Source organism: Pleurodeles waltl, chromosome 7 (assembly GCF_031143425.1).
Source record: "Pleurodeles waltl isolate 20211129_DDA chromosome 7, aPleWal1.hap1.20221129, whole genome shotgun sequence".
NCBI classification, from domain to species: Eukaryota; Metazoa; Chordata; class Amphibia; order Caudata; family Salamandridae; genus Pleurodeles; species Pleurodeles waltl.
The window spans coordinates 1,460,951,474-1,461,095,652 of NC_090446.1; the positions used below are offsets into that span (position 1 = coordinate 1,460,951,474).

General features: G+C 45.0%; 3 protein-coding genes across 6 annotated transcripts; 1 reads left to right on the top strand and 2 right to left on the bottom strand.

Annotated features, from left to right (window-relative positions):
* Positions 1-9,857: 9,857 nt before the first annotated feature.
* PSENEN (presenilin enhancer, gamma-secretase subunit) lies at positions 9,858-41,364 on the bottom strand. Of its 2 annotated transcripts, none has more exons than XM_069201141.1 (4): positions 41,242-41,364; positions 13,742-13,844; positions 12,819-12,923; positions 9,858-10,361 (listed from the first exon to the last, which is right to left on the bottom strand). In XM_069201141.1, the coding sequence occupies exons 2-4, from the start codon at positions 13,800-13,802 to the stop codon at positions 10,222-10,224; spliced, it is 306 nt and encodes a 101-aa protein (XP_069057242.1). In that variant the 5' UTR covers positions 13,803-13,844; positions 41,242-41,364; the 3' UTR covers positions 9,858-10,221. The 2 variants fall into 2 exon arrangements, with proteins under 2 accessions (XP_069057242.1, XP_069057243.1); XM_069201142.1 differs by lacking the exon at positions 41,242-41,364 and adding an exon at positions 38,817-38,911.
* Positions 41,365-41,667: 303 nt separating this feature from the next.
* Positions 41,668-100,607, top strand: U2AF1L4 (U2 small nuclear RNA auxiliary factor 1 like 4). Of its 2 annotated transcripts, none has more exons than XM_069201140.1 (8): positions 41,668-41,832; positions 60,010-60,097; positions 65,300-65,366; positions 68,388-68,437; positions 68,836-68,934; positions 76,198-76,335; positions 96,977-97,068; positions 99,582-100,607. In XM_069201140.1, the coding sequence occupies exons 1-8, from the start codon at positions 41,789-41,791 to the stop codon at positions 99,697-99,699; spliced, it is 696 nt and encodes a 231-aa protein (XP_069057241.1). In that variant the 5' UTR covers positions 41,668-41,788; the 3' UTR covers positions 99,700-100,607. The 2 variants fall into 2 exon arrangements, with proteins under 2 accessions (XP_069057241.1, XP_069057240.1); XM_069201139.1 differs by having other exon boundaries at positions 41,669-41,832; positions 68,385-68,437.
* Positions 69,184-73,415, bottom strand: LOC138246492 (G protein-activated inward rectifier potassium channel 4-like). 2 transcript variants are annotated; one of them, XM_069201138.1, is made up of 4 exons: positions 73,321-73,415; positions 72,154-72,393; positions 70,456-71,650; positions 69,184-69,560 (listed from the first exon to the last, which is right to left on the bottom strand). In XM_069201138.1, the coding sequence occupies exons 2-4, from the start codon at positions 72,385-72,387 to the stop codon at positions 69,196-69,198; spliced, it is 1,794 nt and encodes a 597-aa protein (XP_069057239.1). In that variant the 5' UTR covers positions 72,388-72,393; positions 73,321-73,415; the 3' UTR covers positions 69,184-69,195. The 2 variants fall into 2 exon arrangements, with proteins under 2 accessions (XP_069057239.1, XP_069057238.1); XM_069201137.1 differs by lacking the exon at positions 73,321-73,415 and having other exon boundaries at positions 72,154-72,664.
* Positions 100,608-144,179: the final 43,572 nt, after the last annotated feature.

The following is a 144,179-nucleotide window of genomic DNA, read 5'->3' on the forward strand; positions in this document are numbered from 1 at the left end:
CTGTGGACACTGCTCGTGATGAGCACGAAGCACCGTCCGGTTCCACACCGCAGCCCCGGTCTACCGATGCCAGCACCATCGACTCCAGTGTCGTCACCAGGCATACCTGCCTGCACCGTGGCCTGTGGACACCGCTCATGAGGGTTACGAAGCACCATCCTGTCCTGCACCGCTGGCTTGGGCCTACTGACGACAGCGATTCTGCCACTATGCCGCCGCTGCCTGCACTGTGACCTGGGGACACCGCACATTGCACCGCCCCGCTTCACACTGCAGCCCTGGTTTGACCGACGCCACTGGATGCCGTCACCGAGCTGCTGCCTGCTCCGTGACCTGTGGGCACCGCACGTTGCATCGTCCCACTTCACGCTGCAGCCCCGACGCCATCCACGCCAGCGCTCATGACTTCATCAGCCTGGAGTTCGATCTGCAACGCGTGTGACTTCAAGGGCTTGACGACTCCTACACCGACACGCCGCTCTCCGTAGCTCACCGCGAGGATCACAACGCCCTACAAATCCAAGGTGCTGTTTGCTGGTCTTCCGGACACTGTAGCTGGCCTGAACTGTTGGTTTTGTTGATCACGACGCCGTGATAGTCCCAGGTGGAGCTATTGACTTCAAGCAACCGTATTTTTGAGTAAATCTTGCAGAATTCATATTTTATTATTGTATGTTGGATTTTTTTTTCGTATTTGGTCTTGTTTTAAATAGATAGATATTGGCTTTTTTTCTAAAACTGGTGTGGTGTCCTTTTCACTGTATTACTGTGTCTTATGTGCAAATGCTTTACACATTGTTTGCGTGATAAGCCTGACTGCTCGTGCCAAGCTACCAAGGGGGTGAACAGAGGTTATCTGAGCAGGTATCGCCCTTATCCTGACTAGAGTGAGGGTCCCTACTTGGACAGGGTGCAAACCGACTGCCAGCTAGAGACCCCATTTCTAACAATAACCTTTTACTGTGCATACTGGAAGTCCTTGCTGGGCTAATAACAACACAAACAGCAACAAATCTGACAATTTTGCAGTAGTTCTATCCACCATGAAGTACACCAAGTCTCAAACTTCTTCTTGCATGTGAAAAATGACATCCAATACCTCAAGAGGGAGGTAGTGGGCCGTCAGCTGTCGCTCCTCAATCTCTAGCATGCAGGTGTAAGTTGTGTAGGTCCCAGTGTAGGTCTCTGAAATGCTGCTGCAACAGAAGATCCTCCTGGAGCAGCAGCCTCATTACGGGTCAGGTGCTCATGACCAGATATTTTGGGTTCCAGTCACCAGGCCCAATCCAGCGCCTCTAAAATGACTCTGGCCTGGTCATTCCTGATCGTCTGCAGAACTTTGGGTAGGAGAGGGTAGAGGCAAGAAGGCATACCTCAGTCCAGAGCTCCACCAGGCGGAAACATCTCCAGATCACCTAAATTCATGGCAGATAAACCTTGGGCTACTGTGTGTATTTTGAATTCGTCCTTCTTGCGAAACAAGACAAAAGGGTGAAGGTCACTGATAGGACAAAGTCCTCCATTGTTCTTCAGCACCAGAAAATAATAGGAGTAATATCCAGTCCCTATTTCTGATGCCAGGAACCTCTTGATGGCTCCTCTGTCCTAAAGAGCCTACATTTCCTTCTGTAAGAGGTGCAGGTGGTATATGTGGTGAGGTGGAAAGGTGGAGAGGAATGGTAAGGCGTATCCTTGCTCTGTTAGACAATATGCTCTGCCACTCATGGAGGTAATACCTTATTCTGCCCTCAATGGAACAGGCATGTGTCACATAGGGCAAAGTAAAGTGGTTTGTGGCTGAAGAAGCAAGGAGGTGAGCAGTACCTTAGCCCTGAGGGCTTGGATGTTTTTGGCTTGATCCCCGACCCTGAACATTCCGAGTGGTCTGTTGTTGTGGATGTGGACTTTTCATTTTGTCAAGCTTATTCCGATGCCTTAAAAGGGATGAAACCGCTGGGGATACTGCTGCATGGGTGCAGAAAGGTTAAGGAGCGCTCTGTGGCTCTTTATTCTTTGAAGCGATACAAGGTAGAGTTTGCCTTGTCTCCAAAGAGACGGGTGTCATCAAATGGCAACCCATGGATCCCATGAATACATGGTGCAAAAGTATCACATTGGCACCAACTGCCCTGCTTAACCAATTGGTGGTGTCCAGCCCAGAACAGATGAAGCATTTCTCTACATCTTGGGCCATCCTGCATAATCTCTGATTGGTGCTGAATTCTTCAGAGACTGTGGGTAAAATATTGCCATGACGCATAGCTTCCCAGGAGACATCTAGTGTTCAGTGAGCAGAGGGCAAGGCTTGCTACAGAGGACATTCACTTTCCAAGTGCCTCCATACCTTTGGATTCCCTATCAGGAGGCATAGTAGGGAATTAATTAGGTTTGAGTCGGCTTGTTGATGTCTGGACAGCAAGCCTTTCAGACATAGGATGTTGGAGGAGGAAAGGCAGGTCTCCAGAAGCACGTTTGTTTTGTCTGTCTGTTAAATGGCAGCCAAGAGCCAGACTTGGCCCAAGGGTCCATTATTGCATCAGTAAGATCCTCAGCAAATGGAAGTGGTGGTTCTGATGAAGCCTGTCCACGTTGTAGGACTTGTTAGGACGTCGGTCTTGACTTCAACAGATAGGAGTTGGAGGTCTGAAACTTCTGCAGTCCTCCTTATCACCACGACAAATGAAGCAGATTCCTCTGTGGAGAGGGGAATTCGGAAGTTCTATCTAGTGTCCTGGTAAATGTCCAACCCAGTGACACACTGGAGGCCTAAGAAAAGCGTTGCATCCTCATAATAGTGGGGTGTGTAACCCCCATCTCCATGTTGAAAGAAGTAATGTTCTGGTACGGGCAAAGTTGGAATGGTGCTGACCTGGATGCCTCTGAGGTCTAGGCAGGCGCAGGTTTGGTTGAAGTCATGTCACATTCGCTTTGGAGTCAGAAAAGACAATCAGTTCTTCCACCGGCGTTGGCAGTGTGAACGAGTGGGGGACCAGCAAAGATCTTTGTACTGGGTGTGGAGTCAGGCTGGGTTTTGGCCCCAGAGTCGGGCGAACCCTGCAGCAAGGTCAAGAGGCACAGATGGCATTGAGAACTGATCTACCAATGGTAATCTGATTGGAGGCCTTCTTGGCTCCTCAGAGACCAAAGGCATGCCAGAGGGAGCTGGAAGGGTAGTAAATGTGTACAACATGGCCTCCATCAAAGGCTTCACATTTGTTGCAGCATCAGTGATGGACCCAGAAATTCTGGTTGAACCGATCGGTATGAATTGGGCAATAGATTCAACAGCAGCTGACTGGGAGAGAGGGAGAGGCAGCTTGCTGTCCACACAACTTCATCTGATGTGTGTGGGGGAAAGGAATCACACTTCAACTTCTTACGTTTTTTCGACTTACGTGATGATTTGGTGTGGGAAGAGGACTTCTCGTGGGAATGGCCCCCTTCCATCATTGTAATTCCCTGGTTTCCATAGGCTGGCCTCACAATGAAGCAGAACGCTCCTCCCTCTTAGATTTAAAACTTGGAAATCAAACTCTCGTTGCAGACTACTAAGGTTTACTAAGCCAGCCAGGGCTGTAAGGAAGGTAGAGATTATAGTGTAATGCCCACCAGAAGGATAGTCCGCGATCTAGATCTCCACCTCTTCCAATTCAGGTGCTCAATAATAATACGTAGATTAAGAAACCTTGGGAAAACGGAAGGGGGGGTGCGGCCCGGGCAGAATGGAGACACTGGTTCGGAATGGTACCCAAAGTAACAGACTATCGTCTCAGAACCACAGCTCAGACATCTTGAGACAGAAAAACAACATTTACTGCAAGGCTTTTGCAAACCCAGAACGTTATACCTAGTGGCGCAACTTACCTCGTTCTCAGTGAGAAAACAGTGACCAGCCCCTGCCCTACCTGGATTCAGGTCTGGAGCCAAAAGCCGAGAAGAGGCTGAGGGACTGCCGAGACAGAGAAGTTCTACTTCCCAGAGAAGCCAACTGGATAAAGACGAGGCCGCCGATGGATGGATGGTAAACTCCAATAGAATGCTCCCGGGTCTGCAGGGCAGCGGCAGTGTGTAGACACACAAGGAGAGGAGCTTAACACAGCAAGCAAAAGGTGGGGGGAGTCATAAGGCACAAGGAACTAGGGGCTGAGAGGGAGAACAAATAAAAGTAAAGGTATGAAACAGCTGTTTCGATGTTGATAGACACTAACCTAGTGTCTGCACCGAGCTTATATAGGTTCTGAACTCAAATGTCCACCCATATCTCAAAAGCGAGACTCGTCTAATCTCCAGGATTGCACTTTTCATATTCTCTTGTCACGGCCTAGGTTGTGCTTCAAGGAGGGTCATTGTGTTACACTGTCCTAATCCTGACAAGGGCCTACTGTGGAGAGCGGAGTAACAAGGTCTATGATGGATCTCAATCTCAGCTGTAAAAGGCAATAGCAACACGTTTACATTTTACCAGGAAAGGCAACAGAACCATCAACACTGCTCCCACCATACTCTGCCATTTGTGTGGGAAGCCCCTGAACTGAGGTCAGTAACCAATGTTCAGCCAAGGCCCATGTACGTTTGTTAACAGCATCTGCTCTCCGGACAAGAGATGTGTCATAATGAGGCATTCACCACGGGCATCTTACAGCAACAAAGTGTCCATGTTTCATCAAGCTGTAGAGCCAACCAGGCAGACCAAACAGGAGTGGAGATCTGTGCATTTCAGACAAAAGTGGATTCTATGCTGACATTTTATATTAATCGCTGCCACCAAACTTTGGGTCCGAATTTTGATTTAAATTGCAGTTTGCTCTGTGAGACACGATACCGCACCGCAACCCTAGAGCTGTCGGTGACCACACTGGATTCGAAGCAGCATGTATTACGCAGTGGGCAGTGGTAACTGGACCAGATGCAACAGTAATGTTGAACATGCCTGTTCTATTGATGCAGAAGGGGCCAGGCATTTATATTTAGACAAATCCAGTGTCAGGGTGAGGCCACAAAAAAACCGCGCCAGACTCCCAGAATCTGCACTAGGTGTAAAATGTCATCATATTTTTAGAGCACCAGCACCTAATGCAAATATTAATCATGACGTGTATTTCTAAGGTGCATGCATGCCCTTGGGTTGCTTGATGCTGAAACAAACATGTTTAAATGGCCTCAGAACACAGATGAGCTTAAAAGTCTGGCCATCTAATTAAGAAATACAGTGGGGAAACTACTCAAATGGTACAACTTACATGGGTGATCTCTTAGGTTGTTATGAGTTAGAGACTGAGGTCATCTGATGGGATGCTCTGTACTAGTCAGTAAGTTGGGGCTAAGCAATGCGGCCATTTGCCTGCATGGACTTCAATTTGCATCTGGCTTTCTTCAGACCACGTTGCTAGGAGGATGAATGTGTGCATGTGCTCCTGCAACCAGTTATATGAGCAGCAGCACAAACCACAGGGCAATGTTGTGGTCAGCAGAAAGTGTAATATTTTTTCTGTATCCGAAGGAAACCTTTTGACATGAAGCTACCTTTCAATGTTAGTTTTCCCACAAAACGATTTTCACTTACTAACAGTCCCTGCATCACCTACTTTGCTCCCCTCCAGACATATAGGCCCTTATTATGACCCTGGCGGTCTTCTGATCACCAGGGCCACGGTGGCAGTTTCACCACCAACAGGCTGGCTGTGAAGACCGCCACATTATGAGTGTGGTCGGTTGGCCTCTGCCAAACCGCCACATCCCCACTCATACTGCCAGGGCAGTTGGACCCGCCGGGGTGGAGATAAGCATCTCTGTCCCGGTGGTCCACAGAAGTTGGTATTTTGAGCCGGCTTTCCACGAGGGTTTCCGCTGCGGTAGCACTACTACGAAAACCCTGGCGAAAAGGCTACTGGTGACAGGGAATTTCTTCCCTGTCACTGGCAGACGACTCTCAAGCCCCACACCCAGCAAGCACAATACCCCCTTTCCCTCCCAGTACCTCCCCAGCAAGCACAATACACCCCCCTCCCCCCACCAGGTACAGCGCCCCCTCCCTGCATTCATGCACACAGACACCCACACGCGCCCCGCATACACTCATTCACCAATACTAACATACACGCATTCACTCACATGCATCCATACACGTATTCACTTCAGCACTCATACATGCATTCACTTCATCATTCATACTCTCATTCACTTCAGCATTCATACTCGCATTCACTTCAGCATTCATACTCGCATTCACTTCAGCACTCAAACTTGCATATACACATGCATACACAACACCCCCTCCTCTGTCTGACGATTGACATACTTTGTCCGGAGAGGAGGTCGTCTGGCAGGGAACGGGAACCGCCACTTCTACCGCTGGCAGCGCCCCACCATCAGGACACTGCCAGGCCATATTACAGGTCGTAATATGTCTGGTGGAGTCCTTCTGGTGGGGCGGGGCCAGTGGTGGACCCTCCCATGCGCCTCCACCCGCCAACACGACTACTACTGGATTTCCGTCCAAAATGTGGCGGAAATCCAGCAGTACTCATAATATTGCTTTAAAAAAGACTGCCAAATTCAAAATGAGGGCCATAGTTTGTAGATACCAGAGCCAAAAATTATAATCTCTTTTGAAAACATAATGTAAGCTACAATGCCTCGGAGCTATCAAATGTTGGACAGCTTGGAGGAAACTCATACCCAATAAAATTCCACTTTGATCAGAATAAGACAGGACATTTGAATTTAAGAACTGCTGTATCAAAGGGTTTTGCTCATTCCGGGTCTATGGGGAAATGTATTGACATAGCTGAACCTTTGCGTTTTAGTAGTCAAATAACTGCAAATCCCCCCTTTCCCCGCTGGCCACTCCAAACTGGTTCTGGAGTTAGATTACCTCCCACTGGGTTTGGAGGCAGCCCAACTAGCACAGGCCTGGCGAACATCAACTTTCTCAATCCCCAGTTCCTCTTACATCAAACTGTGAATTGGCAGGCTTCGCCTCTGTCACTTTTAAGTGATTGACATTCCCCCAGCTGTTCTTCCTGAGCTGATAAGGATCATATGCCCCCATACTCAGCCCACTGCTGTCACCTGGCTTAAGCCATTGTTCTGCTCTGGGAGCAGTTTTCACACCTCATTAAGACCAAGCACTGGCTGGGCAGCTGCAGGCAGGTTAAATGCTAAATAACCTTCAGGAGCTTGAGGCAGGGAAAATGTTACTTTTCCTAAATATACATTAAAACCTCACTTCACTAATGGATTGGATATATAATAAATCTGAAAAATAGACTCTGGATTTTCCAGGTTCCAGCTATCGACATGCCAGTGACAATAGCTTTCGTGATGCTGGAGGCAAATGCCAACTTTAAAAGTTTGCACATTTCACTTTTAAATATCCAGCACCAGGCTTTGTGGGAAACAAAATGTACATGGATGTAACCTATTAATATTTAAAACCAGGATTTGCTGTCTGTCCAAGGGTTATTTTGGACAGGTTTGACAGCAGGTTTTAGACTGCTGCAGGCAGGCTACACGATAGGTCTGGCACAACAGGCGCTGCACAGGTGGCATTTAGATTCCAGGCCTGGGTGCATTTTCTACACCATATACTAGGGATTTGTAGGCATGTTAAATATGTAAATCGGGTGTAAGCCAATTTAACAATATTTAAATAGCATGCATGCACTTTACTTCTGTTTAGCAAGGGTAAAGTGCGCAGAGTTCTAATGCTAGCAAAAATAGGGCCAGAAAAAAGGTCCATAGTGGAAGCCTATACAAAAAAACTGAGGATTTGCTTCACAAAGCAACCACTACTGTACACACATTGACAATTGGCTGTTTCCCTTACACCAGTAACTGCCACCTCATGGTTTACTTCTCAGGTCTAGACTGTCCTCTGCTCCCTCAAGTTCACAGTCTGGGGGTGGAGGAGGGTGTTGACTGTCTCTAGTTATATGCCCACATGTAGTAACCACCTCCTTCCTGTTATATGGATATGGCCTTCTGGCCCTACCCACTGTAATGCGACAGCTTGCTGACGCCTACTCCTGTCCCAGAAACCCTAAAGTGAAATCTTGCTCCTTCAAAGCATTTCCAACACTACCACTGCCCTCATTAGGCCTCGACAAATATGGCTTCACTGGTGCAGCCAAAATATTAGTTCTAAGCCCAGCCTGGAGCTGCAGAGGCTAAAATGCCCCAGGATGGGAGAGTGACAGTCCCATTTGCCATGTTTACCTCCACAACCGAAAGCTGGTCAAAAGGTTACACAGTAAACATACAGAAAATATGAAAAGTAAAAAAAAAACAATTCCTAGCAATTAAAATCATAAATATTGTAACTTTTCATGAAGTGTTAAGCTTTGCATCAGTGGAGGCAACTTGGTAACTCACCATAACAAGAAGTCCATGGTCACGAGGGGCAAGTAACTCCAACAAGAAATCGGCACATTTGTTATCGACATTAGTGGTATGAAATCAGCTACTGCACAATGGCACTAGAAGGGCCATGTACAAAAACAAAACCCTCCCACTCATTCCCTCAGGAGAACTGTGGGGTACAGACTAAACAGGAGGGTAGCTCAGTGACAATACATCTACCCAGCTCAACAGACAAGGGGGAACCTAAGAGCGAGTTGCCATGTAAGATGAGCATCGAGCTGGAATGAATAGGGGAAAGAAGGGTGCTTAGGGTCGACGGCAGCCTTCGTCAGGACACCCAGTGAAACAGTAAACATTGCACAATAAAGGGCATGTTTGCTTCTGTATGAAATCTGCCTGGTAAATAGCCTCTAACTGCACGTGCAGGCCACTTAATTTACACTGGCATCGGAGCACTTCTCCAAACAGTGAATAATGCTTATTTTCCATTGTTTTAAAGCCTACTGGATCATTCGTCCAGACTTGAACACAGTTATGTCTAGCAGGCAGCATGTTGCAATCTTCAGCAGAAAGCACAGTAAGTGACCTAGATTTCATACATAGGTGTGGCGCACTCTGAAGTCAATACTGTGAGTTATTTGGGAAATACAAACAAGTCAACTTGCTTGGAATTAAATACATGTTTTAAGGTTCATGCCTTAGAGAGCAAAGCTATGCTAGAGAAGAAGGGTTTAGGGATGATGGATTACACATCAGGCTCTTGCAGATTCAGCCCTTAGATCAGTCCATCGGATTGCTCGGGCCTTAGTGTGCCGAGAGATCCTACAGGATGAAGCTTTAAAAAGCAGAGCATCTCAAGATCCATTGTTTATAGGGTCAAAACCTAGACATAGGGACACATGACGGGTGCTGCACACTCATTGCAGCTTCATATCCTCGCCAGTTGAGATATCTTCCCTGTTCAATGTCTTACTGGTACAAATACTCTCTTGCCTGTTAGGTGCCATGGACATCATTAAGTTCCAATGCCATATCTGATGTCCCCTAAGCAGCACATGCAGGGCTCAAATAGGGAGAACACCTTTTCTGTCTGGTTAGAACTTCTCCACTGCTCTTTAGGTCACTTACACTGTAAGAAATATGCAACACTTTGGGCTTTTCCTTGGTCAGTGTGGTCGGATTCCCATCACGAGTCTCTTACTAACTGTAGATAACATATATAAACGTAAGCAACTATCGCCCACTACTCCCCCCACATGCTTAAGTGCAGGTACAAGCACTTCCATACGAGCCCCTTCATGGTGATCACACACAGCACGAAAACACTTCCTACACAGCTCACAGGCCACACTGCTCCATGTTACACAACTGCCAAAGTGACATGCAACCTATCTACCGAAATGACAGTTCGTGCCTGGCTAGGGCTATGAGGCGCTATACAAATGCAAATACCACGCAACAAGGGGACCGGCAAAGAAAGGATGCACAGGGGCATATTTCTTTCAAACTTTATTTCAATTGCCACCAGTGGTTTCGTTAAAAAAGGAAAATGAGGAAAGTAGTCACGTCTGGAAAAAGAAATATCACCGAAGTTGTTCTGGGATCCTTGCTGCAAAGTACACAGGAACATGGAGTCGGTACAGCAGCCTCCAGGATGAGGCAGTCTCTAGTGCCGACTGAGGAGCCCTGGCCTCCAAATCAGCCAGAAAAAAAGTGCACAACACAGGAGAGGTTCCCGACTGTGCTGGTACATGTTCATTGGAGAGTGGGCTCAAGAGGTCCAAAGGAGAAGAGCGGCTGGTGAAAGTGGCCTCATTCAAGTGGGAGGAGCTGGGGGGGGGGCCATGTTCTAATCAGACATCAAGGAATGCCCAGCGGTATGGTGAAAGACAGGTAATCTCCAGTCTCCCCCCAGTCAGCACGGTGCAGCTGGTAAACTGTGATCCAGGAAGTCAAAATCACGACCCAGAAGAAGAGGCCTATGGCCGAGCGCTGCACATCTGGGAAAGCAAAAACAAAAGAAGAATATAAATGTGTTGTACAGTTTACAAGTTTCCATCCAGGCTGTACGTGAAGCTCCAACCCCGTCACTGCTTTAAAAGCGCCTCGTTTCCTTCATACACTTCAGATAGTGGCTTCTGGTCTCGCTTTACACAACAGTGCACAACAGGAATACCGTGTAAAGTTTCATTGCTAAAGACACCGCGAATTTGCATGGGGAAAGAAAACCATCCCCTCAATGCATGTGTCAAACAGAAATGTGTAGCTTGCATACTTCAAAATAATACATTTCTTCTGACTCTGTGTTGGTACATTTAAAACACACTTCTTTTTACGCATTTGCAAAAGAGACAACTTGGGTTTTCGTTCTGCATTTATTCTCTACTTATAAAAAGCTGTGATTACAGTGCCCCACCCCTAAAATCTTGCCTAGAGCTATGACTTCAGCGGTAGTTTCAGATGTCAAATTGCCAATCTGGTTATTTAACCTCACAAAAGAACCTGGGAGGAAACCCTGTTAACACATACAGCGTAAAATCAGCGCACACAACAAAGCAGACACAATCTTCAGACCACTAAAAAATGAAAACTTCGACAACCAAAGCTGTCAAGAGAGCACACAATAAGAATCCCAAATGGCATCTTGTAAGTAGAGAGAAAGGACTTTGTCAGGGACTCCACAGAGAATGAGCAATAAAAAAATAATAATAACATGAATAAAAAAAAAAACACGTGCACTAGTTGAGAACACGCCCCCTGCAAAATCTACATGGATCATTGGAATATTCCTCCTTCCTCTTGCAGCCTCAAGAGCCATCCAAAGAACCAGAGCATCAGGGCCCTGCCTGTAACTCAGGGCCTTCCTAATCCGCTATGGTTCCAGACTTGCGGCTTCATTTGTATTATCGTGGTAATAACAGGTACAAAACCCTTCTGGTTCAAATGTGGTTTGCTCATGATGTCAGGTCTGTTTTTTGCACAATCATTACTTTTGTGGTAGTCAAGATGGAAACATGTGTGAACATTTTTAGCCACAGCTTTTGCACACAGTATTATTGGGTTTTATCTGTTCAATTTCCTCTGTAAATGCCATAGAGGAAAATGCTAGAGCAAAAATCTGCAGTGAGTGCTAGGTGTACAAATAACGTAATCAGCAAAGTGGTACCATTTTTGCACCCAATGTTACACTTTTAGTCCAACTAAATTATTTCTCCTTCCTTCCAGCAGACTATTACTCTCCCTCTCTGCCTTCATTTGTGCCTTTCCTCCACCTGATTGCATCTGTCTTGTCCTTAGGGCTCCGACGCAGTGGCCTGTCACACAGTGTAAGATATATGAATCATGAAAAAGTATTATAATGAACAAATATTTTCATCGAAATAAAGGTGCCTCAAGTCTTCATTACGTTTTATTGTTTAATTTCATACCCTTGAAACTAGAGTGGATACATATTAAAAAAAAAAATATTATATATATATATATATATATATATATATATTTTTTTTTTTTTTCACTGAAAAAAACAAAAGGTTGCAGGGACGTTATAGTTAGGAAATAGAATTTTAAAAAACATAGAAATTCACTTAAAAAAACAAAAAAGTTACAGGGACGTTATAGTTAGGCTCACATTTTAAATGTACAAAACCATAGAAATTCACCTGTTATGGTTAGAGTTATCTCAAGTAACTATAACTTGTGCCCTAAGGTAATTATAACTTGCGCCCCTGCCACGCACAGTTTTTCAGTCAGAAATTGTACTACAAATATTACATTGATATTATCAATGATATCATCAAAGATGTCATGAGTGCCATAATTTGTGTGGTAATTTACTGTGTATGGCGATAGCGCCCTGCATACATTCAACTAGGGTGACTAGATTTTTAGAAACTAAAACAGGGAACGTTTCCGACACAAAACTTGGGGTAAACGTTAGCATCAACCATTGACACTGTAGGACTACAATGCACTCACCCACACAGGACTACACATTCCACAAATCTAGTCTGACTGTATTGCTGCACTTGCCGCTCTAGGAGTACAGTCCAAGAGAAAAGAGTGCCTGGGGGGTACTGGTTACCACTACAAATGTGAGCAGTGACCCTTACAGTAGTGAGTCCAGTTACCCTTACAGATGTGTCAGCAGTGTCCCCCACAGCAGAGGCAGTAGATGACTGTGCTATTCAGCACAGCACCTCCACAGCCGCATGGAGAATTCCTGCAGCGCCCTTTGTTCTCTCGCAGACCTCTCTTTTTCCATAAGGGGGCAGTATTGCAGCTCCTCGATCATTATGACAGGCTGCTGGTGATTACTAAGGGTCAGGCTGTTGGAAGGAACCGTGCCTAACACCATAGGAGGATAAAACCGACCAATGAACTGCATGATCTACCGCACAACTGCACCCCTCAGTCACCCGCAATAGACAAGAACGTAGTTGGTGGCTTCACATACTTACAGCCCTTTATCTGTGGCTGCTCTGTAAACACGGGCTTCAGGAAAGCATCCTTGAAAAACCAGAATACGTTCACCAGCCAGAGAAAAGGCAGCAGTGCAAAGCCTCCTGTTAATGAGAAACAAATGACATGAGAAGGAATTTACGAAGAAAGGTCAGAGCAGAGATGCCCCTTGCACCTCTACAATGCTGGAGGATGCTTTTGACTAGTCCACTAGGCCCTAGTTCCGGCTAGACTCACACCTGCTCTGCACCAGGATACCCTCCCGGGTGACAGTGCACTCTACACTTCTGCATAACATAGAAACAAACCCCAGTACCCTAGAGAGATGTTACGGATTTTCTGCTCCCAAATGTAGTGCCCTTCGTATTCTGTGTACTGAATATCCCACTGTACCCCAGCACTGTGTTAGAAGGTGCCAAACTGTAAGACTTGTCATCTTATCTCAGTGCCCATCAGCAGGATGCCAGATGTGCTGCACAGGAGGATTTGAGTTTCACACTTTGGAGAGGCTGTAGTCTGTATTGTGATGTTGGATGTGCTGTATGTGCCATACTTAATTCTCTTGGCTTGCTCCCAAGCCAAATTAAAGTGAGTGCTCACTGGTTTTCGCATCTGTCTCCTCTTCACCATCACGCCTAGACCTCTGCTCTGTCCTCCATTTCAATCCTGGCTCTCCTTTACAAGCTCCTGCCCGACTCATGATTCCTAGTCCTTATTCTACAAAGCCTATGCATGTTTCAAGCTGCCCCAATCTCTCAGAAAGACTGATTCAGCCACTGCCACAGTACACTCTCCTGGTCCATCAAGTTGCACACTACTTGTGATGCCAGAGGGGATAGCTTCAACCCTTCTACTTCTGTTGAGTGGAGACCCTCACCTGGATTTCAACATGGCCCCTGTGCCAAAGCTCTCAAGGACTTACCTAAATAGTACTTCCTGCACAAGTTCAGCTTCTCTTCGTTGGGCACTCTTTCAAGATTCATTTTTCACAACTGAAGACTTTGTAGGTTTATACCCAAGGAAATCTGTTAAGGGCGATCAAAGGAGAGATTTAGAAACTCAAGCCACACAAGTCAGAACAGGTGACTCCCATTAACAGTCTGCAAGCAAACCAAGGGTGTAAGACCTACTGAGATTCAGCACTCCAAGCTTAAAAACGTTTAGTCGGCAGGCTACAGCGGCATAATGACCATGCAAGCAGGTAAGAGTTACTCAACATTTCCTTCTTCAAACGAGTGCAATGACTCCATTAAAGCACCTCGAAAACGATACAAACCTTAAGGATGTTCAAAGTCAAAAAGGGAGCATTAGCTCCTGAGGAAGCTTCCCCCTCCAGTTACATATAGTGTACAACACGTTTTAAAAGAGTAACAAACCTCCCTGTGGAGCGTGAAGGGCGTTACAGCGCTCGATGAGGACAAGAAACCTTTCTCTTAGATTATCATTTGACGAGATTCACATAAAATAGATAAAAATGTTTAACTCGTTACTTGATTTGGGTGTATGGTCAGAGTAAAAAAATATAAACATATTTTGTCTTCTCATTTGCCTCCTTCGAGGCACAACGATAAAACAACATTGGCAAAGTAGGTAGGTCTAGCTTTGATATGTCTAGGCATTTAAAACACATGTATGTAGAAATGCTCTTTCTATGCAATGCATCCACAAATGCTCTTCGGGACACTAAAGCAAGGCCTACGGGCTTTGTCAATAGTCGGCTAAAGTGGCAAAAAGCATTGCTTTCTATATATAATGAATATCAGGGATAAAGAACTGAATATGACAAAGTGTGTGATGAATTAGAGTATTTTTCGGTATATAAAAAAAGCCCCTCATGCATGCCAATGGAGGCACTTCCTAGACAGTGGAATGATATACCAAACAGCCAATTGCATGAGGCGAAAGAACAAATATTCCTCTTGGCAGAGCAGAGCCAAAGTGTAATATGAAGATTTGTAAGAACTGACAATTGCTAAGCAGACAACTGCTGTGGACCCCATCTGAGTGCACCCAGTACCATACTAGGCAAAATCCACTACTTATGTACGATCTTGTACACCCTCTGTATTTATGTTCACATGTAAGCCATTGGCATCTCTGGTTCGAAGAGGATTGTGGCTTAACCTGGCTTTTGGGTTCATATTTAAGATGGGGGTAGATCACACCCTTCATACACAGGGTCCTGTTCCTTCACACTAGAGACATGGAAAAACTCAATGTGTCAGCACCTTTGCAATGGAACGAATCTAAGAGCACAACAATGCTACTCAGCACTACTGACAATGACAAAAACTTGTTACCAGAAGCCTTTTTCATTTGAATTCTAAGACCAGAGGATTTCATCATTCCCATTTTTTTGGTTGAAAAGAAGGGGGGTGGTTATCATCTTGTGCTAATCCTCAAGGACTTCGATGTCTGGATTTTATACAGACACTTCAAAATGGAGGGCAATTCACATTCTAATGGATATCCTACAGGAGTGCGACTGGATGGTCTGCCTGGACCTGAAGGATGCTTATCTTTCTGTTCCCATTTTCCCTCCACACCGGAAATTCCTTCAATTTCACTAGCAAAAACCACTGTCTGGAATTTCAATCTCTCCCCTTCCGACTGTCTTCAGCCCTCTGGTGCGTCACCAAATTGAGGGATTCCACCACTGGTTTCATCAGAGCAAGAGGAGTCTGTCTGATCGTATATCTGGACTATCTACTTTTAATGGCACAAAATCCTCAGTCTTTCTTATCTCTCTTGGACCATCCAACTCCTTCAGAGTTTGGGCTTCATAGTCAACTCCCAGAAATCCCTTCTGACCTCTTCTCAACAAATGGAATTTCTGTGTTTCCAGGTGGACTCAGTCCGCACCCACTTGATTCTTCCCCCTCAGAAAAGTTGCAACATCAAGAGGGAATTGAGGTCTGCGTTATCTAAACAGACTGTATCATTGAAATCGATCCCCAGGATAGTAGGGATTCTGGCATTTTTGATTCAGGCCATTTTCCTAGGTCCCCTCCATTAGAGAGCTCTGCAGAGACTGAAAATCCAACATCTAAAGAAGGACCTTTCTTGCTTGGAACAGGTTTCACTATCAGCCGAAGCCAGGATGGAAATTCTGTGGTGGTTAAATCACATGGGGGCCATTTTCGGCAAGTCTCCCGAAATAGTGATAGAGTCCGATGTCAGCCGATGGGTTGGGGAGTGAGATGCGGATCTCTCTCAACTGGGGGACGCTTGTCAGAAGCAGAGCTGGATCTCCATCAATTGCCTTGAACTTAAGGCGGGCTCCATTGCCATCAGGCACCTTCCCCTCAGAAAACAGATTGTTGTATATTGGTGAGGATGGAACACATCTCAGCAGTTTGATATGTCAAAAAGTAGGAAGGACGAAATCTTGTCTTCTAGTGGAAATTGCCAAGGACTTTTGGCACTTTTGCCTCAGTCATCACATTTACATTACAGCAGAATATCTTCCAGGCAAGAAGAATCTGATAGCCGACTGGAACTCCTGTGCTCTTCTGGACTTCAGCGACTGGAAACTGGATTATTCTGTGTTTCTACAACTTCTAAAATTTTGGGGCCCAATCGTAATAGACCTCTTTGCATCATGGTTCAAGTGACAATTGTTCAAGTTTTTCCAGTTGTCGTCCAAACCCGGAAGCCCAGGTGGCGGATGCGTTTCTTCAGGACTGGTCTCAGTTCTGGAGTTATGCTCCCTAACCACTGTTCCTGATGATTCCCAGCTTCCTAACACAACTCAGATGGCAGAAGTCAGAGATCATTCTCATAATGCCGTTCGGGAAAGCTCAACTGTGGTTCCAAGAAGCACTAACTCTAGTCTGTGCTCCTCTGATTCTTCTTCTGGTCCATCAAGATCTTCTCTTGAATCCAGACGGCTTTCCCCACCCCCTAATCCTCTCGGCCAGCTTCAGTTGATAGGCTTGGATGGTTTCAGGGAAAGTTGGCATTCCTCAGCCACTTTGCAACAGGTTGCAGACTTCGTCAGGCAAACATGGGCCAGTGGTACTCGCAAACGTTATGTCTCTGCTCCGAGGAGATGGAAGTAGTTGGTGTAGACCATGGGTACTCACAAACTTTTTCTCGGGGGCCAAAATTGCAGTATGGTTTGCGGCCGAGGGCCGCACTGAAGTGACAGCGGGGGGCGGGGCTTAGAGGGGGAACAACCACCCCACCCCCTTTTTCAAAACAATGCTAAACAATGCTGTATTTTGAATCCAGGTATAACTACAAACCTACAAAGGGGACATTTTGAAAAACATTTTTATTATCAGACAATAGTAATCTTAAGAGGCATGGCATGGTAATTCTTGTGAACAGGATATTCAGCACAGGCCCAATGCAGCACAGTTTTCTCTGAGTCTGGAAAATAGGTATGTCAAAGGAAGACATACTACGAACTTATTTTGCACTTCATGTCTCTTATTAGTGTTCTGTAATCTGGTATTATGTCTGAAACGGCAAGCCTTAAGAGCTGATCCAGATGTAAGTCTGTTAGCTTATTTCTGAATTTACTCTTCAAAAGTCCCATTGTGGAAAACGAACTTTCGCAAACATATGTTGACTCGAACATACAAATTATTTTCTGGGCCACTGTAAAAAGAACAGGAAATTTGTCAGAAGGCACAGTGTTCCAGAATTCTTCTGGTGCCTGCCCCAAAAAAGATGCTTCAAGAGCTGAGTTATGCTGCATGTCTATCAGCTCCATTTGTGCTTGCGGTCTTTTCACGCCAATAAGTTCAACAGCATCAAGATTTCGTGCACTCACCATCCAGGGGTTTTCAACCAGCCTGAATAGGGGGGTGAGGGTTCTGAATTGAGAAAATCGCCTTTTGATCTCCCCAGAAATTTCCTCAAGACATGCACCAAGATTTAGCGTTGGCAGCATTTCTTGTGCATTTGGAAACCTCTGAGTCACAGCCAACAGTTTTGGAAAGTGGGTGAAGTCAGCAACATCCAGTTGTTCTTTGAATAGCACAAGCTTACTTTCAAATGAGTAAATACCATTCATCATGGACCACACAAGCTGTTGTTTGCCTTGCAGCATCAAATTAAGAGCATTGAAGTATGCAAATAGATCTGAAAGAAAATGGAGCATTAAAAGCCATTTCACATCCTTTAGTTCTGGGAATGTTTGACCTCTGCTGTTTGTAAAGTGTTCAATTTCAGGAAGCAAAGCAATGAACCGCTCCAGAACTTTCCCTTTGCTTAGCCATCGCACTTCAGTGTGCATCAAGAGGTCTGTATATTCAGCTTCAGAATCCTGCAGCATAGCCTTAAAAAGTCTATGGTTAAGGGCTTTGGCACGAATAAAATTAACAATTTTCACTGCAAGTTTTAGGACGTTATTCAGTTCTCCATGCTTTAATTTTGCACACAGAACTTCCTGATGAATAATGCAGTGGTAGTCTATTACAGGCTGGCAAGTGAGCTTCTTTTTAAGCAAAGATACAAAGCCTCTGTCATGGCCTACCATAGCAGGCGCGCCATCTGTTGTGATGCTAACAAGACTGCCCAGTGGTATGTGATGTGTTTCGAAGTAGTTGCAGATACTGTCCAGAATATCTTCTCCTCTTGTGTGCCCGTGCAGTGGTAGAAGGCACAGGAGCTCTTCTTTGGGATGAAGTGATTGGTCCAAATACCTCACCCAAACTAATAACTGGGCCACATCGCCTATATCTGTGGACTCATCCATGGCAATGCTGAAGAACGGTGACTCTCTGACAGCTTTGATCACCTGCTCCTGGATATTTTCACCCATTGCCTCTATTCTGCGTGCACAAGTGGAATCCGATAGCTGTAAGGCACCAATTTCTTTTAAAATGCTGGATTTGTTGCTATAGTTCTCAAACAAAATTTCAGCTGCTGAAAGGAAACATTTCTTCACCAGCTCTGCCTCCGTGAATGGCTTCTTATGTTTGGCAAGCAGGTAGCATATTTTGAATGATGCTTCTGTAACAGCCTCAGATTCCTTCATTTGGCAAAGGAAGAGCTTCTGCTGGGAAAGAAGTGTTTGCTTTAACGATGCCACTTTTGCTGAACGCAGTTGTGAGTGCAATGGGAAGTTCTCACTATAACTTGCGTGTCGAGTTTTGTAGTGCCGTTCCAGGTTATATCTTTTAAGAACATTTCTCTTTGCAAAGCAAACAGGTAGCTTTCTCCTTTGGCCATTCAACAAACAAGTACTCTTCTTCCCATGCTGCCTGGAATGATCTGTGTTCACTCTGTATGGATCTGGGTCGTTTGCAAGGCTTGGTAACTGGACTGTAGGCCATTGGTCTCAGCAAGTTTGTGCAATGATTTTCAAGGGTCAGGAATCAGATTTTCCCCTCACAGCCAAAGGACCGACACCACTTCACGACCGACAACACTTCACGAGCGACCGATGGACCGACACCGCCTCACGACCAATGGACCAACACTGCGTCTCGCTACAGACCTCTGTGCACAACAGCAAAGTAATATAAAGTGATGTGTAAAAGGAAACAAAGCATACCGTGATCTAACAATTGGCAACACACATGCTGGTATTTGCCGATTCCCAGAGGACCATGTTATAAAAAGTATTTTTTGCAATTATGCTTGCAACCTGCTAGGAATACTAGAGTGATAATGAGGCCAATGAATGGTATATGGGCCTCTTTCTAGAAACTGTTTTTTTTCAGCATGCTGGGTCACACAGCAATAGAAATCAACTGTGCGCGAAATGCCAGGGGCCAGATAAAAAAAAGTGTATTATTGTAAGACATTTTCAACAGCCCGGGCTCTAGTAGTATATTCCTACACTAATCACAAGAGACAAATGGGAATGTTCCAGAGTATATCCCTATCCTAATCACAAGAGACATTTAATTAGATGCAGCAGCCATTTATCATCCGCACCCCTGGGAGGAGGAGTAAGCTGAAGGTGTTTGCCCATCACACAAAGTGTACCCCACTGGACACTTCACAAATGGTTTGATTTATATTGGGATTGTCATCTGATTTTTGGTAGTTTTCATGGGTGGGTGGTTTCTCTCTGGCTGTACTGGGTTGGTGGGTATGGGTTATAAAAGTAAGCATTATTGTTTAGAGGTTGCACAAACAAAGGTCTAACTTGGTGCCTAAGTATTACAAGACAAAGATACAGCAGCACAGTTCTTACCCTTGCAGGGTCCGGTCTATCACACACAGCGCCATCTGCTCTCACCCCTATCGCCATCTGCACACAGCGCCATCTGATCTCACCCCTACCCCAGTAACACACACTGCGCCATCTGCACACAGCGCCATCTGCTCCCCCCCCTACCCCAGTAACACACACAGCGCCATCTGCACACAGCGCCATCTGCTCTCACCCCTACCCCAGTAACACACACAGCGCCATCTGCTCTCACCCCTACCCCAGTAACACACACAGCGCCATCTGCACACAGCGCCATCTGCTCTCACCCCTACCCCAGTAACACACACTGCGCCATCTGCACACAGCGCCATCTGCTCTCACCCCTACCCCAGTAACACACACTGCGCCATCTGCACACAGCGCCATCTGCTCCCACCCCTACCCCAGTAACACACACAGCGCCATCTGCTCCCACCCCTACCCCAGTAACACACACAGCGCCATCTGCTCCCACCCCTACCCCAGTAACACACACAGCGCCATCTGCTCTCACCCCTACCCCAGTAACACACACAGCGCCATCTGCTCTCACCCCTACCCCAGTAACACACACAGCGCCATTTGCTCTCACCCCTACCCCAGTAACACACACCGCGCCATCTGCACACAGCGCCATCTGCACACAGCGCCATCTGCTCTCACCCCTACCCCAGTAACACACACAGTGCCATCTGCACACAGCGCCATCTGCTCCCACCCCTACCCCAGTAACATACACAGCGCCATCTGCATACAGCGCCATCTGCTCCCACCCCTACCCCAGTAACACACACAGCGCCATCTGCTCTCACCCCTACCCCAGTAACACACACTGCGCCATCTGCACACAGCGCCATCTGCTCTCACCCCTACCCCAGTAACACACACTGCGCCATCTGCACACAGCGCCATCTGCTCTCACCCCTACCCCAGTAACACACACTGCGCCATCTGCACACAGCGCCATCTGCTCTCACCCCTACCCCAGTAACACACACTGCGCCATCTGCACACAGCGCCATCTGCTCCCACCCCTACCCCAGTAACACACACAGCGCCATCTGCATACAGCGCCATCTGCTCCCACCCCTACCCCGGTAACACACACAGCGCCATCTGCTCTCACCCCTACCACAGTAACACACACAGCGCCATCTGCACACAGCGCCATCTGCTCTCACCCCTACCCCAGTAACACACACAGCGCCATCTGCTCTCACCCCTACCCCAGTAACACACACAGCGCGCACACATACAGCGCCATCTGCTCTCACCCCTACCCCAGTAACACACACAGCGCGCACACACACAGCGCCATCTGCTCTCACCCCTACCCCAGTAACACACACAGCGCGCACACATACAGCGCCATCTGCTCTCACCCCTACCCCAGTAACACACACAGCGCGCACACACACAGCGCCATCTGCTCTCACCCCTACCCCAGTAACACACACACACACACAGCGCAATCTGCTCTCACGCCTACCCCAGTAACACACACTACATTAAAAACAAATAAATAAATAACCAAAGAGCCTTACCTGACTCAAAGCACTGTAAAGATGCCACAAATCTGGAACAGCAGGCAGGCAGGCAGCAGACGTGGAGCCGGTGACAGCAAGCAGACGACCAAAGCCCCGTAAAAGTTAGCTGCAAGCGCTGACTTTTATGGGGCTTTGGCTTCCAGGATCGTCAGGGCAACGCAATAAACAATGGCCGCCGTATGTAAACATAGAGGAGGGCCGCGGGAGCATGCTCCTGCGGCCCTTTTCTATGTTTACATACGGCTGCCATTATGATATGGCGTTTGGTGTGCGTCTCGCGGGCCGCCAAGCTAGGTCCGTGGGGCCGCTGGCAGCCCGCGGGACGTACTTTGAGTACCGTTGGTGTAGACTAGTGCATTGTGATCAATTTCTTATCAGAGCTTGCCTCTTTGTGTCTACCATATAGGACAGTGAATAATTTTAGATATGCAATTTCTGCTGGGCACCTCCCAGTCGATGGTAAACTGGTGGGTGAACATCCTTTGGTTTTCAAATTGATGAGAGGTATTTGTATGGCCAATCCTAACAAACCTAAGTACTCTTCTCTTTTGGATGTTAATATTGTGCTTAAATTCTTGAAACAATGGCCAGAAAATAGATGTTCGATGGCATGTGTAGCTGCAGATACACATGCTACGCATACGTCTGCCATCTAGTGTTGGGCTCGGAGTGTTACAAGTTGTTTTTCTTCGAAGAAGTGTTTTTGAGTCACGGGATCGAGTGATTCCTCCTCTTCAGCTCCATTGCGCATGGGCATCGACTCCATGTTAGATTGTTTTCTTTCTGCAATCGGGTTCGGACGTGTTTCCTTTCGCTCTGATAGTTCGGTTCGGAAAACTTTGAAAACGCTCCCCCCCCCCGACGGTATTGTATAGATCGCGTTACATCTTTTTTCGACACTTCGGTACCGTCAGAAAAGACATCTCTACTCGCCCTTCGGGGGCACGCGCCCAACTCGGGCCTCGTCGGGCCGACCGCGTGGAAGCCTCATGGATCGGACTCCATTCTGATTCTGTCCTCGGTGCCATGTTAAATTCCCTTATACGGACCACAACACCTCGTCTGTAATCTCTGCCTTTCCCCCAACCATCAGGAAGAAAACTGCGAGACCTGCAGATCCTTTTGGTCGAAAAAGAGACAGAAGAGCACGGAGACTAGAGATGGCATCAAAAAGCACGAACATCTCGTCATCGAAGAGGAAGAAATCATGCAGACCGCAGTCTCCGTTCGAGGCTCCGACTCCGACCAGGATTCTGAGGAGGACAGACCGGTCACGGCAGGACAGCACGTGAGTACGCCTGTCCCTGTGTCATCTAAGCCCAAACATAAGGCCTTGGGATCGCCACTGCCGGAAGGCCATGGCTCGACCCGAAAGAAAACGCTCGGTGACCAACCCACCAGTTCGGTACCGAAAAAGGCCACCCCTCTGAAGCCATCGGACTCGAAAATCATTTTCGAAGCCAAGACCATCTTCAACCCCAACTTTTTCGATACTGAAAAAGCCAGTTTCGGAGCCAAAAAAGCCTATTTATACTGAGGAGCATGGACTTTCACAAGCACTTAAAGAAAGCCAAAAAACTACTGAGGAGAACTCACAAATAGAGGCAATGGATGAAAGGCAAGCCAAGATTCATATCCATAAAGAGACTGGCAGAATTTTAGCCGCACCTTTTCCAAAACCAAAGAGGAAATTAGCCTTTCAGGAGGAATTGGACACTACACAGCCTCCAGCTAAAGTGCCAAGAACAAAGGAGAGACCTCCACCTCCTCAATTTTCTCCTCCTCAGTCTCCTCCTCACTCTCCACATTTATATATCTCTCCTCCTACCAGTCCTACACCTATGCAGTCACCATCGCACTTATTTGATTCACAGCAGGACAATGTGGATCCATGGGATCTTTATGATCCAGACCCCATTCCAGACAATAACCCAGATTGCTATCCCTCTAAACCTTCACCGCCAGAGGATAGTACAGGATACACTCAAGTAATAGCGTGGGGGGCAACATATCACAATGCATACTGAGCCATTAGAGGATGACTTTTTATTTAATACACTCTCCTCCACGCATGCAACATATCAGTCGCTTCCTATGCTCCCTGGCATGCTAAAACATGCTGGCCAGATATTTAAAGAGACAGTAAAATCAAGGATAATTACTTCTAGAGTGGAGAAAGAATATAAGCCACCTCCTACCGATGCTGTCTATATTACCCAACAGCTACCTCCAGACTCAGTATTTGTAAGTGCTGCCAGGAAGAGAGCAAGTTCGCAGTCGTCAGGTGATGCACCCCCACCAGACAAAGAGAGTAGGAAGTTTGATTCTGCAGGGAAAAGGGTGGAATCTCAGGCAGCCAACCAGTGGAGAATAGCTAACTCTCAGGCATTGTTGGCTAGATATGACAGGGCCCACTAGGACGAGATGAAAGATATATGCCAACATCTCCCCGAGGAACAGCAAAAAAGGGCACAACAGATAGTAGAGGAAGGGCAAGCCATCACTAATAACCAGATCAGGTCAACCCTAGACTCTGCAGATACAGCAGCCAGAACCATCAACACTGCTGTAACCATAAGGAGACATGCATGGCTTAGGTCTTTAGGATTCAAGCCTGAAATCCAACAGGCAGTGCTCAATATGCCATTCAATCAAAAACAACTTATCGGCCCAGAGGTTGACACTTGCCATTGAAAAGATGAAAAAGGATTCAGACACCGCAAAAGCCATGGGTGCACTGTATACCACACAATACAGGGGATCCTTTCGTAAACCCCAACTTAAAGGTGGATTTAGAGCCCAAACTGCCAAGGCATCCACCTCACAGCCAAAGTCGGCCTACCAACCTCAATACCAACAAGGTGGTTTCAAAAGCACTTATAGAGGCCAGTATCCCAGAGGCAGGGGAAAATATCAAACATCAAAACAAGCCTCACACCAAAGTAAGCAGTGACTTGTGCCATTCCTTCCCAATTCACACCTCCTCTGTGGGGGGGAAGACTGCAAAAGTTCCACAACAATTGGCTATACATTACCACAGACAGCTGGGTATTATCAATTATCCGCAATGGCTATTGCCTAGAATTAACACAAGCTCCACCAAACATTCCACCAAAACCACACAAGCTATCCACAGTCCATATCACTCTTTTGCAAGAAGAAGTCAAATCTCTATTACTCAAGCAAGCAATAGAAGCTGTGCCACAAAATCAAATAAGGAAGGGAGTTTACTCACTGTATTTCCTCATTCCCAAAAAGGACGGAACCTTAAGGCCAATTTTAGATCTCAGAACCCTCAATCTTTACATCCTGCCAGAAGACTTTCACATGGTGACACTACAGGATGTTATCCCACAACTTCAGCAACACGATTTCATGGCAACATTAGACCTCAAAGATGCGTATTTTCACATACCCATCCATCCTGCGCACAGAAAATATCTCAGGTTTGTCATTCAAGGACCGCATTATCAGTTCAAAGTGTTACCCTTCGGAATAACAACAGCTCCGAGGGTATTCACAAAATGCATGGCGGTAGTCGCAGCTTACCTAAGAAGACAACACATTCAAGTCTTTCCATATCTAGACGATTGGCTAATAAAATCAAACAGTCATACACAGTGTCAAAACCATGTGCATTATGTAATACAAACCCTGCACACCCTAGGGTTCTCCATAAACTACCAAAAGTCACAACTACAACCTGCGCAAATTCAACAGTATTTAGGGGCAATACTAAATACTCAAAAAGCGCTTGCAAGTCCAAATACGCAAAGAATACAAACATTTCACAATATATTGGCACAAATACAGACAGGCCAACAGTACACTGTCAAATTTGTGATGAAAGTATTGGGCATGATGGCATCCTGTATTGCAATTGTTCCACATACAAGACTAAACATTGCAACAGTGCCTGGCACAACAATGGTCACAAGCACAGGGTCAACTTCAAGATCTGGTGTGGATAGACCGCCAAACATACATGTCCCATCAGTGATGGAATTCCACAAATCTAAACAAAGGGCGGCCATTTCAACACCCTGTGCCTCAGACCATACTTACAACAGATGCATCAATGATTGGCTGAGGAGCTTACCTCAACAATCACAACATTCAAGGACAATAGGATGCCCAACACAAACAGCTACATATAAATCACGTAGCGCTGTTAGCTGTCTTCCTAGCATTCAAATCTTTTCAGCCTCTCCTTATTCACAAAAATGTCGATCAAAACAGACAACATGACCACCATGTATTATCTAAACATACAAGGAGGGACACATTCGTCCCAACTCTCCCTCCTAACCCAAAACAATTAGAAATGGGCAATACACAACCAAATTCACCTGGTAGCACAATACATTCCAGGGATACACAGCGTATTAGCAGATATTCTCAGCAGAAATCATCAACAGATACACGAGTGGGAGATTCACCCTCAAGTACTTCAAAAATACTTTCATCAATGGGGAACACCAGACATAGATCTGTGCGCCACCAGCGAAAACGCAAAATGCCAAAACTTTGCATCCAGATACCCACATCCCCTATCCAAGGGCAATGCTCTATGGATCAATTAGTCAGGGAAATTTGCTTACGCTTTTCCCCCTCTCCCACTCATTCCATTTCTATTCAACAAACTGCATCAAAACACGCTCAATCTGATACTCATAGCGCCAACGTGGGCACGTCAGCCGTGGTACACAACACTATTAAACTTGTCAGTAGTACCACACTCCAAGCTCCCAAACAGACCAGATCTGTTGAAACAAACCAAAGGGCAGATCAGGCACCCAAATTCCAACACACTCAATCTAGCGATTTGGCTCCTGAGGTCATAGAATTTGGATATCTACAACTACCAACTGAATGTATGGAAGTAATTAAGCAAGCAAGAAAACCCACTACCAGACAGTGCTATGCCAACAAATGGAAAAGATTTGTATATTACTGTCAGTCTAAACAAATTGCCCCTCTTTCAGCATCAATACAAGATATTGCATGTGTGACCTTTTCATATCAATCAAACAGTGGAACTACCAGTCTTCTTCCCACAGCCAGATTCTGTGGCAGAAAGATTACATACATTAGATATTAAAAGAGCTCTTATGTACTACATAGATAGAACAAAAACATTCAGGAAAACTAAACAGCTATTTGTAGCTTTTTAAAAACCTCATACTGGTAACCCCATTTCAAAACAAGGTTTAGCAAGATGGATAGTAAAATAAATCTAAACATGTTACATTAAAGCTAAAAGACAACTCTTAGTTGCACCTAAAGCACATTCCACAAGGAAAAAAGGGGCTACAATGGCCATCTTAGGAAATATACCAATGCCTGAAATATGTAAAGCAGCTACTTGGTCAACACCACATACATTTACTAAACATTATTGTGTAGATGTTTTAGCAGCGCAGCAAGCCACAGCAGGTCAAGCTGTACTAAGAACATTATTTCAAACAACTTCAATTCCTACAGGCAAGCCACCACTTTTATGGGAGGAATAACTGCTTTCTAGTCTATGAACAGCATGTTTATCTGCAGCTAAACATGCCATCGAACGGAAAATGTCACTTACCCAGTGTACATCCGTTCGTGGCATGTTCCACTGCAGATTCACATGCACCCTCCCACCTCCCTGGAAGCCTGTAGGCCGTTTAAGTTAAACAAACACTTGTATGTTATATATATATGTATATATATATATATTCCATTTGCATGGACATCTCTCTTTTCTTTATACTCTATCACTCCTAGCTTACCTTCTGCGGGGAAACAATCTAACATGGAGTCGATGCCCATGCGCAATGGAGCTGAAGAGGAGGAGTCACTCGATCCCGTGACTCGAAAACACTTCTTCGAAGAAAAACAACTTGTCCGAGTCCAACACTAGATGGCAAATGTATGCGCAGCATGTGAATCTGCAGTGGAACATGCCACGAACAGATGTACATTGGGTGACATTTTCCATTTGTCCTGCAAACAAATCTCTGCCAAACTGACGATGTTATTATGCTTAATCTCATGCAAGAGGGTATCAGATGTTTGTGGTCTAGATCTGGCAGGCAGAACTTTTTCCCCCAACTGTGACGTCAGGTCAGTATCTTATCCAATTTTTTTCCAGACAATCCCATCTATGTGTGGTTCAATGTTTGAAAGATGTGGGTGGCCATCTACTTATTGCTTGGCAAAAAACCTTTTAGACCTGTATCTGCAGCTACCTTGGCCAGATGGACGGAATGGTTATTAGCTGAAGCTGGTATTGATACTTCAGTTTTTGGAGCTCACTCCTCCAGAGTAGCCATGGCCTTGAAATCTTATTCTTTAGGTTCTCGCTTAGAGGACAGAATGAGAGCTGCAGATTGGTCTTCCAAATCTACATTTTGAAAATGCGATTCTAAACCTATTGTTGATGTGGCATCTGTGGTGGTGAGACCGCTTTGAACAAGCATAATCACAGCCTCCAGTCATGAGATAGAATAAAAAAAAAAAAATTCAAGCTTATGCAATAAGAATTTTCAATTCTATTAAGGACACGGAGGCGAGGATTATCCCATCCTAGATTGTTATTAGGGCTGTCAATAAATCATGACTCTACAATTAGATGAATATTTTTCCCACCCCATTTGGATTTTATTATGCAATATTGTGTATTGTGTCTGCTCTATTCTTGAGACTTTACGGTTAGTGATCTTTCATTTCAGGAAATGACTAGAAAATTGGCTGAATAGAACATTTGAGCATGATCCTGAGTTTCCATGGAAAGGAGTCGGGTTAACTGCTTCCTTCTGCGTCTTGAGAATGTTCCTCACGTCCTATTGATGATCCATTTGAGCTGATGGTCTTCCCTAGAGGACAATATTTGAAGGTTTCAGATCCATGTTGGGATCTATTCGATCTGTTGGTGACTATACCGTTATCTGATTGGCATAATCAGCACTTATGGGACTTTATTCACAAAGAAAGAGGACGCAATATGATGGCATGATACTCTTTATGGGTTACTCTCCTGTGATGGGGAATTTGTATACAGTGACATATGGTTAATGTAGTTTTGTTTTACTTTACTGTGATTGGCTGCTCAAGTTGGAAGTAAAGAAAAGAGAAGCATCGTTGTCCTTATTAGAAGTAAAAATTATTGTTGTGTAAACTAGAAAATGTTTATTCTGATTCAAGTTCGCAGGGATGTAGCCCCTAGGAGGAGCATGTCAATTGTAATAAGTTGTGGGTTTTTTTGACGGGCAAGGCAGACTGAGAATGACAATATAAACGAGTTGCGTTTTTTTTGTTTTTGTTTGGCAGGTCACAATCGAAGCGTACGATGAAACGAGGATATTAGGAAAAGGCCACTGGGTGTAACTGCTAGGCAGAATTATCGAATAAGTAACATTTTATTTCAGGTTCAAATTTAGCTAATCTTGTGCTGATGGTTGTTCATGATCGCCATCTAGCGGCTGAAAGTGAAGTGTGTACATTTTAGTACCAATCACTATGTCTAGTAATAAGAAAGTAAACAGCAAATAAGCATTCCTGTCTTCCGTGTACACACACAATCACAGAGCATACATTTAAACCACAGACTGAGTGCTTTGGAACTCAACTGAATTCTCAGTGCCAAGTTTTGCTTACTGCGTTTCACTGTATTAAATTTATATTTTTACAACATGCTAAATTTACAAAGTCAAAAATATGTAACGATTAACACACACGATATGTCGTATAAGACCAGCAGATGGATCATTGAGGATATCTGAGGTTTTTTTTTTTTTATAAGATCGTTACTATCCCAGGTGAAAAAAGCGCCCAGAAATGTAAAATGTAAAATCTACGCTTGGCAAACATGCGGAGGTGCTAAAACTTCAGGCTGCACTTTTGAATTTCTGTCCACCTCTATGGCTTTGCTCTCCGTGAACACAATGTGGGCAGCGAGATGAGGCAGCAAGCTGAGCAGGCGCTGGAGAAGAACTCAGTGATCTACTGGGCACGAGTTCAAATTCTAGTAAGGCCGTCTCAGCCTGCCATCTTTCGGAGGGCGGTAAACTGGGTAGCATTAATTTGGGAATTAGCAAAATGTGTTATTTACGGGTCGTAAAATGCCACAGGTGCTGCATGAAGGGTTACACATTGGTATGAAAGAAGAGCGCTTAGGCTGGCTCGACAGTGCCATGCAGCTCTATACAAATAAATGCTACAACACAATGGATGACTGGGAGAAAATGTACTTAACATCTATGCCAAACAGTAAACAACCGGTCACCAAATCCAGCTTTTTTTATGGTGTATTCATGATTCTTAATATGTAATTCTGTTCACTGGTAGGCCATGGTCATCCGTGGTTCATAAACTGGCTTTAAGTGACTGGTATAAAGCCTTGCCATATGTCCCTGCATATCCATGGCAGAAGTGTTTCTTACACAGGGAGAGGTTAACCCAAAGGACAACTGTACATAACAGCTAACTGCAGCATCATGGCTTGGTGCCAGTCTTAATCCTGTGCATTTCTGTACACAAAATTAGTTAATCAACTCTTGACTACTTGATTTACCATGCGCCCTGCAAGTCGATGGTACTGTACAGCCATCATTAACGTAAAGATAGGAGGTGCACTGGAGGGACTCCCAAAAGGTCCTCTCTCCTTTATCAAAGCAGTCTTCCCTGCATCAGCCCGCCTGGTCTCCTCCTCAAGGACATTCGATAACATGACCCCAGCCCTGAGGGAACTCCACTAGCTCTCCATTCAAGCCAGAATTAAATTCAAAATCAGATGGCTCACCCACAAAGGCACTCTTCTCGCGCCCCCTCCATACCATTCAACTCTCCTTACCATCTCTGATGGGGAGAGAGGACTTCAAAGCAAGATCACTCTCCTTGAGCACGTCTTTAGCAGCACGAAGACAATCTTTTTCTCCACAACATCTTCTGTAACTCCCTTCAACCATCCATCTGAGCCCAAAATGACTTACTCACCTTTAGGAAACTTTGTAAAATCCACCTATTCCACGTTCACCTTAAATAACCCATACAATCACCTCCACTGTCTCAACTACAAACAGGAAAAGAATGGCAACAAATGAACCTCATGTCCCCTTACTGAGCAACATGTACTGCTCTGTCAATGCGCCTCAGTCCTGACATGAAACATTCAACCCCTACTGCAGCACTGAGACCTACGAACACCTCTCTTATGCACCCAAGTTCTTACCTGCAAAACCCATTATTCATTTACTCAGACTCTCAACCCTTCCAATCCCAATCTTGAATCATCATCTGCCAATCTATTACTACACTCTATGCACATGCCAATGAACCTAAATCGTGATGTGTAGAACCATTGGCTATTGCAGTACTATGGTCTACAACTTACCGTACCTGTGAAGATGCTCTACTGGCGTCTGGGGTGATCTGTCGGTGATGAAATCAAAATCATGCAAGGCCAATGATGCCTTTCATCTTTCTGTCAGCAATAAATTGAGCATGACAGTGCTGACTGACACCGTTAATAAGCATTGTATAAAAACAAGTTATTAAACACGTCTGCCAATGCATCTCGGGTTTGAGCTACAGTACACTGCTATTGCAGTAGCAACACACATCTCTCGGCTAATGCACCCCACTCTCATTGTGTGGTATTCCCTGGTTCTGCAGAAAAGGATCATGACCAGAAAGATGTTGCAGGACCCCCCCAATATGCACTTCTACTCCCATAATATTCAGCTGTGGAAACTTGTTTATAGTTCCGCCAATTTGTCTTAATACTGATCTACAGCGCTACCTGATATTCCATTTTTGAGTGGCACACATGCAGTTCAAATGAACAAGTACATTAGAAGGCACTCATATACTACAAATAAAATGTCCATCCAATTAAACTAGCACTAAGATGGAAACAAAATTTAGCGTGCAACAATGTCGCGAGCTCTACCTCGTGGTCATGCAATAACTGATGAGCAGCTGATACCCAAATGGTGGATCAGGCCCAAAGTGCACACCTCTATGGCTCTCAATGGATCAGTTTTCAATCCGAATTATGGATGAAATGTAAACAATTCTTTGGAATAAAATGAATGCCTTACAATTGTTCAATCACATTATTGAAGAGAAATTATATCAACAGTCTTGATTCAAACCAAATGTTGTTCCACACTTGCAGAATCCAAATCTGACAATATGACTGCATAACAATCTTCTTATTCAAACAGGCATATCCAAGACACAAAGCATTTCGGGAAAACCCTTTGTCAGGGTTAACCACAAAAGAAAAGAAAACATGACGGTCTAATTAGGAATAGGGGAACAGACAAAATGACAGATGTGATTCCAGGTCATGTGCAACACTCAGGTATAGTGAGTATTTCTCCATACTCTAAAACGTGTTTATTAGTAGCTGCCACGCAGCAGATACCCGTGACTAACAGCTGCTCACCTGACTGCTTACCGTCGTGAAAGTGACTGAACCGAACCAAATACAAATCAAACAACAGTGCCTCAAATGTAGCGCCCATCACATGCATAGAATGTATTTCTAAAATGCTTGTGGATTCTAGTGATATTCGTAATCCAACATCCGAAGAGAGCAGACGCTTAATAAACCCTACGTACGGTCTTACATATATGGTGAAATGTGATTTCAACCAAGCGAGTTACTCGTTGGACATGCAATAACAGTGGGTTTTGCAAGCAAAATGAGGATTAGACAGGATAAAAAAGCCGGAGTACGTCTTTATCTGCAGAGTCAGGATATTCTGTGGATTCAAGAGCAGAAAGATCAGTGAAAAAGGGTAGTGGCGGTCAAGGTGCCGCACCTCCGTAACGTTACAGTTTGTATTGGACATCAAAGTCAAAGATACGAGAAACTGGTGCCATGTTGGTCGAGTGCCCAACTACCCAATGGGCACTGAAAGTTGTGTACCCAGATACACAATGATAATTGCTACAAATTGACCAGGCACTCAGAGGAGTACAGTCCAGTAATATCAATGGAAAAATGTATCCCTGGTAATGTAGGTCCAGAAGCGGAGAAGAAAGCACTGATTCCAAGTTGGTGTTGATCAAAGTCTTTAATTCTTAGACAGCGTTTGTCATAGGTGAGTTTTCGTTTTTGCAGAAAAACAGCCAACACGTGTTTCGTCACACAAGTGACTTTATCAAGGCTGCAAAACAATAACCAATACTAAGTGTCGTATATGGTTTTGAAAAGTAATAGTACTTTACGTATATACAAGTAAAAGAAATGGATTGTGCCCGTGATCCGCTTAACTTAAAAATGTGTGAACATGCACACGCTAGTGAAGAGAAAGTGATTGGCATGGCAGACTATGTGCTCATATGTGTCTACTATTGGTTACGAGGTGAGAGAGGAAAGAGAAGAAAGTGATTGGACATCCAAGATCGTCCAGTGAAAGTTAAGAAGCATAGGAAGTTCCAAAGATTAGGTATTCAAGGTGTAGACCAAAATACCCCGGGTGCTATATAGTGGACTAAAAACCGCGGATGCTAAGAAGGAAGGAAAGGTTCCACCTAGGTTTCTAATACTGGTAAGAGAAGAATGCACCGTGTAGCGCGGTGGGGAGTGAAACATGCTATGAGTCACTGGTCTTAATATCATACCTGGGCCAGTCCGGCCAAGGAAAGTATGACCGTAAAATGGTATGTAGGTAGGTTGAAGGAATGTGCTGGATCTGGCAAGTTGAAAGTATGTTCATCCAGTAGCCGAAGAAGGAGGCGAGGAAGCCCTGATAAGCCTCCAACCGAGTTCCTAAAATATGAAGCAGTCTGAGGTGGAGTATATAGACAAAGTATACACGTATAATTCATGCAGAGAAACTCCATGGAAGGATAAATCCAAAGGCAACAAAAAAGGGGGGGGCACAGGGGCCTGGTAAAGGGTTGTTACGAATACTAAGCGCTGATACCAGAGTCAGAGGTAGTGCTAGTTCACTACAGAAATGCACAATTGGACATAGCCAAAGGAGGGTAAGTATATATGCGGTAAAGGTTAGCCATGGAACTTAGATGTGTGCATTAAGGAAAAAGGGCGGAGAAAAATGGCGTGCGTTTGTTGTTAACCCAGGGTGTCCGGAGCTAATTGTACAGAGCTACCGGAGATCCAGATTGTACATACTCTAGTATATTCTACCATTAAGGTCATCCAGCTTAGGTCCCATAGTTAGTTTAAATTTGAGATGGCATATACACACAACGTTCCTGAAGTGAATGCCCGGGGCTGCACACAGTCGGGTGTAGGTTGCCGGGTAGCGGTTTTAGAAAAGGGGGTGATGATAATGTCTGAGGTCCGTGAAGGAGAGACAGAAAGGTGCCACTAACGGGCTCAAACTATATGACAAGGTTCGTATAAGTTTGGTAATATTGAGCGCGACCAAGAGGGGGCAAGTAAACCAACCTAAGAGTCTGAAGCGCTAGTAGAAAAGCAATTTACCTTGTTGTCAGTGCTCGGTTCGTCTGTTGTTCGAAAAGAACGCATCTGGTGTCTAAGCGCCCGCACGTACTTGATGTGAAATTCGTGTCAGCGAAATAGAGGGAGGACTGTGCTGACTTAACGTCCCAACTGGACGCCGATATTGTGGAAGAAAGAGGCGGCCATTTTGTAATGGTGAAATCGAGTCAGCCATAAGAGGGCAGGAAATTAGCAGAGTAGCAGGAGTGCTGGAAATAGACCCAATTACCCTATGTGATTAGAGAAGACAGGGAAAGTGAAAAACGTCTAACATGCTATTTGTGAGTGAGTTGTGGAACATCAGTCTGTGTCCACTTATATATTCTTATTCTATCGGTGCAGCAAGAGGGACACTGGAATAAGGGTTTACAACTCAAGTGCAGACAAGTGTGAAGAACATACGTAATAGCACTTTGCATAACATAATTTGAGACGTAGTTGAAAGCCTCCTAATGCACACATAATAATGCAAGGATAACAGGTAAATATAGTTTACATGTACAGGTACATAGCAGTAGTTTGATGCACATTTATATGCATGTTCCATCGGAAATGAGTCACTTGATCATATACAGTGAATAGTCATGGAGCTCAAAGGCATACATCACAAAGCTAGGTGAGGAAGAAATGCAGTTCATGGTCAGTGTTCAGTCCATGCTCTACTGCACAGAGTTTTAGAATGCAACCAGCCTCACATCTCCGTAGGTCCCTGGTTCTGTCCCCCAATCTAGGCGAACCAGTGACCTGGGCGATACCATGAAACCTGATGTTAAGAAGATCCCTCTCGCCAGGCATAGTGTTAAAATGGACGGCAATTGGGTATGTGCTGTTAAAGTTCCTGATAGCTCTTACGTGTTCTTGTATCCGTTCTTTCAAAGGGCGTATCATGCTGCCAACGTAAATCAATCCACACACACAAATCATACAGTAGACTGAAAATCTGGTGTTACAGTTGATAAAGCTCGTGATTTTGTGAGTAAATCTCGTATTGTATGAGAAAGAAGTGATCTTGTTGAGAGCCAGTTGGCACGAGATACAGTTTCCACATTTGAAGAAACCCCTTGGTTTAGTTGGAATCCAAGTAGAGGAGTGTGTCTGTGTGTGGGGCATGAGAAAACTGGGGCACAGTATGTTTCTGAGTGTACGTTCCCTGCTGTGAGTCATGGTTGGAGAGAGTGGAACTCTCTACAGTTGAGGTAATGTGTTTCCAAAAGATAATGCTGTTCGAACTTGTATTTATGGTTCATTATTTGAAAACCTTCATTATTAGGGTGAGTGCTGTAAATAAATGTTTTAAGGTCACACTTCACTACTGACGTTGGTTCCAGTACAAATAAAAAAAACGTGTATACACATGTTTGAAAAGTTTAGGCTATGAGGCTAAGTATAATGCTCCCAGAATGCTCTCTGATTAGATGCAAATGAGGTGTCATTTAGTAAAATGTTTTGATGCATGCTAGTATTTCCCAAAAATATTTCTAATGGAAAATCAGTGTAACCATTTTCAACACGATTATGGGAAGCATGAAAATAAACAAACACTGACAAAGCCAACTGATCTGACATATTTTTATAAGTCTTTTAGTTTCATCAATGCGTGTCTTGTTTTGACATGGCTTTTGTAACACTTTATTGTTGTGGGAGCTACAAGGCCCTCAACATTGTAACAAACACTGGCAAAAAAAAAAAAACGTTTTTGAACTCTAAAAGCACACGTTGCCACCAGTGGCAAAACAAAGGCCCAGCAGCCGCCCTCAAGGGGGCCCCTTCAGCACAGCACCTGCCCTGAGTGAGTCTGGAGAGGGGGCTCCTCCATGTTCTTTGCAAAGGGGCACCCTCCAGTTTCGTTACGTCACTGATTGCCACTGTAGTTCCTGTCACTGAACAAAACTACTTTGTGGGCCAATATGCTCCTTGTGGAAGAGAAGAATGCGATCACTCACAGTAAAGCCAGCCGAAAGAGAGAGAAATAGAAGTTTAATAAAAACAAAATGTCTTTAACACCAGACCTAATTAGGGACCAAGACCCACATGTAGGTAGCTTTTTGCATGTCGCAAACAGCGACTTTTGCTGTTTGCGACGTGCAAAAAGCACATTGCGGTGCACAAACCCAGTTTTGCGATTCGGTAACCTGGTTACCGAATCGCAAAACGGGTTTGCGACTCGCAATTAGGAAGGGGTGTTCCCTTCTTAATTGCGACTCGCAGTGCAATGTAGGATTGTTTTGCGAACGCGGGCGCAAGCCAATCGCAGTTTGCACCCATTTCAAATGGGTGCTAACACTTTCACAAAAGGGAAGGGGTCCCCCGGGGACCCCTTCCCCATTGTGAATGTCACTGTAAACATTTTTTCAGAGCAGGCAGTGGTCCGCAGGACCACTGCCTGCTCTGAAAAAATGAAACGAAAACGTTTAATTTTTCGTTTTTGTAATGCATCTCGTTTTTCTTTAAGGAAAACGGGCTGCATTAAAAAAAAAAAAAAAAAAAACTGCTTTATTGAAAAGCAGTCACAGACATGGTGGTCTGCTGTCTCCAGCAGGCCACCATCCCTGTGAGGCCGCCATTCGCAAGGGGGTCGCAAATTGCGACCCACCTCATGATTATTCATGAGGTGTGCATTTGCGAAGCCCTTGCGAATCACGGATTGTGTCAGGGACACCATCCTACATTCGGATTTGCGACTCGCAATTTGCGGGTCGCAAATCTGAACCTACCTACATGTGGCCCCAAATTCTTAAAGAAAGTCACAAAAGTGCACCCATGGTATATGTCGTACCCCTATAAAATATTTGTGAACTGTATTTTAGCATGGGTAAATACGCATGTGTAGATTTGCTTATGTGAAAATCTATTGAGCATTTGCAAGTTCATTTTCCCTCCAGCCACTTTCTTCCCAACCCTGGAAGAAGTTCTAATTCTGCCATTGTCAGGAGTAAATGTCCAACCTTTCTTATTATGGGAAAATATTAGAGAGAAGCTGGGGAAGATCTTTAAAACATGCAGGTTAGTAGGTCTGCAGACTCAAAGGCATTCCAGCCCTGGAACTATTGCTTACTGCTTCCTCCAGCCCCAGTATGCAGATCTGCAGAAAGGTGGAAAAATAAGGAAATTGCTACAGTAGGGATTGAAACTGCAAGTATTCAAGCCCTACTATGGTAGTAGCCCTGGCATAATCAGAGAGGCTATTATCAGAGCTCTTACATAATGAGATTGCTGCCACAATTTGGCGCCACACTACATGGCACCAAAGGGACAAGTAGATCTTTTTACAGGACAAGTAGATTTGAGAAGCAACCTGTCCCGTGGACAAGTAGATATTTTAATAAATTCCACACCCCTGGAACCCCTAATGAGAAGCGAGTGTTGGTCTTTAGAGGAAATGCGTTTAATTCCCATGGAAATTAGTTCCTTGGTATAACTGCGGGCTTGGAAGCGGTGTGTCAGTTTGTTTAATTCTTGTTTGAAGATGTCTGGGTCAGTACAGTTGCGTCGAACTCTGATCATTTCCCCATAGGGAATAGCTCTGATTTGTGTCAGTGGGTGAGCGCTATGCGCATGTAGGATAGAGTTACACGCAGTTGGTTTCCTGTATAGTCTAGAGGTGATCCTATGGTTGGTGATGTAAAGGAGAAGGTCTAGGAATTCGATTTGGATGCAGTCCACCTTGTGTGTAAAATTTAAGTTGAAATCATTGATGTTGAGATGTTGGATTAGTGTGTCAAGGTCAGAGGCGTTACCCGTCCAGATAGCTAGAATGTCGTCAATGTATCTGCCCCAGTAGAGCATATGCTGGGTAATGTGTTTTGGGCATTTAGACCACAAATGTATTCTTTCAAACTGTCCCATATACAGATTGGCATAAGATGGAGAGAATTTTGCACCCATCGCTACACCCTGGCATTGACGGTACCAGTTACCATTGTGTAAAAAGACATTGTTCTCAAGTACCAAGCGCGTAAGGTAGAGGAGCATACAAGTGTGTTCCAATAGGGTGGCATCTCGTAAGCTGAGAGTCTTGGAAAGCATCTCAAGCCCCCTTTCGAGTGGGATTGATGTGTAGAGCGAGCTGACATCCAGGCAGACAAATGTACACTCTTCTGTCCATTCAATGTCCTCCAGTTTGCAAAGCAGATCCCTAGTGTCCTGGATGTGGGATGGAAGGTTACGAACCAAGGGTTAGGAGAAACGAGTCAATGTATTCAGAGATGTGTTCAGTGGGAGACCCAAGTCCTGAAATGATGGGCCTACCAGGTGGAAACCCATCTGTTTTGTGTACCTTGGGTAGGATGTAAATGCAGGGTGCTCGGGGTGCTATAACTCGCAAGTACCTATATTCAAGGTCAGATAGGAGACACAGGTTCTTCCAATGAGTAAGTTTGCTTTCTATTAGAGTGGAGATGTCAGGGAGAGGGTTGGACTGGATAGCAATGTAAGCCTGTGTGTCACTCAGTTGTCTATCGATTTCAGAGATGTAGTCTGATCTATCCATGACTACTACATTGCCCCCTTTGTCTGCTTCTTTGATTACTAGATCTGTGCGTCTGGAAAGTCCCTGCAAGTCCATAGATTCAGAAAGATCAGGACTGGGTGAGAGGCTTAGCTGTGATTTCAGAAAAAATAGGTGTTTAGGGTTCAGTAGGTTAACTAGAAACCTATGGGTCCAGGGAAATATGTGGCTATACAGGGCGTTTGCCTCTGACTGCAGTGGGAATCTAGACAACCTTTGATCTTGGGTACCCCAAGCTCAAGGAATGGAAATATGTATAAGTATTGGCATTAAGGTAGTAAACGGAGAGGATACACACAGTTCTTCTACAGTGACGGTGGGGCTCACTTCAAATTTTCTCACTGGTGCAGGTTCCTTCTTTCTCCCTCTGTGACGGTTTTGCCATCTTCCTCTTGCTCAGTCTTTCCGGCCTGTGCTCTTGCACTTGGTAAACATCTGATGCGGGGAAATAAGTGCCAGTCATCAAAAGTAAGTGCTGGTGTTCCCCACCGGCTCAAAGTAAGCACTGGTTAGGTTACCCAAATGTCAAGGTGAAAAGGCGAGTCTTTATGTATCTTCTGAACTTGAGGTTATTTTCGATTCTCAGTTGAAAAGGTAGGGGAGAGCCCGGGAAGTGGTTTATGTGTGCTATAAACAGAACAGTCAGGTCGAAAGTAAGCACCATTCAGTGAACTTCCGGCTTCTGCCCGATTGAAATGAGGCAGTTTTGGAGCTGTTTCGTTAAGTGGCCATGAGTTGCTTGCATATGAGGCAAGATGGCTTAAAGGGCTACTTTCTTTTAAGGGGAGCAAAGGTAGGCATTTAAAGGTCGAGGCGGGATGGTAATGTAATTTCTGACCAAACCACAGGAGAACAGCACATTTTTAAAGCAATGTTCCGGGGAGACCAATCTATAAGTTTTTATGTGATATGTCTACGATACCGGCTGGGGCAATTTTCTCACTGAAATAGAGCAGCAGCACACTTTCAGCATACCTGGTTGGTGGAATTAAGCTGTGAGGGCTACGTTTATCAGAGTGGGAAATTAAAGACTGCCATCAAAGATCACACCCAGATTCTAAGTTTTGCCCACTAAGTGTGAGGGCAGGCGGTTTGCAGAACCTCAGGCCCAGGTAGAGGAGAAGGGCTACATTGGCATTCCCAGGAGTGGAATTTCTGCATCCACAGATACACGTAAGAGAGGCAGTGTGGGAAGTCTCACCTGGTTTGTCTTGAAGCTTGGGGTATCATATCGGTAGATGTGATATGCTACTTTTATAAGTTCAAGGGGTCGGGTGGGGGGTGTCTTCAGTCTGGCTCTGCTCGTCTTTCGAGTAAGAATCACTCTGGGAAAAGGGATTGGACAACTTTCACAGGTTCAGCAAAAGGGGGTTTGCAGGCAATATTTGGCATTGTCCCAAACTACCAACAACTAACTCGGATGCTTGAATAGCTTTAACCTAAATGTACCAACAATACAGTGCAGGGCTAAAAAAAAAAAAAAAAAAAAAAATCCACTCGACCACTCACATTGGCGAGTCTTATTTGATCAGGTCGAGCTATTTTTAATACTTACACGTCCCTTCTGGCGAGTTGACACTGAGCAGGTGATCTGTTCAGTTGAATAGTGGAGGGGCAATAAAAGATACCTTTAAATCTTGTTCTTATATCACATTTGCTCTGTGTTCACAGACAAGAGGTCAAAAGTCAGTTTTTCTTACAATTAATTTTCCTTATGACTGCAGAGTGCCAGGACTTTTTAAGGTAAACTGTGTGATGTGCTGCTTACAAAATTAAAAAAGGATATAGGGTGTGAGGTTTTGTGACTAAGTCAACTGTGCAAACATTTCAAAATATATTTCAGTAGTTGTGAAAATAGTTTATATTTATGTGTGATGAAAACATATTTTAATAGGGTGAAAATAAATCAGAATACTTTACATGTTGATGTGCAAAGGATATGTTTTCTGAAACCCAATTTTCATAGATTGTTAATGCACTGTATAGATTTATCAGTAAAGCTGCAAGTTAGTGGAGAGGTTTTTGGACATTTCTTGGAAAGTTACTGTGTGTAGATGACAATATGTTACCACATCATGGTTTAGTAATATATTGAGTGTTTAAACAGGCTGAGAAACACTCCTGCCCTGATGGCAATGTTGTTAGTAAACTAAAAGAAGTCCTAGGTTAAGTGGACTAGATGTCATGGGTATTTGAGCTAGATTCTTGTGATACATGCAGCATACTTTAGTCTACTTAATCAAACAAAAGAGGACTTTTTTGTACTGCAGAAATGCTGAGCTCACATATTTGAAGGTGCAATCATATGTAAGAATGAAGAAAAAGGTGACTCAACTATTTGTCTAGGATCACATAATTTGAGACCCATTTACGTGTCAAGTACATTACAGTTAGGTCGAGTAGATTATTTAAGTTACTAGACCTGCAGGTCTAGTAACCTTTATATGATTTTTTAAGCCCTGCAGTGGTTTAAAAAGCAAAGTGGAACCTATTTTCCCGATAAGCTGTAGGTGGTCTGCTCAGAAAACAACTACTTGAGTGCACAGATACAATCAGACCAAAAACGGGTAAGCGCCTGGGTTGCTATAAGCAGTGCGAGGGGTTGGTGAGGGTTTGGGTCAAATTTATGGGGTTCAGTAATAGCCGGCCAGCTCTGGGTACACTCAGGGAGATGACGTTATCGTACAACGGGAGACGCAGCAGCAGAGCGAACCAAGCCGGGATGGAGGGGAATCTACCAGGTCCCACTCACCGTTAGAGGATTCCTTCCTGTCTCCCGGCCTCTTCTTATTGCGCATGCGCACAAGAAGTCAATTCCGGGTAGACGGGGGCGCGCATCGTGACGCTGCGCGAGCGGGCTACGCCTACCTTACTGAGGAGTTAGAATAATTTAAACGTTAACTGGCGACAAAAGGGGTTACTGGACTTTCAGCTCATTTCTTACACAATGCGCGTTTTAATTACGGCAGCACCAATGTGTGACTTTTGTGTTTCACATAATACAAAAAATAGAAGTACTAAAAAATTGTGACAACGCTTTTGCGTAACTGCCGGTCCCAGGACTAAGGCAGTTTACAAAGTATCGTATTCAAGCTAATGCATCCCGTTACTTGTAGTTACTTATGACGTTAGTACATTAAAACCTCTTTGCCCGAACGGCGTAAAGCGTCTTACCCAGAATACAATGCGCACAGACTAAAGCCATCTTGGGGGAAGTGACGTATGGTCGCTTTTGTGACGGCCACAAGGGGCCGGAAGTACTTGCGTTTTCGGCGGCGGTTCGGAGCAGCAACTGGAAGATGGCGGAGTATCTTGCGTCCATCTTCGGTACCGAGAAGGACAAGTAAGAACCATTGAAAGGCTACACAGGCATGGTACATGTGGATCTGGAGGTCTTGGTGTAGCGGGGAAAGGAGAGATCGGGCCTTACTGTGGAGCGAGAGGCATGGGGCGCGATGCGGGCTTCTGCGGGGCAGAAGGGAGGCAGTGGTGGCGCAGAGGGAGATTGTTTCAAGCACTGGAAGGCGAGGGGACTGGAGCTAGTCTAACAATTCACAGAAGTGCCATTAAATTGGGTAGTATTAACATCTGTTACGAGAAGCTATTTGGAGCGACGTAACGGGTGTTCAATACCACAGAAAACATATTATTCGCAGACTGTGTAAAACACGTGAAAGAGAGTCGTGGGGTCTGTGCGAGGAGAGTTGGCGGCTAAAGACCGTGAGAGAGTGGTTGAGGCTGTTGGCAAATGGTCGGTTGGGTGGGTGGAAGGGTGCATGGACCATGGCATTTATTTTCTTTGTTCTGGCTTTTAAGGGCGGTCTTTCATTTATCATCATGTTGGTAGAAGTAGTATGAATACATGCATACAGGTAATACATAGACTGGATGAGACTGAGTGTGCGGTTTGGTTGAACATCTGTTATGTACCCCCACAAACACTTCCTGGAACAACGCATACTTATGTTTCATATCGATTTGCAGTGGTTCTTTTCTACTCTGTTGGCCTTGCCTAGAGAAGTACTCATTGTGTTGCGTACTCCAGTTCAAGTCCCTCTTTTCAACCTTAATTTTGTTGAATGTGAGCACGGCCACCAGGAGTATGCAACAGGAGACATAGTTGACTTAGTTGTATGGCACGAAAAGATAAATGTGGGTAGTAATACTTATTTCACATATTTTAAGTCATAGGAGAAGTGTGGCACAATGGTTAGAGCGGCAGACCCTGATGCAGAGATATGGCCCGGGACCAGGGTTCAGTTCCCACCTTGGTGGGTCTTGGGCTCATTTCCCTTGACCCAGATAATTCTCGCCTCAGTGCCTAATCTAATTAATGGGTCCCACTCTGTAACTCTGGGCAATAGCTTGCTTAATCTCCACAAGGGCCCTGACAGCCAGAAGTAGGCAACTCACAGGGAAAACCCAGGAGGGGTTCCACGGCGGTATGCGTACAGCACCTTGAGACCCTAACGGGTGAGTAGTTTGCTATACAGGTGCGAAGTTTAGTGAATACGAGTGAGTGAGAAGTGTCTAAGTATTCCCCCCACCCTCCCTCAAAACTTCCTAAGGTCATACAATTAATCAATTTCAATAAGTTCTTCTCTTTCTTGCATCTGCTAGGTAAGGGCAACCCTCAGGTTATTAGTTTAATAGAGCTCTCACCCAGTGAGGGTACTAGTGGCATACCTAATCAGTGAATCTTTGTCCAGATACCAACTGAATCTCTAAGGGGGGTGCTGGAGTCCTAAGCATAACATTGTCTCCCGTATCCTGATACCCAATTTATTAGTAAGGTTCATTTACTGAGGAGATGCTATGTATATCAACCTACAGTTCTCATCCCTTAGGATACAGAAATTACAAGCACCGCATACCTCATGAGGATTTTGGGGTTTGGTCACACATTCTTCAAAGGTTGATCCCCTATGTGAACCTGTTAGGCTCCTCACCTCTACTGTGTTGGCCTTGGTGAGCCAGGTATCCACTTTATGTAGCGTACTGCATTTGCAGTCACTCTTTCAGACTTTAGTTTTGTTTGTTTTTGTTCAATCTGAGCAGGGCCACTGGAATTAAGCTGCAGGGGAGAAACACACTGAGGCATGCTTGACGAAATAAGAAAGACAAGACAAATGCGGCGCATTTTGTGACAGTATGACTTTATTATTTTGTACTTGTTAGCGCTGTTTGGTCAAAGTAAGTAAAATGTTGATGTATGGATCAAACTATGATTGCAAAAAATGCAGCATTTAATAACCTTTACAAAAGCTAATAATGTGCATATATTCGATTTTAATCAAGCATAGGAAACAATCTGCTGTTTAAAATAGTTATTGAAAGCTTATCTAAAAGAAAGATACATGAATTAGAAACTCGAGCAGTTATAGGCAAGGCTTAAAGTTTTAATGAATGCATTGGTAAAAATGGAGGAGACTGGGTACTAAAGCAATACTTAATTGCTTCTTAGATGGTCCAGTATTGGATGTGTTGAAGAATAAGTATAGTACCAGTTTAACCCCCAAATATAGCAATAAGCAACCTTTGCGGAGGGCCGTGCCCTACATAGCAACACACGTTGCAATATTTTTCTGATCTGTCTAATGTAGAAACTATATCTTTTTTGTTCAAATTTACAGACTAGACCGCAGATGATAGATTATGTGGTACATTTAACAAATCTAGATTGATGCAGAAACACTGCAGCCTCAAAATCTCACGATTCCAGCAGCCCTGAATATCAGTCTCGGTAGCAGTGGCTTGATGGTCTAGGCATAATGTTTTTAATGTGACTTGCTCTTTGTTTAGATAGGGTTTTACATGATGGTGTTAGTTACCTTTGAAGGAGGCCACATATTGGTGGGGAAGACCTATAATAGGTCTATTTGCTGGAAACCTAGAAAGTTGACATGTACATTTGTGTGTATATATATATGTGTGTGTGTATATGTGTGTGTGTGTATATATATATATATATTATATATATTATAATGTCGTCACCAGAGGAAGTTGGAATGCTAAATCTCAAGTTGTTTGTTACAGTAGAATACATCGGACAGCCATGTTTTAAGGTGGGGGCTCGGTTGCTCCCCCCAGATGCAGCCTCTTTCCCTGCAACAGACCTGAGGAGATGAAGCACTCCAGGAGGTGCCAGCGTATGTGATGGTGTTACATTCACCTTGGTCATGACATATATTTGTTTGAACACTTTTGCCCCAGTATCTACAGATCATTGTGCAACACCATGCTAGATGTGTAAAATCAGCATTCGGCAAATTCCAGCACATACAATTTGCATCTGTCAACAATTTATACTTAACAGACTTAAATGGAGTACTGTATATTTGATGCAGAAATTTCATTAGATCAGTTGATTGTACATTTGTGTTAGTGAGCTGGAGAAAAGGTTAATGCACTCTAGATCGCTCTGGGTCATAGAGGACTGGGCATTTTAGTCTTCCCCTTAGCCCACCTCAGGCCAGCCGGGTACTAACAACTGAAATGATTTCTATCAGCTACAGCGGGTGTTCGGCTGACCTGGGTGCTTAGCAGGGTTGAGTGTGTCCTGTTCAGTAGCTAAGGGCACCCGATAAAATAAGTGAAAATTAATAGCAATTAATGATACATTCGTAGTATTCACTTTCCAAGTATTAAAGGTAATGTGATACGCACTCATCATAAGGTGATTTACAGCACTTGTAATTGCTTTTGTGCAGTTAAGGGTGAGGTAATCAGCATTGCATTTGGTGTGTGGTATGGTTTGCAAGAGAGTTGAACTTGATATAGATTGTGTGCCTGATTTTTAAGGTAAATACTCTTGATGTAATGCCTAGAGTTATCTAGTAACCACCGGTGTAAAGCACCTAGCTTTTGCTTTGAAGCACAGAAACTCTTAATCCATTAGTGTTGATAGGAATGTCAAGGTTTTTAATAAGGAGATCCATGTTGGCGATTCTGAATTACCAGCCAACATTAGAAGCACCCAGGAGCAAAAACACTTCTAAGATGGTTGAAACTTTCGCTGTTTCCTAGATAAATGCACCACCTGCAGACAGGCAGTATAGCCTAGATAACAGTTGCACACTCAACGCAGTTCTCAGCTTAGAATCCACAAATTGCAAACAACTCAACCAGCAAACTACTTTCATTGTAGAGGTTAGCAAAAAAAAGGGCTGACTTATGGGTCTTTATGACATCATATGGATATGTTTTTCCATATATAACTGTTATGGCCCACATTAATAATAAATTCATATTACTATGCGGTCATCAACATATTGTAGCATATCTATTAAATTCACATGTGCGCTGTGAAGGTTGTCCCTCACCAGCGCTGAACAGCCAAAAAACAGCCATCCCCAAATGAAGCGGCTCTGAGTAACTGAAAAGAGCTGTCACACGTTGCTGGACAATTTGAATGGCTTTAATATAATCCAGTGCAGGTCCCAAATACCTATACATTCTGACTGCTACTTTGCATCTTGCAAAGACTCAGGTCCAGGATGATAATAAAAATGCCCACCCTGGCTGATCTCGCTTCTTCTCTCTCCCTCCAACTATGCCAGCTGTGTACCAAAACTACACATTCTCAGATTTAACAACCCATGCGTTAACCAGCTAAGTAGACTATATCATATGAAATACAATAAAGGGACCTTTAGAGCTGCTCAGAGCTAACAGCATACTAAAAACTATAAAACTGTGCATCTATCTCTTACACATCATCATACGGCACACTGCTAATCGCTTTGTCTCATAACACAATAACTGTACCTTGGTGGTCATCAGACATAGAAAAACTTCCTGTATAGGATTGAAAAACACCCTTTCAACCACACGTCCTACACGATGTGCCATACTTCTCATGTGTGCAAGTGCTTCAGCGCCCCACATAGTAAATGCTTTATAAATGCTGCTGTATAATACAATTATCTGAAAGTATGGGGATATTGGAGAAAAGTATTAAAAACCATGGAGTAGTCCTAGGGATTGGGAAGAGAAGTTAGAGGAGTGCTGGCAACACTGCAAACCATTTTTTAAAATGTGCACGAGTAACCACCTCATGCACAGTTAACATTAGCAATGTAATGGGGAAAAAGTGCCTAATTTCTGGAGGAATGTTCTCAAAATATGTGTTTGGAGAAAAAATTGCGGATAACTCAAAGTAAAACTGTTCAATATGGTAAGAGTTTAGTCAGATGATTATTCTTCAGATTTAGGCCCCGAATTTCCTCTTTGCTGCAAAGTAACATACAAATGCTTTTCCCCCTTTCGCTGCCAGGCCTTTTCCCCCTTTCGCTGCCAGGCCTTTTCCCCCTTTCGCTGCCAGGCCTTTTCCCCCTTCCTGAGCCAGGTCTGTATTTTTTGGATGTTTGGGGTGGTTGGCGCTCTAGGCCTTCATAATGTTTTGTCCACATAAGCTATCCAAGCCAAATGTGTGACTTTTTTTTTTTCTTCCTTGGAGGAGACCAAGAAATTAGCTATATTAGAGCGAGAATTTCGTTTTTTTTTCTCTTCAAAGAATGGGGAGGAAAGGGCTGCAAAGGAAAGCTTGTTTTCCCCCTGAAAATAGCATCAACAAATGGTTTGCAGTGCAAAAATCACCATCTTCCCAGCTTTCATGAACAGGCAGACTTCAAACAGAAAACCACATTTTTCAACACAATTTTGGCATTTTACTGGGACATACACCATTGTTACTATTTTTTGTGCTTTCAGCCTCCTTCCAGTTAGTGACAGAAATGGGTGTGAAACCAATGCTGGGTCCCGGACAGCTAAACATTTTTGAAAAGTAGACAGAATTCTGAATTTAGCAAGGGATCATTTGTGTACAGAGAGTAACATCTAAAATAAAAGAATATTTAAATTGAGGTTTAAAAAAAAACCCAGCCATTTTGCTCCACGTTTTACCTTGTGACTTTTTCCTGCAATGTCAGATTTTCAAAAGCAATATACAGCAAATAAGCAGAAATTACCTAAAATAAATTTGCAGCCTAGGCTAGTGACCCTTACCTAAGGGTTGCTCTCCTTTTGTGAAATTGTTCCTGGTGTCTAGTGGTTTAAAGCATTTCTTTTCCGATTGCGATGGGGCTGCCTCTTATGAGGGCAGCATGTGATCGCGCGCTGACGTCATCAGATATCACAGGGGTGGGGAGGAGGCCCACGGGGGGGGCAGGTGCAGGGTGAGCTGGTCTCGTCCTTGGCTCATGGCAACCGAGGGCGAGACCAGCTCGTCCAGGGCACCCAAGGGCTTCAAATCAGTTCCTCATGGCTCATAGCAGAAATAATTGTTTTAAATAGAAGTTCCACATGGAGCACTGTTTTCTTTCATAGTTTAGTGCTGTACTTCTTGAGGTTACATTTTAGAATTCAGACACAATGATCATGTTTAAAACAGTTAATTACTCCTTTTGTACCACAAAGAATGCTAGAATTGTTTTGCCATTTTCTTTATAGGCCCCTTGCTCTACTGGCAGTGCAAACTTTTAGATTTAAGAAGACCTTTCCCTCTGTGCCTTCTGATATTTGCCACCAAGTGGATTTTTGAGGAATGTTTTGTCCTCTAATATGTGTATTTATATTGTTAGTTTGTAGAGCACAAAATTGGCTTAACAGCAATGTATTGCTGAACAGGTCATAGCCCCTTGCTTCATATATGATACCTTTCAGGGATGATAGGTTGGTATTAAATACCTGGATTCTTTGGAGCTTAAGTTTTTGTGTTCTGGGGTTTAGCAACTGGCAACATGCGCACATGCCTTTGAGGCATATGGCTGCTCTGGGTAAGAAACCAAAGAATTCTCTTGAGAAATTCAAAGTAGATTTTCAATGCCCTTCAGTTGGTCTAATAATTATTATTATTTTTTTTTTTTTTTACTGTCTAGAACGCTATGTGTAATACAGTAATTTTTTAAAGAAAAACTGATTTTTATTCGCCTGGTGCTATTGCACGTGTGATTTGCTTAAAATGATTGTTTTGTGTAGCAGCTGAGGAATTCTGTTTTTCTAACCTGAAGAGTAAAATCGTGTTGAGAGCTGTGCATATATGCACATTTTCTGCTAAAGGCAACATTGTTGCTTCAATTAGCGGAAACAATTTTGTGTGCACATGCTTCTAATAGAGGCTGTCTGCTTCTCCACATACCCCAGTTATGTTTTACACTTGGTCATCAATGTTAGGTTAACTCTTGGCTTTCAGCAATAACACTTTTCGGAAAGAAAGAGCCCTTAATGACCATGTATCTAACATATGTATAATGTGTCTTGTTAGGAATCGCTGTTAGATTCAAGACATCATACACTTGCTTCCTTGAGAACAGGGACCCTGGATAACATGAATTTGCACGAATAAGGAACAAATAAATTTTTATAACAAGGGATTTATCATTTCCCCCATTTTTATTACTTTTACATATGTAATGATTTGTTGCATGATGCAGTCAAATGTCTACATCCACTGGCGTCATTAATATTGTCAGAGCAGCAATTTCATCTCATTATTAGTTTAATGTCAGTACACAGCAACTAAAGATTTCGAGAGCTACAGTTAACCTTTCAGGCCTTGAAAAATCACAAAAGATGTTACTAGACCTGCATGTTGAGTAACTTGAATAATCTACTTGACCTAACTGTAATGTACTTGACCAGTAAATGGATCTCAAACTGATCCTAGGCAACTATTTTACTTTACAAAGTCACCTTTTTCTGCTTTACAAAGAATACCTTTTGTATGATTAAATAGGCTAAACGTTTGTTCCATGTAACAGAAGAATCTAGCCCACATATAGGGTACACGTGATCCATGACTTGCCTCTTAGTTTATTAATAACCTTGCCATCCGGGCAGGAGTGTTTCACAGTTTGTTTAAACACTCACTTTTAAAAACTATATTACTGAAACATGATGTTGTAGTGTACTGTCATTTACAGACACATGTCCAAGAAATGTGCAAAAAACTTTCCCACTAACTTGCAGCTTTACTGATTGTGAGTTTTAATCTGTGAAAATGAAGTTTCGGAAAACCTTTATCATTTGCACATCACCAAGTGTTCTGATTTCTTTTCATCCTATTTATATTTTTTTCATCACACAAGTACAAAAAATGGCCCTTCACAACTACTGAAATATATTTTCAAATGTTTGTACAGTTGACTTGGTTATTTAAATGTTGTGTTTTTGGGGAAAACCTGACACCCTGCAGCCTTTGATTTTACTTTGTGCAGCAGGTCAAAAAGTTCATCTTACAAAATCCTAGAACTCTGCAGTCCGTAATTGTAAGACAAATTAACTTTTGGCCTCTGTCTCTGAACATACAGCAAATGTGACAAGATACAAATAAGATTTAAAGTCATCTTAATTGCGCCATCTTAGTGACTTAACAGAACACCTGTTATTTGTCAACTCGCGAAAAGGGACAAGTAGGTCCTAAAATAGCTCAACCTGATAAATTATGACTTGCCATAGCAAGTGGGCGAGTAGATTTTTCGAGGCCTGCTTTTAACAAGTGTATACAGGGAGTGCAGAATTATTAGGCAAGTTGTATTTTTGAGGATTAATTTTATTATTGAACAACAACCATGTTCTCAATGAACCCAAAAAACTCATTAATATCAAAGCTGAATATATTTGGAAGTAGTTTTTAGTTTGTTTTTAGTTTTAGCTATGTTAGGGGGATATCTGTGTGTGCAGGTGACTATTACTGTGCATAATTATTAGGCAACTTAACAAAAAAAAATATATACCCATTTCAATTATTTATTATTACCAGTGAAACCAATATAACATCTCAACATTCACAAATATACATTTCTGACATTCAAAAACAAAACAAAAACAAATCAGTGACCAATATAGCCACCTTTCTTTGCAAGGACACTCAAAAGCCTGACATCCATGGATTCTGTCAGTGTTTTGATCTGTTCACCATCAACATTGCGTGCAGCAGCAACCACAGCCTCCCAGACACTGTTCAGAGAGGTGTACTGTTTTCCCTCCTTGTAAATCTCACATTTGATGATGGGCCACAGGTTCTCAATGGGGTTCAGATCAGGTGAACAAGGAGGCCATGTCATTAGATTTCCTTCTTTTATACCCTTTCTTGCCAGCCACGCTGTGGAGTACTTGGACGCGTGTGATGGAGCATTGTCCTGCATGAAAATCATGTTTTTCTTGAAGGATGCAGACTTCTTCCTGTACCACTGCTTGAAGAAGGTGTCTTCCAGGAACTGGCAGTAGGACTGGGAGTTGAGCTTGACTCCATCCTCAACCCGAAAAGGCCCCACAAGCTCATCTTTGATGATACCAGCCCAAACCAGTACTCCACCTCCACCTTGCTGGCGTCTGAGTCGGACTGGAGCTCTCTGCCCTTTACCAATCCAGCCACGGGCCCATCCATCTGGCCCATCAAGACTCACTCTCATTTCATCAGTCCATAAAACCTTAGAAAAATCAGTCTTGAGATATTTCTTGGCCCAGTCTTGACGTTTCAGCTTGTGTGTCTTGTTCAGTGGTGGTCGTCTTTCAGCCTTTCTTACCTTGGCCATGTCTCTGAGTATTGCACACCTTGTGCTTTTGGGCACTCCAGTGATGTTGCAGCTCTGAAATATGGCCAAACTGGTGGCAAGTGGCATCGTGGCAGCTGCACGCTTGACTTTTCTCAGTTCATGGGCAGTTATTTTGCGCCTTGGTTTTTCCACACGCTTCTTGCGACCCTGTTGACTATTTTGAATGAAACGCTTGATTGTTCGATGATCACGCTTCAGAAGCTTTGCAATTTTAAGAGTGCTGCATCCCTCTGCAAGATATCTCACTATTTTTGACTTTTCTGAGCCTGTCAAGTCCTTCTTTTGACCCATTTTGCCAAAGGAAAGGAAGTTGCCTAATAATTATGCACACCTGATATAGGGTGTTGATGTCATTAGACCACACCCCTTCTCATTACAGAGATGCACATCACCTAATATGCTTAATTGGTAGTAGGCTTTCGAGCCTATACAGATTGGAGTAAGACAACATGCATAAAGAGGATGATGTGGTCAAAATACTCATTTGCCTAATAATTCTGCACTCCCTGTACTAGCATATTGTTCCATAAGTACAGTTTATTTCAGCTTTAACCATTTTTAGGTCGAGCTTGGCAGCGTTGTCTGCAAGACGTGTTGTATTCAATATGCTTGTTCCTGGTACAGCGTGTGTTGGCCCCTCCTTCCGGCTGGTTTCGGTTTTCCCTTTAATCCGAGCTGTGATCCTTTCTCCTTGCGGCTTGTCCTAAATCCATAGTTGTGGCTTTAAAAGAGATTAGGAACGAGTGTCTTGATTATGACATCTCATATTTGTTTCAAGCCTTGCACATACTTTCACTACCCCGTACTGTTCCGTGACCAACTTATGAAACGTCTTCCTTGGTAGGTGATTGGTTTATAGTAACTAGCCCTGCACCCTCACTGTCAATGGTGACAGCGCAGGAGTCGGAGGTGACTGCTGCGATGGTGTACAAGGCTTATCTGCTGCTGTGACATGATTGCACCAACAGCAGATAGATACCAAATCCACCCCCTCCCTGCAGTGTTTGGTCGCTGGGCTCTGCAAACCAGCACATAGGAGTTGGGTCACAACAACACAGCCATGGAGCCTGCCGAGGAAGGTAAGTCTTAAGCATGAGTGGCGTTTGGATTGGAGCATTGCTTGGGGTCCTTCCAGCAAGGCTTTGTGTGCGGGAGTCGAGACCCTCTACTTGTGGTCTCTTTTTACGTCCTAGATTTCTGATTCCTTAGTCTCTCTCTGATAACGCAACCCAAGTTGCCTACGTGCAGTTCTCTTGCCAGCTTGATTGTGAGTACAACTCTTATAGCTACCAACACACATTTCTGCATTCCCAAACAATCTGCTGTGCCAGGGTGCCGTTGTTTTACCTTACCCTCGTCCCCAAATCTCATAATTGATCTTCAGATGTCTTGACACTGACGTTCATTACCTTCTAAGTATGATCATAACTACATCTTCGTATGCCATTAGAACTCTTCCAGATGCACTAGCTCTTGTATTTTAAGCGCTACCGGGTTTAATGTTTCAGACTCATTCGACTGCCTCGGCTAGGTCCTTATTATACAAATGCTACATTCATCATGAACCTCATATGAGTAGAGGCTTAGTGAGGCTGAGTGCTTGCTGCTAAGGTCTTTGCTGACTATAGCTTTGAATCCGACGATCACAAACTTGCATTTCCTTCTTTCGAAGTGGATAAAATAAGTTATATTAATACAGGTAACAGTAGCATTCCAATTGTACTGTAGTGGTATGGAACAGCCTACCTCATGAGTAAGAACGCTATTAAAGTGATTTGATAATCATTTCCCAGATATATTATACCATGAAGCAGCTTTTGTCCTAAGGTGAAACATTTATGGTTCTCTAGCAGCTTTGTTTTTTCATTTATTTCACTAGTTTTGTACTTATGTGAAAAAAGGTTTATAATTGTAAAAGTGTTGCTGTTCCTTGCGAGCAAGGCTTTTGAATTATCTTAGCCAAAGTGTCTTGTAAAATTAGAACTGTAGAGGGGCTGTAGGTATGCTCTCTATAATCGGATGTGAACGAGACAATAAACAAACGGAGAGGCAAGCCATAAGGCTGGCGAGGCTCCAAGAGCCTGTGCATGATCCGAGTTATGGGAATGTTTGGTATGTAAATCATGCAACAAACATCATGTAAAAATATGATGTCACCAAAGTAAAATAAACTGTTTAGTATGTGGAAGCATATCTATATCAGATTACTTCAGTGCATGGGGGACATTTATTAAAAGTGAAAGTTGTAAAACAACTTGGAAACTTTCAGGCCCCTTCCAATCTGACAATGTAATTAGTGTTCTGATGCAAATGAATTGCCTTGTGCAAAGTATATATGGCCTAGATTCTTACTACACATAGCGCAACATTATATTTCAAGTCAAATATGAGAGTTTTTGCACAGACCACATTCTGAACTTGAATATTTTAAGGTACCTTCCTGGATCATACACTTTGGGGAAGCTTGAATTGATCCCAGGTTTTTTGGTTCTACATTGTGCAGTTCAGTCACTGGACCTCTTTTCTCTCCCCCGTTTTACATCAAAATATTAAGGCTTTGTATTTAGTCATAGACCAGGAGTTCAAAACGTGAATGTCAGACTGAAGCCACGTGAAAGCTCTACTTGTTTCGGGTTCAAGGGTTTAAGATGGGAAGCTGTCGCCAAGCAAGATGGCTGACAAGACATGTTGGTGAGGAGCTCCCCAGCACCCTGCCACACTACTCCTTAATCCTACCTGTTCCCTGCCAGGAGTGGTCTCTAAGGGCTGTTTTGAGCATTACAGTTAACATACTATAATATTCACAGCACTAAAACTCTCCCCATAATGCTTTGAAGGGATTCATTTTAGAATTTTTTTTGCTCATAAATCAGCATGTGGTGATCCTAGGATAATGGAACCACCTTCATCTGTTCACCACAACGTGCTATTTCTGTCTAGATAATCTCTGGGTCCCCACAGTAGGTTAACGGGGACCTCAAAATAACCCCTCACACCATTCAGTGTCTTTTTAAGCTCCTTTATGGCTGGAAGGTTTGTTTTGCAGGAACTTTTAATAATATTCTAGTAGGCCTGCTAGCTTTTTAGTTATATGCAGGGCCAGTGGAGTTATGTGGCAAGAAAAGTCCAAATATGTATTTACCACGCCAATAGCTCTAACTCAAGCAAATGTGCGACCAATTGCATTGTAAAGTCCACCCAAGCACGGCAGTATTGACTAATAGGATTAGCTCATTTTATAGCAAGCAGAAAAATATGGGCTTGGGAGTCCACCCAGAAATGGCAAAGGAGCAACCATTACAAAAATGGCTATAGCGTATTCCCTAGGAGTCCACCTAAAAGCCAGGGCGGAGCAGCCATTCAGCCTGCCACGGTGTATTCTCTGAGGTGATTATCCAGGAGAGGCTTGCAAGAACCCCATAGGAATAACCAGTTTTCTATATACTAAGATATTTCCGCTCAAGAGGGGAGTTTGAACAACCCACTCCTATGGAAAGATGTACTTGGATTACAATATGCAGATTAATACACATGGCAAACCTCTTTTATGCCCAATAGTTGACCCCTGGTCAGCATAGAACGAGAAGATCGGTTCCATGGATCTTATGTCATGTCCGTGCAGGTCTATTCACTTCTTCAACACCAGTGGTTCACATACTTTCTTTACAACACACAAATTAACAATGCAGAGACGCTGGGATCAATACCATTAGGACAGAATGGCTAGTGTCCTACCTCCCGTTCAGAGCTTTTTTTCCTTTCTCTCTTAAGTCATTTTGTTCTACCACGGTACATTTCACTAGGCCTGTAACATATGGTTATATGGTAACCGTCGGGAAATGAGGTTAGGAGATCTTTCTCTCAGACACAAGACTACTACAGGGGAAGTCAATACATGTGGTACTGCAGGCGTGATATGAGCAGCATGCAGGTGGCATAGATGTGGTGTGATGATTGGTAAAGCGTCACTGCTTATTCGGAGAGTTGTGGGTTAATGGAGGTAGTGCATAACTAATTTTTCTAGTTCTTTTGGTTGTAAGGAAATAAAGTGCATGAATGCCGAAGCTTCACGGGGCTAAAGCTCTGGCACAGAATAGCGAGAGAACTGTTGAAGTCTGACGATGATTACAAGTAAGAGGCACAGGAAGGGAGCCCAGAGCTTAGCTGCAGCAAGTTAAAGAAACAAGCATTTGCAATGCAATATGTCTCGCATTTGCTTGAGTTACAGCTATTGGCATTGTGGATTCATAGCAGGACTTTTCTTGCCACATATATTGGTCAACGCTGCCTCATAATGTTGTCTTTTCCTGCCATATTATTACAGTGTCCCTGCATATGACTAAAGCAATTCCACTTACCTTCTTTCTCTATCTGCAGCAAAATTTGAAAATGTTGCCATTGAGCATCCTAATTTAAATGTGCTGTGCTAATTTCAATAAAATACCACTTTCAGCACCCCTCCATCAGAGTTGCTGGTTGGCTAACACAATTCCACCAGAAAAGACACACGGCAGCCACAAAGGAGAAATAAACTAGAAGGGTCACCCAAACAAATCAAGTATTGAAACAGTCATAGTGTAATATGGATGTTAAATTGGCCTGAATTATGGTCATGATTGTATTAGAGAGACCTCAGTGCAGAACTTGCTCAACAGACCTACAAAACAAACTAGAATTCTTAAGACCTGTTTTATATCCTTGTTCTCCCTTTCTGTTATGAAAGATACCCTATATTTGCTGGTCTGTACTATGAAACTGAAGCATCAATATCCAACTTTCAGTTGCATATTAAGGAATTTAAATGTTAAATTTAAAAATGGATACTAACTTGTGGGTACATTCTTAATCTCCTAATTAATTCCTGCAGTGCACTAATAAACAACCGAGGATAATGTGTCCTTGTTAGCTCATGACAGCTTTTCACAGAAAATAGTTCAGAAGAAAAAGCTGAAAATTTTGATCAGTTATAATTCTGATCAATGGCCTGTCTTTTGCGCTTGTTTGTCTCTATCAACTGACATTATGACACTACTCTACTGCATCATTATTACTGTAGAGCAGTAGTGCATTCTTATTACAGTTGTTTAGTATTGTCATAACTAAATTGTACCAAGAAAATAGAATTTGTTACATGCACAGGCATAAGGCACTGACTCTTGTTAAAAGACCCTTTACTGCATGGATTGTGTGGAGCCACTGTCGCCCATTGCTAGGTTCATTGATGCATATACTGTGTAATGCCACTGACGCTCATTATTTAGCTATGTTGCAAATTGTCTGTGCAGGGCACTGACATTAGCTACTATGCCCACTGATGCTTGTAATGTGTGATGTCAATGACCCTCATTACCAGGCTCACTAATGCATGCATTGTGAGGGGCCACTGATGTTCTTTAGAAGACCTATTGTGCATGTTCTGCGCAGGGTTACTGAAATGCGTTGTAAGGTTCATTGTTTCATGCACTTTGTTGAGACACTACTGCTAATTACTAAGCCCATTGGTGCATGCAACCTGTGAAGCTATATTTACGTAGTATTAGGTCATTTTTTGTATTTACACAGTCAGGCTACTGATTATTCTTATTAGGCCCTCTGGTGCATTCATTGTGGGGCTACTGATGCTGGTTCACAGGTCCACTGACATAAGTTCTGTGTGGGGCGTCTGCAGCTTTTTTAACCCAGAGGCACTGACTGGGCTACTTACTCTCCTTAGTAAGCCTATTGATGCAGGTAGTGTTTAGGTCCATATACACTCTTTATTAGGTCATTCATGCATGCACAGTGTAGAGCCACTAACACTCCTTATTAGTTTATTGATGCATGCACTGTGTGGGGCCACTGACACTCCTTCTTAGGTCATTGATGTTTGCACTCTGTCTGGCCGCTAACAGCCGATATTCAGCTGATTAACGCATGTACTGTGTGGGGACCAGAAAACAATAGTTACAGTGAAACAGGATCTTTACTGATCTAAGCAGTACTTGAAATCACTAAAGCAATGTCTTACTAACACAGAACTATTTTAAATGCCACAAACATGTTGCTTTAGGTATCTTGCTTGGCTTACACCAACCATGCAAAGAGAATAGTAATGAGAGGGCCTTGTCTACTGGTTGTTGTGAGTTTGAGCACACATTGCAGGCATCGTTTGTAACTTCCTTTCATGATAAAAGGAGCATATCCTTGTTAAAACATACACTGTTCGATTGGGACTATGTGTTCGCTGGGGCAGTGCTTCCACTGCAATCTATGGCCAGTGAAGTGCCCGTGCATGTTGGAAACAACTCGCTGATGCCACACGTGACATGATCCTACGTAGGAGCTTTGCATTGGTGCAACATTAGATCACCGAATTAGGCCTAGTATCTTCAGCATATGTCATCGTAGTGCTTACAACAAACGGCTCCCATCTAAATTTGACCAAAACTATCACCTTTGCCAACAAATCATTCTGATGTGACTCTTGCTAATGTTGTGGAAAGGATGCTGCTTTTTTGGCACCAAGGGCGATAGGCTCTCCGGCTCTGAGAGTTACTGATCAGTAGAGAGGCATTAGTATCCTTAACCATACAAAAACTAGAGGGCATCCTTACTGCTCGGATTGGGGAAATACCTTTTCTCCGATGCAGCACTGGTGTCAGAGCAGGGGGCGGCTTGGAGGACTTAGCCCTTACCATCTTTATAGCCGGACTCCTCCAAGAGGCACACCGAACTCTGGGAAACCCCTCAGCACACGGGTTTTGCCAATTACAAACCCACTATAGTCAGTTCCTGTTTGTACCCAGGGGGCACTGTGAAGTGCACACTCGATCGGAGCAAAGGAATGCACACAAAAAACCATTTGGTATATTTACGAACAGCTTTTAAAGGATGGATCAATATATTGTTTTAGTTACGAACTGGATAACGCTAGCTATAATCCTGCTCCTAAAAAACGAACACCGTGCTGATTCGCAAGATCAATCATACACATTTTAAGTCCAAGCTGAGAGCACGGAAAAACATTTACGGGCAAGCCATCTTGAAAAAATTCAAACTTGCACAACTCGAATAAACACATGGGTTGTGTTTTACTGTGACCTTTAAAAAAAATATATGCATGTGAAACGGAATCATGTTTACACAAAATAAAGAGCGAGGGGAGAGCAAGCTGACCCTGAAAAAGCCCCCCTATGTTTTTATTATGTTTGCAAAGGGAGCTGGTGGGGAGGAGGGACTGAACAAGCACCCACAGTGTAGAGAAACAGGCAAATGCTAAACAAAACAAAAAAAGTCCCTTACAGAAGAGATAGAAAGGACATAGCGTAATTATACAGTTCTTGGTGCTTCTCCCAAAGAGGCAGAACTGACCACTAGCGAGCAAGGATTTTTGAAGGACACTGCAACTAACAAATCTAATAGCTTTGAACCACAGTATAAGTATACTAAAAGTATACAACAGGTCAAACGCTAAGGCTCGACCTAAAAAGCTTTTTCTCTGGCCTTTAAGTAAGAGGGATCCTGATGGAGGTCATGGGGTGGGGGGGGGGGGAGAGAACTTAGTTTGGAATGTGGGTGATGGTGAATAGCTATCTGCACAAGAGAGGGATTTCAACTTTACATATTTATTTAGCGGGAACCAGAGGAGTTTGCTCAGAATTGGGGAAATACGTAGCCATTTCCTGGTACCTGTTGTAATTCTAGATGCTACATTCTGCCCAGTTAGTTTTTGTCGTAATTTAGTGGGGTGCCTAGTTGGATGCTATCGCTGCCATCTAAGTATGTCTGAAATAGGAGGATGATACATAGTGTCAATAAAAGGGAGGACCCTGCAGAACAATTTAAACTGGAAAAACAAGACCAGAATACTTCTCATGCTTCTTTTGTTAGAGTAAGATATTTATTAGAAAGATGCTTAAGGCAGGGACCTGGAGAGAATGAGTTTGCTTGGGCTGGTAGAAGTGGGCCAGCCAGGGTTGTACTAGGAAGGTGGGCACGTGTGTGAGAAGCACTTGAGTTTTTTTGTGTAGATTTAGTTAGATTTATTTGACCGTCATCCATTGTTCTCCAGCAGTGATGGAGGAAAGTTAGTTATGATCTGTAGATGACAGTGGCTGGTTGAGACTGAAAATTAGCCGAGTACCTTCTACTTACAAATAACATTTTAGACAGTGCAAATGAAGATGATTAGCCAGTCGAAGCATGCCATCTAGACTGAACCATCAGAGCATGGGCAATGGTATTGAAAGCTGCTGTCAGATTCAAGAGGGTTAGTGCGTCAATCCTGCCCATATCACTTTCTATCCTGAGGTGGAAATTTGGACTAAAGCAAGGAAAAACAATCAAGTGCATGGTGCTCGGAACAATGCACCTGCATGTTCTAGCTGTGATCCCCCCCCCCCCCCCCCAAAAAAAAACACACAAGCCCTTTATATTAGGACCTCTCCAAGGGAAGCCCAATCCTACAAACTGAATTCTGCCTGCTTACCTGTCAGGGTGCCAAATGAATGAGGGGTGTGCTGCATGTATTCCCAGCTCATAACCTAATAGCTATATCAGTTTGAGGGGGTCTGGAATGGCCACTGGTTTCAGTGTCAGGATCGAGGGGGAGCTCTGTTGTGTTCAGAGTAATGCCACAGTGGTGCTGCAAAGGGTCATTGTATGGGTCATTGAGGTCCACATGCTAAAGTAGGAAATAGGAGCAGTCGAAGGCTGTAATGCTAGAGGACCAATACGTAAGTCGGGCATATTGCATAATAGTTGGGAGTAGTGAGATGCCACATTTGTGGATGATGTCATGCTGGCTTTGGTGAGTGACTGTCACACATTGTCTGAAGGGGGTAATCTAGTACAAACAATAGTGTCTATTTAATAGTCGCACTGTGACTGAAAATTATGTTCTTCTGCCGCCTCTTCACTTGTTTGGTAGCTGAAAGTGAGCAGAGTGGGTCCGAATATTAATTTCTTTTTCGTTTTATCCACAGGGTTAACTGTTCCTTCTACTTTAAGATCGGTGCCTGCCGCCATGGGGACAGATGTTCTCGGCTTCACAACAAACCAACATTCAGTCAGGTATAAGGCGATGCCTCAACAATGTCATGGATCTCCTGCCTCTGAAAGCATTGTGGCGTTCTGCGTTAACCCTTTAATACTTGTAGTTTTCCACTCATACACAGCATTTCACGAGTCATGTATTGGAACTTTCTCTCCACTTATTACACACACACACACACACACACACCTCCACTCACGTGACGTTACCAGTGGTGTACTCACACACACACACACACACCTCTCTCCACTCACGTGACGTTACCAGTGGTGTACTCACACACACACACACCTCTCCACTCACGTGACGTTACCAGTGGTGTACTCACACACACACACCCCTCCACTCACGTGACGTTACCAGTGGTGTACTCACACACACACCTCTCTCCACTCACGTGACGTTACCCGTGGTGTACTCACACACACACACACACACCCCTCCACTCACGTGACGTTACCAGTGGTGTACACACACACACCTCTCTCTCCACTCACGTGACGTTACCAGTGGTGTACTCACACACACACACACACACACCTCTCCACTCACGTGACGTTACCAGTGGTGTGTACACACACACACCTCCACTCAAGTGACGTTACCAGTGGTGTACTCACACACACACACCTCCACTCACGTGACATTACCAGTGGTGTACTCACACACACACACACACACACACACACCTCCACTCACGTGACGTTACCAGTGGTGTACTCACACACACACACACACCTCCACTCACGTGACGTTACCAGTGGTGTACACACACACACACACACACACACACCTACACACCTCCACTCACGTGACGTTACCAGTGGTGTACTCACACACACACCTCTCTCCACTCACGTGACGTTACCAGTGGTGTACACACACACACCTCCACTCAAGTGACGTTACCAGTGGTGTACTCACACACACACACACACACACCTCCACTCACGTGACGTTACCAGTGGTGTACTCACACACACACACACACCTCTCCACTCACGTGACGTTACCAGTGGTGTACTCACACACACACACACACACACACACACACCTCCACTCACGTGACGTTACCAGTGGTGTACTCACACACACACACACACACCTCCACTCACGTGACGTTACCAGTGGTGTACACACACACACACACACCTCCACTCACGTGACGTTACCAGTGGTGTACTTCTCAGGGCCGCTCATGCAAGTTTCCTTTTTCATTGGCTGCCCTAGAACTTGCACTACTCTCCTACCCAAAATGTCTTGAGTCATGGCATGTCCCTCGCTCGCCAATCATACCTTAATACTTCACCAGTGTCGTTCTCCTCTGGAACTCGCTCTCCGCTTAATCACATTTCCATAGTCTTAGCTTGCTCTGTACCTTGTTCGACTCTGAGAGACAAAACCTCATCAGAAGTGTCCCACCATGAAGCACCCTGTTCTTCGATTTCTATGCCAGTACTCTCCAGTAACACGCAACACTTTACCACTATTGTTCTCCCGTGGAACTCTGTTTGCGTGAAAGAACTCGCTCTGCACTTCTGCACAGCATTCCACAAGTTGTGGAGTGTTTCAGAACTTGCCCTCCCTCTCCCTTTGTATTCAGCTCTTTCAGTGTTGTCCTCCCCTTGAATTGGCATGCAACCTATAAACAGCATTTCCTCAGTTATTCTTGCTATACAATGCAGCGGTTTCCCAGAGGTGTCCCTTGGGATTTGCTCTTCACTCTATAGCCATTTCTTAATGATGTACTGCTCTAGAGCTCATTCTCTGCAATGTTTTTGCCACGGGTATCACCTCTTTAATTACTCTTGCTAATAGTGCCCAATCCTAGAATGTAATCTCCTTGGACAGTTACTTATCTCCTCATACATGTCACTTCACTGCACTCAAAGCACCTTTCAGTACAGTTCGGCTCACTTGTCATTTCAAGCTCTGGTCTTAAGCATGGCTTCACCGAGCGTGCCCTGTCTTGAAATTCTTTTCATGATAAAACCATCCTTGAAATTTGTCTTCACATTATTTCAAAGGTACCATACCCTGCCGTTCAGTGAATGTGGTGCTCTACCTAATTCTAGATGAAGATGCTCAGAAATTTATTTTCTAAATATTCAGTCGACATGGTATGTTCTAAACAGAGATTCACTACTAGGACCATTATATGGTGTGGTTATATGACCTCACAGTGTAAATCGCTGCCACTCCTGTTTGTCAGGATTCGTTGGTCAGACCTTTAACTCAACTCTGGATAACCGTGGATCCAAGCTGTTGGAGTTATACAGAGGAGCAAGTGTAAAGAATTTAGACATTTCCAAAAGAATTGAGGAAGACCTGCATGAGACGCTTGAGAAATCGGACATCCATGTAAAAAAAGGTTTGAGTATTTGTATAATTTTTTACATCAAAAAGATCCACCAAGGGTTCGGGAGATATAGAATTTACACCGTATAGTAAATTTACTTAACTGCAAACCAGCTTTGGCAAACTCAACAAATTTGACACTTAAACCTTCGTAAGTATTAATTCAGTTACTTAGTTACGTTAGGTGACCAGCTCTGGCAGGGAGCCAGTCAAGGGGCCCACCATGGTCCACAGAAACTGTTACTTCTACAAGAAAAGCAGTCTCCAGTTCAGTTTTCGCATCAGTGGATACTTGCCATTGACTTATCTGAAGTGTTTCTGATGCAAGGGATACAGGATGCTGAAGATGCTTAAAGCTGCTGTGTGGTAGATTAGGGGGGGGGGTGGAGCTATTCCTTGGTCCACATGCTTGGTGTGGCAATCCTGGCCACAGAGGCCGAAGTCTCTTGAATTTCTCTTGATTTGGGTAGAAGCCTAGTTTCCCGGTACAGTGGTTTCAGCAGTTTTCTTCTTTCTGCAGTAACTTGCCTTCTGGTTGACCTAGCTGCATTCTGATGTCCCTGTGGGGTCCAGACGATGTGGGGGTAACTTCTGAGTGTTGGTCTTGATCTCTTGAAATGCATGGTGCCGAGGAGCGGAGATCAGGGAATCTGTACTACCAGTAGGCTTCTCTAGCTGTTGTGGCCCAGTGGAGTCTTTTTCCTCTGCTGAGCTCTGCAGTCGACTTCTCCATGAGCAGGACCCAACATGCACAGTCCCTCTTCCTTGGCTAGCCACCAGGTACAGCAGGCGCAGGCCACGCAAATGCAGCTTCTTTGCTGTGTCCATGGTGCAGCAGGACAGTATTCCTTTGGTCCTCTTCTCCAGTCCAGGGAGATCTGGATGCCCAAAAATGCCCTCAGGGGAGGAATCAGCCACTAGCTATTTATCGTCCAGGTTCCGTTCTGGCTAGTGACAACTTCTTGTGAAGAAGAAGCTGGCTATCCTAGAAGTCTCTATTCTGACCAGTCTCAAGATGGGAGAACACCTCTTGACATGCAAAGCTCCCTAGCCCAACCCAGAGGTGTGGCTACCAAGGGGGTTACATGAAAAACAGTTTTGACATCTGGTTTCCCCTCTCCGTCCCTAGTGCCAGCCTATCTGCCTACACAATAGAGCAGTGGTCTCCAAACATTTTTATGCTGTTTCCACCAGTTGAAAAGTAAAAATCATGGGCCCCCCCTTCAGAATTTTTCACAATTATTTTATAATGATGGCAATGTTAAAATATGTCTAGACGTATTTAAATATTGCAGTTAAGTACTGTTACCTTTGTTAAAAGTGCAATAACATGTTTCTGCTTAAAACCCCTCGCATGCAGGCTTTTATTGCGTTTTTTTTCCTGGAAGTCATTCGTATGTCTCTCCAGGTGGGCAGAAAGCTGTCTAGGGACAGACCCCCATGTGCAGCTGTGAATGGGAACGGGCGATATTGGGCAGCAAAGTAACAGCTTTGTAAAAGTTGAACACTGCAGCAAGTTACATTAATTTCAACTTGTTGCATTAAGCCCAGCCTGATCATCAAGTTATTATTCGATGCCTTCCAGCAGTGTAACAATACACCCTCCTATTAAAGATGCAAGTGAAGGATCACTTGGAGGGCAAACACAAGTGACACCCACAAAACGTGCCCAATTAGAAAAACACACAAGGTAAAAAGGTGCCTCGAGGGTCTGCGCTAGAAAACCCAGAAAATGTTGACCTGTGGAAGGTGCCATGCTGGCGTTGTCTTAGGTTTGTGGGCATAATTATGGCATGTTTCTGGGCTTTCAGGGCGTGCATGTTTATAATACCTTCATTGGCTTCACCACAATTATTTTCAGGGATTAAAATGGAAGTACGCCTGAAGTCAGGCTTACATTACCCCACCCCCTGCCAAACAAAAGTAAGAGAATGGGGAGCCATGGCCAACGTCCCTCGGGTCAAGGGAGCCACGGGTCAAAAACGTTTGGGAACACCTACCTTACAGTATCCACCTTAGTCATCCCAGTCAGAAGTTAGCAAGGCTGAGTTGTCCGCTTGTAACCCTGCACTTACCAATGGGACTACTGCCCGCCTCCACAGCAAAAGCATTTGTGCGATTTTACTGTTAAGAAGTGGATCATGTATTTAAAATTCTCTAATACACAGTACTCACCCTTAGGGCTCAATAAGCATATCTTACACGCATTAAACAGTGAGGATTGGGCTTTGCCATTACTTTAAATGGCAAAGTTGAGTTAGCAGTTTAAAATGGCCCTTCCAGGCTGCATTGGCAGACTAGGAACCACTTTTTACCTTTGTCACATTCAGGGTACCACAACCAGTGCTGCTGTCTCTTGATACCCGAAGTACCATATAGTACGGATATAAAAGTAGGTAAAGCTTATGCCAATTGAGTTTAAGCCAATGGAACATGCATATTTGAAGGTCAGCATGGACACTGACGTCTTATTAGCAGGCCTCAGTGCACGCTGAGGTTAAAAAAAATAAAAAAGGCAGCATCGGTCCAAAACTTTGGTGACCATACAGAGGCATTTCTTTACGGTGTTTGATTGCCATTCTTCATTATTAGGATCTTGTTACAAATGCACTGTTTCACCAATTCTTTAAATTAGCCATGGAACCATTTAGTTTTCATTTTGTCCATCCCCATACCATGAACACTGCTTGAGCCATTATGTGTGTACTTTCTATCACCGTTTCCTACTTTAATTTGCTTCTTCCTGTTTTCACTTTTTAGGATCTGTAATCCATGCTGTGCTATTTTGTTTTTAATGAGATTGTCACCTTCGTAGACGCGTATCTATTCCCTGCACTTAGTAATATGTTTTTATAACTTTTCAGACTATTGTGTTGCTGAACCTGTATCGGAACCCTCAGAATACAGCCCAAACAGCTGATGGCTCCCACTGTAAGTATCTGGAGGGAATTTCATGTCTTCCCCTCCCTTGTTTCCTCATGTGCAGCCTGAGCTCGTCGCAGATGGGCTGAGCTGTTTAGAGGGACAACTATGCCTGTCTACTAACACTAACGTGCACCCACGTCCCTTGACGCGCGACAGATGGGATTCATCTTTTCAGTAACAATGACGTCCGTCAGCCTGTTCTTTCGGCCATTTTAAGAATCTGTTGGATTCCTTTCTTTGGCTTTTACAATTTATGGGAGGCGAGTCTCGTTCTAGCCCAGTGTTCACATGAGAGGCACCTGCTCATTAGCTCAATGCAAGCTGCTTCTAGTATCACTTCTGAAGCTTGCATGGAAAGCATATGGTTTGAGGAAAGCAAATCTAAACCAAGATTTGGGGCAAGGTGTTCTGCCAAACAGTGTCTGGAACAAGAGTGTAACTTCTGCAGTACTCCACCTCTGTCATTATCTCTTTGCCCCCCCACAAGCCTTCCTTTGCATCACATCCCAACATTTGGAAGACTGTATCGCCTTATTGTATTAGGCGTTAAGTTGTAAATAAGTCTCAAGACCAGCAACTGCAGCCTTTCTACAACACAAGCCGCTTGGTGAGAATGAAGTTGCCTCGTAGATTGATGCCATAATTTGATTCTCATAAAATAAGCTGTTACACCGCCCCCTTGTAAATGGTGCTTCAAGCTGCTTTGAATTTCAGCCAGCAAGATTTTGCTTACTGCGTTTAAAATACTTTTGTAGATATTACCTTAAAAGTGAAGCTTTTCAAAACGCCCCCTTTCATCACCTGTGAAGGGCAGTTGGTAGTTTTTTGGCTTGTGGGTTACCTGTCATGTATTTAGATAACAGCTAGACTGAGAGGTGCTGTATGTGGGTAGGAGATGAGATGATGCCTGGGACGTGTGGAGCAAAGAAGACGCTGGGCTTTGTCTAAAGACACGGAGGGAAAGATTATACCGGAACGAAGGGGCATTTTGGATACTGGTACAGACTGGCATCTGGGCCTGGAAAGTAGGCAAACTAGATCGGAAGTGGGTGGGAGAAGGGGCAATAGAACAGTGTTATTTTGAGCGAGTAGTTGCAGGGGCCCACAGGCACTCATTTCTTTGGAACCAAGCACTTATTTTTTCCTCGGCAAACTTTGATTCAAAGCAAGAGAGAAAAACACAAAAGGCGGAAATGAGGAGGAAGAGACAGAAACGGTGACAGGGAGAAAGCAGTGATGAAAAGGAATCTGCAAAAGTGAGGGAGAGGAAATTTCTGCTGGATAATAAATGCATGAGGTGGAATCAAGACTACGCAGCCTTGGTATTCAGTGTCCCCTACGTACGATGGCGCCAGCAACGGGGTTCTGAACAAATCGTGTGGGCCCCAGCACCTTGTCTTTTACAAACTAAGCACTGACTGTAATCAGAACACAATAGAAGGCAGTAGGAACTGAATTGATGGTGTAATGGAAGGTGAAAGGTTTCTAGTAACACTTTAATAATGACCCACTTGGAGCACACAGGGTTCTACTTGCCACATCTTTAAATAGTCGCAGGCTCTTTTTGTTAATGAGCTCTGTTGATGCCAGCGTTTAGACCACTGTGGAGCTGAATATATCAGCCCTTTTTAACTGTAAATTTACTTTCAAGCATTTTTTTTCGATTTTGTAAAATACTGTGCATCAAACTAGATTATTTGTTCCTGATAGCCTACAATGCTAATTTGGGATCAGTAAGGGTGCTCTATCCTTCTCCACTTGCCAGCAAATTACACAACGTGGCCAAGTCATTTCAAGGTAGCTCACCTTCCATGCTAGCCTTAATTGTGAGATTATACCAAACGCTAGTTAAGTGACTGGTTCAGGTTTTACAAGCTGAAGAACTCTGCAACGTAGCTGCCAAATTCTCCTAGCTATTTACACACGTAAGGTTGTACATGTGCAAAAGTCTGTTTTGAACTAGTAAAAGGATTTGTTTGCTTGAAGATTTTCATGGAAACAAATCTACTTTCAGGAGGTGGAAGTAGACAGCAAGGGATAGATCTCATGCTGGTACAACCTGTGACTGTGGGCGCGCACAAACATACATGGTAAAGTCTGTTAACCAACTCCTACAACCCTTTCCCAATCTATTAAAGATAGGTTCAATCCTGCCCTTGTCGGGAATTACAGTTTCCAGAAAGGAATTGGACTCCTCTCAAATAAGAGGCTGGTTTGTTGAGAAAGGAGCTTACACGTGCAGTAAAATATTTTCTCTCTGAAGGGACTTTTAACTGGAGCATGCAAAAATGCAATTGACAAATTAGCTAGGGTTATAATCTTGACGTCTGGATTTTTCAAGGCTGGAGGTGTCCCGATGAGAGGTCCTTGAACTGCGGTCACAATTTGTATACTGCAGGGAGGACCAAATTATGTGGTAGAGTTTACTGAATAATGTGTGGGTACGGGGGAGAGCAAAGGAGACAGCACATTTTGAGGTGGGCCTACTTGTCCAGTGGACTAAATAAACATGAAACATTTATGTCCTTGAGTACAAGTAGTTTGTCTTTGGCATGGCCTTCCTGTGTAAGGGGTGGTAGGTTCCTGTATCAAGTGCTATCAAACCTAGAGCACGTTGTTACGTATTGGATTAGGTTTGCCTCCTAGCACTTCTGTTCACTGCATTTGTATTGGCATGCTAAAGTCTAGTGAAGCCATCTTGTGCCAGCCTTCCTTTACCTTATCACACTCGAATCAGTGTGCTGTTGTACAACACACAGGACAACTTGGTAGTGCTGGAGCATGAAGGGGCAGGGGTCTGCTTAGTCCAGCTGACCACGAGCAAAATGACGTCCGTCCTTTTTAAGCATAAGAACAGGGGGGCAGGTTTGTTGATGAGGGACATTCCTGGCCAAGTGAGTAGGAGTGGGGGCACGGTTCTTAGACGAGTAGATTGGTTCTTCAATTGTTTCTCTGTGATTCTTTGTGAAGGGGGAGGGGGATCATCCGTAACGGTTTATTATATATTTCTATTTCCTTCTACTGTAGGTCATGTGAGTGACATGGAGGTGCAGGAGCACTATGATAGCTTCTTTGAGGTGAGTGGACTTTGGTGATCATCTTTATACCTCGTGCAGAGGGTGGTGGGAACCTCTTGTTAACGTTCGGAAAGGTGGCTTGGTCTAGTCTCTTGGGCTGCACTGGTTTTCATGACCCTTAGCGCACATTGAGTCTTCCCTCATTTTTACTTTCTACAACCAAAAAACTCCAATAATGAGTAATCTTAGTTACTTTTTGGCATCAGTTGGTATGTGTCGCTTTTTGTCTGGACTCTAGTACTGGGATATTGTTAACAAACGGGTTTTGTGGAGTCAGTCGTCTCAAATAGGGTACTGTGCACGGGTGTGTTGTAAACTAAGCATTTTGCTTTATGGATGCTATAAGTTGCTACTGTGAAGTCACTCGGGCTAATAAGTCATTTCTTCTTGATTTGCAGGAAGTTTTTACTGAGGTTCAGGCCAAGTATGGTGAAATAGAAGAAATGAACATCTGTGATAACCTGGGAGATCACCTCGTCGGTAATGTTTATGTCAAGGTAACTACCCCTGTTGTTCGTTCTTGCTGCTCAGCACATATGGTAAAAGGTTATGTTTGAGTGTTTTTAAAAGTTTAAATCGCTATTGCTTCATGCTGTGGTATGTATCTGCAGTAGTTAAATGAAGCTCTGCGTGCATGAAAGCAGGTAAAGGATGTTTGCTATATGTTAATGACAAGCGGCAGAAGTAAGCAAATTAAACGTGATTGTGCATCTCACATTGTCCTTTTTATTCATCAGTGTTGTCAGCTTGGTTCTGTTCTAGGTACCAACATCACTCCCATTGAACTCTGAACTTCTCTCCTCCACAATGTTATGGATTGGGCGGCTGCTTGGTTCAGAGAAGTCCTCCTCCTCTCTCCCCCTTTCTGTGGTGCATCGCCTGCTCTGGGCACAGTCACTCCCCTCCCAGTACAGACTGAACTCCGGAGAGTCTGGGTTCTCCAGCTCTTTCATGGCCTCGATCTCCTTGGCGCTGCAGCGGGGTATGTCAACCTCAAACGTCTTCTGGAAGCGCCTGTAGTCCACACGGAAGGCTCCCTTCTCCAGGGTTATGCAGGGCTCGAAACGGTGCCCCCAGATGATTTCTGTCTCCAGGTAGGATGTCTTGGCCTGACAGGTCATCCCTGGCAAAGAATGGTAACACAAGACTTATTTTTTTTTCTTATTCCATCATAGCAATTCTAAAAACAGAAGCCAACATCTCCTGCTATTACTGCAACCTTCACACCGGCCCAGTAATACTGTCCACCTTATAACGGTTTTAGTATGTATTTATTCGATCATGCCCATTCTTCATCCTTTTCCTACAGAACAGTCTAAAAACACCCCAGTACGTCAGCTGTGCCTTTTCTGGAAGGTTCTAACCTACCTCCTCACTGCACCGTCATTATCGGCACTGGCCTTCCTAGAACTTTCTGCTAAATTCACTAACACTGGCTTCTAGATCTTTCTCTCAATCGGAGCTTCGCTGCCCCTTTTCTGGAAGATTTGCACCAAATTGTCAAATCACTCCTCTTTTTTGCAACTGGATTACTACCATCCTGTTTGGGAATCTCGGCACCAGCCCGTAAGTACTGCCAGTTTCATAATACTCCCGCTGCAACAGCAGCTTTCTATTCTAGTGCCTTTTCTGCCCGGGCAGACTGCGCTTCATTCAGTGTTCCTTGCAGCCAGCCATGGTTCTTTCGATTACCTCCCATTGCTCCTTTTTAATCTAATCTCCCTAGCTTCTCAGCGCGATTTTAAAAACTTCATCACTCAGCACTGCTTCTCTGGAACATACTTGTCTTTGCTGCCTTTTTTTAAACTCTTCGACTGTGTTCAACCTATTCTTGCCTATCTGCCCCAGTTTGACTCTCCACCCCCAATCTGAGCATGCATATCCAGATGTTAGTTGTGGGTAAGCTGCCTTCACAGTTTTGCCCCCTTTCTTACCACACGCGTTTTACCTGTGTAAGCAGTAGTGACGTGTGGCTACTCTTGATATTTCCCCAATTTACACACGTTCTGATTACTTGCCTGTTGCTTCCACAATTCCCTCGAGTATAACGATGATCTCGAACTGCTCGCGCTGCAGCTGCTCCGGCCCCATCTCCCAGAAGGGGCTGTTCTCGTCGATAGTGTGACAGATGACCTGTGGTTCCACGAGGAAGAGACGATCCTCTCCGGTCTCGTAGCCCAGGTTGATCTCGGACTGCTCCAGGGGCAGGAACTCTCCCTCGGTGGTCTGGCGTGACTTTATGAGCTTAGCTCTGATCTTGGCGTCCACCATGTGGCTGTCACGTAGGTCACCAATGCGAAACATCAGGCAGAGCCGTTCATCCCGGTTGCACACCACACACTTCTCGCTGAAGATCAAAGTCTGGGCACGCTTCTTTGGCCGAGAGATCTTGACAAACATGCAGCCCACCATTAGGGCATCGATCATAGAGCCCACAATAGACTGTGCCATGAGAAGAAAGACTCCCTCGCTGCAGTAGGAGGTCACCATGCGGAAGCCATACCCGATGGTTCTCTGGGTTTCCACCGACAAGAGCAGGGCTGACGTAAAACTGTCTATATTCTGGAAGCAGGGCTGCCAGTTGATGTTTCCTGAGTGATAAAGATCATGGCGCAGCAAGGAGTCAACATAGTAGATTGTAGCAAAGAAGAGCCACGTGACAATGTAGCACATCATAAAGACGAAAAGGAACCAGCGGTACTTTAGGTCAACAATAGTTGTGAAGATGTCTGCCAAGAAGCGGCTCTTCTCTTCTATGCGGCCAAGGTTGACGCGGCACTTGCCGTCCTTGGTGACATAGCGCTGGCGGTTGCGCTTGGTGCTAGTCTTGCAGTCATTGTCTATCAGCTTGCAGCGCTGCTTTTGTGTCTTTTCTGTGCCCACCAAAGGGGCTGAGAAGAAACTGCGGGGTGGCATATGCATGTATCGTGGGGCGTGTGCAATGTTGGGCACACTAATGGCGTGGCGCGGGTACCAGCGGGCGTTGACTTCACGCAGCGAAGCCCGCCTGTACTTGGGTAAGTCAGTGGATATGCAGACACTGGGTCGCTGCTTGGCGACATGAGCATAGACGCAGCCAATGTCATTAGTGCTCATGTGGCCTTTATAGATTCCATTTGGCATGATGTCTGGCAGAGGCAGAATTGGGTTGCTAGATACTGAAGGCTTCATCTCCTCGGGTGGTGCAGATGATGGAATCACCATGCAGTCTGTCTGCAAACAGAAACAAATGCAAGTTTGACTTCTCATCCTCGGTTGTGAATCATACTGGCACATAGTAAGTTATTTTCTCATCTATTACACCTTCAAAATAGATTAACTGAGCGGATGTGTAGTCAGTAGCCTAGGTGTAGAATAAGGATGCCTCAATAACTCATTCTCTTTGTAGGTTTACTTCCGTCTTGTGAGGAGGCTGCTCTTTGAAGCTTAGTAATCACTTCTGTGAACTTCAGTGTATTGTGGTGTGGGGGCAGGCTGATCCTTGATGTGTTATTGTTTTAGCACCTGGCCTTTGGACATAGAAGACGGGCCTTGGTTAGAAGAGTGAATACACTGGTTTTTTCATGAGCTTTACTACTAATAGGGATGGTTTTGGTGTTGGAAAAGCTCTTTAGAGTTTTGTCTGTGTTTTCTGCTTGTAGACAGCCTAATCAGTGTGCCAGTACGGGTTTGCTAGAAGGTACACGCATGATGAGTAGTTTAAGTGATAATCTTACCTTTTGTGGGAAACTGCCATAGCGACGAGTGTCCGTAGGTGGCCTTGGAAGGTAGGCCAGGACTTGTTTGGGTTTGATGCATCGTCCATTGGCATCCTGTGTGCTGGTGATGCTTCCTGCAGAACTCTTAGGCCTCTCCAGCCTCGCCTGTGGTGTGGAGGTTGACATGGTGATGCTCACAGACTGGGAGGGTGGTGGCGTGCGCACACCTCGCTGGTATTCGCTTCTAGTCATGGATTCCTGTGGTGGCATATAGGCAACCATATGAAGAAAGTTTTAAGGACGTGGATAGATTAGATTTTATTTAGCGGGATTAATACAATTCATTGCCATAATCAAGATAAACCATTATCATGCAAACACAAGAGTAACAAAAGCTATCATCCATTAAGTCAGCAGTAGTTGATGCAGAACAGCAAATTGAGGGAGCCCCAAGCCATGGCTCAAGATCTCAAGTGGCTGACCAATAAACGAACTAATACATCAAATGTAGATTAGCGAGTAAAATAAAACACGGAGGTGTAGAATTTACACTACAGCTAATTCATTAACTGCGGAAAATACTATCAAATTTGGCCCGGTCCGTACTAGCAGGTTCTTGGGAATTGAGTGAATAGTAGTGTTCGAGGTTTGTGTAGTACTGCACCGAGTAATGCAGTACATGGATAGTGCTGTGTTAAGATATTTCAAGGCGGCGTGAAAAGGAATACGTTGCCAAGTGCAAGCATCGTCCCTGCAACTGCACTAGCTTTTATTTCATCTTGGGCTTTGCAGGGTATGAGAATTTTCACTTACTTCCCCTTCTTCAGCAAACTTTTTTTTTTTTTCTCTCTCCTGCAGAGCAGATGTCGTCTTTTTTCTTGTTGCTATAGGTTCTATACTGTGAGTGAAAGTTAAGGCTCCCAGATTAACGCGGGCTGTTTTCTGCAAAGCGCTTATGAGCATTAATCGGGTTGAAATAGAAGTGCATGGCGAACATTCATGGAATGAGCGACCTGAGTGGAACACCGAGTCTCCGGGTGAGACATGGAGGGCTTGTTTACCTACTGCCGTGAGTGAGGTTTTGGAATTTTAACCCCTTTCTGTCACCACTTGGTAGGTAGTCCATTGCTTCGACAAGGCACATATAAATGTGTATGTCCTCATTTTCTGAACCTTCAAGCTTACCTGTGCGTATAATGAATGTCCTTCCCAGAAAAGTCCCCAACCACGGGCGACACCAGAAGAGACCAGCGGCAAACCCCGTCCGTTGCAGCAGACGATTGTTCTATGTCCCAGATCTCGGTGACAAATCCTAATTATCTTAAACCCGTATTAAGTGCTGCTAAATTAAGCTGTATCCGAGAGCTCACAACAAATCCATTTCCCAGGGCAGCCCCACCATGTAGAAAGCCCATCGCCGGCCATCGTGTGCATGCGCCAGAGGCATGTGCCTTGTCCACAATTACCCAAAACTTGACCTACACAAAGGAGCAAAACGGTCAGCAGTTTCAACGCCTTTAAAAACGTGATATGACCGTGTTTTCATCACTCAGTACATATTTACCGTAACGCACTACGCTCCTTTTCCTTAACTACGGTTTCTTAAGACTTAGGACAAAGCAGTTTTCCGAAGGAAATAATGGCCCACTACTCTGCTCTAGGCTCTAACTTTCTGCCATACAAAAAACCTCTTGGTGTTAGAAACGGTTACAGGGCGTCTTGATAAAGAACTTCAGATACTCAGTGAATTGGCTGAACAAAGATTACTGGTTGGTTCATAGCATTGGTACCCTGGGCTCTTGTTCTATGAATCTTCGTGGATGATGCATGGAACTTTGGATGTGATGCTGGCCTCTACCTGTGCCCACTGGAGTACTTTTAAGGTTGGTTTTATCTGCTCTTATGTTTTTTGCAGGTCAATGCCAATAGTACTTGTAATCTGAGAAATAAAGTGCCAGATATGCACAACAACCACATTTACTACTAGGACTATGATTTGTAGTCTGTGTCCCTTGATTCCTTGCTAGTGGCTAGAATTCCCATTGCAGTTGTCATGCTGCAGCACGTATTGACGAGAATAGGACATAGCATGTTTATACAACTTTCTTCCTTAATGTGCTTCAACATGAGGGCCTGCTTTTGGGTGGGGGCGGGGGCAGGGGCTTTGAGAACAGTACACTCCTGCCTTCTCTCCCCCACCACCACCCCCCCCCCCCCCCCCCAAACATTTCACTTGCACCACCGGGCTTTAGCACAGGCCTTCTTACATCTTTGCAGCAACGCCCTGATGGCTCACAGTACTGGACACCAGGGATGGTTTGGGGGTGTCCTGCATGGACAGGAAAGCATTCTATTACAGCATTGTGGTATGTATCTCTTAAATTGTGATAACCTGCATTTCTTGAAAGTGCTGTGTGAATCAGACCTTTGCAATCCCACAATAATCCTCTACAAATGTTAAATATAGCTACTGAAAGCAAAATGGCAGATCAAAATATGAGAGTTCAGTGTTTAGCAGTACAGTCAAACATTTCCTCGGATCAGGCTTGTTACTCAAGCCTTTATTGAAGGGCCCTGTTGACTAGGGTGCACCGTGAGGTGCTATCACTGTACCCACCCCATTCCTTGGCTCCTCATCCTTGATGGCTGTAGACTGAGTTATGCTAGTTAAGGGGTTTACTATTGTAAAGGAGATTAAAAACCGATTTTAAAATGTGTGAATGTTTTTGTATTTGCAGAGATAACACATCTGGGAAGCATGCAAGCATTATATTACATTGACTGTGGTTGGTAGTTACTGCTTTGTAGGTGGTAAGCAGATCCTAAATGCGATGCTGGCTCTGAAGGAATCAGTGTAAGAAGCCACTTGGGTTGAGGAACTCAACAGGGGGGAGAAGGCCATTTTATAAAGTCCACTTTTCAAAAGTAAGCATGTATTTTGTGGAGTGGATACATGTGGTATCCTGCTGAATGTATTTTGCTCTGTCGATGCTGCTAAAAAGTGTTTTTGGGGAAAAAGCGTTTGGAACATGAATCTGCGCAGTGCTAAACTGATGCACAATGTGCTAGGCCATTTAGATGGGTCCTTTTAAAATTTGGTTGAAGTCCTTCACGTCTGTCTCCACCAAACATCTTGCAGTTTATTTTCAAAGCTTGCCACCCATGTGTTGAATTCCTTTTTTTTAAGCGAGCTTCTGTAATTGCATTGTTAGCATTAGGATCACAGCCCATTTCTGATGTGGTGCATCCCAGTAATTGAAAGCCTCGCAGGAAAGGTCCTGGGTTTTGAAGTTTGTTGACAAAAATGTGATCAGTCAAAACAGATGGCAATTGGGCGTACCATACCCTTGCAGACTGTCTAAATAGAAAAACCGGAGGGGCGCTAGTTAGACCATTTTAATAAACTAGTTTTGCTTCCAGTCTTGCTTTCAATTACTTTACCTCTCCGATTTTAAATTGATATAATCTAAACAGCACATTTGATTAATTATCTCCGTATTTGAATCTTGTTTTTATTTTTTCACTTATTGCATAGGTCACAAAGTAAATGGTGCCCCAGGCTAGTTAAAAGATCTCTTTTCTTAAATCTAAAGTGAGGGGTATGATGTGTGTTGTCTGGTATAGCTCACACAGCAGGTGGATGGATGCCTGTAACTGCCTATATGAGTTCTACAGGATTTTCAGGACTTCCGAAACAGATCTTCTCCTTGTGAAATTGTGGCTTTTAACTGCATTTGGAAGGACATCTCACATAAGTATTGGACCAGATCTACTTGAAGAGTGTGGTAAATGAAAAGGAAGGTGTAAGTATTAACTGGTCTAAAGCAAGCGCCAGTCGGTGGTTGTTTGTTCCTCTTGTGGTTGCCACACACTGCTACCGTCCCAGGAGTTGTTTCTTAGACTGTCTCCGCTTGGTAGACTTTATTTGGAGGGTTCTATCTGTCTAGTTGAAAGAAGTGGTCAGTGGGTTAGAAAGTCATACACACAAACGTAGGCGCCTGTGAGCTGCTTTGGGAAAGGACTGTTTGGCTATGTGCTCAAACTTTTTGTTTCTGTCCCTAGTTCCGCCGAGAGGAGGATGCAGAGCGAGCACTGGCTGAACTCAACAACCGCTGGTTCAATGGCCAAGCCATCCATGCAGAGCTGTCGCCCGTCACTGACTTCAGGGAATCGTGTTGCCGGCAATATGAAATGGGGCAAGTATCCCAAGGCCCTCTAAATATTTTATGCAAATACTATCAAAGTATCAACACACTGGTATAACTAGATTTATTGGCTGCAGTTGATATGGCTGACCTAGACAAGCGTCTGAGAGCAGCAAGTATCACAGATGCTGCCCTAGTGTGTTTTAAATCTTTTTTTTTGACTGATCACTCTTGAGCGGTCCGGATGCTTCCTTACTGGGCCCCAGAAGTAGCTCTTACATTGTTGTACTGTTGGGCTCATCACTGTCTCCTCAATTATTTAACAAATACGTTGGCCCTCAGCCAAGCTAGATAGACACCAAGGTTAATGTGTAAGTGGATGACATAACTACTAGTGCAGCTGGATGGTGAATTTGCCTCAAGCTGGCAATTCAAAAAAATGTGTGAGGTGGGAAGTAACTGGCTTAAACCTAGTGCCGAAAAAATGTAGGTACTTATATAAGAGAGCGCATCATCTCTGGACGGGCACCTACTGCCCTACTTGGACAGCAATTCTTCTCTCCTTAGCCATGTTTAAAAAAAAATGTAGGTGTAATTATTTAAACCAAATACCCTCTCTAATGCCCGTCTGTTTCTTTTACGTGAAGCAGCTCAGGAAAATGTATTTAAGTGAATAGGGCACGAGGTGTCTGTGCCAGCCTTGACAAACACACTGCTTATTTCTGCCGATTTCTTAAATGTAGGATTTACATGCACTTCAAAGAATGTGGGCTGCTTAAAATGCAGCAGCATCCCCGCTTACAGGAGCTTCTAGATTATCATGCCTGGCCCATTATTGCTTAACCTTACTGGCTTTCCGCGTGAGCTAATTCATTTTCAGACCATTGGCAGCGTGCCTATAGCACTCTCTGAAATAGCTGCACTCTTCATGAAAAAACTGTAGCACAACCTCCCAAAGCTTTTGGCCTTATTTTAGTTTTCAGCTCTGGCACTGGTACCTGCTCTGGTGAGCAGGCCTAAGTGGTACACATGTTCCTTCTGGCTATAGCATGTATTGTGCCAACCTAAGGGACCCCCCCTCCCCATACAAATTACATGCAGACTACCACTGCAGGCTGCGTGTCATGGTACAAACTGAGTAAAAACGCAGCATGACAAGCTCATTGTCTGCCATGCCAAGGTTACTGCACATAATATATGTAGCTCACACCTACAGCAGGCCTTGGAGCCCTAAGGCAGGGTGCATTATATTTGATATGAGGGCATATCTGCATGAGCAGGTATGCTTCTGCGATGTCTAGTTCTATTACTAGATATTTTAGGTGAACAGTACAGTATGGGCACTAGTCATTACTGGTTACCCTGCTTCATAATGGCTTCACTGAAACCTATGGTGTTTGGTATTCGACACCTAAACTTAATAAATCCATACTGATGCCAGTATTGGATTTATTCCGAGGGCACCTTACAGGTGCACTCTGAAACCTACTAGTCTTCCAGTGGGCTGGCTGACTAGTATCCTACCAGTCTGCCACCTGGACTAGTTTCTGTTCTTTGGAGTGGAGGGGCCACTTACCTGCACCTACAGGCACCAACTGTGAATGGCTGGTTCTCAGTTTTACTGACCATCGGGTCCACCAAGGGAACATCGGTTCAGGGAGAGGATGCAGTGTGTCCAGGAGTGCAGTCAGCCGACCTAGCCTGTCTTCCAGATGTTGAGCCCGCCCGGAGCCTCCCTGCAACAATACCCGAGTATCCAACCAGTTACAAGCACCAAGGTTTAAGTGTCCATGCGGACACCACCAAGATCGACCTATGACTAAGTGACGTCTGCATCACCGAGGGCCAGCACTGAAAGTGGCCCTGCTATTCTCCCCCCCCCCCCCCCCCCCCCCCAAAGAAGTGAGCACCTCTAAAGAACGGTGCCCTGCTGGACAAAACCCCTCAGCATCTGAGCACACCCACAGTGCCCTCAGGCCTCAGAGACCCTCAAGAACCGAGCTGTCCTTTGGATTCAGCCAGACTGATCACCCAACCCCCACTTGTAGCCCTTTTCTTCACGGTACTGCTCCCATTGACTTTAACGCATAGTGTCTGAAGCTAACACCTCTAGGGGCACCTCTGCACCCGCACCCAAGGGCAGGTTCTAAGCACATTTACCCCTACTCGCCTTGAGTCCAGAAGAACAGTCCTGTAAGTCGATTGTAAGTGACCCTGTGCAGTACATGTTTTCTCCATAGGATAACATTACCGCGTTCGAGGTTCATGCCTCAGTTCTGACAGCTGTATTTTCTAAGTGTTCGAATATTGCTATTGTGAACAATACTTAACTGACCTTGGTGTCAAAGATAAAAATCTGTATTTTTTTCTAAATTGGTCTAGTTTCTTCGTGTCTCATTTATTGGCTGTTTAACAAATGCTCAACACAACCCTCTTATAAGCCTAAGGTGCTCGCCCACACTACGACAAAAGAGAGCATTTGGGATTATTATTATTTTAACCCTTGTAAACCAATAGGATCACCTGGACTATCTGCTTAGTGTCCCCTTACGTTTGGTACACTACATAGATAGCCAGCTTCCTACAAATACATTCTACTTTATACCTTCTGCATTCTTCCACCCAGTTGTCTAACCATACCAAAAGTTTGCAAAAACAAAATAGGTGGCTCTTCCTTCTCTGCTCGACAGATGTGGAACCAGTTATTGGAAACCTTAGTGCCATCACAGTACTGTCAGGTGCTTGCTAAAAAATGTTGCTCTTTTGAAAGATAGATTAACTTTGTAAATGCTAAAATCTGTTCTGCAGTGCTTAAGCGTTCATGTTTTTTTTTTTCCCCTCTCCTGGAAAGGGTATCCATGACACATTAGTGTCTCTCCCCCTCCCCCCCACCCCCCCAAAATAAATCAACGCCCCCTTTACCCCCATGTTTGTGAATTTACTTGTAGGGAACTGAGAAAACAGCCAAAATGTAGCATTTTGGGGTGGGGTTGAATGACATACTATGTAAGTAAGTATGAGTTTATTTCTAAGAATGGCAACGACAAAAGGTTTACTGTGTGAAGACCACTGAGCTTTCAGGAACAGGCAGAGTTGGTAGGTTCAACTGGGTGCCGTTTGACCTTTGACCCACTTGCTCCAGTCACACCCTATGTGAAGTCGCCTTTTAACGCCTTTGGTTGCAGGATCAAACATTGGCTCTCCCACGGAGAAAGCGCATACCTGACTGTGTAGTTGGTGTAGTTGTAGTCGGGAGATTTGGAATGGATGGTGCAACATTCCTCATTAACACACAGTACAAGATGTACATCACTGATACCAAACTTCCACTTAGTAACGCACGCAAGATATTTACCCACTGTAAGGTAATGCCTCCTTGGCATGGTTACCCCCTCACTTTTTGCCTTTGCTGATGCCAAGTTATGATTTAAAAGTGTGCTGAGGCCTGCTAACCAGGCCCCAGCACCAGTGTTCTTTCCCTAACCTGTACCTTTGTCTCCACAACTGGCACACCCTGGCATCCAGGTAATTCCTTTGTAACTGGTACCCCTGGTACCAAGGGCCCTGATGCCAGGGAAGGTCTCTAAGGGCTGCAGCATGTCTTATGCCACTCTGGGGACCCCTCACTCAGCACATACATACTGCTTGCCAGCTTGTGTGTCCTGGTGGGGACAAAATGACTAAGTCGACATGGCACTCCCCTCGGGTTGCCATGCCAACCTCACACTGCCTATGGCATAGATAAGTCACCCCTCTAGCAGGCCTTACAGCCCTAAGGCAGGGTGCCCTATACAACAGGTGAGTGCACAGGTGCAGGAGCACTATGCCCCTACAGTCTCTAAGCAAAACCTTAGACATTGTAAGTGCAGGGTAGCTGTAAGGAACTGCCTCCTTGGCATGGTTACCCCCTGACTTTTTGCCTTTGCTGATGCTATGTTTTGAATTGAAAGTGTGCTGAGGCCTGCTAACCAGGCCCCAGCACCAGTGTTCTTTCCCTAACCTGTACTTTTGATTCCACAATTGGCACACCCTGGCATCCAGATAAGTCCCTTGTAACTGGTACCTCTGGTACCAAGGGCCCTGATGCCAGGGAAGGTCTCTAAGGGCTGCAGCATGTATTATGCCACCCTAAGAGACCCCTCACTCAGCACAGACACACTGCTTACCAGCTTGTGTGTGCTAGTGAGAACAAAATGAGTAAGTCGACATGGCACTCCCCTCAGGGTGCCATGCCAGCCTCTCACTGCCTATGCAGTATAGGTAAGACACCCCTCTAGCAGGCCTTACAGCCCTAAGGCAGGGTGCACTATACCATAGGTGAGGGTACCAGTGCATGAGCACTGTGCCCCTACAGTGTCTAAGCAAAACCTTAGACATTGTAAGTGCAGGGTAGCCATAAGAGTATATGGTCTGGGAGTCTGTTTTACACGAACTCCACAGCACCATAATGGCTACACTGAAAACTGGGAAGTTTGGTATCAAACTTCTCAGCACAATAAATGCACACTGATGCCAGTGTACATTTTATTGTAAAATACACCACAGAGGGCACCTTAGAGGTGCCCCCTGAAACTTAACCGACTATCTGTGTAGGCTGACTGGTTCCAGCAGCCAGCCACACTAGAGACATGTTGCTGGCCCCATGGGGAGAGTGCCTTTGTCACTCTGAGGCCAGTAACAAAGCCTGCACTGGGTGGAGATGCTAACACCTCCCCCAGGCAGGAGCTGTAACACCTGGCGGTGAGCCTCAAAGGCTCACCCCTTTGTCACAGCCCCGCAGGACACTCCAGCTAGTGGAGTTGCCCGCCCCCTCCGGCCCCGGCCCCCACTTTTGGCGGCAAGGCCGGAGAAAATAATGAGAATAACAAGGAGGAGTCACTGGCCAGTCAGGACAGCCCCTAAGGTGTCCTGAGCTGAGGTGACTCTAACTTTTAGAAATCCTCCATCTTGCAGATGGAGGATTCCCCCAATAGGATTAGGGATGTGTCCCCCTCCCCTTGGGAGGAGGCACAAAGAGGGTGTACCCACCCTCAGGGCTAGTAGCCATTGGCTACTAACCCCCCAGACCTAAACACGCCCTTAAATTTAGTATTTAAGGGCTTCCCTGAACCTAAAGAGTTAGATTCCTGCAACTACAAGAAGGAGGACTGCCGAGCTGACAAACCCCTGCAGAGGAAGAACAGAAGACACCAACTGCCTTGGCCCCAGACTTACCGGCCTGTCTCCTGCCTTCCAAAGAAACTTGCTCCAGCGACGCTTTCCAAGGGACCAGCGACCTCTGAATCCTCTGAGGACTGCCCTGCTTCGAAAAAGACAAGAAACTCCCGAGGACAGCGGCACTGCTCCAAAAGAACTGCAACTTTGTTACAAGGAGCAGATTTAAAGACCCCTGCAACTCCCCGCAAGAAGCGTGAGACTTGCAACACTGCACCCGGCGACCCCGACTCGACTGGTGTAGAACAACCAACTCAGGGAGGACCCTCCGGCGACTCTACGACTGTGAGTAACCAAAGTTGTCCCCCCTGAGCCCCCACAGCGACGCCTGCAGAGGGAATCCCCAGGCACCCCCTGACCGCGACTGTCTGAACTCCATTTCCCGACGGCTGGAAAAGACCCTGCACCCGCAGCCCCTAAAGAAACGGAACTTCTGTGCAGGAGTGACCCCCAGGAGGCCCTCTCCCTTGCCCAGGTGGTGGCTACCCCGAGGAGCCCCCCCTTGCCTGCCTGCATCGCTGAAGAGACCCCTTGGTCTCCCATTGAAACCTGAAGGAAACCCGACACGTGTTTGCACACTGCACCCGGCCGCCCCCGCGCTGCTGAGGGTGTACTTTCTGTGCTACTTTGTGTCCCCCCCCCCCCCCGGTGCCCTACAAAACCCCCCTGGTCTGCCCTCCGAAGACGCGGGTACTTACCTGCTGGCAGACTGGAACCGGGGCACCCCCTTCTCTCCATTATAGCCTATGTGTTTTGGGCACCTCGTTCACCTTTGCACCTGACCGGCCCTGAGCTGCTGGTGTGATAACTTTGGGGTTGCTCTGAACCCCCAACGGTGGGCTACCTTGGACCAAAAACTCAAACCTGTAAGTGACTTACTTACCTGTGAAAACTAACAATAACTTACCTCCCCCAGGAACTGTGAAAATTGCACTAAGTGTCCACTTTTAAAACAGCTTATTATGTTTTATGCAAAAAGTATACATGCTAAAGTAATGATTCAAAGTTCCTAGAGTACTTACCTGCAATACCTTTCAAAAGAGCTATTACATGTAAAATTTGAACCTGTGGTTCTTAAAATAAACTAAGAAAATATATTTTTCTATAACAAAACCTATTGGCTGGATTTGTCTGAGTGTGTGTACCTCATTTATTGTCTGTGTATGTACAACAAATGCTTAACACTACTCCTTGGATAAGCCTACTGCTCGACCACACTACCACAAAATAGAGCATTAGTATTATCTCTTTTTACCACTATTTTACCTCTAAGTGGAACCCTTGGACTCTGTGCATGCTATTCCTTACTTTGAAATAGCACATACAGAGCCAACTTCCTACAGTAGCCATAAGAGTATATGGTCTGGGAGTCTGTCAAACACGAACTCCACAGCACCATAATGGCTACACTGAAAACTGGGAAGTTTGGTATCAAACTTCACAGCACAATAAATGCACACTGATGCCAGTGTACATTTTATTGTGAAATACACCCAGAGGGCATCTTAGAGATGCCCCCTGAAAACATACCTGACTTCCAGTGTGGGCTGACTAGATTTACCAGCCTGCCACACACCAGACATGTTGCTGGCCACATGGGGAGAGTGCCTTTGTCATTCTGTGGCCAGGAACAAAGCCTGTACTGGGTGAAGGTGCTTCTCACCCCCCCCCCCCTCCCCCCTTGCAGGAACTGTAACACCCGGCGGTGAGCCTCAAAGGCTCACCCCCTTTGTTACAGCGCCACGTGGCATCCCAGCTAGTGGAGATGCCCGTCCCCTACGACCACAGCCCCACTTTTGGCGGCAAGGCTAGAGGAGATAATGAGAAAAACAAAGAGTCGTCGCTGGCCAGTCAGGACAACCCCGAAGGTGTCCTGAGCTGAGGTGACTCTGACTTTTAGAAATCCTCCATCTTGTAGATGGAGGATTCCCCGAATAGGATTAGGGATGTGCCGCCCTCCCCTCAGGGAGGAGGCACAAAGAGGGTGTAGCCACCCTCGGGGCTAGTAGCCATTGGCTACTAACCCCCAGACCTAAACACACCCCTAAATTGAGTATTTAGGGGACCCCAGAACCTAGGAAGATAGATTCCTGCAACCTGAAGACGGGCTGCTGACCTGAAGCCCTGCAGAGAAGACTGAGACACCAACTGCTTTGGCCCCAGCCCTACCGGCCTGTCTCCCCACTTCAAGAAAAACTGCAACAGCGACGCGTCCCCCAGGGTCCAGCGACCTCTGAAGCCTCATAGGACTACCCTGTATCTAAAAGGACCAAGAAACTCCAGAGGACAGCGGCCCTGTTCCAAGACTGCAACTTTGCAACAAAGAAGCAACTTTTAAAGACCACGCGTTTCCTGCCGGAAGTGTGAGACTTTCCACTCTGCACCCGACGCCCCCGGCTCGACCTGCGGAAAACAAACTGTACAGGGGGGACTCCCCGGTGACTGCAAGCCCGTGAGTAGCCAGAGTTGAGCCCCCACAGTGACTCCTGCAGAGGGAATCCAGAGGCTCCCCCTGACCGCGACTGCCTGATTCAAAGAACCCGACACCTGGGAACCCCACTGCACCTGCAGCGTCCAGGACCTGAAGGATCTGAACTCCAGTGCAGGAGCGACCCCCAGACGACCCTCTTCCTAGCCCAGGTGGTGGCTACCCTGAGGAGCCCCCCAGCCTGCCTGCATCGCGGGTACTTACCTGCTGGCAGACTGGTACCGGGGCACCCCTATTTCCATTGAAGCCTATGCGTTTTGGGCACCACTTTGACCCTTGCACCAACCGACCCTGAGCTGCTGGTGTGGTAACTTTGGGATTGCCCTGAACCCCCAACGGTGGGATACCTTGGACCCAACTTTGAACCTTGTAAGTGCTTTACTTACCTCCCCCAGGAACTGTTGAGTTTTGCACTGTCCAATTTTAAAATAGCTTATTGCCATTTTTGCCAAAACTGTACATGCTATTGTGATGATTCAAAGTTCCTAAGATACCTGAGTGAAATACCTTTCATTTAAAGTATTGTTTGTAAATCTTCAACCTGTGGTTCTTAAAATAAACTAAGAAATTTATATTTTTCTATATAAAAACTTATTGCCCTGGAATTGTCTGTGTGTTTTCCTCATTTATTGCCTGTGCGTGTACAACAAATGCTTAACACTACCCTCTGATAAGCCTACTGCTTGACCACACTACCACAAAATAGAGCATTAGAATTCTCTTTTTGCCACTATCTTACCTCTAAGGGGGAACCCTTGGACTCTGTGCATGCTATTTCTTACTTTGAAATAGTACATACAGAGCCAACTTCCTACAAGGATGGATACTTAAAAAGCCTGCAGTCTCTCACTCACCATATGCATGTTTAGGTTTGACCTTCTAGAATGTATGCTATTCGTAAAAAAACAAAATGTATTCCATACTTACTTCCAGAGGCTTTGGGTCATTCTGAATCAGCGATTGACTTACTTTGCTCCAGAATCCTCAGCCACTGGCTTTGTAAACCACGTCTGGGACCATCCTTCAGGAGATTTTAGTGTTTCTATTGGCTGTTTGATTAGTAGTTCAGCCTCCACTAGAATTTGTAAGGGACTCCTGCACATCCGAAATCAGTCTGTGGCTAGGCCGGCAGACCTGGTGAGTGAGCGCTGACAAAAGCATCTGAAACAAAAAATATAAAGCAATCCTTTCTTTTGTCTACAGTTTAGTAAAGTAGACTTGACGTACATAACCCACCAACATAAAACTGACTTTGTACTTTTAATAAAGAAGGACCCTGAGGCATGACACTTCCCTTTCTCTCAACCATTCACATTGTGCTTCTTAAGGCCAGATGTATCCAATAAGTGGCTTGCGATTTCTTAATGGTGAATCCTTGAGATTCGCTATTAGGAAATCACAAACTGGGATGTACAACAGTGTATTTAACACTGTTTGCGATTCCCAAATGTGTTGCACAAGACCGGCCTCATTAATATTCATGAGGCAGGTCGCAATTTGCGACCCATTTGGGAATGGCCACAATCACAGGGAGGGTGGCCTGCTGGGGGCAGCAGACCACCTTGTCTGTGAGTGCGTTCAAATCCTACACCCACTTTGTGTTTTATCCTTTTGACTGTGATAGAAGCTGTGTTGGAAGGTTGACCATTGCCCACATAGTGTCATGCTTCATCACATCCTCCCATCTAGTACACGGGAACTGTTTTGTTTTGTCTGACATGTAGACCGCACACAAGTGCCACACGTGAGAGTTTATAGGCTAAGATTTCACTATCTCTTAGTGTTTCTACCTAATGCTAAGTCCTTACGGATATTGTGCCGGTAGCCAGGTGAATCTTTGCTAATATCCTCCTGGCAGCCTACTTAGGTTCAGGTGACTAAAGTTTCTTGCACCCTTAGTGCACTTTCTGCATGGCAGGAATCATCTTTCACTCCAAACTCAACACAACTGTCAAACTCCGTCCATTGCGTGCTATTAAGTTGTGGGGTGCCAGGTGATGTCCTTTAGGCCTGTTCCTTGAACAGTGTAAGCATGTGTACATGCGAATACCATGGTAAAAATCATGGGGCAGAATTCTAAATTCCCCCAAAAGTTTCCATAGATACTAACGACATTTGAGGTTGGCAGGCTTTGGTATTCTGTCAAAACATTTCAGATGTCCTGTGCACTACATTGTGTTGTACTTTGTGCACTACTTTGTGCAGTGCTTTTGAGTATAATGCACTTACAGTACTGAAACATCTGAAGGTACCAAGGAGGCCAATATGTCAAATGTTAATTCCAGTAATTGAAGGCACATTGGCTGAAATCTAATTTGGAAAGTTAAAACGGTATAGAATAGATTATGGTAAATGTTTGGGTGAGCACTATTGTGAAGAATTTCTAACTTAAACATAACAGTTTTAAAGGCTGCAAAACCAAGTCAAGTATTGGCCCATCGAAGAGTTGTATCCAAGCTTGGCCATTTAAAGTCGCATAGTGACTGACTGGACCACTTCAGTCAGTTTCACAGAACTTCACCTTTGTGTGCTAAAAACTGACGCAAGTAATGCAAAGGCCAGGCTTAGATAGCACTGGTGACAGTAGTAACAAATCGGTGTCTTTCCTTGCTTTGTACAAACTCTACAGTTACTTGTTTTCTCTGTTGAAAGAATGACATCTGCAAGTGCTAATTCGGTAGCCTTGCAGCTTCCTCTGCAACAGGTTATTGCTTCTACAGCGGTGAGACTAATAAGAACAATCAACTCAAATTCAGTCTTCCTCTGGTAGTCTGGCAATGACATGTGCTTTGAACGTTGCCATATGGATCAATCGGGTGGAACCAACTTCATGAGAGTAAGCCTTGATCCAAAGTTCCTCACGTAACGGTCTCTTGAGCAATGGTCACAGATCATTCTGTAGCAGAACAGTGGTTTGGGTATATTCAATGATTGGATTTGAAATTTTTTTGTTTGTCACCCATTATAAATAATTTCCAACTTAAATGTAATAATTTAAAAAGCTGCATAAGCAAATTGAGAATTGGCCCATGGAAGGTTGTATGCATACTCCATGAGCATTTTTTTTTCTCATCTCCATGAAAATGTTATTTCCCCATGCCCCTTCCCAGGTGGAAAACTTATTTCTTTTGCAAATATAAAAAAAAATAAACCAGAATCTTGGCATGTGCATAAAACCATTTAGGGTTTATTAAACCGAGAATGGGTAGATATGCAAAAGACAAATGTCCCTAGATTTCTTACAAGGAGCTATCCCCTTGAACGTCCCAGAAGAAGTTTCAAAGATCAAGGTGGACGTGTTGATTGCTGGCATACTATCAAATGTCATAAAATCTGAAGATGTAGCATCCACTGGTCGTCCGGATGAAATGGATATGGAAATGTTGGAGCAATTATGAAGTCATACTCTCCTTCCAATTTCACCTTTTAGAGCTGGGGTATGTGCCAGGTATACTGTTTAGTAACTGCTGCACGATTTCCACTGTCTGGCAGAGGAGTTTCAAAAGGGTGATAATTACATGGCTAGTCTATCCATGATGGAGCAGCTAGTCAAATTTCTGTTTCTGCGGGCACTTGGCTCATCCATTGCAGCATGGTGTCATATTGGGGTGCTCTCTTGGAAGGTAAATAGTTCACACACCAGTCCTTAGTGAACCTAATTCCATTTAATGTGGCAAAATTGTTTGGTCCCCTGTTACAAGAATTAGTGAAGAAATCTGTTGAGGACCAGGAAGCTACTAACTCCAAAGCGTACTCCTTCAAAAGGAAGAGGATTGGTTTTTCAGTGAGCTTTAGGCCGAGGATTTTGTTCAAGGGGTGCCAACCAGCCTTTTAACGACAGGGGGCAAGACCCGGGAGGACCTGCAGGAAGCTCGCTCTTGATATAGTGGACCAAAAAGCGGTACACTGTGTAAGGAGACAAGCAAAAACGAGAAGAATTGACACCCCAAATGCTCTATTTTGTGGTAGTGTGGGCGAGCAGTTAATCATAGAGTAGTGCCAAGCATGTATTGCGCACAAAAGCAGTAAGCAAGACATTCAATAAAGAAATCAGACACCAGTTTAAAAAAATAACATGTACTTTTCTATACATTTTGATACCAAGATCATTGGAATAAAGTGAGTACTCTTAGAGTTATGAAGTTTTACAGTTTTTAAAAGATGACCGAGCAATTGTTGGAGCAGTAATGCTATCCTATATGAGGGAAAACATATACTGCATACGGGTACTTAGCTTCGATTTACAGGACCCATCTTCTGGAGTTAAGGTAAGTGTGGGGCAAGGTCCAAGGCAGGGCAAACAGGCCACTTTGGCGGGGCATTGGGGAAGTCTGGGTGAGGAGGCGCTTTATAGCGGCTGGTGTCCTGATGTTATCTTATGGGAAAGGAGCAGACTCTGCATACAAATACTTAGCAACGAGTTACAAGACTGTTCTTGACTTGAGAGGAGTATTGGGCAAGGTCCAAAGCCACACCAACAGTTCACCTCGAGGACGAGTGGTCTGGGGTGTTAGGGTGCCCTAATGTTGTTCTATGGGAAAATAAACATACACTACATTTGGGCACTTAACGACCTACAGGGTTGTTCTTCTGGAGGAAATGTAAGTATAGGGCAAGGTCCAAAGCAGCACCAACAGGTCACTTCAGGAGGCACTGGGGCGTCTGGGTGCAGAGGTGCTTTTCAGCCTCTGGTGCCATAATGTTATCCTATGAGGAAGAAACACTCTGGATACGGGTACTTAGCAATGACCTACAGGACTGTTCTTCTGGACTTGAGGTGAGTATTCGGCAAAGTCCACCCCAACAGTTCACCTCGTCGGGGGCTCAGGGGGTGTCCAGGTGCAGAGGTGTGTTTTGGTGTTGGGTGTCCCATTGACTTTAATGGAGATTGGTCTGGTCAGAAAGAGGCTGCAAGCGGGGCTTTGGCAGCTAGCCCAAGGGAACCCACAGGGGGGCTTGACCCTTGAGATTGTTGGGCACATAGTGTCACCGTGGGCCCATTTCTCCCTGGGCTGTGGGGCTCTTGTGCAGTGATGTCTATTGCCGTCAGGTTCTGGTGCAAGGGATACTCGCAGTTTGAGGGGGCCTGCAGAAAGAGTTTGCAAGTGCTGTGTGGAAGTCCACAGAGGGTGAACTCAAGGTGGCCTTCGTCTCGGGAGGGCCTGGGAACCATGTTGACACTGTAGTCCCTCTTCAGCTCTGGCTAGGCTGCTCAGGTACATTGGTGATGTCCGGCGTTTGGTTTTAGCTTACTGGGTCCTCACAGTTCTTCTTTGGTTGCCTGCAGATGTATGGAAGCAGCTCCTCCGCTCTAACAGTTTTCTCTTGCCGATTTGTGAAGCACTGGCCGCTCTCCGTTTCTTGGAGGCTGCAGGACAGGCCTGTTGATTCTCAAGGGACAGGTGCAGCAGGACAGGCTGGCAGGGTTGGCACCAAGTCAGTCCTGTTTCTCAGTTCTCACATCTGAGGGTTACTTTGCCAACTCCTTATGTGTCCCGCGAAGATCTGAAGTATTGGCATCGGGAGGGGTGGTAGAGGGGGGGGGTTCCCCAAATACTCAAATTAGGGAGTGTTAAGGGGAGTAGCTAATTGCCTACTTGCCCTCGTGGGTCACTCCACCCCCTAGATGACCACTTCCTTTGGGGGGGGTGGGCATCACCCTGTTCCAGAATTCCTAAATCCACCATACACAAGATGGCGCAATTCCTAAAGGTTGTGTTCATTTCAGGCTTACAACCCTGGGGGTGTGTCCAGACTGGAAATGCAACATGCCTCCTGCATAGCTATGTTTCTGCCTGTCCAGATCCCAGCCTAGAGCAGAGGGGTTGGCATCTTCTTCTGAGGAAGGTCAGATCTGCATACCAGAGGCTTCTTTGAAGCCTCCTTCCTTGGAATACAGATTTTCCGGCCCTACAGTTGGGAGGGGTGTGAAACATCCCTGCCAGACCAGGCTTTGTTTCTGACCTCCAGAGAGCAAAGGGGGTCAGAATCTCGTCTGTTGCTGGCAGACTGGCTAGAACTAGTCAGTGGGCCCACCAGCAATTGGTAGGTTTTCAGGGAGCACGTCTGGATGTATATTTGAATAAATCTATCATTGGATTCACTGAGGGTTCATTAATACAAGATGTTTGATACCAAACATCCCTATTTTCAGTTAAGCCATCATGTAGCTGTGGGTGGGGGAGGCTCGTATTGACCAGTGTCCAGCGCAAGTATTTAATTTGGCTTCCCTGCACACTTACTACGTCTAAGAATCAACAAAGACATAGAGGCATATCTGCTCTTGCAGATATGCCCACACATATTATAATGCACTGTGCCATAGGGCTGTAAGGCCTGCTGTAGGGGTGTCTTACAAATATTTCAGGCAGTGTTTTAGGGGATATGGCACACAGGATGGTTGACATGTTATGTATTTTCGCTTTTGGGAGTACCTTGTAGGAAGTTGGCTCTATGTGCTATTTCAAAGTAAGGAATAGCATGCACAGAGTCCAAGGGTTCCCCTTTGAGGTAAGATAGTGGCAAACAGAGATAATACTAATGCTCTATTTTGTGGTAGTGTGGTCGAGCAGTAGGCTTATCAAAGGAGTAGTGTTAAGCATTTGTTGTACATACACACAGGCAATAAATGAGGAACACACACTCCGAGACAAATCCAGCCAATAGGTTTTGTTATAGAAAAATATCTTTTCTTAGTTTATTTTAAGAACCACAGGTTCAAATTCTACATGTAATATCTCATTTGAAAGGTATTGCAGGTAAGTACTTTAGGAATAATTACAGTAGCATATATACTTTTCACATAAAACACAAATAGCTGTTTTAAAAGTGGACACTTAGTGCAATTTTCACAGTTCCTGGGGGAGGTAAAGTATTGTTAGTTTTAACAGGTAAGTAAATTACCTACAGGGTTCAGTTTTGGGTACAAGATAGCCCACCGTTGGGGGTTCAGAGCAACCCCAAAGTTATCACACCAGCAGCTCAGGGCTGGTCAGGTGCAGAGGTCAAAGAGGTGCCCAAAACACATAGGCTTCAATGGAGAGAAGGGGGTGCCCCGGTTCCAGTCTGCCAGCAGGTAAGTGCCCGCGTCTTCGGAGGGCAGACCAGGGGGGTTTTGTAGGGCAACGGGGGGGACACAAGTCCACACAAAAAGTACACCCTCAGCAGCGCGGGGGCGGCCGGGTGCAGTGTGTAAACAAGCGTCGGGTTCTCTGTAGGTTTCAATGGGAGACCAAGGGGTCTCTTCAGCGGTGCAGGCAGGCAAGGGGGGGGCTCCTCGGGGTAGCCACCACCTGGGCAAGGGAGAGGGCCTCCTGGGGGTCACTCCTGCACAGAAGTTCAGTTCTTTCAGGTGCTGGGGGCTGCGGGTGCAGGGTCTTTTCCAGCCGTCGGGAATTTAGAGTTCAGGCAGTCGCGGTCAGGGGGAGCCTCGGGATTCCCTCTGCAGGCGTCGCTGTGGGGGCTCAGGGGGGACAACTTTGGTTACTCACGGTCTTGGAGTCGCCGGAGGGTCCTCCCTGAGGTGTTGGTTCTCCACCAGTCGAGTCGGGGTCGCCGGGTGCAGTGTTGCAAGTCTCACGCTTCTTGCGGGGAGTTGCAGGGGTCTTTAAATCTGCTCCTTTGAAACAAAGTTGCAGTTCTTTTGGAGCAGTGCCGCTGTCCTCGGGAGTTTCTTGTCTTTCTTGAAGCAGGGCAGTCCTCAGAGGATTCAGAGGTCGCTGGTCCTTGGGAAAGCGTCGCTGGAGCAGGTTTCTTTGGAAGGCAGGAGACAGGCCGGTAAGACTGGGGCCAAAGCAGTTGGTGTCTTCTGTTCTTCTTCTGCAGGGGTTTTTCAGCTCAGCAGTCCTCTTCTTCTTGTAGTTTCAGGAATCTAAATTCTTAGGTTCAGGGAAGCCCTTAAATACTAAATTTAAGGGCGTGTTTAGGTCTCGGGGGTTAGTAGCCAATGGCTACTAGCCCTGAGGGTGGGTACACCCTCTTTGTGCCTCCTCCCAAGGGGAGGGGGTCACATCCCTAATCCTATTGGGGAATCCTCCATCTGCAAGATGGAGGATTTCTAAAAGTTAGTCACTTCAGCTCAGGACACCGTAGGGGCTGTCCTGACTGGCCAGTGACTCCTCCTTGTTGTTCTCATTATTTTCTCCGGCCTTGCCGCCAAAAGTGGGGGCCGTGGCCGGAGGGGGCGGGCAACTCCACTAGCTGGAGTGTCCTGCGGTGCTGGAACAAAGGGGGTGAGCCTTTGAGTCTCACCGCCAGGTGTTACAGCTCCTGCCTGGGGGAGGTGTTAGCATCTCCACCCAGTGCAGGCTTTGTTACTGGCCTCAGAGTGACAAAGGCACTCTCCCCATGAGGCCAGCAACATGTCTCTAGTGTGGCAGGCTGCTGGAACCAGTCAGCCTACACAGATAGTTGGTTAAAGTTTCAGGGGGCACCTCTAAGGTGCCCTCTGGGGTGTGTTTCACAATAAAATGTACACTGGCATCAGTGTGCATTTATTGTGCTGAGAAGTTTGATACCAAACTTCCCAGTTTTCAGTGTAGCCATTATGGTGCTGTGGAGTTCGTGTTTGACAAACTCCCAGACCATATACTCTTATGGCTACCCTGCACTTACAATGTCTAAGGTTTTGTTTAGACACTGTAGGGGCACAGTGCTCATGCACTGGGGCCCTCACCTATGGTATAGTGCACCCTGCCTTAGGGCTGTAAGGCCTGCTAGAGGGGTGTCTTACCTATACTGCATAGGCAGTGAGAGGCTGGCATGGCACCCTGAGGGGAGTGCCATGTCGACTTAATCATTTTGTTCTCACTAGCACACACAAGCTGGTAAGCAGTGTGTCTGTGCTGAGTGAGGGGTCTCCAGGGTGGCATAAGACATGCTGCAGCCCTTAGAGACCTTCTCTGGCATCAGGGCCCTTGGTACCAGAGGTACCAGTTACAAGGGACTTATCTGGATGCCAGGGTGTGCCAATTGTGGATACAAAAGTACAGGTTAGGGAAAGAACACTGGTGCTGGGGCCTGGTTAGCAGGCCCCAGCACACTTTCAATTCAAAACATAGCATCAGCAAAGGCAAAAAGTCAGGGGGTAACCATGCCAAGGAGGCATTTCCTTACACTTGTCATGCAGACTGCAATGGTAGTCTGTATAAAGTTGGTGCTGGGCCCCTTAGAGTGGCACAAGTTATGCTGCAGGTCATAGGGGACCCTCTTTAGTACCTAGGCCTTAGGTAGCAGAGCTATTGTTTATGAGGACTTGTAGTGGGGCTAAAGGGCCTGGCTACTTTGGGATCAAGTGACCAGGTGTCTAATTGTGGGGAAGGAACACTGGCACTGGGGACCTGGTTAGCAGAAACCCAGTGCACTTAAGTCAAAGTAGCATCAAAAAACAGGTTTGGAGGGGTGTGGGGATTTACTGCAACCCAAAGCCAGCTTCCTGCAGGATCCTTCACTGAAAAATCCCAGCAGGAGTCAGCAATGCGTGCAGTTCATCTAGTAGCCTTCCAATCTGGACTATCCCAGCCGAGTGGGCTGAAGGATCCTGTCCTTTTTTGAGGGCCAGGGAAGCTGACATCCCAGAGTCTTGTAGATAAATAGACTTCTAATTTGATCCCAAAAGCCTCTTTTTACCAACTCAACTCCTTGTAATCCTTCTAAACGCCATGGACTACTCAAAGGGATTCTGAAGTTTTTATAGAAAATAGGTCTGATAATAGTTCCAGTACCAACGGAAGTGCCATTCCTGGTTTTAAATACTGTACACACTTAAATTCCATGCCATGCCAGTGTTTCAAGATGGTGAGTCTTTAGAATAGTTGTCCTCTAATTGTAACAGGGATGTTTTTGGCATTTGCAGACCTCTTAGATGCCTATTTGCGTATTCCAATGAATCCTCATTCATTGAGATTACTATGTTTGTTGTAAGAAAACATTTCCAATTTTGTTTTTTCCCTTTGGTGTAGTCTCATCTTCAAGTTTATTGGCCAAGGCTCTAGTCCTGTTCATGGGTAACCTTGTGTAAAGAAATGGCTCCCTGTTGCAGTTACCCCCCACTTTTTGCCTGATACTGATGCTGACTTGACTGAGAAGTGTGCTGGGACCCTGCTAACCAGGCCCCAGCACCAGTGTTCTTTCACCTAAAATGTACCATTGTTTCCACAATTGGCACAACCCTGGCACCTAGGTAAGTCCCTTGTAACTGGTACCCCTGGTACCAAGGGCCCTGATGCCAGGGAAGGTCTCTAAGGGCTGCAGCATGTCTTATGCCACCCTAGGGACCCCTCACTCAGCACAGACACACTGCTTGCCAGCTTGTGTGTGCTGATGGGGAGAAAATGACTAAGTCGACATGGCACTCCCCTCAGGGTGCCATGCCAACCTCCCACTGCCTGTGGCATAGGTAAGTCACCCCTCTAGTAGGCCTTACAGCCCTAAGGCAGGGTGCACTATACCACAGGTGAGGGCATATGTGCATGAGCACTATGCCCCTACAGTGTCTAAGCAAAACCTTAGACATTGTAAGTGCAGGGTAGCCATAAGAGTATATGGGCTGGGAGTCTGTCAAAAACGAACTCCACAGCTCCATAATGGCTACACTGAATACTGGGAAGTTTAGTATCAAACTTCTCAGAATAATAAACCCACACTGATGCCAGTGTTGGATTTATTAAAAAATGCACACAGAGGGCATCTTAGAGAGACCCCCTGTATTTTACCCAATTGTTCAGTGCAGGACTGACTGGTCTGTGCCAGCCTGCTGCTGAGAGACGAGTGTCTGACCTCATGCGGTGAGAGCCTTTGTGCTCTCTGAGGACAGAAACAAAGCCTGCTCTGGGTGGAGGTGCTTCACACCTCCCCCCTGCAGGAACTGTAACACCTAGCAGTGAGCTTCAAAGGCTCAAGCTTCGTGTTACAATGCCCCAGGGCACTCCAGCTAGTGGAGATGCCCGCCTCCTGGACCCAGCCCCCACTTTTGGCGGCAAGTCCAGGAGAGATAATGAGAAAAACAAGGAGGAGTCACTGGCCAGTCAGGACAGCCCCTAAGGTGTCCTGAGCTGAGGGGACTCTGACTTTTAGAAATCCTCCATCTTGTAGAAGGAGGATTCCCCCAATAGGGATAGGAATGGGACCCCCTCCCCTTGGGAGGAGGCACAAAGAGGGTGTACCCACCCTCAGGGCTAGTAGCCATTGGCTACTAACCCCCCAGACCTAAACACGCCCTTAAATTTAGTATTTAAGGGCTCTCCCTGAACCTAGAAACTAGATTCCTGCAACAACAAGGACTGCCCAGCTGAAAACCCCTGCAGAGGAAGACCAGAAGACAACAACTGCCTTGGCTCCAGAAACTCACCGGCCTGTCTCCTGCCTTCCAAAGAACTCTGCTCCAGCGACGCCTTCCAAAGGGACCAGCGACCTCTGAATCCTCTGAGGACTGCCCTGCTTCGACGACGACAAACTCCCGAGGACAGCGGACCTGCTCCAAAAAAACTGCAACTTTGTTTCAAGAAGCAGCTTTAAAGAACCCTGCAACTCCCCGCAAGAAGCGTGAGACTTGCAACACTGCACCCGGCGACCCCGACTCGGCTGGTGGAGAACCAACACCTCAGGGAGGACCCCCGGACTACTCTACGACTGTGAGTACCAAAACCTGTCCCCCCTGAGCCCCCACAGCGCCACCTGCAGAGGGAATCCCGAGGCTTCCCCTGACCGCGACTCTCTGAAACCTAAGTCCCGACGCCTGGAAAAGACCCTGCACCCGCAGCCCCCAGGACCTGAAGGACCGGACTTTCACTGGAGAAGTGACCCCCAGGAGTCCCTCTCCCTTGCCCAAGTGGAGGTTTCCCCGAGGAAGCCCCCCCTTGCCTGCCTGCAGCGCTAAAGAGATCCCTTGATCTCTCACAGACTAACATTGAAAACCCGACGCTTGTTTCTACACTGCACCCGGCCGCCCCCGCGCTGCTGAGGGTGAAGTTTCTGTGTGAACTTGTGTCCCCCCCGGTGCCCTACAAAACCCCCCTGGTCTGCCCTCCGAAGACGCGGGTACTTACCTGCAAGCAGACCGGAACCGGGGCACCCCCTTCTCTCCATTCTAGCCTATGCGTTTTGGGCACCACTTTGAACTCTGCACCTGACCGGCCCTGAGCTGCTGGTGTGGTAACTTTGGGTTTGCTCTGAACCCCCAACGGTGGGCTACCTTGGACCAAGAACTGAACCCTGTAAGTGTCTTACTTACCTGGTAAAACTAACAAAAACTTACCTCCCCCAGGAACTGTGAAAATTGCACTAAGTGTCCACTTTTGAAATAGCTATTTGTGAATAACTTGAAAAGTATACATGCAATTGAAATGATTCAGAGTTCCTAATGTACTTACCTGCAATACCTTTCAAACAAGATTTTACATGTTAAATTTGAACCTGTGGTTCTTAAAATAAACTAAGAAAAGATATTTTTCTATAACAAAACCTATTGGCTGGATGTGTCTCTGAGTGTGTGTACCTCATTTATTGTCTATGTGTATGTACAACAAATGCTTAACACTACTCCTTGGATAAGCCTACTGCTCGACCACACTACCACAAAATAGAGCATTAGTATTATCTCTTTTTACCACTATTTTACCTCTAAGGGGAACCCTTGGACTCTGTGCATGCTATTCCTTACTTTGAAATCGCACATACAGAGCCAACTTCCTACACATACTTTAATGTTTGCTTTTGTCAGTGTGCAGTAGCGGCCTGAGTGGGTTTGTATACTACAAATGCCATTGTGCTCAAATCAGCGTATTCTGGCGCGGAGTGCCTCTGTAGTTTCTTTGATTTCTCGTATCTGATTTCCGTGCTGTTCTGTGCTAATCATTTCTTCCCCTTGTTACTCTCTGCTTCTGGCGGTCTTCTGACTGATTTATGTACTGCCTGCATTAGACATGTTAGATTCCGTGCCCCTTGCGTACACACTACACAACCTTCTTTCCTAACATGTGTTTCTTATTGCAGGGAGTGCACCCGTGGAGGGTTCTGTAATTTCATGCACCTGAAGCCCATCTCCAGTGCTCTTCGTCGCCAGCTGTACGGCCGTGCCCGTCGTAGGAGGCAAGTTCTTGGCGCCAAGCCCATTCCTTTCGTGTACTGAAATGTGACCACCTCCGTGTACCCACCATGCATCGGTTTTATGCAGTAGGCTTACCCTGACAGCTTAGTCATAGTAACTCGCTCTGAGTCAGGCCTTCACGTTGTTTGAGAGATTTTCTAGCGTAAGAGGGACATTTTTGATAAACATTGGGATTGCCTCAGGGAGTGCACTTGAATTTTGTAGCATTTTCAATGATCTTAACAATTAGCGCTCCTAGGTTTATGAACGACCTTCGCTCCTAAGTCTACTTTTTACGTATCACTTTTGATGGTTTAACAATGCCCTAGTGGGTGGTACTTGTGTGTCTCCTGGGTTGACTTGACATAGTACTCTCCTGGAGCTTTATAAAGTGTTGTTTTTTTTTGTGTGCTATTGAGTGGGCTGCATACTCGCAAACTTGGACGGCAGGTTCTACATTGTCTTTCCAACCTGCTACATACCTGCAGGTGCGAAGGTGTCTCATCTCCCGCTCTCTGCTAAACCTCGTGCTCCCATACTCAGTGCTTTAAATGGGCAGGTACTGTCCGGTACGGAGTACAGCACTTTTAAATTGAAGGGAAGAGTACCTGAACTTCTCAGCACAGTACAATGGACGAGTACCGGTACTTCTCAGGAGCAAACAAGTACTCCTGTTTAGAGAGTACCTGTCCTTATATAATTTCAGTTAAAGCACTGCGCCGTATGAGATGCAATGTGCTCCCACCGCATCATTTCAAACCTTGCGCATCTCGCCACATGTGGACCCAACTACCACCACTCTTCTACACTACGAAGGGCTCCGAGGAACATGGTACAAATTGGGTCCCTTCGTAACCTCGCCAAAGGAATGAAGCGTTAGTTAAGTACTACTGCTTGGTCGTATGGGGGGGGTATGAAAAGAATTATATCAACACCGGAATAATACATTTGAGTCTAATAGATCACTGTTTTGCTCTTTTTATTAGTGTTAATTCCAGTTTATTTTTGGTTGTGTGGAAAAAAAAAAAAAAAAAATGTTTAGTGTACATCCATATTTATTTGACTGAAAAAAATCTTCGTTTCCTGTAAGGCTTTAATGCCCTACAGAGCCATTGTCGAGAAACTTTAGCATTTGTTTTACAATCGCATGGATACCTGCAGCTGTTTGTCTCGTTACGCAATCTTTGCCTTTGTTTTCTAACCCAGAAGCTGTGTATGTGCACGCTGGTTGGCCGCGCTGTCCTGATTGGCCAGATGGCAAATACTGCACAGACAGTCTGTCCTGTATAGTGCAGTGTGGCAGTGCCGCAATTTTGCAACACACAAGCTCGGTCCATTGATTCTGGTTATCCTCAAGAAGGGAAAATTGCTGAATGCTAGTTTTTTTTTTTTATTGCCTTTTTCTATGCATCATCCTTTTTGCTCTTCCACCTGTAACATTTCCCTCTATTGACCAATCTGAACAAAATTGTATTTCCACGTTAGTACCCCATTATTTTGGTTGTTAAGCTAGCCAAGAGTTAGAAGCCCCCAAAACCATGCTTTTACTATGGACCAGTTCCATCCGTAACTATAGCGCGCCTTTCGCTATTTCATGTTTCCTGGAATATCCTGAGTGATGCCGTGCAATGCGCATTGGGCAAGTATATCCGTGACTTTTAAAAAAAAAATGTTTATTTAGGCCTTGGGTTGTGACCACAATTCTCCTTTAACTGAGTGTCTTTCTGCACAGTTTGGTTGGATAGCGTGACGGGGGGGCCAGTGAGCTTTCTTCTCCATGTTTATGATTAATAATAAAAATCCCATAATAGAGATGGAAGTGTTAGTTACTATATGAGATTTGTGAACGATCCCCAGTAAAAACATGAGCATGTTTAAGCAGACGATGTCCGGGATCATTTTACACTCTTGTGACCCAATGCCTTTTTTGTACTTGAAAGAAAGATTATACCATGAGCATTACTTGATGCCTAAGACTTCCATATTTTATAGGGGATATGAAGATCTTTGATAGATTGTAGGTCCTTATTGAAATTGTCTTCCAGAGCTTAAGCACAATCATTTGCATGGACGACAAAGTGAGGGGTAAGTCCTGCACTGTGGTAGAGAAATAGGGTGCTCTGACTTCTGTTGTGGAGATACCTGAGGAAGCAGCAGCCTTGACCTGTACAAAGTAATACTTATCCCGGATGTGAGGATTTCTTTCAATGGGTTTCATTCTTGTGGCCAGATGGTGGCAGTACAGATTGTAAATTTCATAATCCTGAAATGTTACTGTAAATACAATTGTAGGACTAGGTTTTGGTAACTTTTTTAATCCAAGTACATGACCTAGCAGGGATACTGATTTGGGGGAGTCGTACAAGTACAATGTGTGTATTGCAGTAGATGCTGATGCAAAATGAGCCCCAGTCTCTTCATTCATTATCTTGCTATACATCGAATTTCTTGCACCTTCTAGCTCTCATCCTGTTTTAACTGGTCGTTTTTTTTTTTTTTTGTGTTTTTTTTGTAGGGGTGGTTCTGAGCCTCGCTCCCCTCCTAAGGGACCTCGTCCACAGGACCGGCACCGCCCCAATGACAGGATTCGCAGAAGATCTCGCTCTCCAGGACCGCGCCACGGACGCTTCTGAATGCTGTCTTCACACCTTTCCTTCCCCCGCCAGATAGAAGTGGAATTCTACTTGCTCTTCTTTCCATGAACCTTCAGACATAAGAGACCCACCAGGAGATCTGTTTGAGTTGCTAGAAGTGGTGCAGGCGAGCAGTGATTCCGGATTGCATCTTTTAGGACAGAGCTGGAACTCCATGGAGGGAAGATCTCACCCTCAGAGTATCCACACAGCAGAGTCCTTTATATCTATGGAGAATGTCTAACTGCTGGGGGCTGGTGAGCGGGGAGTAGAAAACCTCTGCTTGCTTACTTAGAAACTGGATATGTGTATGGCCTAATCGTGTAATGTCTTCTGCCCTCTTTCAACGTTAGATTGCCCATTCTAATTCCAGAGAATCTCCTTTCTAAGCAAGCAAATATGCGCCTTGCTTTCAGGGCCCACAAACCTGAAGCTGATGAATCTGTAATTTCAGTGGCCGGTAAATGAGCCCTATGGCTAGGGTTTGAGCTCCATACTTGCTTCGTCCAACTAGCTGTCCAGAGTGCTGCTAATATTTCTGCCCACGTAATTCCCATCAACTAGAGATGATTGCTTCACTGTATTTGTCACATCACATGCCCTTTTCAGTCTGAGATTTGTGTTTACAAGGACCCCAACAGTCCTTTAGTAACGTGTTTTCTTTAGCTCTCAACGTCTCCCCCTCCCATATTTTCTCCGGCTTTCTTTTTCTGCATTTGTTTATCCTCCTTTTTTTTTTTTTTTTCCCCCCCAATCCCTTCCTTACTGTCTTATCTGCTCATGGCTCACAGCTTCCTCGTACCACCAGGGTTTGATATATTTTTTTAATTTTTTTTTTTTTCTACCGAAAATGTAACTTTGGACGTAATAAAGTTTCTCCGCTGATTTCTCCAAAGGAAAACAATCTAGTCTGTTGGCCACTTGTGGTTTTATTGGTACATGTTCTAGCCACGATGCTAATAAGCTATTGCCCTAGCCTTTTGTGTATCAAATGTTACATTGGTCCTGTGTAAACCAGTTGAGGTAAAGCCCCCTTATCTCATCCTTCTACAGTTGATTAGTTGTGTAATAACATCTGAGGCATAGGAGGAACTGGAAAGCCTAAAGTTATCCTACCAATGTGATACTCTTTATTTAAAACAAAACTAATGGTGTTCTAGTCTAAAAAGGAGTCAGAAATGTGAGACCTGTTCGCAGCCTGTCTAGTTTCTCATTTATAGAGCACGTGTCCAAAGTAATGAGAAAAGATAGACCTCTCGTTTACAAGGGCACTGAACCCTCTTCCACTCTATGGTGGCATTCTTCATCATCCTTAGTCTTGCTCTTTATCTGTATTGCGCTGTTTTGGCAGTATGGCTGGACTTCTCGCAAGCTTTGGAGCTATTGGAATGCAGCGGCTGAGCGCAATTTTAATATACATGTAGTGTATAGAGTTCTAAAGGGACTGACATAGATTAAAGTTCTCATTGAAGGCTAATAGATTAATTGCATTTTGATTCAAGTATCTGTCTATGGCATCATATAATAGCTGCTCTGGTTATGAGAAACAGTACTCAAACTTCAAGGCCCTGCAGCTACCATGTTAGGATCAGCAAGTGTTTATGAATAAACCTTCTAACCGGTAAAGAACTTAAAGAATTGAGACCAGAACACAGTCTCAGCTGTTTCTGTACTGTCCACTTGCCAAGTAAAGGACTGCACTATCCCACCACAGCTGCAGTACCTCCTAAAGAGTGGCTCTCGGTTTCATTGAGTTCATGTAGTATTAGTAATCTAGTAGAATTACTGAAAGATGTACTTGTTACTGCAGGAATGCATCTACTTATAACTGAAAGGATACCACAGTGGTATAAAGCATCAATTAGAGATGTGCCAGTTGCATTAAAGGCATAACCCTGTTCAATGGTATGTGGCTGTAGATGCACATGCTCTGCATACTTTTGCCATCTAGTGTTGAGTCTGGAGTGTTAAAAGTTGTTTTTCTTCAAAGAAGCATTTTTGAGTCCCAGGATCGAGTGACTCCTTGGTGATACTGTGCATGGGCAGCCAGTCCTTTGTGAGATTTTCTCTCTGCTGTCGTTCGGATGTATGTATCTTTGCTCCGTCTTCAACTCGCTCTGGTTCGAAACTCTCCTTCAGTTTTTCTCTTATTTGACAGTATTCTTCGATCGTGAAATTCCACCTTTGCATTTATTCTTTTCAGTTGTTGGGTTGACTACTGACAGAGTGCCTTTCGAGATGCCCTTGTGTGTTTTTCAGACCTTCCTCCACGCTGCACCAAAGAGAATGTTGAGCTAATGGAATGGACACCGTTTTGTTTCGGTCCTCTGTACCATTTCAAATTCCCTCTCACTGACCGTCATCGGGTGTGTAATCTGCCTCTCCCCAGATAATTAAGAAGCTACCTGCGACGCCTGTAAATCCTTCAGATCAAGGAAGATCCTTTGGGACTGAAGAGCTCATAGGTTGGAGATGGCGGATAAGTCCCCAGATGACACCCTGGACATCTTTCGCGAGGAACATGCACAGGAGGAGCCCAAGCGAGGCCTTCTTCATTCAAGACTTTGATGTTCAGTCGTACTTTGCGAGCCACACAGTGACGTCCGTGCAGCCAGTGAGTGCTGTGACCCCCTCCTGTCCTCCCAAAGAGTCTTAAAAAGACCCTTAGAGAGGTCACCGGACAGGCAGTGCCACCAGGCCGTGGCCGGTTTTGAAAAACTACTTCAGCTGCCTCAGAAATCAGCCAAGACCATAACATTTTCTTTTGGCATTGACCTCCAGCACCCAGGTCTGAACTACTTCCAGCAGACCTTTGGCACTGAGCACCTCGATACTGAGCCAAACAGGTTCAACAGTTGCTTCAGTACTGACACAAAGTCACCGACCGAAACCATCAGTGCCAAAAACAAAGGAGTCCACTCCTTCGGAGCACATGGACTCAAGTCAGTCCTCCAGTACGCCATCTTTAATTGAGCCTGTATTGGGGACAATGAAGGCTAAACCAATCTACCTCAATATACAAGGCATATGCGCCTCCATGTAAAGGGTGTATTATTGTCTCCCCAGTCCTTCCCAAAATCACATTCATGAGTAAGTCAACCTTCCGAGAGGCTTTGGGCACTTCACCTCCAAAAAAGGCCTCTAAGGACAATGCTACCACTAAGTGTTTTCCTGCTCCTCCTGAACCACCTTCCTCACCGCCTCCACTCCCTCCTTGTCCTCATCCTCTTCGTTTTTTTTCTCCTGCCTCTCCTACTGCAGGAGACCTCATGGCTCACCTTTACTCATAGGGGACTATTTGGGTGGAGCACATCACAACCCAGACCCATGTGATTCATATGACCCCAATCCCATGATAAATACGGACTTAGATTTATACCCTGCAAGACACTCCCCACCAGAGGGCTCTACTAGTTACTAGCAGGTAATGGCAAGGGCAGCTTCCTATCATAATATTCAGCTCCATAGGGATCCAATCGAACAGGATTTTCTGTTTGACACTTGAACTACCCCACATAGGGATATTCAGTTCCTTCCCATGTTCCCTGGCATTATTAATCATGCAGATGACTTCTTTAAGGAGCCAGTCCACTCTAGAATTATGACCCTTGGAGTGAACAAAAAGTTAAAACCTGCTCCTTCTGATCCACTAACTATATATCAGGTCCCACCAGATGAAATAGTGGCCACCACTGCAAGACAAGGAGAGCAAAAGGCTGGATTCTGCAGCCAAGAGTAGCAGCAAATCATTGACGCACCGCCATTTCACAACCCTTGTTATTAAGGTATGATTGAGCTCACTGCGATGAGATGGAGGATCTCCTGCAGTATCTCCCAGATGAGCACTGCAAACGAGGCCAGCAGATTGTTACAGAAGCACTAACCATCTCCAATAATTCTATATGCTGTGCACTAGAGGCTGCTGACACAGCTGCATGCGGTACACACACGCGTGCTGTTAAGGTGGCATGCCTGGCTTAGAGGTTCTGGCTTCAAGCCAGCGGTACAACAAGTGATGCTCAACATGCCCTTTGACAAGGAGCACATTTTAGGCCCTCAAGTGGACTCCACTCTGAGCTCAAGAAAGATACTGACACCGAAAATGGCATGGGTGCTCTTCAGTCTCAGACACACAGGAAATTTTCTTTGCCGTACATTTAGAGGTGGTACAAAACGACAGCCTGAGAACCATCTACCTCACAAACTAGACAACCCTCAACCTCATATTCTTGAGGAACCTATGGAGGCAACAAAAACTGAAACAAAGGCAAGAGCACTTCCTCCTGTGGCTCTTTCTCAACATCTAAACAGTGACTACATACATCTACCTGACCCCTGTACCACACCTGTAGGGGCCCTTCAAAATGTCCACACACAATAGGTAAACGTAACATCGGACCAATGAGTCCTTTCTGTTATTCAACATGGTTATTATCTGGAACTCAATACCACCCCTCCAATAATTTTTCTCCTCATTCTCACAAGTTATCTCACAAACATCTTCCCTTCTAAAACAGGAGGTACAGTCCCTGCTTCAAGGGTGCCATAGAACCTGTTCCATTACAATTCCAGGGAACAGGAGTATACGCCCTATACATTCTAATTCCCAAAAAAGGATGAATCTCTCAGGCCTATTTTGTATCTCAGACCATCAAACCACTTAATTCTCTCAGAACACTTTCACATGGTTACTGTTCAAGATGTTATTTCCCTTCTTCAACAAGGCAACTTTGACGGCCCTATACTTAAGATTCTTACTTCTGGATCTCCATCCACACTGAACACCGGAAATATCTAAGGTCTGTAGTTGCAGGAAAACATGCTCAATTCAAAGTCCTGCCTTTCAGCGTCACATCTGCTTCCAGAGTATTCACAGAGTGCTTACCTGTAGTCGCTGCACGTCTCAAAAGACAAAATATACACTTGTTTCCTTATCTAGACTGGCTCTTTAAAGCAGCGCACTAAAGAAGTGTCAATCCTACACTCAAATCACAGTAAACCTGCTTCACACGGTAGGGTTCTCAATCATCTTGCTCAATTCCAATCTACAACTTCTTGAGGTTCATCCCCATCTGGGAGCTATTCTCAATGCAAAGCTGGGGTTAGCAAACAACAACCTGGCCCGCATTAAGAGTTTTCTGTCTCTTCTCTCCTAACTTTAGGAGAATCACACAAACACAGTCCGGTCTATCATTGCCTCTTAGGGATGACTGCATCCTGTATTGCCACTGTTCCGTATGCCAGTCTCCATATGTGTCCCCTACAAGAGTGTCTGTCTTGTTAGTGGTCTCAGTCACGGGATCACTTAGAGGATCTTGTGTTAGACTGCCATACTCACTGCAGTGGTAGAACACCTCCAACGTGCTGAAAGGGTGGCCTTTTCTAGACCCTGTGCCTCAGATCATTCTGACCACAGATGCATCACTGACTAGCTGGGGTACTCATCTCCAAAACCTCACAGTGCAGGGCTGCTGGGAATCTGTCACCAGTGCAAGCACATCAATTATCTGGAGCTTTAGGTAGTGTTTTTAGCCCTGAAAGCCTTTCTTCTGTACCAGTTGCATAAGGTTGTCTTATTCTGAACGGACAACAGGACAACCATGTATTATCTACAGAAACGGGAAGGAAGGGGAGCGCATGGTTATCCCAGTTGTCACAACTTGCTCAGACAATACAGAAGTGGGTTCTTCATCACCACGTTCTCTTAGTGGCAGAACATCTCCCAGGAACAGACAGCTTTGTTGATAATGTGAAATGCCCAAGCTTCGCATCCAGGTACCACACCCTCTATCCAAGGGCAATGCTGTGTGGTTGAACTGGTCAGGGATATTTGCTTACACTTTTCCACCTCTCCCTCCATTTCTGGTTGGGCCCATCAGCCATGGTTTGCTACACTCCAGACCTCTGACTGGTTCCTCACAAGCAGCTTTCCAACATGCATAATCTTCCTACACAGGATCAAGGACAGATCAGACATCAAGTCGCGCAACCTTTCGATATGGCTCCTGAAGTCAGTTTGGTTACCTAGGATTGCATCTGAAATATATGGACATTTTTAGAGAAGCTTGTAGACCTACAACTATAGCATGTTATGCAGCAAAATAGAAACATTTTGTTTGCTACTGTCAAACCAAACAAATTAACCCCGTTAAGGCTACTGCCTAGGGCATTGTTTATTTGCTTCTTTTACAGAAAGCAAATTTAGCTTACGCTTCTATCGTCTACACCTTGGAGCAATCCTGCATATCTACAGAACAGACAACATACTACCTTGTTATAAATCCCATGTTCGATGGCATCTGTCGCTGTAGATACGCATGTTTTGCAATAGCTCGCCATCTGGTGTTGGGCCGGAGTGTTACAAGTTGTTTTTCTTCGAAGAAGTCTTTCGAGTCACGGGACCGAGTGAATCCTCCTTTTGTCTCCATTGCGCATGGGCGTCGACTCCATCTTCAATTGTTTTTTTTCCGCCATCGGGTTCGGACGTGTTCCTGTCGCTCCGAGTTTCGGAACGGAAAATTAGCTAATTTCGGAAGATTTTCGTCGGTATTGTTGCGTTCGGGATCGGCGTACTTAGATTCAACACCGCATCGAAGATCGAAGAGCTCCGGTGCCCTTCGGGGTAGTTTTTCGATCCCCCGTCGGGGCCTGGTCGGCCCGACCGCGTGCTGAAGAATGCCGATGGAACGGACCCCGTTCCGTTTCTGCCCCAATAAATACCACAATAAATACCCCTATACAGACCAACACTTGGTCTGTAACCTGTGCCTGTCGCCTGAGCACAGTGAAGACACCTGTGAGGCCTGTCGTGCGTTCCGGTCCCGAAAGACACTCCGAGACCGTCGAGCCAGAAGACTTCAGATGGCGTCCGCGCCGAGAGTTCGAGGAGCAGGAAGAGGAAGGTACCTTCTCGATCCAAGAATCGGACTCCGAAGGATTCGACGATACACAAACCGTGAGTAAGACGTCGAAAACCACACAGGAACATTTACAAGGCCCAGGGGACGCCACTGCCATCAGGCCATGGCTCCACCCATAAATTCGGTGACCGACCGTCGGCACCGAAAAAGGCCCAAACAGTGCCGAGATCGTCCGACTCCGGTCGAGACACTGGCACGCAGCCTTCTCAGGACCGAGAAAGTGCTGGAGACAAGCCTCGACACCGAGATGCCGGTGTGGACACGGCTCGACGCCGAGACAGCGGCACCGAAGAAGATCGACGCCGAGAGGTTTCGGCCCCGAAAAAGAAAAAAGTCACCTCGGAGCCGAAAAAACACGCAGACAAGGTTTTGGTGCCGAAACAAACTGCAAGCGACCCAGCTTCAGGCTCTTATACAGAAGAGCACTCGCTAACCTCCCAAATGCAAAAGCATAGGTTTGAGGAAGAGCTACAATCAACTGATGTGGACCATACGCAAAAGCGTATCTTCATACAGCAGGGGACAGGAAAAATAAGCACCCTTCCCCCCATTAGAAGAAAGAGAAGGTTGGAGTTCCAAACTGAACAGACACCACAACCAAAAGTGGTGAAAAGAGTTACCCCACCACCCTCTCCTCCGCCCGTGCTTAACGTCTCACCAGCACGAACTCCATCACACTCCCCAGCTCACACCACCATAAGCCAGGGTGACCAAGATCAAGACGCATGGGACCTATACGACGCCCCAGTGTCAGATAACAGTCCGGAGGCATACCCTACGAAGCCATCTCCACCAGAAGACAGCACCGCGTATTCTCAAGTGGTGGCTAGAGCAGCACAATTTCACAACGTAAGCCTCCACTCAGAACAGGTCGAGGATGATTTTTTTATTCAACACACTCTCCTCCACCCACAGCTCATACCAAAGCCTGCCTATGCTCCCTGGTATGCTCCGGCACGCGAATGAAATCTTTAAGGAGCCGGTCAAAAGTAGGGCAATCACACCAAGGGTGGAAAAAAAGTATAAGGCGCCTCCTACAGACCCGATTTTCATCACTACACAGCTGCCACCAGACTCTGTCGTTGTAGGAGCAGCTAGGAAAAGGGCCAACTCTCACACATCTGGAGATGCACCACCCCCAGATAAAGAAAGCCGCAAGTTCGATGCAGCTGGTAAAAGAGTCGCAGCACAAGCTGCAAACCAGTGGCGCATCGCGAACTCCCAGGCACTACTTGCGCGCTATGACAGAGCCCACTGGGACGAGATGCAACATCTCATTGAACATCTGCCCAAGGACTTACAAAATAGGGCAAAACAAGTGGTTGAGGAGGGACAGACCATTTCCAACAACCAGATCCGCTCCTCCATGGACGCTGCAGATACAGCTGCACGGACAATTAATACATCTGTAACTATCAGAAGGCATGCATGGCTCCGAACGTCTGGATTTAAACCAGAGATTCAACAAGCAGTTCTCAATATGCCTTTTAATGAAAAAGAACTGTTCGGTCCAGAAGTGGACACAGCGATTGAGAAACTCAAAAAAGATACGGACACTGCCAAAGCCATGGGCGCACTCTACTCCCCGCAGAGCAGAGGGAATTACAGCACATTCCGTAAAACACCCTTTCGAGGGGGGTTTCGGGGTCAGAGCACACAAGCCAGCACCTCACAAGCAACACCGTCCAGTTACCAGGGACAGTATAGAGGAGGTTTTCGGGGGCAATATAGAGGAGGGCAATTCCCTAGAAATAGAGGAAGATTTCAGAGCCCCAAAACCCCTACTACTAAACAGTGACTCACATGTCACTCACCCCCTCCACACAACACCAGTGGGGGGAAGAATAAGTCATTATTACAAAGCATGGGAGGAAATCACTACAGACACTTGGGTCCTAGCAATTATCCAACATGGTTATTGCATAGAATTTCTACAATTCCCTCCAAACATACCACCAAAAGCACAAAATTTGACAACACACCATTCCAATCTCCTGGAGATAGAAGTGCAGGCACTATTGCAAAAGAATGCAATCGAATTAGTGCCAAACACACAAATAAACACAGGAGTTTACTCACTGTACTTTCTGATACCAAAGAAGGACAAAACGCTGAGACCAATCCTAGACCTCAGAGTAGTGAACACTTTCATCAAATCAGACCACTTTCACATGGTCACACTACAAGAAGTATTGCCATTGCTAAAACTACACGACTACATGGCAACTTTAGACCTCAAGGATGCTTATTTCCATATACCAATACACCCATCGCACAGGAAATACCTAAGGTTTGTATTCAAGGGAATACATTACCAATTCAAGGTACTGCCTTTCGGATTAACTACCGCACCAAGAGTCTTTACCAAGTGTCTAGCGGTAGTCGCTGCACACATAAGAAGGCAGCAAATACATGTGTTCCCATATCTAGACGACTGGCTAATCAAGGCCCATTCGTTAATACAGTGCTCAAATCACACAAATCATATCATACAAACCCTCTTCAAACTAGGGTTCACCGTCAATTTCACAAAATCCAAAATTCTGCCGCGCAAGGTACAACAATACCTAGGAGCCATAATAGACACATCAAAAGGAGTAGCCACTCCAAGTCCACAAAGAATTCGAAATTTCAACACCATCATACAATGCATGTATCCAACACAAAGAATACACGCAAAGATGGTACTACAACTCCTAGGCATGATGTCTTCATGCATAGCCATTGTCCCAAACGCAAGACTGCACATGAGGCCCTTACAACAGTGCCTAGCATCACAATGGTCACAAGCACAGGGTCACCTTCTAGATCTGGTGTTAATAGACCGCCAAACTTACCTCTCGCTTCTGTGGTGGAACAACATAAATTTAAACAAAGGGCGGCCTTTCCAAGACCCAGTGCCACAATACGTAATAACAACAGATGCTTCCATGACAGGGTGGGGAGCACACCTCGATCAACACAGCATACAAGGACAATGGAACGTACATCAAACAAAACTGCATATAAATCACCTAGAACTTCTAGCAGTTTTTCAAGCACTAAAAGCTTTCCAACCAATCATAGTTCACAAATACATTCTCGTCAAAACAGACAACATGACAACAATGTATTATCTAAACAAGCAAGGGGGGGACGCACTCCACGCAGTTAAGCCTGCTAGCACAAAAGATTTGGCGTTGGGCAATTCACAACCAAATTCGCCTAATAGCACAATTTATACCGGGGATCCAAAATCAACTCGCAGACAATCTCTCGAGATCACCAACAGGTCCACGAATGGGAAATTCACCCCCAAATCCTGAACACTTATTTCAAACTCTGGGGAACACCTCAGATAGACTTGTTTGCGACAAGGGAGAACGCAAAATGCCAACACTTCGCATCAGGATACCCACACAAACAGTCCCAAGGCAATGCCCTATGGATGAACTGGTCAGGGATATTTGCTTACGCTTTTCCTCCTCTCCCTCTCCTTCCTTACCTGGTAAACAAACTCAGTCAAAACAAACTCAAACTCATATTGATAGCACCAACTTGGGCAAGGCAACCCTGGTACACAACGCTGCTAGACCTATCAGTAGTACCCTGCATCAAATTGCCCAACAGGCCAGATCTGTTGACACAGCACAACCAAAAGATCAGACACCCAGATCCAGCATCGCTGAATCTAGCAATCTGGCTCCTGAAATCTTAGAATTCGGGCACTTACAACTTACCCAAGAATGTATGGAAGTCATAAAACAAGCCAGAAGGCCATCCACCAGGCACTGCTATGCAAGTAAATGGAAGAGGTTTGTTTGCTACTTCCATATTAATCAAATACAACCATTACACACAACTCCAGAACATGTAGTGGGAACTCCCTCCCCACCAGCCTCAGGACCACTCCGCTTTCCGGAGACTCCTAAAGACCTGGCTGTTCGAGCAGCGATAACCACCCCCTTTGTCCCTAGCGCCTTGAGACCCGCACGGGTGAGTAGCGCGCTTTATAAATGCTAATGATTTGACTTGCTTCACTTACAAAAATCTAACCTGGCTTTCTCTTCCATTAAAATACACCTTGCAGCAATATCTGCATACCTGCAGACTACCTATTCAACTTCCCTATATAAGATACCAGTCATTAAAGCATTCATGGAGGGCCTTAGGAGAATTATACCACCGAGAACACCTCCTGTTCCTTCATGGAACCTAAATGTTGTCCTAACTAGACTTATGGGTTCACCTTTTGAACCCATGCACTCCTGCGACATACAGTTCCTAACCTGGAAGGTGGCATTTCTCATCGCCATTACTTCCCTAAGAAGAGTAAGCGAGATTCAAGCGTTTACAATACAGGAACCTTTTATACAACTACACAAGAATAAGGTCGTCCTAAGGACCAATTGTAGGAAGTTGGCTCTGTATGTGCTATTTCAAAGTAAGGAATAGCATGCACAGAGACCAAGGGTTCCCCTTAGAGGTAAAATAGTGGTAAAAATAGATAATACTAATGCTCTATTTTGTGGTAGTGTGGTCGAGCAGTAGGCTTATCCAAGGAGTAGTGTTAAGCATTTGTTGTACATACACATAGACAATAAATGAGGTACACACACTAAGAGACAAATCCGGCCAATAGGTTTTGTTATAGAAAAATATATCTTCTTAGTTTATTTTAAGAACCACAGGTTCAAATTTAACATGTAATATCTTGTTTGAAAGGTATTGCAGGTAAGTACATTAGGCACTTTGAATCATTTCAATTGCATGTATACTTTTCAAGTTATTGACAAATAGCTATTTCAAAAGTGGACACTTAGTGCAATTTTCACAGTTCCTGGGGGAGGTAAGTTTTTGTTAGTTTTACCAGGTAAGTAAGACACTTACAGGGTTCAGTTCTTGGTCCAAGGTAGCCCACCGTTGGGGGTTCAGAGCAACCCCAAAGTCACCACACCAGCAGCTCAGGGCCGGTCAGGTGCAGAGTTCAAAGTGGTGCCCAAAACGCATAGGCTAGAATGGAGAGAAGGGGGTGCCCCGGTTCCGGTCTGCTTGCAGGTAAATACCCGCGTCTTCGGAGGGCAGACCAGGGGGGTTTTGTAGGGCACCGGGGGGGACACAAGCCCACACAGAAATTTCACCCTCAGCAGCGCGGGGGCGGCCGGGTGCAGTGTAGAAACAAGCGTCGGGTTTGCAATGTTAGTCTATGAGATATCAACGGATCTCTTCAGCGCTGCAGGCAGGCAAGGGGGGGGCTTCCTCGGGGAAACCTCCACTTTGGCAAGGGAGAGGGACTCCTGGGGGTCACTTCTCCAGTGAAAGTCCGGTCCTTCAGGTCCTGGGGGCTGCGGGTGCAGGGTCTTTTCCAGGCGTCGGGACTTAGGTTTCAGAGAGTCGCGGTCAGGGGAAGCCTCGGGATTTCCTCTGCAGGCGGCGCTGTGGGGGCTCAGGGGGGACAGGTTTTGGTACTCACAGTCGTAGAGTAGTCCGGGGGTCCTCCCTGAGGTGTTGGTTCTCCACCAGCCGAGTCGGGGTCGCCGGGTGCAGTGTTGCAAGTCTCACGCTTCTTGCAGGGAGTTGCAGGGTTCTTTAAAGCTGCTTCTGAGACAAAGTTGCAGTCTTTTTGGAGCAGGTCCGCTGTCCTCGGGAGTTTCTTGTCGTCGTCGAAGCAGGGCAGTCCTCAGAGGATTCAGAGGTCGCTGGTCCCTTTGGAAGGCGTCGCTGGAGCAGAGTTCTTTGGAAGGCAGGAGACAGGCCGGTGAGTTTCTGGAGCCAAGGCAGTTGTTGTCTTCTGGTCTTCCTCTGCAGGGGTTTTCAGCTGGGCAGTCCTTCTTCTTGTTGTTGCAGGAATCTCATTTTCTAGGGTTCAGGGTAGCCCTTAAATACTAAATTTAAGGGCGTGTTTAGGTCTGGGGGGGTTAGTAGCCAATGGCTACTAGCCCTGAGGGTGGGTACACCCTCTTTGTGCCTCCTCCCAAGGGGAGGGGGTCACAATCCTAACCCTATTGGGGGAATCCTCCATCTGCAAGATGGAGGATTTCTAAAAGTTAGTCACCTCAGCTCAGGACACCTTAGGGGCTGTCCTGACTGGCCAGTGACTCCTCCTTGTTATTCTCATTATTTTCTCCGGCCTTGCCGCCAAAAGTGGGGGCCGGAGGGGGCGGACAACTCCACTAGCTGGAGTGTCCTGCGGTGCTGTGACAAAGGGGTGAGCCTTTGAGGCTCACCGCCAGGTGTTACAGCTCCTGCCTGGGGGAGGTGTTAGCATCTCCACCCAGTGCAGGCTTTGTTACTGGCCTCAGAGTGACAAAGGCACTCTCCCCATGGGGCCAGCAACATGTCTCTAGTGTGGCAGGCTGCTGGAACTAGTCAGCCTACACAGATAGTCGGTTAAGTTTCAGGGGGCACCTCTAAGGTGCCCTCTGGTGTGTATTTTGCAATAAAATGTACACTGGCATCAGTGTGCATTTATTGTGCTGAGAAGTTTGATACCAAACTTCCCAGTTTTCAGTGTAGCCATTATGGTGCTGTGGAGTTCGTGTTTGACAAACTCCCAGACCATATACTCTTATGGCTACCCTGCACTTACAATGTCTAAGGTTTTGTTTAGACACTGTAGGGGTACCATGCTCATGCATTGGTACCCTCACCTATGGTATAGTGCACCCTGCCTTAGGGCTGTAAGGCCTGCTAGAGGGGTGACTGACCTATACTTGCATAGGCAGTGAGAGGCTGGCATGGCACCCTGAGGGGAGTGCCATGTCGACTTACTCGTTTTGTTCTCACTAGCACACACAAGCTGGCAAGCAGTGTGTTTGTGCTGAGTGAGAGGTCTCTAGGGTGGCATAAGACATGCTGCAGCCCTTAGAGACCTTCCTTGGCATCAGGGCCCTTGGTACTAGGAGTACCAGTTACAAGGGACTTATCTGGATGCCAGGGTCTGCCAATTGTGGATACAAAAGTACAGGTTAGGGAAAGAACACTGGTGCTGGGGCCTGGTTAGCAGGCCTCAGCACACTTTCAATTGTAAACATAGCATCAGCAAAGGCAAAAAGTCAGGGGGCAACCATGCCAAGGAGGCATTTCCTTACACCAATCCTAAATTTTTGCCAAAGGTTATTTCACCGTTCCATCTAAATCAAACAGTGGAACTTCCAGTGTTCTTTCCACAGCCAGATACCGTAGCTGAAAGGGCACTACATACATTAGATGTCAAAAGAGCATTGATGTATTACATTGACAGAACAAAAAACATCAGAAAGACTAAACAACTATTTATTGCATTTCAAAAACCTCATGCAGGAAACCCAATATCAAAACAAGGTATAGCCAGATGGATAGTTAAATGCATCCAAATCTGCTACCTTAAAGCTAAACGACAGCTGCCCATTACACCAAGGGCACACTCAACCAGAAAGAAAGGTGCTACCATGGCCTTTCTAGGAAACATCCCAATGCAAGAAATATGTAAGGCAGCCACATGGTCTACGCCTCACACATTCACCAAGCACTACTGTGTACACGTGTTATCCGCACAACAAGCCACAGTAGGTCAAGCCGTACTAAGAACATTTTTTCAGACTACTTCCACTCCTACAGGCTGATCCACCGCTTTTGGGGAGATAACTGCTTACTAGTCTATGCAAAACATGCGTATCTACAGCGACAGATGCCATCGAACTGAAAATGTCACTTACCCAGTGTACATCTGTTCGTGGCATCAGTCGCAGTAGATTCGCATGTGCCCACCCGCCTCCCCGGGAGCCTGTAGCAGTTTGGAAGTTACCTTCAATTATTTATATATGTATCATCTCAACCTTAAATAGGTGCATACTTAGTTACTCTGTTGCATGGGCACTATTACTACAATTCAACTCCTACCTCACCCTCTGCGGGGAAAAACAATCGAAGATGGAGTCGACGCCCATGCGCAATGGAGACAAAAGGAGGAGTCACTCGGTCCCGTGACTCGAAAGACTTCTTCGAAGAAAAACAACTTGTAACACTCTGGCCCAACACCAGATGGCGAGCTATTGCAAAACATGCGAATCTACTGCGACTGATGCCACGAACAGATGTACACTGGGTAAGTGACATTTTCATTATCAAAGCCTTCATGGAAGGCTTTGAGTCATTCCACCCTAGGTGTATCCAGCACTGTTTTGCTTCACTACACTGACCGAGATGAAATACACACACTGAAAAGGATCTCTGTTATACAACTCAAAAAATACATTTATTAAATCACTCTGCAAGGCTCGTAAAGAAAGGTCAGTACAACTGAAAGTGCACATTTAAAAATGTGCGCAGCACTGAAATGAAAATGTTCAAAAAATAACAATCTATACTTCAATCTATAAACAGAAAATACATATATTCATGCACAATGCAAAGCCGATAATAAGAGTTAGAAATGTATCCCCATGGGGCATAGTTGAATTTGCCTCATCTTTCTCCTGCCAGCAACAGGTTGTTGACCCCAAGATCGACCATGAAGAGAGAGAGAGAGAACTACCCTCACGGTAAAGAGGACAGGCATCAGCGTCCTGATCGTGCCAGAGGTCTGCAATTCACTTTGTGGTCAATCTGGTTTCGGTCTCCTATATATCTTTTAAATAAGTTAGAGAGGAGAATTCTAGGCAACCCCTCATGCTCCACAAGTTGTTGTTAAAAAAAATGCTGGCTACTTCAGGTCAGTTTTGAAAGGAACATGTTGGAACTGGGAAACCAAAACCAAACTGTTCCCTGCTGTACCATAAACAACATCCTAGTACATCCTTATCTCTCTGCCTCCCCCATGTTATGCCTTAGCCCTTGATGAGAAAGAACATGCAGACATGTAGAAAAAAAAAAAAAAATGAGCATAATTGAATAGGGTCTCTAGGATAACGAGTATGTATAGAGTTAGATGGAAACATCATGAGTCCTAATCGTGTAAAGGTCCACCAGTTAAGTTAGCAGGAATGTAGGTAAAAGTGAGGTTCCCACACAAGAATAACCAGCCAACTGGCAACTTAACATGCTTAATGTGGCTGGCAGCAGTCACCAAATGATGACAAGCCATGTGATTGGTTACATTTTTTAATGTTGATCCGTTTGGTAAAAGCACAATACTTTGTGTTCCCACAGCATGTCTTGAGAAGTTGGTGTTTTCTTTTCTAAGCGCAATTGAATGCATTTCCCAACATCATGAGAGATTGCAGGACATGTAGTAGGACACATCACCAGTTGTAATGTATGTAATTATCTGAGTGATTGTCCCACTTCTCATCAGTTGCTTCCTGACAGTCCCCACAGTATTCATAGGGAATAAAATGGGTTTCCACGACATGTTCTGCACATCTTTATTGGTTAGTGGCATTGAGCATTTCGAACATATTTGCTGGCATTGGTATGGCGATTAAACAGGTTGACAAAACATCCACAGCACTTTGCATGGCACCCATACAGAAGTCTGACGTGTTGACCAACTTGCACCAAATGGATCCATATGTTGTCATTCAGATGCGGCAGGGGTGTTGCATCATGTGAGCAATCAATCAGGTTGAAGTTGGGAGTGTTAAGTCCCTCCTGCCCCACACTCCCGAAAGGAGACCACACAGCACACTCGCGGCAGAGGCACACTGTAATATGATCTGTAAAAGAACAAGTATGATCATTCTTGCAAATAACATTTGTCAGCTGGGATGTGCTCCCATTTTTCCTTTCCTTGTTTCATGAGCAGCAGGACATTATTAGGGCCCTTGATATCATTTCTGCAGGGCCATTTGGGGATTCCACCCACACCTGGGTCACACTACAAGATGTAGTTCCCTTGCTAAAACAGGAAGAATACATAGCAACACTGGATTTAAAGGATGCGTATTTCCACATACTCATCCATCTCACAGGAAATACCTCCGATTTGTCATACAGTGCAAACATTACCAATTCAAAGTATTTCCCTTCGGGATAACAGCGCCCAGAGTATTTACAAAATGCCTCGCTGTAGTAGCAGCTCATATAAGGAGACATCACATGCACGTATTCCCATATCTTGACAATTGGCTAATAAAAGCCAACACTCCACACCGGTGTCAAAGTCACACGCAATATGTAATAGATACTCTACACAAACTAGGGTTTTCTATAAATTACCAAAAATCTCACTTGCAACCATCGCAAATACAACAATACTTGGGAGCCACACAACACGCAAAGAGCAATTGCCACTCCAAGCCTACAAAGAGTTAAATCGTTTCAAAATATAGTGTCAAGCATACAACCAAACCACCACTACACAGTCAGGTTTGTGATGAAACTACTAGGCATGATGTCCTCATGCATCGCTATTGTCCCAAACGCACGGCTACACATGCGGCCCTTACAACAGTGCCTAGCAAAACGATGGACGCAGGCACAGGGTCAACTTCAAGATCTAGTGTTGATATACCGCCAAACACACTCTTAGCTTCAATGGTGGAACCCTGTAAATTTAAACAAAGGGCGTCCATTTCAAGACCCAGTGCCTCACGCCATTATTACAACAGACGCTTCCATGATTCGGTGGGGGGCACACCTCAACAATCACAATATACAAGGTCAATGGGACAATCAACAAAAACAACTTCACATAAATCACTTAGAACTACTAGCGGTCTCCCTAGCACTAAAAGCTTTTCAACCCCTTCTAGTCCACAATCACATTCTTGTCAAAACAGACAATATGACAACAATATACTATCTAAACAAATGGGGGGGACACTCGTCACAACTATGCCTCCTAGCACAAAAGATTTGGCATTGGGCAATTCACAACAACATTCGTCTAATAGCGCGATATATACCAGGCATTCACAATTAGTTAACCGACAATCTCAGTCGGGATCACCAACAAACTCACAAGTGGGTAATACACCCCCAGATTCTACAGGATTACTTCCACCGCTGGGGGACACAAGACATAGATCTGTTTGCAACAAAACGCAAAATGCCAAATCTTCGCATCCAGATACCCACACCTTCATTCCAAGGGCAATGCTCTATGGATCAATTGGTCAGGGATATTTGCTTACGCTTTTCCCCCCCTCTCCCACTCATTCCTTTCCTAGTCAACAAACTGAGTCAAAACAAACTCAAACTAATACTCATAGTACCAACATGGGCTCGCCAACTGTGGTACACCACACTGTTGGACTTCTCAGTAGTACCTCACATCAAACTCCCAAACAGACCAGATATGTTAACACAACACAAATAACAGATCAGACACCCCAATCCAGCATCGCTTAACCTAGCAATCTGGCTCCTGAAGTCTTAGAATTTAGCTATCTACACCTTTCAAATGAGTGTATGAAAGTCATTAAACAAGCAAGAAAACCGACAACAAGGCATTGCTGCGCTAATAAATGGAAAAGATTTGTTTCCTACTGCCAAGCAAATCAAATCACACCGTTGGATGCCATACAAAACATAGTGAGTTACTTACTACACCTACAAAAAGCAAATCTAGCGTTTTCTTCCATCAAAGTTCATCTCACTGCAATCTCTGCTTATCTGCAGATTAAACATACAAAGTCACTTTTTAGAATCCCAGTTATTAAAGCCTTTATGGAAGGACTTAAAAGGATCATACCTCCAAGAACCCCACCAGTACCCTCGTGGAATCTTAATATTGTACTTACACGACTCATGGGACCACCGTTTGAACCCATGCATTCTTGCCAGATCCATTTCTTGACTTGGAAGGTAGCTTTTCTAATAGCCATCACTTCACTACGAAGAGTTAGCGAAATGCAGGCGTTCACTATCGAACCATTTATACAAGTACACAAACATAAAGTGGTTCTCCGCACAAATCCAAAATTTCTACTTAGTCATTTCACCTTTTCATCTAAACCAAACAGTAGAGCTCCCAGCTACACATGCCATCGAACGGAAAATGTCACTTACCCAGTGTACATCTGTTCGTGGCATGTTGCGCTGCTGATTCACATGTGCCCTCACACCTCCCCGGGAGCCTGTAGCTGTTCAAGTTGCATTAAAATTGTATATATGTAAATAAATATTCCTTTACCACAAACTATGTACGTACATACCTATTCCATTACATTGACATCTTTAGTATCCTCATTCTACCACTCCTACCTCACCCTATGCGGGGAAAACAATCTAAGATGGAGTCGATGCCCTTGCGCAATGGAACCGAAGAGGAGTCATCATTCGATCCCGTGACTCGAAAATACTTCTTCGAACAAAAACAACTTGTAACACTCCAAGCCCAACACTAGATGGCAGAAGTATAATGCACAGCATGTGAATTTGTAGTGGAGCATGCCACAAACAGATGTACACTGGGTAAGTGACATTTTCCATAGTTATATGTTCGATGGCACGTGTAGCTGCAGTTACACATGCTGTGCATTGTCCTGCCATTTAGTGTTGGGCTCGGAGTGTTAGAAGTTGTTTTTCTTCAAAGAAGTCTTTTCGAGTCACGAGACCGAAGTACTCCTCCTTTTCGGCTCCACTGCCCAACAAGGAAAGTCGGAAATTCGATGCAACATGCAAGAGGGTGGCAGCACAGGCAGCCAATCCATGGCGGATTGCCAATTCTCAGGCTCTACTGGCTCGCTACGACAGGGCACATTGGGACGAGATGCAACATATCATTCAGCACTTGCCCAAGGAGTACCAAAAAAGTGCCCAACAGGTTGTTGAGGAAGGACAAATGATTTCAAACAACCAAATAAGGTCTGCAGTGGACTTGGCAGACACAGCAGCAAGGACAGTGAACACTGTGGTAACCATTCGTAGACACGCATGGTTACGGAGCTCGGGTTTTAAACCAGAAATCCAGCAAGCTGTGCTAAATATGCCGTTCAACCAAGAACAATTGTTTGGGCCGAAGGTGGATACGGCAATAGAAAAACTCAAAAAGGACACAGACACGGCCAAAGCCATAGGTGCGTTTTACTCCCCACAGAGCAGAGGCACTTTTAGAAAGCCGCACTTTAGAGGGGGGTTTCGTTCCCAAACCACAGAGCCTTCCACCTCACAAGTCAGACCCACATAATCAGGGCCAGTATCAAAGAGGAGGTTTTCGAGGAACATACAGGGGTGGACAATACCCAAAGGCAAGAGGGAAATTCCAGAGCCCAAAAACCCCTCAAACCAAACAGTGACTTCAATGTTACAAACCCCCACCACTCAACACCGGGGGGGGGGGGGGGGGTGGTGGGGGGTGGGAGACTTACTGCATACTACCACAACTGGGAAAACATAACTACGGACGCATGGGTCCTAGCCATTATCCAACATGGTTATTGCATAGAATTCCTACAATTGCCACCAGATGTGCACCCAAGAGCACACAATACGTCCAGACAACACTTAGACCTGTTACAACTAGAAGTCCAAGCATTGTTACAAAAACAAGCAATAGAACTAGTACCCAACCATCAAAAAGGAACAGGGGTTTACTCCCTGTATTTCCTAATTCCAAAGAAACACAAAATGCTGAGACCCATATTAGACCTCAGAACACTGAATCTTTACATCAAATCAGATCACTTTCACATGGTAACACTTCAAGATGTGATTCCCTTGCTCAAAAAACAAGACTACATGTCAACATTAGATCTCAAGGATGCGTATTTTCACATATCAATCCATCCTTCCCACAGGAAATACTTAAGGTTTGTAATCCAAGGCGTACATTACCAATTCAAGGTGTTACCATTCAGGATAACAACAGCCCCAAGGGTATTCACAAAATGCCTTGCAGTAGTAGCTGCTCACATCAGGAGGCAGCACATGCTTGTATTCCCTTACTTGGATGATTGGTTAATAAAAACCAGCACTCAGCAACAGTGTCTTCTACACACACAATACGTGATAGAAACTCTACACAAACTAGGGTTCTCTATAAATTCCCAAAAATCACATCTACAACCATCCCAAATACAACAATACTTGGGAGCAACACTCAATACACAAAATTAAACTTACAGCCAAACCAACACTACCAAGTGAGGTTTGTAATGAAACTTCTAGGCATGATGTCTTCATGCATAGCCATCGTCCCAAATGCAAGACTACACATGTGGTCCTTACAACAGTGCCTAACAACACAATGGACACATGCACAGGGTCAACTCCAAGATCTAGTGTTGATAGACTGCCAAACACACCTCGCTTCAATGGTGGAACCCTATAAATTTAAACCAAGAGCGGCCATTCCAAGACCCAGTGCCTCAATACGTGATCACAACAGATGCTTCCATGATAGGGTGGGGAGCACACCTCAACCAGCACAGCATACAGGGACAATGGAACATTCAACAGAAATAACTGCACATAAATCACTTAGAACTGTTGGCAGTGTTTCTAGCATTGAAGGCATTTCAACCACTGATAGCCCACAAACACATTCTTGTCAAAACAGACAACATGACGACAATGTATTACCTCAACAAACAGGGAGGGACACACTCCTCGCAACTGTGTCTCTTAGCACAAAAAAATTGGCATTGGGCAATTCACAATCACATTTGCCTAATAGCACAATACATCCCAGGTATTCAAAACCAGCTGGCCGACAATCTCAGTCGAGCTCACCAACAAACACACGAATGGGAAATTCAGCCCCAAATCCTACAAACTTACTTTCTACGCTGGGGAACACCACAAATAGACCTATTCGCAGCAAAAGAAAACGTAAAATGCCAAGACATTGCGTCCAGGTATTCACACCATTTGTCCAAGGGCAATGCACTACGGATGAGTTGGTCAGGGATATTTGCTTACGCTTTTCCCCCCTCTCCCACTCCTTCCTTTTCTGGTAAACAAATTGAGTCAAAGCAGACTCAAACTAATACTCATAGCACCAACCTGGGCTCGCCAACCGTGGTACACAACACTGCTGGACCGGTCAGTAGTACCTCATGTCAAACTACCAAACAGATCAGATCTGTTAACTCAACACAAACAACAGATCAGACACCCGAATCCAGCATTGCTCAATCTAGCAATCTGGCTCCTGAAGTCTTAGAATTTGGACATTTAGACCTTACACAAGAATGTATAGAGGTAATTCGTTCGTTCGTTACTTTATTTCGGCAAATATTGCCATAAAAGTCAGGACAGGAAATAAATACGACATACATAAATACATTATACAATAAAATATAAGATACAATACATACAGTTGGCAAGAAGTATATGGATGTCCCCATGATTAAGCAGTATCATTAAGTGTATAAAAATATAAATAACAATTTATAAAATAATTAAAAACCAGAACTAAGAGGAAAGAAAAAAAAAAAAAATAAATAAACTTGTCGATAAAACAGTGCATCATATACCTTTGCAAGGAGGGGGATGAGCGGGCCACCTGACAAAGCGTTACAATTTGTGACCAAGTCGATTCCTGATAAGGTACACATTATATAGGAATCTGCTTGTGCCAAACACCACTAGTTGTGAAGTATTGGACTGAAATATGCGCACTGCTTCTTTATAGGATCTGACCCCCACATATTTACAAACGGGTTTGATCCACCGATCCCTTGGTTTCTTGTATACTGGGCAAAAGAAGAGTAAATGAACAACGTCTTCTTTAGCCCCTAAGGTACAGAGAGTGCAGAGTTCACATCCTTTTACCCCTCCCCAATTGCATGTGTAAGCATTAATCTGTAAGACCCCGTACCTAAACTGTAAATAAAGTGTTTTTGCCAGAGGAGGGCCGACCTCATCCAAAAATTGTTCGAATTTAGGTGTATCTTTTATGTTTAAAAAATTCAAAGTCAGAGTACCAATCGATGAACTATGCAATAGCTCTCTGTTGACATAAGACCAAAAAGTGTCCTTTACATTTTTCCTGGTACATGTTGTCATGTTCTGTGGAGCTTCCCATAGGTGTGATAAACCTAATCTCTCGTACCACTTAGATACATATTTTAACCAAGGGGTATTCATATGTCCATCTATCTGAGTTAGTTCAGTCAGTCCGTTCTTGTAATCACTCAACTCCGGGGTTACCCATAGCCTGACCCAATACAGCAATGGTCTTAATAATGCTTGATAGTCTGCTCTTTTAAGATTAATATCAAGGAAAACAGGGACTAGGGGGGTTCTTGTCGGTATTTTAAGTAGCCTTCGTACAAAATGGTTTTCCGTTTTTCCAAAGTTGTTATTGCAATGGAATCCCCAGAGTTCAGCGCCATAAAGGGCGGTCGATTGGGCCTTTGCTTTATATACTTCCAGTGCTGGTGAGATTGCTTTAGAGTAACTGGCTCCGTGTATTTTTAAAATAGGCATTGAGTTTTGTTTAAGGGCTAGGATGCTTTTATCCATCTGCCCTTTCCAGGACAGGTTACTATCCAGCATCATCCCCAGATAATTGAAACTCCCTACCTGTTCCAGTTTTTGGTTATCCAAGGACAGATTATTCCTGAGGGATTTCTTGGTGTTTATTGACATATACTTTGTTTTGGTAGGATTTATTTCTAGCCCCTTCCCCACGCAATACTTCTGGAAAGAATCCACCAAATTCTGTAAACCTCTCGGAGTTTGAGAAATGAGGATGGTGTCGTCGGCAAATAGTAGTGCCGTAACCGGCTCGCCACCTAGCTTCGGTGAGTCATGTACACAATCCCTTAAATAGATTGGAATATCATTAACATATAGTGAGAAAAGTGTAGGAGGTAACACGCAGCCTTGGCGCACACCACGGTCTACAGGTATGGCCCTTGAGGTCTCACCTTCTTTACCCCACCTAATTTTTGCATAGTTCCCTGTGTGAAGCTTGATAAGTTCTTTAAGTAGTTCCCCAGGGACCGCCATGTTTCTTAATGTAGACCACAACAAATTGCGAGGAACAAGGTCAAAGGCGGCCCTTAGATCCATGAATGCCACATGGAGGCTACCCTTCCTTATGTTTATATACTTCCAACAGATGCACATGAACCTAAACACCTGGTCAACCGTACTTACTTTTATTCTAAAGCCAGCCTGATATTTGGTTAATATTTTAGTCTCTTCAATCCAATCTAAAAGCCTGTTTAAAATATGTCTGGCATATATCTTTTGAAATGAGTCTATCAAACTTATTGGGCGGTAATTACTTGGATCATAGCGATCACCTTTTTTAAAAATTGTCATAATTTCTGCCCCTTTCCAGGAATCGGGGATTGGTGTGCCTGCCACAATGGAATTACTCAAGTAATTTATGTAAGGCCCCCACACATCCACATCATATTTTAGAAGATCTCCGGGGATTTTATCAGGGCCTGGGGCTTTGCCCAATTTCAAAGCTAATAAAACCTTATTAGTTTCTTCTAGACTAAAGGTTAATGGAGCAACACTTATCTCTGAATTTGTCTCATGGTACTCAAAGGGCAAATTCTCCTGTTTGTTAGCATAGAGCTTAGTGAAGTGGTCGCACCAAGTATTTTCATCTAGGAAAATATCCTTTGTTGATCTGCCCTGCTTATTTCCATTAGCGATTAAGTTCCAGAACATACTCTGATCCCGTAGCTTAGCTGCATTCAAGAGATCCTCCCAGAAGTTTTCATCCCATGTTTTTTTAGCTTGGGCCAGCATTTTTTTGTGGGCTAGTCTATTGTTTTTTATATCCAAGCTGTTCCCGGATTTTACTGCCTGGATTAGTCTTGATTTTGCTATACGACAGTCTTTATTATACCATGGGTTCGCTGCCTCAAGATCATTCCGTTTCCTATTACCATTTTTTTTTATAGATTTTGCTCAATAGTGGGGTTAATGCGTCTACCAGCTTAAGATGTATGTCAAGCACACCTTGTGTTCCCACTAATGCTGTCTGAAGGCCTCCTACCGTGTCAGTAAATACATTGTATATATTTATCAGCGTTATTTCAGTTCCCAAGATATAGGGCCATCTTAGGGCACGCCTGTTATTAGTTACCTCTAGTTCCGCGACCGTGGTATTTAATAGGGTCTCTTCTTTGGATTTAATAATGAATGATTGAGAATCCAGCCATGGTAGGAGGGGAAAATGATCACTCTCCGTCCTAAGGTCTATCTTGAAATCGGTTATTTGGTCCCATATATTCCGGGTAGCCATTACAAAATCTATATGGGATCTGAAATTTCTCTTAAAATAGGTTGGGGCTGCTGGTCTGTCTGAGCGAAATCGACCATTACAGGCCCTTAGGTCATGCGCCACAGTCAACTGTAAAATCTGTAAGGCGGCTTTTGTGCCTTTAGCTGCACTTACGGATTTTAAGGGCAGGATGTCATTAGCAGCATCTTGATCGTCAAATAATTTTTCCAACCCCGGGATAGGCTCATATTTACAGTTAAAATCTCCACCAACTAACAGCTTTGCATTATCTCCTAATGAGTCTAGAACGGAGTCCAAGAGTTCTACTACCTCTGATTCCTTGTTAGAAGGGAATGGTCTGTTATATATATTTATTAGATGTATAGTTTCTTTCCCTCTTGTTTTGATTTTAAGGCCTAGTAGGTCCGGGGAGGGGATGGGTAGCGGGGTGACATCTATTTCTAGGGTCACTTTAACCCAGATGACCAGTCCTCCTGAGGCTCTCCCTCTAGTTGATGGAATGGCATGGGAACAATAGGTTTTATACCCCAGCCTATGGGGGGTTTCTACAATCCAAGTTTCTTGTAGGAGTATGATGTCGTAGTTCTCAATATAGGAGCACCATACCACATCCTCAAGGTTCCTTGCTAAGCCAGCTATGTTCCATGATATCAATCTAATACTTGATTTTCCTTTTACACAGGGAGGATCTAATACTGTAAGTAGGTTGTCTTTTTCTGTAACATCCTCCAGCTCAACTAAGGGGTTTGGCTCTTTATCTTGGTTGTAGTTTTTACTAGTGTCTTTACTAGTGTCTTTACCCTCCATGGTCACTGAGAGGCACTTATCCGGTACACCCGAACTAGTTGTCTTACTTAAAATAGAATAAGGGGATTTAACGTTGCCTACCAATTTAACTGTCTTTGTATTTCTGGGACTCGAGGGTACTATAAGTTCCGGTTCAAGATCTTCTATACTCTGTTTTTGTTCCCACGTCTGGGTGTATACTAACGTTTCTGTGATGGGATCCCCTGCTCGTGGGAGTCAATCGTTTTCGTCCAAAGTGCTCAGTACCGAGAAGGTATTTCCAGTTGGGGTATAAGAGCTAGTGTTTCTTCTAATAGTCAAGGGTCTGTGTTTTTTAGAAGGTTCTGATGTACTGGCTAAGTGTCGATAAAAATAACCCAGAGGATGCACACCCACGTCAGATTCCTTTATATCCAAGGAGGCTGCTCTAAGAAGGACAGTCGCAACATGTTGAGGGTGCCTAAAATTGACAATTACACAGTCTCCCTTACATTTTTTCCTTGCGTTTCCGATCCATGGTATCCGTCTAGTAGACAGTATTTGATCGGATAGGTGTGGGGGGAAACCACAATTTTTGTTTAACCAGGCAACTGATTTCCGTTTGAGAGAATCATGTGATTCCTCACGGAAGTTCACTGCTGTTGGGTCTAAGGGAGGAATGTTCGTAAGGACTATGACATAGGGTTCACAATCAGGTGGAAGGTTAATAAAATTTGGTCTGTTCACAGGAGTAGTGTTCCTCACAATATTAGATGCAGCTGCTTTCATATGAGGGGTGCTATCCACCATACTTGGTGGCTCCCTATATTCAGGTAAACGTGGCATCTGTGCTTCAACCAATTGTTCAGGGTTGCCGGATTGGACGGATAGCTCAGACTGTTTCATAGTCTGTTCCATATACATTTTGTCTAAAAGTCCACCCAACCTAGATACCTCCGTAGATAGTAATTCAATCTTTTCCATAAGAGGTTTAGTCATATGGACTAGTTTTTCCTCAAATAGCTTAGCGATGTGGCCCAAGAGAACACCATTCACATCGTCCTTGTTAATTGTAATCCCATTTTCAGCTACATTACTTCTATGACCATATTCTATCATTGGTTCTATTGTTGGTTTGAGATGAGTGTTACCCCGCTTGGATAGCATTTTTCTGCATTTTCTAACAGCTCTCTTAGGGGGAGAGTGAGACGATGCAGGCTCACTCGGGGGCTCCAATGGGACTTGATTTGGTGGCTCTAAAACTAAGGGTAAAGCGGCTGAGTTTTCCAAAGGGAAAGCTTCAATATTAAGGGGGTCCATCATAACAGAACCGCTACCATTGTTTACAGGAGAAAACATTTCTGGGGTGGACTCCTTCCCTAAGGACTTCCTTCTATCAGTGTTTATCTTGCTCACCATTTTAACCAGGTAATTATCCAGGGTGGAAATATTCTTAGCCATTCTACACCGCCTACACGAATATGACGACCACTACTAGTTTTTGATAAATACTAGACTGTCTAGTTTTACGGCCCTGCACTTCACAGAACTTTTATATCGTTTACAAAGTATAGGGCCTCTACATATATCAGCAATAACACAGAACAGCAAGTGTATAACACCCAGAAGACACAATGAATCAATTTAAATGGAGCCCAGGTATACAACTTACTAAAACGTTATCAGATTCAATAAAAACAATTACAATTAATTGCTTAGTGAACTTGCTCAACCCGACCCCTTCTGGCCCCCTAACGGCTCCCTAACGGACTCACAATGGCCTGTCCTTTGCCCGACCCCGCTCAGCCAGGGGCAGGATCAGTTTGATATCACCTTCGGGCGTGTGAGATCCGTTTGTTCTGCTTCCGTGGTGCTAGGGGACCTGGCTAAAGTAGTCCCGTCCTGGTCCGTCAACGCTCCTCCCACACAGCGGTCGCAACGTCGGGCGACGGTGGGGGGGAGACGTGGAGGTCAGCAGAGGGAACAAAAGGGAACGCACCCCCCGAGGACCACAAGGGCACATAGGTATGCTGCACGATACAGGCGTAATTAAATTACAGCATTAATATGTCTGTGACCAGATATTAAAGAGGGGTGGCCCAGCCCAGCCTCTTCCTGTCGATGACGGGCGAAGGACGGGCCCGCCCTTGGCCCGCCTTTGGCCCGGGCTTTGCCCGGGCGCCGCCCGCGCGCGTCCCGCGGTTGCGGGCGCGCTGTGAGGTTAAGAAGGGCTTCCCGCCCTATCAGCAGCTGAGGCTGGCTCCGACAATGTTTAAAGGGCTCCCGCCCAGGAAAGAAGTTGTGCGCGTCCCGCGGTTGCGGGCGCGCTGTGAGGTTAAGAAGGGCTTCCCGCCCTATCAGCAGCTGAGGCTGGCTCCGACAATGTTTAAAGGGCTCCCGCCCAGGAAAGAAGGTGTGCGCGTCCCGTAATTAAACAGGCTAGAAAACCTACTACAAGACACTGTTATGCAAACAAATGGAAAAGATTTGTTTATTACTGCCATAATAATCATATTCAACCACTACATGCTTCTGCAAAGAACATCGTAAACTACTTATTACACTTATAAAAATCTAAACTAGCATTCTCTTCTATTAAAATACATCTCACAGCAATATCTGCTCACCTGCAGATTACACATTCAACATCACTTTTTAGAATCCCTGTTATCAAAGCATTTATGGAGGGATTAAAAAGAATAGTGCCCCCAAGAACACCACCAGTCCCTTCGTGGAATCTCAATATTGTGTTAACAAGGCTCATGGGACCACCATTTGAACCCATGCACTCTTGTGACATGCAATATTTAACTTGGAAAGTAGCCTTCCTATAACTATCACATCTCTTAGAAGAGTCCTGGGTACCATAAAGTAGTTCTCCGTACAAATCCCAAATTCTTACCAAAAGTCATATCACCATTCCACCTAAACCAAACAGTGGAACTCCCAGTCTTTTTTCCACAACCAGACTCGGTAGCCGAAAGAGCCTTACATACGTTAGACATTAAAAGAGCACTAATGTATTACATCGATAGAACAAAACAGTTTCGCAAAACAAAACAATTGTTTGTAGCCTACCAAAAACCTCATGCAGGACATCCTATATCCAAACAGGGCATTGCCAGATGGATAGTGACATGTATTCAGACCTGCTATATCAAAGCAAAAAGAGATCTACCTATTACACCAAAGGCGCACTCCACTAGGAAAAAGGGCGCCACAATGGCTTTTCTAGGGAATATACCTATGACAGAAATCTGTAAGGCAGCCACATGGTCTACGCCTCATACATTCACAAAACTACTGTGTAGATGAGTTAACACAACAAGCCACAGTAGGACAGGCTGTACTAAGAACATTATTTCAAACAACTTCAACTCCTACAGGCTAAGCCACCGCTTTTTGGGGAGATTACTGTTTACTAGTCTATGCACAACATGTGTATCTGCAGCTACACATGCCATAGAACGGAAAATGTCACTTACCCAGTGTACATCTGTTTGTGGCCTGAGACGCTGTAGATTCACATGCGCCCTCCCACCTCCCCGGGAGCCTGTAGCCATTGTAAGTTGCATAAAAACTGTAAAATTTGTAAATAAATACTTTTTAAGACACATTATGTACATACATACTTACTCCATTGCATGGGCACAATTACTATATTCACAACTCCTACCTCACCCTCTGCGGGGAAAACAATCTAAGATGAAGTCGACGCCCATGCACAATGGAGCCGAAAGGGAGGAGTCCCTCGGTCTCGTGACTCGAAAATACTTTTTCAAAGAAAAACAACTTGTAACACTCCGAGCCCAACACTAGATGGCAGGATAATGCATAGCATGTGAATCTGCAGCATCTCATGCCACAAACAGATGTACACTGGGTAAGTGACATTTTCCATATATATTATTATTTTTTTCTCTCCATTTGCTTTGCATCAGCAAACAGATGTTCATCGGTTAGGACAGAGATCAAGCACACTAAATATGGAAAAAGAGGGCTACAATTGCATTCATAGGGAATGTGTCCGTAAGCAACATCTGGATGGCAGCTACAGGGTTTTCTGTAGACACCTTCACAAAATACTATTGTGTGGTTATCCAAGTAAACTAAAAATTGCAGGTAGGACCAAGTACCTACCTACTACAAATAAGTAACCATTTTGTTTAAGGTCTGGACTAAGGAAAATGTGGATATTGCTAAGTGTGTCTGACAACCTGGTGCCACGTCTCAAGGAAGATCTAAGAAGGGTTTCAAACACCAGACCTGTTATCCCAGTACTATTCAGAGCCCTCCTGAAATCCCATACTTGCCTGTAAGCTAGTCCTTTAGTGATCCTTGTGGATCTGAGCACATAAGTCACGTGTGATGTATTTGTTTATGAATTTTGGTAGAGTGCGTCCAAGCAGAGACCTTCCAGATCCCTTTACACAGGAGAATTATGTTACAGGCATAAAGAGCATATGCAAATTAGCAAAATGTCATGACTAAATACAGGGAAAGGAGGTGGTGCGTTAAAGACATGGTTCACCTAAAAGTAACTGTGATTGTGGAAATAGTGCAAAAAGTAAAAGTATAGGAGGGACTTGAGTAGATACAAAACTTACAAATAACCTTAAAGGCAATAAGGGGGCATATGGTGTTGGGGGAAAGGCAATTAAGGTTAAAAATAGGATGTAGGAGAATGAAGTAATATACTGAGGAGGTGGGTTTTTATTTCTGCTTTGAAAAAGGGGGTAGGATTAGTACATTTTGCAGGTGGAGTGGGAGTTCACATTTTGGGAGTGCCACTCGAATCCTTGCAATGCCTTACGATTGAGCCTTACTGAGCACTGGCCTTTTGTGAAAGCTCAATTTTCCCTGCAGATCATGATACTAAGTGGCAGGCTGGGGGGGGGGTGAAGATTTTAACTTTCGTGTTGGTCAGTAGCTCACTCATGCAGTTAAGCATGTAGGGACGCGCTATGATATTGCACGCAGGATGAATGATGCAAAGGCGGACAGTCAGCTGAACAGATAGGTCTTGAGGGGTTATGCTTTGACTCTTTAAAAAAAAAAAAAAAAAGTGTCTTCATCATGTGGGAGGGAGTTCTATAATGTAGGACCCGAGAATCAGAAGCTTCCTCCGCTCAATTTCTACTAGCAAAATGTTGATGCTTCCCTGTGTGGTAGTATTTGACTTACGATTTCCTAGATGAAAAAGTGGTGTAAGGGAATGCCTCTTTTTGCATGTCCACCCCGTCCCCGTTTTTTGGACTGATGATGCTGTTTTTTCAAGCTCTGACTGTACACTGAGGCCTGTTAACCAGTGCCAGTGTTCTAACCCCTTACACATTGAATGTCAAATTGGTTAGCCACAATTAGCAGAGACTGACTTACTTATAAGCCCCTAGTATATGGTACCCAGGGCGTGTAAGGCAGAGTGTCCACCCAGGGCTGCAGCATTGAATGTCCACCCTGTGTGTGACAAGGTACAAAAATTTCTCCTAGAATGCCAGTGCAGACTGGAAGTGCAGTGATAATCAAAGCCCCCACTTCCCTTGAATATATATGTAAGTCTCCCCTAGGGAAGGCTTATCGAGCCTGTAGGAAGCTGGCCTGGTGTGTGTTGGGTACCTATGGTACTTAAACAACAGAAAAGTCAACAATTGTGGCTGTGTAAGAATTGAAGTTTATGATGAAAAAGTCATTATTTGTGAAGAAGAGTGCTCCAGTGGTAAGACACCCAGCCACAGGGTGTGAGGGTTGTTTCCTATGTAGGTCACAGTCCATCTATGAAATGAAGAAAACCACGGCACATCTCAAGGTCAAAGTATAAGCCATTTATTCCTCGGTGCTATAACAGGAGAGTTGGTGATCTGATCCCATGAAGTACACTAGGTAAGTGATTTATATGCCAATACAATTTTTTGTAGTTGAAAGAAAACAGCCGACACGTGTTTCGTCACACTGGACTTTTTCAAGGCTGTAAACATATACAAATAGGATGTGTAAATAACAGAAATTGTCAATGGACTATTGACAGAACAAATTGTAGTGTGAACCGTAAAACAAACCATTTGTTGATAAGTGATAAAGAGAGACCAAGTGCCAGAAATGAGTGATTGGTTAATAAAACTACCATAAAAGCAGAGGGAGAAGTCCCCTTCCGCTCCCCATTTGTGTGGTAAGACACTCGAAAGATAGACCTATGATGTCCGCAGGCAGAGGTGGTGAATATCAATAAAAGGTATAACAAGGAATGTCCCGGAAAGAGAAGCCATGCGAATATCATACAGCCAACTAGGCAATATTGTACTTATTGCTCTGAAAATAAAGAAAATCACCCATGTGGTGTACAAGAAAGCGACTCATATACGTATGAAGACATGCAAAAAGAAGAAAGGAAAAGAGAGAGAAAGAGTTGAGCATACCTTTAACAATATGGAGGTATTATGTATAATACGAGATTCCAGTTATCGCGGATATAGAACAAGTATGCAAAGTATAGCATGAGTCAAAAGGGAGTCCAGAGACCATGATACGTCTGTAAAAGTAGAGGAAAATGATAAGCCAGCAAATCGAACAACGAGCCATAAAGGCAACGATGAACAGTAAAAAGGAAAAAGAGGATCAAATTGCAGCATGTATTTTAATGGCTGGTTAATGAATGAAAAAGACTTGCAATTGCGCATATTATCCAAATGGCAGTAGCCTAAATAATTACTAACATTAGTCTGCTAGCGTTACGTGTGTGTTGTCGCCCTCAGCCATGTTAATGCTGGGGGTAGTGGGGAATACTGGCGAGGGAGGAAAAAAGAATGTGGGCCAAACCGGATAAAATAGAAAAACGCCGTCTCCACATTTAATGAATTCTGTACGTTAAGAAGCTAGGTATTGGTGAAATTTTAGTAAAAACTTATAGACTACTAAGTATCCAACCAGTCATTAGACATCGTGAACCGATGGAAAAAACATCAAGGGAAACTCGAACATTAATAGTGCGTCTGCCAGAAAGAGGGAAACGTATGGGCAGCACGCGCTCGGCAATTAATTAAGTAAATATCCTGGGGAAGGACGGTGTTAGTATTGACGGTGACCGCTATTATAGCAAGCGAGTGTCACCGTCAACCAAGTTTTAAAAAAAAACATTTCAGAAACGGAATGTCTAAGAGGCATGGGCAAAAGCCCCGTTACCTGCTGCCGGTCTCCCGTCATTTCTATTCACGGATCGCGTCGCATCTGAAGCGAGCGCCTGTAAGGAAATGCCTCCTTGGCATGGTTGCCCCCTGACTTTTTGCCTTTGCTGATGCTATGTTTACAATTGAAAGTGTGCTGAGGCCTGCTAACCAGGCCCCAGCACCAGTGTTCTTTCCCTAACCTGTACTTTTGTATCCACAATTGGCAGACCCTGGCATCCAGATAAGTCCCTTGTAACTGGTACTTCTAGTACCAAGGGCCCTGATGCCAAGGAAGGTCTCTAAGGGCTGCAGCATGTCTTATGCCACCCTGGAGACCTCTCACTCAGCACAGACACACTGCTTGCCAGCTTGTGTGTGCTAGTGAGGACAAAACGAGTAAGTCGACATGGCACTCCCCTCAGGGTGCCATGCCAGCCTCTCACTGCCTATGCAGTATAGGTAAGACACCCCTCTAGCAGGCCTTACAGCCCTAAGGCAGGGTGCACTATACCATAGGTGAGGGTACCAGTGCATGAGCATGGTACCCCTACAGTGTCTAAACAAAACCTTAGACATTGTAAGTGCAGGGTAGCCATAAGAGTATATGGTCTGGGAGTCTGTCAAACACGAACTCCACAGCACCATAATGGCTACACTGAAAACTGGGAAGTTTGGTATCAAACTTCTCAGCACAATAAATGCACACTGATGCCAGTGTACATTTTATTGCAAAATACACCCCAGAGGGCACCTTAGAGGTGCCCCCTGAAACTTAACCGACTGTCTGTGTAGGCTGACTAGTTCCAGCAGCCTGCCACACTAGAGACATGTTGCTGGCCCCATGGGGAGAGTGCCTTTGTCACTCTGAGGCCAGTAACAAAGCCTGCACTGGGTGGAGATGCTAACACCTCCCCCAGGCAGGAGCTGTGACACCTGGCGGTGAGCCTCAAAGGCTCACCCCTTTGTCACAGCCCAGCAGGGCACTCCAGCTTAGTGGAGTTGCCCGCCCCCTCCGGCCACGGCCCCCACTTTTGGCGGCAAGGCTGGAGGGAACAAAGAAAGCAACAAGGAGGAGTCACTGGCCAGTCAGGACAGCCCCTAAGGTGTCCTGAGCTGAAGTGACTCTAACTTTTAGAAATCCTCCATCTTGCAGATGGAGGATTCCCCCAATAGGGTTAGGATTGTGACCCCCTCCCCTTGGGAGGAGGCACAAAGAGGGTGTACCCACCCTCAGGGCTAGTAGCCATTGGCTACTAACCCCCCAGACCTAAACACGCCCTTAAATTTAGTATTTAAGGGCTACCCTGAACCCTAGAAAATTAGATTCCTGCAACTACAAGAAGAAGGACTGCCTAGCTGAAAACCCCTGCAGAGGAAGACCAGAAGACGACTACTGCCTTGGCTCCAGAAACTCACCGGCCTGTCTCCTGCCTTCCAAAGATCCTGCTCCAGCGACGCCTTCCAAAGGGACCAGCGACCTCGACATCCTCTGAGGACTGCCCCTGCTTCGAAAAGACAAGAAACTCCAGAGGACAGCGGACCTGCTCCAAGAAAGGCTGCAACTTTGTTTCCAGCAGCCTTGAAAGAACCCTGCAAGCTCCCCGCAAGAAGCGTGAGACTTGCAACACTGCACCCGGCGACCCCGACTCGGCTGGTGGAGATCCAACACCTCAGGAGGGACCCCAGGACTACTCTGATACTGTGAGTACCAAAACCTGTCCCCCCTGAGCCCCCACAGCGCCGCCTGCAGAGGGAATCCCGAGGCTTCCCCTGACCGCAACTCTTTGAATCCAAAGTCCCGACGCCTGGGAGAGACCCTGCACCCGCAGCCCCCAGGACCTGAAGGACCGGACTTTCACTGGAGAAGTGACCCCCAGGAGTCCCTCTCCCTTGCCCAAGTGGAGGTTTCTCCGAGGAACCCCCCCCTTGCCTGCCTGCAGCGCTGAAGAGATCCCGAGATCTCTCATAGACTAACATTGCGAACCCGACGCCTGTTTCTACACTGCACCCGGCCGCCCCCGCGCCGCTGAGGGTGAAATTTCTGTGTGGGCTTGTGTCCCCCCCGGTGCCCTACAAAACCCCCTTGGTCTGCCCTCCGAAGACGCGGGTACTTACCTGCAAGCAGACCGGAACCGGGGCACCCCCTTCTCTCCATTCTAGCCTATGTGTTTTGGGCACCACTTTGAACTCTGCACCTGACCGGCCCTGAGCTGCTGGTGTGGTGACTTTGGGGTTGCTCTGAACCCCCAACGGTGGGCTACCTTGGACCAAGAACTGAACCCTGTAAGTGTCTTACTTACCTGGTAAAACTAACAAAAACTTACCTCCCCCAGGAACTGTGAAAATTGCACTGTGTCCACTTTTAAAATAGCTATTTGTCAATAACTTGAAAAGTATACATGCAATTGAAATGATTCAAAGTTCCTAATGTACTTACCTGCAATACCTTTCAAACAAGATATTACATGTTAAATTTGAACCTGTGGTTCTTAAAATAAACTAAGAAAAGATATTTTTCTATAACAAAACCTATTGGCTGGATTTGTCTCTGAGTGTGTGTACCTCATTTATTGTCTAGGTGTATGTACAACAAATGCTTAACACTACTCTTTGGATAAGCCTACTGCTCGACCACACTACCACAAAATAGAGCATTAGTATTATCTATTTTTACCACTATTTTACCTCTAAGGGGAACCCTTGGACTCTGTGCATGCTATTCCTTACTTTGAAATAGCACATACAGAGCCAACTTCCTACAGCGCCAACCCGTTGCTGGGATTTAAATCCCGAAAGCGACCGGAAATGAAAAGTAAAAATAAACAGTGGACTATGAGCCCTGCGGTAGCAGAGTCCACCATCTTGAGAAGGACAGTTAAAGTAATAACGAGGAGAGCAAGAGAACAGTGAAAATGTATAAGCTTGCAAGTATGAGCCGTGACATGCAAATGTGTGGTTAATTACCAACAAGAGGAGAGGAGAAGGAAATGGACCACCATGGAGATTTGTGTGATTGCATGCAATACATCCACGTTAACCGATTTTTGTTGAAGAAAAAGAATAATCACGTCAGAATATGGACATTTGAACAGAGTTAAAGAGAACATGTGGATTAACACAAAGATAATCGAATGATTACTAAGGCTTCACGTGTGTGTAAACTTGTAATGAAGGGCAACAACAAGCTTCAAAATGCAATAAATCTACTGTGGTGATGTGACATGTTAGGAATCAGCAGATTACAACAAATACATTCAAAAAGGTACAAATAAGACCACAGTACATATTTAAAAATTGCAAATTCGGTATGTTGACAAACGGTTGGTAATCTAAAGGAATACGTGTAAGTCTTTATCGGAATTAAGCCCCTCTTCCACTGTACGTAATCTCACAATCCATCTGCTCTCAAGTTGTCTCAGGAGGAGAGTTTTGTTACCCCCCTAGGACACTTGCCCAAAGTAGCGATGCCATGAGTTTTTATGTCTGGTTTTTCATGTGAAGGGTGTGCCAGGTTATAGTGGACTGCAAAGGGGTAGTCACTGTTGTTATTTTTGATCGCCCGGATATGTTCTTGCAGTCTTTCTCTGAGTGGTCTGATTGTGCTGCCGACATAGATCTTTTTGCATATGCAAATGATACAGTAAACAGTGAACTTTGTGTTACAATTCATGAATTGTTTAATCGTGTATGTGGTTTTAGTGTTGTAGCAAAAGTTTTTTGTTTTGTCCAGGGCATAACTACATATATTACAATGGCTGCATTTGTAGAAACCCGAGGGTGGTGCGGGTAGCCAACTATCATTAGTGACCATTGGTAGATAGCTGTGACACAGTTTGTCTCTCAAAGTGCGCCCCCTGCGGTGGATCATGTCTGGCCTATTTCTGAAACCTCGTTTAAGGATTTTGTCAGTTAATAAAATGTGGCAGTTGTTATTTAGAATCTTGAAAACTTCTGCACTAGCACAGGTGTATGTGGTTATGAATGCTGGGGCCCTCTTTTTATCAGCCTTTTTACTTGTTTTTTTCTGAAAAATAGATGCTCTGTCGATCTTAAGAATCCTTTCACGTGTATTGTTCAGCAGTTTACTAGGGTACCCTCTGTTAAGAAAGCGGTTCTCTAGGAATTCGAGCTGCTCAATGAATTCCGGGTCTTTCTGGCAATTGCGTCTGATCCTCACGGGTTCCCCATATGGAATGGCTTGAATTTGAGAAGGTGGATGTGCACTACTGGCATGTAAGATTGAATTTGATGCTGTTGTTTTTCTGAATAGCTTTGAGCAAATATGGTTACCATCAGTATATAATGTCAAATCTAAGAAGTCCACACTCTCTAAGCTAGCACAGCTGGTGAAGTGTATGTTGTATTGGTTAACGTTTAGGTACTTGGTAAACAATTCAAAGGAGACGTGATCCCCTGACCAGAAAAGAAGTACATCATCGATGTACCGACCCCAGTAAAGGATGTGTTGTGTAAGTTGCGGTGGACCATTGGTCCACAAGTGATGGTGTTTGTAGTACCCCATATAGAGGTTAGCGAAGGACGGTGAAAATTTCGCCCCCATCGCAACTCCTTGTTTTTGTCTGTGCCATGTCCCCTCGTGCAGGAAGACATAGTTGTCCATAACCACGTTCATCAAGTCTATCAGCATACTTGAATGTGTCAGAAAGGTTGCTTCTCTTTTATCCAAAAAATACTGGATAGCAGCCATACCTTCTTTTTTGGGTATGCATGTATACAAAGAGGTGACATCCAGTGTGGCTAAAAGGTGACCCTCCGTCCATTCAAAGTCTGCAATGAGGCTGAGAAGGTGTGTGGTGTCTTTAATATATGACGGTAAATTACAAACAAACGGTTGTAAATAAATGTCAATGAATTCAGAAAGTTTTTCAGTGGGTGAGTTGATCCCAGATATTATAGGTCTGCCAGGGGGAAAATGTGCTGTTTTATTGACTTTGGGGAGAATGTAGATGCAAGGGAACATGGGCGTGGGATTGAAGAGATACTTATATTTTAACTATTCTACCTTTCGCAGCGAGGAGATTGGTTGTCCAGGCACTGATTGGGTCCCGGATTGACTATGGAAATGCGTTGTTCATTGGTTCCCCGAAATATGTAATTCAGAGACTGCAAAGAGTACAAAATGCAGCGGCTCGTCTGTTACTAGACATCCCTAAACATCACGCAATACGAACAGGAATTGTTTCTTTACACTGGCTCCCGGTAGCTGAAAGGATTCAGTTCAAGACCCTGTGCCACATTCACAGATCTATATTTGATAAGGGACCTGAAATGTTGAAAACTCTTTTTCAGGCTTATATTCCAGCAAGATCTCTTAGATCCTCATCAGCTAATCTGGCTAAAGTTCCAACTACGAGGAAAGCCAGATGGGGAGGAAGATCGGTAGCTTACCAAGGTGCTCTACTTTGGAATAATCTTCCTCTCAAGTTGAGAGTTAATTCTCAAGAGTTGTTGTTCAGAAAAGAACTGAAGACCTGGCTATTTAAAACTTAAATCTTTTGAATAATTCTTTGAGCAGTATGTCATCACTATGGCTGTATAAGCGCTACGAGGCCGTTGGCAGTTTGGCGCTATATAAATCTCTATAACATAACATATTCCGAGTCTGTTAATAGACCTCTTTCCCTCCAGAAGCTCAGTTTGGTCTCTGTCTCTGGTAACTGTGCCTATTGGGTTGTTGGGGAGCTTACAATAATCTTTTTGGTCCTGAAGTTGTCTGTCTATTTCACCAACATAGTCCTTGCGATTCATTACGACAATGTTTCCACCTTTGTCCGCTTCCTTGATGACTATGGCGGTCATTCTGACCTTGGCGGACGGCGGAGGCCGTCCGCCAAGGTACCGCCGTCAGAACACCGCACCGCGGTCAAAAGACCGCGGCGGTGATTCTGAGATTTGCCCTGGGCTGGCGGGCGGCCGCCAAAAGACCGCCCGCCAGCCCAGGGCAAATCAACCTTCCCACTAGGATGCCGGCTCAGAATTGAGCCGGCGGAGTGGGAAGGTGCGACGGGTGCAGTTGCACCCGTCGCGTATTTCAGTGTCTGCTAGGCAGACACTGAAATACTTTGTGGGGCCCTCTTACCAATGGCATGGGCACGGCAGGGGCCCCCAGGGGCCCCGCGGCACCCCCTACCGCCATCCTGTTCCTGGCGGGAGAACCGCCATGAACAGGATGGCGGTAGGGGGTGTCAGAATCCCCATGGCGGCGGAGCGCGCTCCGCCGCCATGGAGGATTCTGACGGGCAGCGGAAAGTCGGCGGTACACCGCCGGCTTTCCGCTTCTGGCCGCGGCTGTACCGCCGAGGTCAGAATGCCCGGCGGAGCACCGCCGGCCTGTTGGCGGTACTACCGCCAACCTCCGCCATGGCAGTAATTACCGCCGGGGTCAGAATGACCCCCTATATCTTTAATGTCATCAAAGGAGCGTAAAGCCTTCTGTTCCTGTGGGCTCAAATTATGCGTCCAGGTTGTGCGCCTTAGTGTGTATTGATTTTCCAATTTATGCAGATCTATGGTGACTAATTTATAGAAAACATCTATTGAATTATCTGATGTGAGAATGGGTGTAAATCTGGATCGAGGTTTTAGTCCACTGGTACAAGTGGCAGAGCTGTTAATGCCCAATTCTCTTAAAATGTCATCACAGGTGGTTCCATTATTACTGTCATCTTCTCCTGCTATGGAAAGTAAGGTCTGTATGTCTCTTATATCCCCAATGGACATACCTATGGTACTCACACCAGGTTCAGGTATTGCCTATTAGAGTATAGTAGAGTAGAGTAGAGTAGAGTATAAAAAGTGGTGTCCCCGCACTCACGAAGTCCAGGAAAATGGAACAACTGGAGTGCCTGCACCCTGCCCTCTGGGCTAGGAGGACCTACCTTAGGAGTGACTTACAGTGAACTGTAGTGAAAAGGGTACATGCACCCTTTCATGCAGGCTGCAGTGACAGGCCTGCAGATACACTTTGCATGGGCTCTCCATGGGTGGCATAATACCTGCTGTAGCCCATGGATCTCCAGGTACCCCCACTCCCCCAAATATAGTAGGACTTACATAAGGGCTCAGTATGCCAGATGTGGGGTGTAAGTTACCAAGTTTGAAGGGAGAGAGCATAATCACTGGGGTCCTGGTTAGCAGGATCCCAGTGAACACAGTCAAACACACTGACAATGGGCAGAAAATGGGGATAACCATGCCAAGAAAGAGGGTATTTTCCTACAGAGCCCTAAGGCAGGGAGCTGTATATTAATGTATGTATGTCCTGACAGCTGCACCTCCAAATTGTCGTTTTGCTGTGGAAGAGTTGGTTGGCCCATTGGCTAACACAGGGTTACTGGCTGGCCACTCAGCCCAGCTCATTCTGAATGGGATTACTAAAACGGGTACTGTAAGGCATCAAATTATCATGGCATTAAACCCGACTCGATGTCCAAGTCAAATTTGATGTCACTATTAAAGAAATGCAACTTTTAGAAAGTTTGTCTCAAACCATCACTGACCACCAAACAGCTTTCTGCCCTCCTTGGGAGTAGGGTGAACGACTCTCAGGCTTCAGAATAATTGCAGTCTGCTACATGGTGAGGTGTTACCTCCCCGTTGCAGGAAGCCACTCGGCGTTAGTACAAAAGGCGAGCTTCACAGGCGAAGTCAGCTATGGTGGGCAGATGACGCTCACAATTTTGAGGGGCTGCCCTTTGTTCAGGTAGATAGACTGGCAGCAGGAACAGAGAGAGGGGGACCAGTGCCCAAACTGGTTTTCCTGTGGGGGGTGTAGCCCACACGTAGCTACACCTCTCGGGCGGGCTTCCAAGCTCCTAGCATCCACGGAAGGGTCCCAACATCTTAAGAGTTGGCAAAATAGTACACTCTGGGATTGCTAGATGCCACACATAGCCAGAAGGTTGTCACCAAGAGGGAGGAGCCTGGTAGCCTATTGGTTAGTGACCACATCATCCCTCAGGGCACTTTTTAGGGATAAATATGGCACCCTGAACCTCAAATCATGCCAGAACTGCAACAAGGACTGGAGGACTACCCTGCTGACCCCTGGAATTTGCAAACCAGGCTGTATCGTGCTGGATTGCACCTGCCTCACCCTGGACTAGCACAGAGAGGACTGTACTTGTGGTTCCTGGATTGGGGAAAAGATGTTCCCAGGCCCCAGACCAAAGAACTGACTTCAAGGGTCCGTCGGCTGACCACTGGAGCCAGCACCAGGGCCATCAAAGCTGAATTAGCCAAACTCAGCCACTTTGGGAGAATCACTACCGACTGTCACTGGGCACCCCAAGAGATCGATCCTCGGTGGCCAAAAGTTGCACAGAGTCAGCTGGATCCAGTATTGTCATCTGATTTCAGAATGGTCACCCAAGAGGGACACTAGCCTGCACCAAAAGATATTGCTGGGACCACTGTGTACGGACACTGGTAGTTCAGCTACAGCAGGCTTTCTGCGGTGTTAAAGAGGACTTTGAGGGACTCTGGCCAAAGTTGCCCCACCTGACTCATGGACCGAGCCATAACCGCAAGGCACCACCCGTCGACTGCACAGCACCCAGAGCGTCCATCTCTTGCATGCTCAGCATCAGGAATTCTCCATTGAAGTATGTACCAGTCATGCTGTAAATTTTTGACCTGGACCAAACAATGCTGTGGTGTCCAAATACTCCTTATTAGCCACCCAGACCTTCTCGCTGTCAGATTTGATCACCCAAGCTGGGCCGGAATAGTCAAACTCAACTCTTACAAACTTTTCAAAAGTTTAAAAACTGTACAGTTTCCAAAGCTTGTTTGAGGTTAAACTAAGATTTAAGTTTTCTTTCAACATTGATATCTCTGGAACCCTCTGGTGGATTTGGCTCCTCTTAAACTCAAAAAATTCATAAAAATATACTCTATTTTATACATCTGTCTAGGATTTATTTTGTGTGTTGTGGCTTTCTTATTTCGTTGTTTGGTACTGCTAAACACTTTACACTAGTTCATTTGTATAAGCATTGCAGCTTGAAGTTACAGCTACCCAGGGTTGAGCTTAAACTTTTATAAAGGAGCCTGATTGGACCTAAGACCGTTTTTTGGGGATGTTACATGGTAAGGCCGCACAGCCATACCATATAATACACCCAAATCCTCACAAGCTGCAAGTGTCCAAAATGTGTTATATGAGCAATTTAAGTTTGATTCAGAATGTGCCTACTCCTTTTTCATCTTGCACTTGTATAGTACACTAGTGTGGAATCATGACACTCAAAACAGTCCAGAGCGATTACTGGTAAACCTGTATGTTCGCTTGGAAGGGTTTGTGGTTGTATGGCATTTGTGCGCTGAGTTTTGTGAGGTCCTAATACTTCTGGTTGTATTGCAGTGAGCTTGCAATGTTTAATAGGTGTATCTGAGAGGTAGGAAACCGGGTGTGCTGTATGCAACAACTCTATTCATGCAAGTGCATACAGTAGCATTGTTATTGTGATATTGTATTATCGTTGGTATGGTGGTATGACCCTGCGGGAGTAATACAATATCATAGAGATCAACTGAGAGGCGCTGAAAGAGCGATCCAAGAAACCTCTCCTCGAGTAAATGTACTTCTTCACCAATTATCACAGACTAATTATGCTTTTTCCTGGAAGGGGACAGATAATTTTTCTGGGATACAGGATACTGTCTCCTTAACTACACTATAGTATGTCCAGGTGTTCTATAACCCTGTTGTGTTTCTCTGCACCTATTGGTCTAGGAGGGAAAGTTAACCCAAAAGAGAAGCTAATATTTGTATTTTTTTTTGTTTTTGTAAACCCTCATCCACTCTACGAGAAGCATGCTTCATTTTCCCATATTCCAGAGAGCACTTTTGATACTTATCGGATGGGGTCCTACTCAATAAAAATATCCAACAGACTTCCGATTATCCCTGTCATAATGGATGCCCTTGGTATGGTTGAAAGTGATGTATTCTGGGGTTCAGGGGGTTTAGTATCTCTACCCCCTGAAAAATGTTGACATGTTTCAGCCCTCTCAATATTTTTTCTGTGGGTCTGAGGCTTTCGTCAGGATTCCATTAATGCCTGTGTCAAAAGGTAATTCCTAAAGGTTGCTCGGTCCTTATTCTGGAAATACAAAACAACATATAACATGCATACAGGCTTACTTCCTGTTTTCCTAGAGAATCTATTAATACCTTTAAAAAAAATGGATGTTCAGAGATCATGGGTTCTGTTATATCAGCACACATAATGTATATCTGTTGTAGCAGAGTAAGTGAGGACATATATATCACGTCACACTGGCATGCACACAATATATAAGTATGTCCTGGACAGTGTTGAACAGGGATTCTTATTCTTTTTTACTTCTGTGGACCTCCACTGAATCATTATTGGAATACGGGGACCTCCAATGAGTCTTTACAGGAAGAGGGTACCCACCACGTCTCCGCCAGCAATTCTGATGATTATTAACCTCGAAAGAATAAAAAATACAAAAACCGTGGGTTAACAATTGCTGGTGTAGAAAATACATGCATTCTAGGGAAGTAGACAATCACAAATATTTGAATTGTGTGGAAATTCTAGGTGGCACACGGCAAACTGCACTCAGGATGTGGTGGCATAGTTAAAGAAGCAAGTAAAAAGCAAGGTCTACTACTATGGTGCATTCACCCACCGACTCCTGATTTACCCTGTTGTGTAGATTGATATTGGAAAACTACTCATCACTCCAAGGGTGCCATGCTGTCATTCCTACCTATACTGTGCCCGCCTGGTCCTCAAGTAAATGCTCTGTTGAAGCCAAAGGTGCAACCCAAGAAGATTCAAACACATCAGTAAATGATCTATGCAGGTTATAAATAAGCATTAACGGAGCAATTTTATGTTTCTTTTGTTTTCATCTCCCTTTTATGGAGTTCTTTATATCTATTGTAAATTATGGAAAAAATCAGAATGCTCATAAGTGCATGCCTGTTCTAACTGATGTCCTTATGTTCATGCAATAACTGTTGTTACTTCCACATTGTTCGGCATACGATGTATTCAGTCAAGGATTTATATAGCACAGCAAATCACCCTTGAGGGTCTTAAAGCGCTTGAGTTGCTCACTGCTATGCAGTGATCTGTTCGTTTGAACAGCCAGGTCTTGAGTCCTTTCTTGAATTGATGGAGTGAACAGGCGGCCCTGAGGTGTAGGGGAAGGTTGTTGGAAGGTTGTTTACCTCCCACCGTTCCGCTCAGACCCCACCGAGATCATCTGCGGCATCCCACAAGGCTCCTCACTCAGCCCAACTCTCTTCAATGTCTACATGAGCCCCCTCGCCGACATCGTATGCAAACACAACATCAACATCACTTCCTACGCCGACGACACTCAGCTGATACTTTCCCTCACCAAGGACCCCACCAGCGCCAAGACCAACCTGCAAGATGGAATGAAAGACGTTGCAGAATGGATGAAACTCAGCCGTCTGAAACTGAACTCAGACAAAACGGAAGTCCTCATCCTCGGAAACACCCCGTCCGCCTGGGACGACTCCTGGTGGCCCACGGCCCTTGGCACCGCACC

What these genes read in the sequence shown, in the direction of transcription:
- LOC138246492 (XM_069201137.1), bottom strand. Translation starts at nt 72,417, where the DNA reads ATGGTTGCCTATATGCCACCACAGGAATCCATGACTAGAAGCGAATAC. An exon ending in ATGGCAGTTTCCCACAAAAG is followed by an intron (nt 71,651 to 72,153) that starts GTAAGATTATCA and finishes TTCTGTTTGCAG; the next exon opens with ACAGACTGCATGGTGATTCC. An exon ending in GGGAATTGTGGAAGCAACAG is followed by an intron (nt 69,561 to 70,455) that starts GCAAGTAATCAG and finishes ATTCTTTGCCAG; the next exon opens with GGATGACCTGTCAGGCCAAG.
- U2AF1L4 (XM_069201139.1), top strand. Translation starts at nt 41,789, where the DNA reads ATGGCGGAGTATCTTGCGTCCATCTTCGGTACCGAGAAGGACAA. An exon ending in ACTATGATAGCTTCTTTGAG is followed by an intron (nt 68,438 to 68,835) that starts GTGAGTGGACTT and finishes CTTGATTTGCAG; the next exon opens with GAAGTTTTTACTGAGGTTCA. An exon ending in GGCAATATGAAATGGGGCAA is followed by an intron (nt 76,336 to 96,976) that starts GTATCCCAAGGC and finishes TATTGCAGGGAG; the next exon opens with TGCACCCGTGGAGGGTTCTG.
- PSENEN (XM_069201141.1), bottom strand. Translation starts at nt 13,802, where the DNA reads ATGAATCTTGAAAGAGTGCCCAACGAAGAGAAGCTGAACTTGTGCAGG. An exon ending in GTGCAGGAAGTACTATTTAG is followed by an intron (nt 12,924 to 13,741) that starts GTAAGTCCTTGA and finishes TCTCATTAACAG; the next exon opens with GAGGCTTTGCACTGCTGCCT. An exon ending in GCAGCCACAGATAAAGGGCT is followed by an intron (nt 10,362 to 12,818) that starts GTAAGTATGTGA and finishes TTGCTTTCCCAG; the next exon opens with ATGTGCAGCGCTCGGCCATA.